Source organism: Pholcus phalangioides, unplaced genomic scaffold (assembly GCF_987345545.1).
Source record: "Pholcus phalangioides strain wild (caught in Gottingen) unplaced genomic scaffold, Ppha-v1.0 ptg000010l_1, whole genome shotgun sequence".
NCBI lineage: Eukaryota > Metazoa > Arthropoda > Arachnida > Araneae > Pholcidae > Pholcus > Pholcus phalangioides.
Genome location: NW_028301603.1, coordinates 18,742,169 through 18,862,778, shown reverse-complemented (window position 1 = coordinate 18,862,778; position 120,610 = coordinate 18,742,169). Strand labels below are relative to the sequence as shown.

Sequence of the window (120,610 nt, the reverse complement as noted above, 5' to 3'; positions counted from 1 at the left end):
TTACTGTCGCTCTCTAGGTCACTATTTTGGTCACTCATTGACGTGTGTGTGTGTGATCCTTCATTCTCTAGGTCAGGGGTGACCAACAGCTGGCCCGTGAAGGGATTTTGTGCGGCCCGCGACAAGGTAAAAGTACCGTGAAAAAATTAAATTTGTGATCATTATTTGAACTATCGGGTTCCAACAGCAGATTTCTTGATTGACAAACTACTTACAAACTTATTTCTAGTGACGAAATTAATTTAATAACTAATTAATTCAACTAATAATGGAGCGGCTTATACACCGAAGTTGCATCACTGATTAGGCCCGCGACGCTATAGCCGACTCTTATGTTGGCCCACGAACAGAAAGAAGTTGGCCACCCCAACATCGGCCATAGTTTCCCAAACGTTTTGCTTCTATCTCTCTCACACACACATCGCCCTCTTCTACAGAAATTTTTTTTTCTTTCATCGCCCCGCAACTCTAGCGAACCCATAGGATCTTATGTTATAACCCTTCTCTATCAAGCCTTCGGATCATTCCATCGCACCCACGGACGCCCGACCCGGTGCGAAAATAATTGTGGGACCAGAAGCGTCCTAATAATTTCGGCGCCCCTCAGCCCGATTTCACATATTCTGTGGGAGAGAGGAGTGGGTATCCCCAAAAATTAATACATCGAAAATAAGGAAAATAGTTGGCAGATAATTACGCACACACGAGAGAGAATTCAGAATTCATGAAATAAATAATTCTAGCACCCCCCCCCCCCATGGAAAACCCATTAGAATTCATGATAGAAATTCCAATACCCATGAATGTTCAGAATAAATGAAAGAAATTTCTTTTTGGATGAAAATTCAGAATTCCAGAATGGATGAAGATTCAGAATTCCAGAATGAAAGAAAATTCAGAATTCCAGAATGGATGAAGATTCAGAATTCCAGAATGGATGAAGATTCAGAATTCCAGAATGGATGAAAATTCAGAATTCTAGAACTGATGAAAATTCAGAATGAAAGAAAATTCAGAATTCTAGAACTGATGAAAATTCAGAATTCCAGAATGAAAGAAAATTCAGAATTCCAAAATGAAAGAAAATTCAGAATTCCAGAATTGATGAAAATTCAGAATTCCAGAATGAATGAAAATTCAGAATTCTAGAATGGATGAAAATTCAGAATTCTAGAATGGATGAAAATTCAGAATTCTAGAATGGATGAAAATTCAGAATTCCAGAATGAATGAAAATTCAGAATGGATGAAAATTCAGAATTCTAGAATGGATGAAAATTCAGAATTCTAGAATGGATGAAAATTCAGAATTCCAGAATTGATGAAAATTCACCCGTAGCCACCCCGCTGAAATATCCCACGTCCGCATGTCAAGAATCACTGCACTATCCTCGATTCCATCCTGCAGTGCAGTTTTCCCGAAAAAGAAACACTCACACAAAATATATATATATGAAAGACACGCACCCAAAAAAGAAATAGAAACTATAGCGTGTGTATAGAGAAAATGCGGGGCGAACGCCCGCATCGGCACTGCGCTGCTGACTCCGCCCCGCAGCGCGTGCGATTTTGTTTGATGGGGCAGGAGAATGGGTTAAAAAAAGGAAAATATTGGCGCAGTGCCGTGTTGTGTGTGAGGCTGCTGCTGCGTTTTTTGGTGGGACGTTCAATTCGCATATTCCCCTTTTTCCTCCCTCGCGCGCGCGTGTTGGTTGTTGTAGCTCGAAGTCTGTCCTGTCTACCTTTGTATATACACACACGCACACAGGACAAAACCATCTTCGATCCGTCTTTCCACTCGATGTTCGGGGAATGGAGGTGTGTGTGCACAGTACCTCCCCCTTCTTTCTCGGCGCAATGCAGTTACGTAACTTTTATCGAATTTCTCGAAGATGGATTCCACATTTTACGGAACGTTATCTGAACTTCGAACGCGGTCGAATCCCGTTATAACGAACTCTAAAGAACGGAAGAAATCACTTCGTTACAAAAAAAGGAATTTTCGGTGTATTACGAATAATTTTGAAATTCGCTAAAAAGATTTCGTTGCAGCGGAATTTGATTCTAAGGAAGAAAAAAAAATCATCTGATTTTAGATCACATGATTCTCTTAACGGGGGAGGTGCGGCCGCACTGGGCTGCAAAATGGAATAAAAATACTTTGCTTACATTTTGGCATAACGTTCTTAACGTCAACAAAGCAAATACCTTAAAATTCTGTTCTATAGACCCACACCCACCCCTTCACAAGGGCGGGACGATTCTGATCACTTTCTGTTTTTTCATGCTATAATTTCACTACGGTGTTGGCCCACCAAAGATCCTAGCTCAGGGGCTCTGCTGGAATCTGTGCACCCTGGCCTCACCGCCTACATTTTGCAGCAGGTTCCCTAGGATGGGGGGGGTTCCACAGGCCCTCTGCTAAATTTTTCACAGACCCCCTCCTCTATATTAAATTTATAGTGGGGAAAAACAAAAAATGATGAAAACCGTATGAGGCCCAAGATGCAGCTCTGTGAGTCCCACTCTTGTGAGGGGTTATGCCCGGGTGTCTCATGTCCATAAGTGACCCCACCTTATGATATTTTGTATAGTACAATAAATTTTGAAAATAAGTAGCAAATATGAAGGCTGTTTATTTCCAGCTAAGTATGGGACTAACCATAGCATTACTTTGCCTAGGGGGCCCATAAGACGGTCCTGAATAGAACTCGGATTAGCGTGGAGCCCAATAAATTCTAGGACAGTGGTCTGGAGGCCAATCTTATTTGCAAAATTTTTATTCAGTATAAATTTACGGAAAAAATCAATTTAATACGTATAAAGGATCTTGCTTCTAGATGAAGACTGTGGATAAGAGAGGGGAGCCACGAGAAAAAAATATACTTCAAAGAGGGCCACAGGCAAAAAAAAGGTTAAGAAACACTGTATTAGACCATTCTCAAATCCCTCCCACTTCAACATGCCAGTTGCCCACAAGTCTTTTCCACACTTCTTTCGAAATCCCTGACTGCGGTCTCCGGCCCTTATGTGCCGCACTGGGCGAAAAAAACGCGTTCAGGTTTCGACGTCACGCTGGAACGACAAAAAGTACAATAATAACTACAAAAAGATTTATTTGATTAATTATTACAAGAGATGTTGGGAAAAGTGGTCGCCGCTGACGTCACTGCACAGTCTACAACGACATAGAAACGATTCTCGGACGCGATTCCAGACCGCCGTGTGCTGAACATCGAATTCAGCTGTAACCGCTCGTCTACTTGTCAACGGGGAATCGGCAAACCGTTGCAGCATGGTTTCTTTCATTTGAGGAGTGCGCACGTTGCGCGGTCTCCATGCATCACGCGTGCTGCGTGGAAGGTATTTGTCTCCCATAGTAGTCGATCGAAGGTAGTATGGTGCGGACATATTGCTGTTGGTACATCCGCTGTGCTAAGTGCCCATTGCCATCTTCTCGAACATAAATCAGATGCATATCAGCGTATTCCTCGTTTATCTGGTCAGTCCTCTCTACTCATTGAAACCAGTGGCGTCGGAGCCGGGGGTGCTGTGTGTGCTTGAGCACCCACGGTAATTTGTGACATGGATCCGAGCACCCCCAGAATTGATCCAAAAATTAAAATTTCCGATATAAAACTAAAGACGAGCACCCACAGTTTCGAAGCACTTCCGACGCCCCTGATTGAAACAGACAACTAACTGCTACACTTGCTTACTACCGCAATTTCGCTAATTTACGTCGTCCGCAGCGCGTGATCCTACCCCAGCGCATGCGTTTCGCGTCACTGCTTGCGTCAGATATGGTGAGCGAACGCATTCAGCGATCAACTGACATCCACCTTTCGTCTCCTGTAGACTCAGAGCCTGCGTGCGGTTTTCATCATTTTCACCCTCTCAACGTGGTTCGCGACACCATGTTCCATTGCAATTTTTGTTCCTCTTGATGCCTACTAACAACCCTCTGAGTATGTCGGTCCATTAACAGAACACCCTGTATTTCATTTTATACGCTAGTGATTTCATGCTATTAGCCAAGGAAATATTTTTAAAACAAAAGAGGAATATACTGTTGCACAGTATATGGAAATTATTTGGCAGTTTGGGGGCGTTATCTTGCATATTTCCTTGACTTTCAACCTCTGCTACGGCATTCATTTTGACGGGTGATATCCTATCGAGTGGCCAATTTCTATGGCCATCGCGGCTTCCAATAATTTCAGAATTAGTCCAGGAAATAGTTACAGAATAATAAGGTTCCAGAATTATAGTCAAAAAGAAATAATTTCAGAATAATTCTGAAACTATTTCTTTGACCATAATTGATAGATTATAATTGATTAACTCTAGTTGATTAATTATTAATCAAAGACATAGTTCAAGAGCAATAAAGTATCAGAATTGGTCCAGGAAATAGTTCTACAATAAAAAGGTCTCAGAATTAGTCGAAGAAGTAATTTCAGAATAAAAGATTTCGGAATTAGTGAAAGAAATAGTTTCAGTACAATGAAATTTCAGAATTAGTCAAAACAATAGTTGCAGAATAATAAGGGGTTTCAGATAGTCCAAGAAATAGGGACCGAAAATAAGGTTTCAGAATCAGTCATATAGAAGTAATTTCAGAATTAATCAAAGTAATAGTTGCAGAATAATAAGGTTTCAGACAGTCCAAGGAATAGAAACCGAATAATAAAGTTTCGAATCGAATAAGGAAGCCTGGGTGACAAATTTTTGAGGAATGAATAGTCAAGAAAATTAAACTGGAATGGGAGAAGGACAGCGAAATTTGTGTAGCCCACGTGCGGAAAGAATATAAATCCACCTCTGGAGCAGAGCTATATAGTAATGGCTGTCTCATCCCTTTAAAGTTGCTCTTGCCGCCTGGGCTCAGTGGGCGTGGTCTCGGATCAGGTGCGTGACGTCACTGCTCTGATACTTTTCAACTGAAGCGCGACCTTGAAACATCGGCGTAGCCAATTACAATCAATCTGTCAGGGCGATGACGTCAGCAGGCACCGACTCCGGCGAGTCGCGAGACAGCCCTTATTACATGGCCCTGCTCTGGGGGCTCCGTTGGCCCATCGACCGTTAAGACAGCACTGGACAAACAACGGCGCACACATTAGCGTCACATCGGGAATATATTGTTTCTGTGTGGGAAGGAAATCGTGGTAACTATGAGTATTTATACGATTATACGTGACTACTATAAATAAAAATGTTACATTATTATAAAATTCCTTCTGAACTTGAATATTTACAACAACAACAAAAATGAATGGCTATTGCATTGGAGTGTGGAAAGAAAGTCCAGAACAGGAAATTTACTCCTACACTAAAAAGAAACCTGCTGCACGACGCCCCCTTTTGTTTATAATGTAATTTATCTTTTGCTGCGCGGTTGTGTTTATTTTATTTTATTCTATTCTGTGGGACAAATAAAAAAAATTAAACAAAAAATAAATAAATAAAAGCTTTTTTTTTTTTTGTGTGTGTAGAAGATTAACGTTGGTTTTGTTCGATGCGCGCGCGACCTTCGCCAACGATAAAGGAGCTTCCGCTTTGTGTTCTGTTTTCGATGATGACGTAAAGGTGCGCGTGCCCTTCACCGATAACGACCGACAGATGGCGGCTGCGTACAATGGAAATAGTTTTTTAACAATGGTTTTGGTTTTATGATGGGGGAATCAATTTCGTGTTGCGTATAACGAAATTGGAGAGAGAGAAACTGTGGACACTTTAATTCAAAAACAACATCCGGAGATTTCTTGAAGACGCTGATGGAATAAACAATCTGTTTCGTTCTTTTCATAATTATATAATTTTGGTGCCTCTCGATAAAAGTGTATTTTTGGGGGAGGAATCGACATTCGAAAGGGCGTGTGCATTTTAAAGAATACACTGGAATGCTGAAAAGTTCCTACGCAAAACAGTGTGCAGAATATTCAGGGAAAATTCCGAAATGGAAGAACTTAGTTTCGGAATCAATGGAAATTAAGGAAAGGATTTTGAAATTAATGAAAGAAATATAATTAATATCAAAATACCTGCAAGAAATAACTTCAGAATTAATTGAGGAAATAATTTCAGAATTAAGAAACAAGTGTTCCCGAATCAATGCAAAGAATCGTTTCAGAATCAGTAAAAAGATTTCACTCAAACCAATCATTTCAGCAGTAATGAAAGAACTTCATTATTAAGGAAATAAATAGTTTCAGAATGAAGAAAATCAATATAGTTTTCGTACCAATGCAGGATATCGTATCAGAATTACTGAAATGAATAATTTCAAAATTAATAAAGCAAATAGTTTCAGAATAATACGAGAATAACGGAAGAGGAGAACACACAAGCATATCTTCAGAATTAAAAGAAATAATTTCAGAATCAATGAAAATATAATTTCTGAATTTACTCGAGGATTACTTCAGAATTAACGAAAGACATAGTTTCAGAATTAATGAAATGAATAATTTCAGAATTAATGAAATTAATAGTTTCAGAATTAATGAAATTAATATTTTCAGAATTAATGAAATTAATATTTTCAGAATTAATGAAATTAATATTTTCAGAATTAATGAAATTAGTAGTTTCAGAATTAATGAAATGAATAGTTTCAGAATTAAAGAATAAAATACTTTCAGAATTAAAGAATAAAATACTTTCAGAATTAATGGAATAAAATACTTTCAGAATTAATGGAATGAATAATTTCAGAATTAATGGAATGAATAATTTTAGAATTAATTGAATGAACAATTTTAGAATTAATGCAAGAAATAGCTTCATCGCACACCGTCAGCCCACCTGTTAATTTGCACTGTTATGATGATACCCAAAGCCGGACTTAGACAAGGATGTGATCGCACCGGGCCGCAAAATGTTATTGGTCGCAAAATAAATTTTGGGTTTTCCCCGTGTCATATTAATTGTAATACTGTATATAACCGCTTTAAGGAGGCAGAACTTCGATCTTCTTTAGATCTATTGATGAAAAATATGTAGATTTATAAACAGACACACATTTGCTATCAACAGGAATCCGTCGCCCCCGACGTCATCCTTAAATGGGGGCCTCAGTTTTTGACAGGACTCCGGACTAAGATTTTTTGCTGAATAATTGTAATTAGTGATTTTCAATAAATTTTTATTTTTAAATATTGAAAGAAATATAAGACCAATACTCGAGGCCCCTGAGCAGTGTCGTCTTAACGCGCTGCAGGGGGGTCTCACGAAAATTCATTATGGTTAAAATTTTCAAGATTAAGAATGCAAATTGGTAGGCAGACATTTTTAATTAAGTTGGGGGCAAAAAAAAAAGACACCATGCAAGGGGGGCCCATAATGCTCTTGAGACGGCCCTGACAGCGTCTCTTAGTCTCTTATGGGGAGGGGGGCATGCTCTTGATAGCACCATGACCCTTGAGAAAAGAGATTCTCTGGGCGTGTCTCCCTATCAGACTTGAGATGCCAGCTACTCCAATTCATAATATATTTTCATGTATAAGACAGTATTTTGTTTTGCTTATTTCTCGTTTACATGTTTACTTGAGGCTCCTTACCCACCTGAACCCTTCACTGTGCCTATACTCATACTTTAAGATGATGAGATTAATTTGGAACCTTCTTGGAAAGGTTCTTTGACGGTCCCGAATTCCGAGTCTTTAAGAGGGCCTATAAATTTATTTGCGGTGAATGTGTAGAGAACAAGAATGAGTTAATCTCATATATCTTTCGTGTGCGGGGGAAAATCAGTATATATGTAAATACCAAAGAGGGCTGCTAAATGATTAAGTCCTTCCCTGATGATAACAAAAATAACCGACTCATTTTTTTCTTCTTCTAAAATGTCGATATCCAGAAAAAAGTTATCCCAAACATGTGGTTATACTGGTGCAGGGCCTCAACTGGACCGGGGCAAGTGTCCATTTTGTCATCACCCTTTCGTAATTTTGAACGAACAAACAGTAGACTCAGCGCTCTTCCTGATCCAGCATCCGGGGCACCAGACCTGCCCTCTCATAGTTGCGACCCTGCATTGGTAGATGCAAAAAATCATGCATCATTATTACAAGCTATGAAATGAAAGGAAACCAGTTTTTAAGCAACTTCTTAAAAAAGTTAAATAAAATATTAAAAAAACCCGTCTTGTAAAGCCATGAAAACAAAAAATGGTGGTGGCACAGTGTTTCGGATTTATATATTTTTGTATAATTTCCATTTAAAAAAACCAACTCATTATTTAAGTAACTGTGCAATATAAGACGAAGAATAAGCATATAAGCAGACGACAATAAACATTCAAAATTTTGTATTCCGTTATTGATTATTGATATACGAGTTTTAAAATGACCAGGGAAAAAACTGGATGACAAAAGCAGACGACAGTGTTATTCCACGTATACAGTAGTATAAATATTTTCGCATTATAGAAATTTTCAGAATATATTTTATTGAAATTCCAACACACTGTTCAATCCGTGATAAAAGCAGACGACAGGTAACGAAAAAGAAAATAAGAAAAAAGGAGAATTTTGTAATCTTCCGAACAGCAACCCCGACGTAGAACTCGTCAAAAACCCACCATCCAGGAAATATCTCAAGATTAGAAGCATGACGACATCAAAAATATACACCGGTGATAACGTCATGTTCTTTGTAATTTTTCTTTTCCTATAAAAAATATTTATTCCTTTTTTTATTTTTTATTTTCTTTTTCGTTCTTGGTTCCACGTAAACTCTTCGGGTGTATATGTTTCTTCTCTCCCATCCCCTCCCCCCCCCCATCCTTCCTTTTCTAGTATGTCGCGATTTAAAAAAAAAATCGTTTTTTTTGTATATATTTTTTTAATTCGTTATCATATTTGTTTTTATATATTTGTCATCTTTTGTTTCAGGCAGACGAAAGTCACGTGTGAGAGAGCATTTGCGTTGCCCGCTGGAAATACGTACGGAAAAGAAAGAAAGAAAAAAAAAAGTACAGAATGTATTTACTGGATTAATACATCTTTTGTGGTGATGCTTATCACTTCAAATTTACGACTGTGACGTCACATCCCGAAACTCGAGAATTTTCCACCAAGGATAACATATTGCGCGAAACCTACACGTGACTCTCTTTCTTATTTATTGACCTATATATTTATTTTCATTAAGAGAATGTCGTAAATTAGCGTGGCACTAAGATGTTGTTTTGAGTTGGCGGCTGGAAATTAGTATATAATTAAAACATTGGATATGTGTGTGTGTGTATACCTTTCTGGTGAATTCTAACGTGAAGGAGAGAGAAAAAAAAGGTGTATTTCTCTCTCTCTCTCTCAAGTTCACAGAAGCTGAAAGTTTTGCAACCGTGAGATTTTAAATGTCTCTTCATGAATGTGTGAGAATGACTTATTTTTTTTGTTAAGGTCAAATGCATCCTTTGGAGATTGAGAGAAATGGTGCATGTGTTGAAATGCTGGAAACAATAGTGATCGGGAAAAAAGAAATCATTTGATCATTTTTGTGGCACCACGGACATTTTCTGCACACGAGGGCTAATTAGACCGGGACCTACAATTTATTTCCGATTCCGAACGGCAGCCTTTTTCATACACATGGAGAGGTTGGTGTGTGCGTTAACCCCCCGATGTGGAACTCCCTGCCGTAGCAATCTTTTTCTGTGGTCACGTTGCCTTTCTTTTATACCCCTGTGTCAGGAAAGTTTTCTACCAAGGACGAATCGGGTATCGAACTCAGCTTGGTCACTCGGGGCAAGCGCGCATTTTGACGTCCCCTTGTAATGTTGAAGGAGAGGTTTAGGATGAAATTTGCGCCCCCTCGGGTCCAGCGCTCGGGGCACGAGACCCGCCTGCTCCCCCCAGTTTCGGCCCTGATCGAACTCGCGACACCTCTAAACATCCTTTGATACTTCAAGTGAGTATCTTATCGACCTGGGATACCTCGCCCGAAAAAATGAATAAAAACAACAGCGATGTTCTTTCGATATTTCTCCAATCAATCGATGGGGCATATGGTAAAGCTGTCACCATCACGGCCATGTTTCATTGTTTCGAGACCGTTTCCCACCCGATAAAAACATACGGAACACAAATAAGTGAATGCGATGCGGAGATGGTGTTAATGAACAGATAAAGTCATGCGTGTCCTAAAATTCGAACCAAGAACTGCAACGTTTCCAAGTAGCAAAATTAAATGTTGGGCCATAACTAGGAGCGAAGGTCATTTTTGTCAGGGAGAAAGTAATTTTATTGCTTATCGGTTTTAATTTTGCTGCTGCTCCTCTGAATTGCGAAGGTTGGATACTGACTCAATGGATACTTTTGGTGACGGCTCTCTGGTGAGATGAAGTTATGACATTAGTGTATGTTTTCTCATTGCCAATGTTCCAAAGTGTTGAACAATATCGTAGCAGGTGATTAAAAGCCTACGGATGATAGAGTCTAAAGCAATGTGATAGCAGACGGAAAAAAACCTTAAACCAAAGGTATCAACCTTTTTTGTTTTTTGGGACGCTTTGGAAGAAGGAAAAGCGTTTTGGGTCGCATTGGGAGGAAAAATAACGTATTTTGGAATGCACGTGAAATGCGAATGATAGCTGATGAGAGCACTTTGAAGCCATATTTATCGTTCTAAGTGTAAAAAAATTAACAGAAATCTTTCCTTTTCTTTTTACGGCGAAATATACTCTAAATCTCCCAGAAACATTAGAGCAATTTTTATTTATGTAATTAACATCTGATCTGGGCCGCATGCAGCCCAGATCGGTTGGGCAACCCTGCCTTAAACAACACGATAGATAATAGGTGATAGAGTGTTAAATGATAGCCGTAGCACACACAACACAAAGAAAATTTAGCTGATGAAACATTGGAAAATTTAATAGCAAAGCCTCCTAGATAGACTGCAGGGAAGCCTCATAGTAGTGTCCAGGAAGCTTTGATAGTAGCAGGCGATCGAAGAATCGGTGACAATGAAGCGTTAGGAAATGTGATAGAAGACGGCAGATCATTGAACAATAGCCGTAGCGGAAAAACTTATAAAATGTTAGACACACACACACAGGGCAGCATCCGGGGAAGGGGGCAAGTGGGTCTGGAGGCCCGCACGCTGGACTAAATGAGGCGCCGAATTCCCCCTTTCTGCACTATCTACATTGCACGGGGGCGCCAAAACGAGTGCTTGCCTCGCTGACAAAGTATCTAGTTGTGGCCCTGTACACATGTTACAGTAACAGAGTAACAGGCAATAGAAAAAACGATGAAGCGTTAAGCCGGGTTTTTCCAGGAGCAGGTTTATAACGCCCAGTGCGATACGTAATCCACTCACCATTAAGAAAAGTAGCATGACTAAAAGTAGCCTACAGAGTGCAATACGCCTCACGACAGCGCTTTACGTCGAGCGTGATTGACCGATTGCTTCTGGAGGAGTCAAATGCGTCGTGCGTGCCCCGCGTTTCACCGATCTCTTCTCTTCATATATATATTTTGTGTTTTCTTTCCCTTCAAACCACAGCATGCAGAACAGCTTATGTGCCACGCTAGGAAAACACAAACGCGTAGCGTGGTAAAGGTACGCGTTTCTGGCGTTCGAAATGGTGCTATTCGGTTCACGTGACGTAGAAAAACCTGCGCCTAAAGAAAACCCGGCATTATAGATGAAAAGTTAAGAAATGTGAAAGCAGAGGACAAAGCGTTAAGAAATGTGAAAGCAGAGGACAAAGCGTTAAGAAATGTGAAAGCAGAGGACAAAGCGTTAAGAAATGTGAAAGCAGAGGACAAAGCGTTAAGAATTGTGAAAGCAGAAGACGAAGCTTTAAGAGAAATATGAAAGTAGAGGACAAAGCGTTGAAAAAAAAATATATATATATGAAAGCACAGACGATAAAGCGTTAAGAAATGTGAAAGCAGAGGACAAAGCATTAGGAAATGTGAAAGCAGAGGGTAAAGCATTAGGAAATGTGAAAGCAGAGGGTAAAGCATTAAAAAAAGTGTGAAAGCAGAGGACAAAGCATTAAGAGAAGTGTGAAAGCAGAGGGTAAAGCATTAAGAGAAATGTGAAAGCAGAGGACAAAGCATTAGGAAATGTGAAAGCAGAGGGTAAAGCATTAAGAGAAGTATGAAAGCAGAGGGTAAAGCATTAAGAAAAGTGTGAAAGCGGGGGTAAAGCATTAAGAGAAGTGTGAAAGCAGAGGGTAAAGCGTTAAGAAATGTGAAAGCAGAGGACAAAGCATTAGGAAATGTGAAAGCAGAGGACAAAGCATTAGGAAATGTGAAAGCAGAGGACAAAGCATTAGGAAATGTGAAAGCAGAGGGTAAAGCATTAAGAAAAGTGTGAAAGCAGAGGACAAAGCATTAAGAGAAATGTGAAAGCAGAGGGTAAAGCATTAAGAGAAGTGTGAAAGCAGAGGGTAAAGCATTAAGAGAAGTGTGAAAGCAGAGGGTAAAGTGTTAAGAAATGTGAAAGCAGAGGACAAAGCATTAGGAAATGTGAAAGCAGAGGACAAAGCATTAGGAAATGTGAAAGCAGAGGACAAAGCATTAGGAAATGTGAAAGCAGAGGGTAAAGCATTAAAAGAAGTGTGAAAGCAGAGGGTAAAGCATTAAGAAAAGTGTGAAAGCAGAGGACAAAGCATTAAGAGAAATGTGAAAGCAGAGGGTAAAGCATTAAGAGAAGTGTGAAAGCAGAGGGTAAAGCATTAAGAGAAGTGTGAAAGCAGAGGGTAAAGTGTTAAGAAATGTGAAAGCAGAGGACAAAGCATTAGGAAATGTGAAAGCAGAGGACAAAGCATTAGGAAATGTGAAAGCAGAGGACAAAGCATTAGGAAATGTGAAAGCAGAGGGTAAAGCATTAAAAGAAGTGTGAAAGCAGACGGTAAAGCATTAAGAAATGTGAAAACAGAGGACAAAGCGTTAAGAAATGTGAAAGCAGAGGGTAAAGCATTAAGAGAAATGTGAAAGTAGAGGACAAAGCATTAAGAAATGTGAAAGCAGAAGACGAAGCATTAAGAGAAATGTGAAAGCAGAGGACAAAGCATTAAGAAATGTGAAAGCAGAGGACAAAGCGTTAAGAAATGTGAAAGCAGAAGACGAAGCTTTAAGAGAAATATGAAAGTGAAGGACAAAGCGTTGAGAAAAAAAAAAAAAAAAAATATATATATATATATATATATATATATATATATAAAGCACAGACGATAAAGCGTTAAGAAATGTGAAAGCAGAGGGTAAAGCGTTAAGAGAAATGTGAAAGCAGAGGACAAAGCATTAAGAAATGTGAAAGCAGAAGACGAAGCATTAAGAGAAATGTGAAAGCAGAGGACAAAGCATTAAGAAATGTGAAAGCAGAGGACAAAGCATTAAGAAATGTGAAAGCAGAAGACGAAGCTTTAAGAGAAATATGAAAGTGAAGGACAAAGCGTTGAGAAAAAAAAAAAATATATATATATATATATATATATATATATATATATAAAGCACAGACGATAAAGCGTTAAGAAATGTGAAAGCAGACGGCAAACCTTCAAAAAATGCCATAGCAGACGATGAAATAATCGAATAGCAGACGATGAAATAGCCGATGATGGAGCTTCGAGCAATGCGACAGCAGACGACATGGCGTATATAAAACAATATTCGTAGCAGACGAAAAAAAGTTCGGCGGATAAAATGTTGAACAACGTAGTCGCGATGTATAAAAGACGCAGAGGGTGAAGCGTGAAGCGATATTAAAGAGGAACGTCGAAGCAATAAGAAAAACTTTGACAACAAATTAAATTTTGAACAACGATCGACTTTTTTTTTAAAGTGCGAAGAAACAAAAAAACTAGAGACAGATCGTATTTTTTACAGATTCGTGAAAAGTTATTTCGCGAATTCTTTATTTTTTGGTGTCCTACACTGAATACATTAGCTGAATATTTATCGAAAAATCAGTATTTGTGAAAGATCAATATGATCATTTTTTTTTCCAAAAAAAATAAAATAACGCAACGTGTAGGTGTCACCATCAAAAAGATGTATCATACTATAATTCAAAGAAAAGGGAGGAAAAACCATAACATGTAATGAAATATGACATGGAGTGAATCTCCTCGAAACCATTTTCACTTTTACGTTTCGTTTAATCGGACTTCATCGAAGCTGACATTTGTGAACAAAATGACAGAAAACGGTTCTTTTTTTTTTCAAATGTGATATTTCGTTCATTAATCTTCTTCCATCACCATCTTCAAGTTTGCAATTCTCTCACGAAACACCTAAAAAACCAAAACCAATTCGATCTTGAGATGATGTGATATCATCAAAAATATAGAAATTACGTCAAATGAAGCGTCGGAACGGTTTTGACTCCAAAAAAAAAAAAAAAAAAAAAGCGAACTTCCCCCCCCCCTTCCTTTAAAGTCACGTGACTACGTGACTGCGGTAAAGTTTTATGGAGGAAGTGGTAAAATGTGTATATATGTAAAAATATTTAAAAAAGAAAGGATGGGAGGCGGAGGGGTGGGGGAATGCCTATCTTTTCCCTACATCCTTGGTCGTTTTTCGTAGAGGCGCGAATTTTCTGGAAGTGAAATTTCGCATTGCAGCAAATTTTTCTTTCCGTATTTTTCTCATGGCAAGTTCACACGTGGACGCTTTCACATGCGCTGGTGGTGCTGCTGCTGCTGCTGCTGTTGATGATGTAGAATACGCTTGTGGGGTTTTGCACTGCGGGATATTAACAGTCAGCAGCAGAACGAGTACATGTAGTCTCACTCTCTCTCTCTCTCTCTGGAGAAAACACGCTCTCACATATACTCTACTCTCTCTTTCCTCTCACCAAACCAAGCCTTATAAAATGCAAAAGGACGGATCAATATTGTAACTATGGCTGAGCGAGCAAAACTGCTCTTTGCAAAAAGAGGTGCGCCCAACACAACTCTCACTCTGTCTTTTTTTTTATTATTATTTTAGGGGGAGGGGGAGGGAAAGGACGGGGGCGGGGGGGGGGGGTCGAAACTGGGCGTTCTCCGGTTATTTCCTAAAAATGCATAATATAGAATATTAGATTGAAAAAAAAGAAAGAAAGGAAAAGAAAGGAAACATGGTGCCTGACAGGAAATTTTTCTTCTGGAGCGAAAATTTCGTGGAACGGTATAAGGCACAATGTAGGCCGACAACGTTACACCTATTGATTATTTTCTATATTCAGAATTTCGTGTTGTTTTTTTTTTCTTCTTAAGGGGGGGGAGGGTGTTCTGCAGTGTTCTATATGCATTAAGACTCCTTGCGTGACTGTGTGCGTCCTCTGGAAACTAACTACACCGATGTGGAAAGAATCGTTTAATCTCTGGTCGCCATCTTTTTTTTATTTTATTGTTACAGTGTACAAGTTTGATTGAAATGCTGTTTTCAAACAGTCATGTGAATGGAAAAGTAAATAAAAAAGTTCTTCCCCCATATACCGTGTTTTACCCTGTACAAGGAACCCTCGTGTATAACGAATCTCCTCCTCCCCCCCCCCCCGCCCCTGATTTTTTTGAGTTTAAAATTTGTTGGGAAAAGCTAGAAAGAGATACAAGGTGTCTCGCGGCATCAAGTTTACAAACTTCTAGAAGGGACAGGGTACACCTACACAACTCGGGATCACATAGCAATGCATGGTTGAAAATGCTTCCCCGATGCGGTAGGGTACACGGAAAACACCAGAAACGAAAGGACGCCTCGTTAAGTAAACACGCGTTTTAATGACAGATGCGCATCGAAAGAAAAAAAAGTAACAGAGGCCAAAGAGTGTACAAAGTGACATCCACGAGCTGTAATGCGGGTCTCCCATCTCAGGCGCGTTGAATTTCGAACATCCTGGAAGATTCCGGGCATGTTTAGGACTTCCTTGCAATGCCGGCAACATATGTTTTCTCAATGTAGATTTTATATATATATTGTATAAGATATATTGTATTTTTCTCCAAAACTCCCTCATAATATTCTCGATGTATTCACATTATTAACTGAAATCTGCTTCTCACTTTTCTTACTTTGTGTAGTTTTGAAACTTCACATGCACATATATATGCTTTGTATACTCCCGTGTAACTATATACCTATGCATCTTGCGACCACAAGTCACACTCTTTTTTCCTCTATAATTACTCACGGACTAGGAAGTGCGTAACGCTTCCGCTAGTCGTTTGCGCTTTACAAATAATTTGTAACTGGTTTTTTTTTTAAATATATTTTCATGTAAAAATTGTGTATTGTATGATACTTGGAATGCAACAGACTACCATGTGTCCTCTTCTCCAGTCACTACATTTGTAGCCATTCCGCATTTTTTTTTTTCGGTATTTCATGTATTTTCACACTATTCAGTAGTGTCAGGTGTAATTTCATGTATATAGCCAATTTTGCAAGCATACATTTCTTTTCTCCTGCCCTTGTTTTAAACTGTACGTGAATTTTTTCCCAGCAGCCCTTGCTTTTAACTGTACGCGTGTATTTTTCGATGCGATACTTTGATTTTTCACACCTTCTTGACACTCTTCCTGCCCCATATCATACTCTTTTTACCCCGGCGGTGACCTATCGGTTAGAAATTTTTTGGAATATGGACTGGGTCGCCGTTTCGGTTAGTAAGTAAGTAAGTAAGTGCTGGCAACAGGAGTGTCATACACCAATGCTTTGGGGATGACACCCCCTCCCCCATACATACACCAAAGTCTAGGGGGGAGGGTGACTCCGGAAGAATTAATCAAATCATCATAGATCCGTTGTTGCAATATTATCATATAGAAGTTCCGAAAATTTCGTGAACTATCGCATTTCGCTTGTGTGTGTGTGTGATCTATGACGGGAAGGGAGGGGGGGGGGGGGTCCCCGGTCATAGATCCGCCCTTGATAGATCCTGCCAACAATTCACCGCCGGAAAATTCACGGACATGACAGAGTTCACCGAAAGGAAAATTCAACGCATAGACGACAATTCACCGCTAAAAAAGTTTCACCGACAAACAATTAATCTACAGACATAGTGAGTGGCCTAATGAGCAAGTGAGTGGTTGATCAAGTGAGTCAGGGAATTAGTGAGTGAGCAAGTGAGAGTAGGAATCAGTGAGTGAGCAAGTGAGAGTAGGAATCAGTGAGTGAGAAAATGAGTGAAGGTAGTTGTGAGTGAGAAAATGAGTGAAGGTAGTTGTGAGTGAGAAAATGAGTGAAGGTAGTTGTGAGTGAGAAAATGAGTGAAGGTAGTTGTGAGTGAGAAAATGAGTGAAGGTAGTTGTGAGTGAGAAAATGAGTGAAGGTAGTTGTGAGTGAGAAAATGAGTGAAGGTAGTTGTGAGTGAGCAAAACGACATAGAGAAATATAGTGAGGGAATTAGTGAATATATGAGCAAGCGAGCGAACAGATGAGAAAGTGAGGGAGGAAATGATCGAGTGAACAGGGGGACGAGTCACCCATACGGTGATTCACTCGCTAACTCACTCACTCACTCGGACACTGGCTCACTCAATCACTCACTCACTCACTCACTCGGACACTGGCTCACTCAATCACTCACTCACTCACTCACTCACTCGGACACTGGCTCACTCAATCACTCACTCACTCGGACACTGGCTCACTCAATCACTCACTCACTCGGACACTGGCTCACTCAATCACTCACTCACTTAATAACTAACCCACTTACTCGGTCATTCAACCAATCGTTCGGTCATTTATATATGCGGTCATTCACACATTCATTCTGTCACTCACGCACACATTTGCACGCTTGCTCAATCACTCACTCACTGGGTGACGAGAACAGTCTTGTCGATGAATTTTCCCTGCGGTGAGTTGTTGTCGGTGGAAATTTTCCGCAAATCCGATCAGCATGACACTGGTTACATTTATCCTCTGAAGATTTCACTCATAGTGTGTCGAAACGCGTTAGGGGAATTTCATGATGTTTCTCTTTATTTGCTTTTTCCGGCCTGTTTCCTTTTGTGAATAGTTGTAAGTGCTTAGGTTTCCAAAATCTTATTCTTCGATGGAGTAGTTTTCACAAAAATGGTCAGCTTTTCGAACCTGCAAATAACTTCTCACTAGTGTCAAGTTTTAAAGATCGGTCTATTCCATACTTAGCAGCTGTTGTGAGTATTTCGATGGCTTCGGTCGCTACAGGTGGTGCATTGGTGCCCTCTGGATGGACTCTCCGACTTCAAGGAGGAAATACGAGAGAGAGAGAGAGACGGTCTTCACATCAAAAAGTCTCTCCCCAGGGAGAAAACGGGTCAATAACATTTAGAAATCATGCGTACGTGCGTCATACCAGCAATCATCGACCGATTTGTCGCCTCCGAACCCGGGAGATAACTGACAACACTATGAGCACGTAACCAGGGCCGTCTTAAGAGCATCGTGGGCCCCCGGGCCAATTGGTTTTTCTGAGGCCCTACCTTGCAAATTCTAGAAAATTTCAATCGGATCTCATTTTTGTGAGGCCCCTCTTCTCCTGAGGCCCCCGGGCCGTGCCCGGGTGGGCCCATGCGTTAAGACGGCACTGCACGTAACAAGCGCATATGAAAGCAGTCCTGTTTACGCGATAGGGATACAATGTACACACAGATTTCCCGGCATGCACTGATTCGTTAGTAACATTCATACTTATTATCATTGTTCCCCCTCGAACAAGTGGCATCGGAGCCAGGGGTACAGTGGAAGCTCGATCAGCCCCCCCCCCTCCCCGTATTGTGTAGTATCGGATGGAGCACCCACAGGTCTAATGTCTCCACTTCCGACGCCTCTGCCTAGCACGGTGTTTCTCAAAGTATGCTTCGCGGCTCCTTGGGGCGTCGCCAACCTTTGTCAGGGGTGTCGCGGGAATCTTTCGATATTGATTTGTGCCCCTTTTGGTCTATAAAGTGGCTCTGTGTTGTACTATTCTCGGGAGTCGCGGAAGGGAAAAAGTTTGAGAGCCACTGGCACCAAGAGTATTGCACGCTTCTATGGAATTGGAAATTGAAGCATTGTTTTCAGCTGTCCATCATCAGTCAGGACATCGTTCAGAAACTCATCAAGTGAAAACAGATGGTCAACTAAAACCTGAGCTTGCTTTCCATGTGCAAAGAGAGTAGGGTATTTATCCACTGATAAACTTCGGCAAAAGACACCGTTTTAAAGCTCATACTTTCGTTTTTCATTTTCCGTTCGTTGCCAACTCACGAATTCGAATGGGCTGAATAGGCAGGCGGTACCATTAGGTTAAAGTCAATTACAAGAATAACTCGCTTTACGCCATACATGCCCAACCCATAGCCCGTTGGCCAAATGTAGCCCTCGGAGTCCTCTGATGTGGCACGTGATCTCGAACCTAATTTCGCAAAAAGTAACAAAGCAGAACATTTTCAGAGCACTGAAACGGCCGCGGCTCATTTGAAATCACATAAGCGGCCTCGGCACGTTTTTAGATCACGTAAACTGCCCGCGGTACATTTTCAACATCACTGAAGTGAGCCGTGGCACATTTAAAGATCACTTAAGTAATCAGCGGTGCAGTTCCACATCGCTTAAGTGGCCCGCATCACATTCCCATATCACTTTTAACTAACCCTTTATATCTATAATTATGGTAATAAGTTATGAGAAGTCGCTGCTTATATTCACATTATAAATTCAAATCTGCTGAAAATCTGCTTACGTAATACTTGAATGGCCCCTAACTAATAGGTGTTTTATCCCTACTCCAACTAACGACAAAAGGGTCCCAATACGACGTCCCCAAAAATATTATGAAAACATTTACGGACATTTCATCTCACCGAAAAACGCAAAAACAAAAAAATTAGCGGTGGAATGCAATTATTAAAGCCGCAGAAAATTATTAAAAATTATAACAGATGGACTACTCTAACGTTTCTTATCGATACAGTCGAATCCCGTTTTAAAGAATACCATTATAGCGAAAATCTCGTTTCAACGAACACTTTTGTAATCCCTCAAATAAGTTTACATAGGAACAATGCAAACAACTTGAAATTCCTTTATAACGAAATTTCGTTATAACGAAGTGATTCTCCGGTCTCTTGTAGTTCGTTATAACGGATATAACTTATATATATTATAATATTATATTCGACTGTATCTCTATATATGAAAAGCTTATATATATTTTCACTTTCTTTTCCTTTCTTTCCTCCAGCTTCTCTGTTTCTAGAAATTATATATATATATATAGATATATATACATATATACAGTCAAACCTCGTTAGTGCGTCACCCGGTTAACACGTCACTCCGCTTACCGGATCACTTTTTGGAAGTCCCAATCATCCTCAATCAAGAATTGGCACAGCTATGGCTTACTCCGTTTAACGAGTCACTCCGCTCATCAAGTCATATTTTTGCTCTCCCAAGAGTGACTCATTAATGAGGTTTGACTGAATATAGTTACTTCTATTTTTTATCTCTATCGTTATCTGTGCTATACTTGATCATGTGTTGATTGAATGACGTCACTAACAATCTAGGGGAGGAGTTACCGGGTTTTTTAAATTCATTCTCGGTCTATACAGGCGTTCAAAATATTAGCATTTATAACTCTTTTTGAGTAACTCATAATAATTCCTCCGGAGCTTTTTATATTTTTTATGCATATTTAACTGTTTGTGAGCGGTTTTTAAAATTTTCCTGATCCGCATTGTAACTGCCACATTGAAAATAAAATCGTGTTAAGAACCCGGGATATTTTCGGTTTGACCGAAATAAAGCAGATCAGGTATGACGAGATATCTCGGGATTGTCACTGTAAGGGTTAAATGAATAAAATCAATAGTAATTTTTTCAAAATTTTTTTAAGACGTCACCTTGGGGGCATTTCCTTGCGAGATCTGAACCACTAATACAGCCAGACGTCAATGCACCAAGTTTACAAGCAGTCATCAGAATTTCATACACAGTAAAACCCTCTCTTTTGAGGTCACCGGCGGGACAAAGAAATTCGTCCGTAAAGGATGGGGGTGACCGTTCATCAGGGGTGGGAAATGCACACTTTTATTATACAAGGAGGGAAATTATTATTTGGTCGTAAAAAAGAGGTGACCGTCTCTTGGGGGGGGGGGTGTCCGTTAAGATGGGTTTTACTGTATTTCACCACGCTGACGACATGAAGAAGACTTAATGAATACGTAATACTTTATATTCATTCTTTCAAGTTTGATCATAAAGAATAAAAAAAAAAAAGATTGGAAATTTTTCAAATCATGTCGGTGACCGACCCATGACCCTCACCAACAATTGGAATCATTCCGCGCATGCGACATTGTAGAGACTAATCATTATATCCCGAAAGGAAATGTATTAATATATATTAAAAAAAAATAAAAAATACCAAATAAATAAAACATAACAGAGATGATATCCTGTAGTAAAACGGCGGCTACTTCCTGATGCCACGTATAAAAAACAAAATGATAACAATAATCCAAAAAAAGTCACAACTGTGTTTTTTTTTGGCTTAGCAAAAGACAAAGGGGCCCCATTCACGTAAAGAACATCATCAGACACACATAAAAAAAGAAATCACTAAATAAGCGAATATTAAACGATATTATGAGATCTGTAAAAATGGCATTTGGCAAAATTCGCCCTGACAGTTACAGCCACTGCGTGCAAAAAAACGAAAAAAAACAGACACAGTTTATGAATTTATTGGATTTTCGCCGTCCATAATCTTATTTTATGGGTCTATTCTGTGTCTGGGGGTCGTATTTTTCTCGCTTTGATTTGATTACTGATACGAATTCTATCGGTTTAATTGGTTTTTTTCCTGAGTCAGACAATACTTTAGGTTATTATTTATTTATTTTATTTTTACTCTTACTGAATGTTGATTCAAAGCGGCACACACAGTTTATATCTTTGAATAACAAATTCCGAGTCATGCTAAAAACAAGCAGCTATTGACTAGTAAATTTTTCGTTTCTCTTCTCGTATTCACCTTCCGCCTATTTAGTTATGTTAACGTGCGTACATTTTTGTTTCCGGGTGTGTGTGTGTGATTATTCACAGAAGAATAGATTTTTTTTTTTTGGTTTTGTTTTGCTACTACGTACAACATTCGTCTTGTTTATTTTCTCGTCAGTGACATAATCCTGCTGGTATTTGATATTTTGCGGCTGGTGTGTGTGTGCGTGTTGTTTTTTTTTTTTTATCCAGCATGTCTTATACGTAAATGCAGTAGTTGTCGGCCTTGAACAGCCCCAAAGATAAGAGAAAGCTTAAGTCACGTGACTGGCGCTAGTACTTGACATCAATTTCAATGAGTCGTTAATGAAGCTAGTGTGAAAGGGGGATTGGAAAATAACGATTCCTATTTTTGTTTTTAAAGTCTAGAAATATGGTTTCTGTTCATCATCATTTTTACTTTTACCGATTTCATAGTGGCTGATGATTGTTGGGAAATTTTGGCGAATCAGTTACAGTATTTGAAGAAAAAAATAATGGAATGAGTGATCTGTGTGTCAGTTTCGGTTTTGCAGTCTGCGTTTTAGCACTCAAGAAACGTAGAACGATATCAACAGCACTATCTTTGTTAAAGTTTCTTTACTCCGTGATGACGTCACTTCTCTAAAGTCTCGTTTACACGGATTCAGTAATTTAAAAACCAAAACTTAATTCTAAGTTGTCAAGCATCTTAGATTAGTCCTTATGTTAGAAACAAGTACAGTAAAACCTCGTTAATGAGTCACTCTTGGGAGAGCAAAAAGATGACTTAGTAAGCGGAGTGACTCGTTAAACGGAGTAAGCAATAGCTGTGTCAATTCCTGCCTGAGGATACTTGGGACTCCCAAAAAGTGACCCGGTAAGCGGAGTGACGTGTTCATCGGGTGACGCACTAACGAGGTTTGACTGTACTTACGCTTAGTATATTCCTAACATTGAAAGATTAAGTCGAGAGAAATAACAAACACCAAGAATATGACGTTGTATGCAAGACCAAGAGCATTAATCATGCGCATAGTGCCTATTTAACCCTTAAACTGCTCCCATCGTCTACAAACGATTTGAATCAGTTTTTTTTTTTAGATAAAATCCTTAAAATGACGTATAGATTGCGGATGAATACAGTAAAACCTCGTTAAGTCGTCACCCTAATAAGTCATCACTCCGGTTAAGTCGTCATTTTTCTTCAGGCCCTTCCACCTCTCATAGACAACAATGTTATTAAACCCTCGTTTACTCGACACTAATTTCGGTTAAGTCGTCACTATGAAAAAGTTTGAGAAAGAGGAACAGACTATTTTTATGGCTCGCATTAAAAAAAAAGATCTTGTTAACAGCATTGCCATATGCTTAAAAGTCACCATAAAATCCTGTATACCCAAACGGAACAGTTTAAGTAACGAAAGTTACGTTGGGGAAGTTCATTTGCTGCCGACTAAGGTTTTTGGAACGTTGGGGATTATTCAAGCTAGATCTCATTTCTGCATGGGCTCTACTGGAGAAACCGCGAGACACTCAGGCTCTGTCGCAAGAAACAACGTAAGCACTTCGCCCCCTCCCCCCCAGGGCATCTCCGGCAAATCCAAAATTTATTGATACGTCGAAGATTACACGTAGTGGAAGGAAATCAAAAATTATGTAAATCAAGAATCAAATTAATCAATTCAAAGAATCAAATTAATCAATTCAAAGAATCAAATTAATCAATTCAAAGAATCAAATTAATCAATTCAAAGAATCAAATTAATCAATTCAAAGAATCAAATTAATCAATTCAAAGAATCAAATTAATCAATTCAAAGAATCAAATTAATCAATTCAAAGAATCAAATTAATCAATTCAAAGAATCAAATTAATCAAGTCAAAGTGCAACGCGCGCGGGCACGGATATTAAATAATCATAGAAAGCATGGGCTCTCCTAATTTAGGGCATGAAATTTGAACAAACTATCTTTGTTGAAAAAAATTTGACATTCTTTCCCAAGTGTTGAGGTCTTCTGTTTACTTTTCCCTGCCCAGGGCCCCTCCACCAAGTCAAAAGTGTTCGAGATTACTTTGTAGTTGCATCATGAACTACTGATGAAGAATTCAAACACTAAAATTTTTAAATTTGATGTATATATGTAAAATTAATGTGCAGTGGAGAGTTCTATTATGTAGAAAAGCTACTTATAGCTTAAATTACTAGTATAAATCAATGTGTACAGTACATTTTACCACAATAATTTAAGTAATAGGAGATAAAAAAGGTAAAAAATTTCTATTATTTATTCTTTCGCGATCTATAAATTTTACTAATATTGTTGTTTTGATCCATACTTTAATAAATTTCATACTACTTTAAATTTATACGATTTTCACGACATTGCACATTGAGACTGACGGCACTCCGCTTGAGCCGTCATAATTTTTCGATAACTTGAGGTGACGGCTTATCGAGGTTTTACTGTATATATATTCCAGTTTATTTTTGTTTTTCCTTTCATTATTTCACTATTCTCTGACAGGTTTGATTGTAATATATCCCCCCCCCCTCTTAGATTTTGTTTGATCTGTGTATTGTCTGAGTGATTGTCATAATTATATTTTTCAAAAATATACATGAAAAAATGTTTTTTTTTGCTTAAGCAGAGACAGAAGCATATCTCCAACTTTTTGCGCAGCCGAAGGGTTAATAAAAAAAAAATAGACCGGGTTCTAGTCTACTTGTTAACTTAACCATTAAAGCGCTCCCATCATCAACAGATGATGAGTATATCATCCTGTGATGATTTGAAATGATTTTTTTCAGATGAAATTTTTTTTTGTGTTCGTATCAACCCTTTCTTTCGATTGCACTGAATTTACAATGTCTCTGACTTAGATTTTTTCCATATCTTTCACAAAATAAAACAACAAAAAAATTCGCTTCCCCAGAGGAAGAAGCTATATTCCGACTATTCCCGCATTCAAAGGGTTAACCACTAACTCTTCAATTTGAAATTTGTTTCTTAACGAATTTTTCAAACGTTTAAACTCACTCAAAATCAAGTTGAAATTTGTTTGACTATTAATTTTTCCAACCCCTTGTAAACGAGCCTTAACTTGATATACAGTCGATTTACTACGGGTTTCTTGTAGTCGACTTATTGCAGCTTCGTTTGCTGTAGAAACTCACTAAAACAGCGTTCTGTATACCCCCATTTGGTGTCCTTGACAAAAACATTCATTCAGTGCAGAAACCAGTTAGTGCAGTTTGAAGTTTTTCCCCCAAACATCTCGAAATTTGAAATTCTGCACTACAGGAGGTTTCTGAAATAAGAGATTCAGTTTCTAGTTTTAATGGCAATTCTGTTATAACGAAACAACTTCGGGGTTATAACTGAGGTCTGCATGTAATTTATAAATCTTCCACGGGATGCTGCTCGCTATAGCATATTTTCGCTTTGTTCCTGTAACTTCTCTGTAATCGAGGAACAAGATGTTTTCGTCTTTCTCATCGCAATTTGATACGACTTAATAAATTCTTAGTGTCCAAGTACCGCATATGAGAAAAAAAAAGTACGCATGATGGTGAGAGAATGGATGGACTCGTGTCTTTCTCTCTCACACACACACTTAGGCTAATCTGCAAATGCACTGCGGCGCAGTATGTTCGACACGCACGCACACACACACACAAAAAAAAGAACAAATATACACAGGCGTAATTAATGTTCTCCCTTACTTCCTCGGCGCCCCCCCCCCCCACATCTCAGCATAAAATAAATACTACTACTACAAACTGCCGACGACGACCAACCGTGTATCTGCAGTGCAGCAACATTAACCCGTAACCAGGGGCAACCGCACGCAGAAAGTGAGCAGGCAACTCGATGTGGACCAGCACTGGAGTAAGGCAACCCTTCGTCCGCTTCCACCTCCTCCTTCTTGGAGAGAGAGAGACTCTCTTGTCTATTTATTTATTGCAAGAGGGCTCCACTGCAAAAAGAAAAAAAAAACAACGTAAAATAAGAGCAGTATATATATATATATATATATATAGTTTTTATTTTATTTTATGCAGTATGTACACTCTTTGGCTGATACTGTGTTACAGATACGTATGCGATTTCGCCTTGGAGTCAGTGGCGTAGGAAGTGGTGACCCCAAGGGTGAAGTGGAGGAAATCCATCTTAATCTCTTATATCGTATTATATCTTATAATCAAGTTTTTTTTTCCGAAGTTACAGAACACACACCCCCAAGAAACAAAAAAAATCCACTAGAATTAAAATATATGAGAAAATTTTCTTATAGAACACCTTACTGAAAAATTAATATAAATATTCAGGTTCTTTCCGGGATTGTTTAAGTTTCAAATTTATTCAACTCACACTTTTCTGTTTATTTTAGATTTCCACTTTCCGCCTGGCGACTGTTTACTGCCAAACGATGGAAGAAACGTTTTCAGTTTAGCGAACTTAAAATGATTACACACACAAATTAACACAAAACTTTTATATTTTAATATTTAATGTATCTTTACATCTTTACGAAGATAATTTCTTAAACATTAGTCTTTGTAATTTTGCTTTGTATGATATTTCATGTAACAATTGCCGAGATGCATGCCCCGGCTTTTCGGAAGGAGGCTCTGTGATAATATGGGGCGTGTGCAGTTGGCGTGATATGGGACCTCTGATAAGTCTAGATACGACTCTGACAGGTGACAGGTACGTGAGCATCCTGTCTGATCACCTGCATCCATTCACGTCCATTGTGCATTCCGACGGACTTGGACAATTTCAGCAGGACAATGCGACAGCCCCACACGTCCAGAATTGCTACAAAGTGGCTCCAGGAACACTCTTCTGACTTTAGACACTTCCGCTGGCCACCTAAATTCCCAGACATGAACATTATTGAACATATCTGGGATGCCTTGCAACGTGCTGTTCAGAAGAGATCTCCATCCCCCTCTTACTTCTACGGATTTATGGACAGCCCTGCAGGATTCACGATGTCAATTACCTCCAGCACTACTTCAGACATTAGTCGAGTCCATGCCACGTCGTGTTGCGGCACTTCTGCTGGCTCGCGGGGGGCCCTACACGATATTAGGCAGGTTTACCAGTTTTTTTGACTCTTCAGTGTAGTTATCACCGCGCATCGAATTTCCACACCAAACAAAGTGGTGAGTCACCTCTCGAGTGCAAAGGGTTAGTTAGCAATATGCATTTATTCATAATTTAAATTTTGTTTATATTTATTTAAATTTCTACTTCAAGCTTCCCGCCAGATGACATAATGCAGACGACCGAAAAAACAAGATTCTTCGGTGAAAACAAGATTACTTTCGGTTTAGCAAAATATTTCCAGAAAGTGGTGGATTCTTCTATTTCTCGATCAGATCAAATGTAAATCCTCGCTTCTATCTTAATTCCAGGATAACTTAGCCGATGTGAAAACTGTAATTTGCAATATGTATTTATTCAAATTATTTCATAAAATTATATCCATTTGTTTTAAATTTCTACGTAGAGCTGTTCACTGCCGCATGAAGTGCAGACAATAGAAGAAACGAAAGATTTCAGTTTCGATTTTTGTAAAATAGTTTCGAAAAGTAGTGGATTTTTTTCACTATTCTCAATCAGATCAATATAAATTATCATTTCCCTATTAATTTCAGGACAATTTAACCAATGTAAAAACTCCCATTTTCAATATGTATTTATTAGGGTTGGTCGGATTAATAGATTAATCGGATCAGTCAATCGACTGTTGATCGCTGTTAAAAATTTTAGTTGAGTTAATCTATTCGATCAATCCGATTAAAATTCGATTAGCATTTTTATTTAAAGTTTGTAGATTGACTTGACTTGTCTGGCAAAACCAATAAGTTGTCCTACAAATTATGGTCCTACACATAACATTTTGGATAAGTGACCATATTTAAAAATATTTGAATCAATTTTACGGCATAGGGGGAATAAAATTCGATCTAACGGAAACTGGCGATTTTTTTTTTTTTTGGTTTCAAAATTAGTTTGATGGGAGTTTTAAGCCGGGTCCACACCGGCTACGCAGTGCTGCTCTATCCACGCAAAAATCTATTCTGAAGTGTGGCTACGCGAAGTCGACTTTAAAATCGCCCGCGCTGTGCAAGCCATCTGGAAATCGTTTTTTGCGCGGGTAGCAGCTGCGTAGCGCTGCAGCTGTGGACCCGGCTTTAGAAGACAAGATCAAAATTTATTGTCTCCACTGTGCATAGCAGTTTTCGTATTCGGGAAGTGTCAATTCCTCTTCCCCCAAGTACCATTTGGGAGGAGTTTCTGGAAAAACAAGCAACAGTATGATCGAAAGTAGTTTGAAATCAGTGACACCTAAACCAACAGATTTTATATATAAAAAAAGAAAAAAAAACACAACAACAAGGCAAGATCTAAGTAGAGGAATTCCAGGGTTTGATTAAAATATGTTCAGAATATTAAACTGCTTCAAGCAAGCAGCTTTAATGTCTTAATCTATCCCTATAGTCACATGAAGTGTAGACGACAGAAGAAAAAAAAAGATAAGCTTTCACTTTCGGTTCAGAAAAGGACCCAAAAATACAGGATGATCCAGAAAGAATCATCCGATTTCAAACTTATATACTTTTAGAATTTAAAACATAAAATGAAAGTAATACAGTATATGAATGTAAAGGGAAAAAAATTAAAGTTTTTGATTGCGAACAATCTCAGTGACGCTAATGCCGTTTATGAAGCTCTTTTGGTGGAGAAGTAAAATAGTCTAGTGTTAATGGAAAACCTTCTGTGCTCTTTAGTTTGCATGTTGTCAGCCGATAATCACTGTTCAAAGTGTTCCTGAACATACTGTTTGGCGTGTGTCGAGGAAACAAATATGTTACAAGTCATGCAAATTGCATAACTTACACGTTCACATGCAAGAGGCTATAGAGGCTGGCATGTTTTGCATCTGACTTCCAATAGAATGTGTTTTGCAAGATTTCTCAATTTTCCGTTGACGTTATACGTGTAACTGAAGGAAGTGATATTAAACATTTTTGTAAAAAAAATCATTCTTAAAATGTTTCCTTTATATTAGTGTATTACTCATTAATTTGTGTCGTTAAGAAATACCGATTTGAAATCGGGTGATTCTTTCTTAATCAGTAAGTGTACTGATTTTTCTACTTTTTTTTTTTTTTCATTTTGAAAGAAATCGACGTAATACGTATGGATACGCATAAAAACGTTCATATTTTTCGATCAAATAAAATTGAAATTGCGTGCTTTCATCTTTATTCTCATTCCACTCAACCAACGCAAATTTTCATCATGTTCAATATTATTTATTCGAATTAATTTTTTATTCCATTTATTTATTCCAAATTTCTACTATTAAGGTTCTTCGCCACGTGACTGCTTAATGCCAAATGAAGCGCAGACGACAGAAGAAACAGGATAAACTTTCTTTTTTTCGGTTAAGCAAAAATTGTTTCAAAAAAAAAAAAAAAAAATGCATACACTTTTTCCTTTTCACACACGTTTTTTTCCTTTCGTTGATTATAAATTGACGTATCACTCTATGTATAATAATGACGTATATATTTCTCGATCGAATTGAACATTTGATTACTCCTCATTTCAATTCTAGAATAACTCAACAGCCACAATTCTTATAGTTTATAATTACTTTAGTTTTATTTTACGTATTTATTTTTAAACTTTCTCGTGAGGCTTTCCGCCAGACGACTGTTTACAGCCAAATGAAGTGCAGACGACAGAAAAAGCAAGATGAACTTTCATTTTCGGTTATGTAATAATATTTCTAAAAATATATTGATTTCTCCACTTGTTTCGATTTTGTTGAGGTAAAAAAATATTAATTTCACACAGCGTTTATACAGCTACACGTATTCCTCGATCAAATCAAATATTTAGGCCTGCCTTTACCTTTATTTGGAGGGGGGGGGGGGATTGCGATCGACATGATCTGGTGTTTGCGTGTGACTGACGAGAATTGAAAACTTCAGACAATTCTACTTCTTGCGAAAACGGAAAGTTCCATCAATCCCTCGAGTTATGTGCTGTTCTGAGTTTTTCTGAACTTAATAACAAAACTTTTATTCCAAAAAAAACAAAACAAAAGTGGGATCAAACGCAAATAACAAATGAAAGTAAGGAAGAAGCATACTCTCTGTTTCGGTATAGAGGGAGAGAGCATCAGATACATGCGCGTGCCAGCTAGTGTATCCTTATCTCGAAACATACATACGCCCGAACACCTTTTTCTCTTATTATTTTGTGTCTTTTATTTCTTCTCTCAACTTCAGGTGGGAGCCACCGTGACTCATTGTGTTCCTCTGAAATCACAACCATAGAAATCCCGGACAACCTCTTCCACCACTAGGAAAGAAACACTTGCTTGAGTCTTGGAGAGAAGAAAATGGAGGGGAGAAACAGCGAAGAAACAGATGAGAAAAGAAATAATAATAATAAAAAACAATGATGCGCCATGTACGGTAAGCCAATTTGGCACAGTGTTTTTGTGCTGTTTTCTCTCTCTCTGTGTATGTACTCTTTCCGCTGGCGAAATACCAGGGTATCTCTCTTTCTCTAGTCATTATTTTCTTTTCTCAAACTCTTGACTGTTCTCTTTTTTTTCTTTCCGTGTTTTATAGGAGCATTGAGTGCATTGAAGGTGTCGAAATAGTTGCAGTGACTTTTATACTCTTCGCCTGCTTATACAAGAAAAGAAAACTCGCTGTGACATTAGATAATTATCGTTTTTTCCCCCCTTTGATTCAAGGGAATATTGTTTCCATACGAATCTATTGGAAAGACCAGAAAATGGCATCGACAAATTTGTATTGGACATCGATTGACCTTCGATCGAACACTTTGCTATAAGCGTATCCATAAAAAAGAAAGCAACACAAAGAAAATGACCAAATGTAAACACAAGGTGATTTTATTGGCTGTCTGGAGTTCAATTGAGAGAAAGAATAATGGTCACTTCATTGAGAATCCAATCCAGTTACAGAATCGAATATACAATATATAGTTTCTCTCTCATATCTGAGTACCTTCGTTGTCGTCTGCTAAAAGAAGTCATTGGCTGGTTGCTAATTAATTAATTATCATTTGGTGAAAAGTAATAACATCCAACTTTAATTTGAATGAACCAAAAACTCATTAGCGCGTATGACAAAATTTAAAAAAATTCCATTAAAGTAAAAATGTGACATCCTGGATAGCCATTGATCATAGCGGTTCTGATACCTGTACTTTCATTGTCGTCTGCTTGTAGAAGAAAAAAAAGTCATTTACTGGTTGCTAATTATCATTTCGTACAACAAAAAAATTATATATATGAGCCTTTTAATTCGAATTAATCAAAAATTCATTTGCACGTGTACAAGCATTTCAAGAAATTCCATTAAAATAAAAATGAGGCATCCCGTATGTCAGTGATTATAATAGCAGTTCTGATGCGAGTATCTTCATTGTCGTCTGGTAGTAGAAGAAGGAAAAAATCATTTATTAGTTGCTAATCATCGTTTAGAAAAAAAGATTAATAAAAATGAACTTTTATACAAAAATTAACCGAAAAATTCATTAGTACGCGCAACAAAACGAAAATAAAAATTCCATTAAAATAAAAATGGGACATCTTGTATGACGGTGATCATAACGGCTCTGATCCAAGAAATTCTTTCGTTATCGTCTGCATTTTGCTACTTTCTCTGCAGATAAAGATATAACTTTTCTCTGGAGAATATCTATTTAATGTGTGATTTTTTTCACCTAATCGTAAATTTTCTTCTTATGCATCAGTAAATACCAAAACATGCGAATGCACTACTTTAATTTCTCACAGGCTCATATTGAGTCAGCTGCTTAGGTGGAATTAAAGTGGATTTAAAATGGCAATAATGCATTAATCATTTACATGCATTCTCCATAATTTGTAAAAATAATTGCATTGAAATTCAATGCTTTTGAATTGAAACTTCATCCACGAAAATTTAATCCCCCGTTTTAAATTTAGTTCGAAATTTTTTTGCGAAATGAATGAGATGATGGAGGAAACGGAGGAAAATATGCGTAATAAATAAGGCAGAGATAGATTACAAAGGCTGAGGAGGGGGAGTACAATGATGATGCTGAGGGGGATGGATGATGTCAATTCATATATATGCATATGCATTAGATCAGTCGGCTTGTTTATGTTGTAATTATTTTCATTTTATTTCATCTCGGTGATTTTAAATGCGCAATGGTTTTTGGAAGACTTAGAAAGACTTAGACTTTTAAAGTTAATTCCAAACTATTACACTTAAAGGGTGATACCCAAATTAGGCTATATCACCGCTTGTGGAGGGGGCTGGAATGGTCCAAGGGTGTGGGAATGGTAGAAGCTGTTTGTCAGTTTAAGATAGGGAGCGCTGAGAAAAAAAAAATTAGGTATGGGGCAGTGGGACCATGCCCTCCACAAGGGTGGGGCTGACAGGGCTCCAGACCTGCACCCCGGGACAGCTACCATAACTTTTTTGTTTTTAGTTTTTTCATGCCTTAAACTCACCATAAGGGCTCGTGAAAAAGGTCTGGATTGGGGCATTATCTCCTAGAGATACTATAGGAGGTAATGCTTGAGGGCCCGCCAAAGATCCCAGCTTAGTGAGGACTGCTCCAGGATGTGCGGAGGGCCTGAGTAGGACCAATGAGTAAGTTTGGGCGACCACTAAAACACAAGTCGATGCTTTCAAATGTGTGACATCCGAAGTTACATGAATGTAATTAGTGGTGGCCCAAATAAAACACATTCGCACGATAATCACCTGTAAGTATAAGGGGATGTCTCGACAATATCGTGGGTTCCCCCCTGACAAAGATATGCTCTGGAGCCTCCCTCATGAGAAATGAAGCATCAGCCCCTCCGAGTTCGAATCTTGTACGTTGTGTCATTCGTTGACATTTATTTTAAATTTCGTTCTCATTGACGCAAAGCCCCCTTCCCCTCCCAGGATGATCCCGGATGGGCCCACCCGTTAAGACGGGCCCCAGTATACGACGTATGCATATAATTTAAGGGAACCGCGAAAAAAAGCAAAAAACAATTTCGTTTATCTTTTAGCATTTGGCTGAAAAAGCATAATAGTGAAAAGTTCCGTTACTTTCTTTGTAAGCCGGATGCGAATTTTTCATGTTGCTTCCGCATTTCCTGTTTGCTGCACTGAGAAAAAAGATATTTAAAACAAAAAGAACTCGAATACGAGAAATCGACAGCAGCAGAATATTAGTGATATGAAATGAACTCGTTTGGAAGAGAATTAGATGAAAACAACTAAAAGCTCTCTTTAGCTAGACATTTTTTTTCCACGTTTTCAACGACATTTCATCCGAACCCGCCACAGCTGTGGCGTATTATTATTATATTTCATTTATCATTTCTCTCTGAACCCCCCCCCCCTCCCCTCTCTGATAGCATCATTTACTTTATTTTTTTGTTTTACCAATAACCAATCAATTCTCGACTCTGACATCACCTGACAGGTGAATGAAATCTCTTCTCTTTTCTTTCGAATTCCATTTCATTATCAGCGAATTTTTCGATTTCGTATCCATCTGCTCTTGTTCTCTGTCGAACAAGGGGAAAAAAAGGGCCAAATAGTTCAATATCAATGATTACTGAATCAAATAATGAAAAAAGAGATGGATTATGATATCAAGCGGATATAATAAGGAAAAAAACCTTGATATCTCTGAAATATAAAATATTGGTTTAAACCAGGGGGGTGAAACTTTTCAGTCCGCGGGCCAGATATGCGGTATTTCTGCTGCTCGCTGGCCAGAAACTTGTATGCATAGTGTGACCCGCATTTTAAGGGATATTTTCGTAATTTTGGACGTCCAAACCCAAACTTTTCACTGAGCCCAACTTGAACTTTTGAAATCAAGATTTTTTTATGACTTAGTCATAATTAATTATAATTTAATTTATATCGTGTGACGATCAAGACCAATCGTATCCGTGAATATAGGTGGCACGCCCGAGATTCGCTCTCGTGGGCAGTAGTGTTCGAGAGTTGTTCTCGGACGAGGAAGTTGTGATGGCGTCCACGCCGTGTTGTTTGTATTGTAGGCGCTGTTAGCTCTCCGATGTAATTTGTGTTTTCCTTAAACAAATTACGTTCCAAACAGCGTGTGGCTACAGTTTGACACCTAACGTGAAAGATGACATTTTTTCAACTCAAGGGAAATCGTCAGCGTTCAGTCTGAACGTACCTACCAATTGGCAAGTGAAACTTCCTTCGCAGATGTTCGTCCTATGTCCGTTCTCAAAGGAAAATTCCTGAAAGGAATTCATCGCATCAGTTGTTTCGAAAACAAAATAGAATCACATAGGAATGTATGACCACTACTAAACCACACATGCACCTCGTCCATATTCCTCTGCAGAACTTCTAACGAATTGGTACATGTTGGAATGTGTGTGTATGTGTTCTGAACCTGACGTGAAGTTTGTTTCTGTGTAATGCTTGACTGAAGTGTAATGACTGAATAATTTTATTGTTGTAGGCCTGTTGCTCTCCGTAGCGAGACTTTTAGGAATGTATGACGGGAAACCCCAACCTGATCGAATACAAGGATAAACGAAGATGCAGAAATGACAAGCCAATAATGGGTGGAAAAACTCATTATTTAGCGATACTTTACACGAGGACAGTAAGTGTAAACGTTAAGTTTCACAACAAGTGCTCAAAGTTCTTACAATCCACGTCGCAGCTGCAAACGTCTGTGAAATGCCGGGGTATTTTTTTGAAAGGGTTCGACAATCAATGCTTCGCCGTTGTGAAGCGTGTATAACTGTAGATGGTAAGAACTTTGAGCACTTGTGAAACTTAACGTGTACACGTACTGTCCTCGAGTAAAGTGTGTAAAGTATCGCTAAATAAAGACTTCCCTCCTCCCCCATTATTGGCTTGTCATTTCTACATCTTCGTTTATCCTCCAGCTGATCAAGTTTGGGTTTCCGGTCATACATTCCTGTGCGATTCTGTTTTGTGTTTTTATATTTTCTACCTCCCCTAAAAATTTCTACGTTGAGTTTTGAATCACCTTGTATATTTTGTGATAAAGGGATCGACATATAGATTCCAGCCAAAGCTCGAAATTCAGACATTGGCCGGGTGCGCTGTGGCCGATTTCGGGCTTTGGCAGTAACATTTGACAACATATATATATATATATATATATTTTGATCATTTTTGTCGCACCACGGTCATTTTCCGCACACGAGGATTGCCGATTTCGAACGACAGCCTTTTTTTTTTATACTCACCGATGGGTTGGTGCGCTAACCAGTGCTGTCTTAAGGCATGGGCCCACCCGGGCACGGCCCGGGACTCCTCAAGAGAAAAGGGGGCCTCACAAAAATGGGATCTGGTTGAGATTTGCGAAAATTTGCCTGGTAGGGCCTCAGAAAAATCATTTGGCCTGGGGGCCCATGATGCTCTTAAGACGGCTGTGCCGCTAACCCCTCGATGTGGGACTCCCTGCGGCAACAATCTTTCTCTTTGGTCATGTCACCGTTTCTGTTGCATCCCTGTGTCAGGAAAGTTTCTGACACGAATCGGGTATCGAACTCGCGACACCTCTAAACATCCTTTGATACTTCAGGCGAGTATCTTATCGACCTGGGGTACCGCAAACGACAACATTCATTCAACACGACAAATGCAGGGCTAACCATATTTCTTTAATAAACATACAGGAAATCGAGACTCATAGGGAATATTGTCAATTATCACTAAAAAAATTTGTAAAATGCAAAGTAGGAGTGAAGTTTCCAATTATAGCTAAAAAACATTGTTAAATGCAACTAAAGCGTTATCAATTATACAAATACAAAGGCCAAATTCAGGCAAAATGCCCAACGCGATGGCTGAAAAATTATAATACAATGGAAATAGCCAAAAAAAATTGTCGAATGCAAGTAAAGTTATTAATTATCCCCTTATCCCCTGAAAGTTGTCAAATGTAAGTAAAGTTTCCAACTATAGCCAAAAAATTGTCAAAGGCAAGTAATTCGCCAAAAAAGCATATATATTTGATAAATATAAAAAACGAGTGAAGTATATTTATATTACTATAATTAATTATGATGGAGTTATAATTATCATGAAAATAATCTAAATTCTGGGTTTAAAAAATTCAAGTAAAGTCTCGTTGGAAAATAAGGAAAACAACTGGACATTTTTTTATGAAAAAGTTAGGACGCAAAATTTAGGGGGGAATATCCCATAAAATACAGCTCATATGGTCACAGGTCATATATATCTGGCCCGTGGACTGAGAAGGTTGTGCATCCCTGCTTTAGACAGCATGGATTGGCTCAAGCCGAGAGACGATGACAAAAAAAAAATTCCGGAGAACAGGGAGCCGTGTAGAACAAGTTTGGGAAACTATAATATGGATGCCCTGCCCCATATATATTTAATAATCTACATAATATAGAGATATATTACGAACACGTGTAAGTCCGTGACACAGGTAATTTGCGTCAATACGTTTTCACCGATATCATCAAAGTTTATCCAAGATTTACAATTCATCGGTGCATGCGCAGTGAGCAAAAGCTTCCCCAAAGTTCATGTTCACCATATTTCTAACTCAAAACTTACACAAAATCCCTTAACTCCCTGGGGTCAAAAGAAAAAAAATTCTGGAGTGAGAAAAATCAACACACACATTTGTGGCACCAGGGTCAGAAGGAGATTGTTGAAATGTTACTAGCTCTTCCATGCATTAATAAATGCCTTCAATGAACATTTATATCATTTTTTTTCAAGAACTTCAAACAAAATTTATTTCATAACAGGTATTTGAAATGAGATGTGTTAATTCCCGACCGTGGTACACAAACTTCGCAGCTATTAGATGAGTATTATTAACATTTTTGAGATGTATAAAAATCACGCGACGGTATATCAGGTATTTCTTCTCTCTAATACAGTAGTTCTTAACCCTTTTCCATCTTGCACTCCTAGTGCAATATTATTTACTTTCTCGCACCACCGTGGATAATGCGTTTTCAATATGTTATAAAATTGAGTTTTGTAATTAATTATATTAATCACCCATTAATTATCTTTTATAAATTCTTTGACAAAAAATTCAATACCCTTTTTGGAATGGTTGATAGTTAATTTTAGTTTCTTCCTGTTTTTGTATTTTTAAAAATTAATTAATTCAAAAACTAAACTGAAAAAATAATATTTTTTAACATTTTTCGAAACTTGAAGACAAAAAAAATTATTGAATTGCTCTAAACTTATATTGATTCCTGCAAGAACAACAATAAATATATGCTTGTTTGACGCTTGATTTAATTTTTTATCAAGCACGAGGCACAGATGTAAGTAAACCGCAAAATACTTCGGTATTTATATTTTCCTCATTTAAAATAGAAAGCAAGTATACTATCGCTCTAACCCAGTGATTCCCAACGTGGGCGTTAACGCCCCCTGGGGGGAGCGATGGAATGTTCCAGGGGCGGTAGAAGCTACGGGTATAACGTAGGATTCTATGGGTTAGATTGCGTTGGGGGGGGGGCCGATGGGAGAAAGAAAAAATTCTGAAGAAGGGAGTAATGGGACAACAAAGGTTGAGAAACTATGCTTTAGGCCGGTATTACACTATAAGGCCCCTTTCACACGGAGCGGATGCGGACGCGGGTCCGCATACCCTTTCAAACGAGCGCTGAAGATGCGGGCGATCTTTAGTTCGAAATTCGTGCATAAAAACTGTTTTTCCGCAATTTTTGTAATTATTTTTCTCCTTCACCCCTGATTCAGTGCACATAGGCAGCCTAGAGGCATTCTTTGGTGGTTTTTATCATTGAGCCTAAAGATGCCTCCATTCCGATCCTCACAAGCAGTCGATGGGAGAAAATATCTTAAAATATTTTCAAAAAATTTTCAAAAAAAATCTGTCTTTTCGGAAAAATATGAAAGAAAATTCCAAAAACACATCCAATGTTCGAAAAATCCAATCCAAAAACATCCAAAACATTCGATGTTCCAAAAAAAAAAAAAAAAATTCAGCAAATATCAAAGAATTTGCAAGTATAAAAAAAAGGGAGGGGTTGGGACTTTCAAAATGTCTGTGCTTAGAAATATTCACATCACAATGCTGTCTTAGGCCGGGATTACACCATAAAAGTTTTGTAAAATCTCTTTGATAAAACGTGAAAAATTCAACCATTAAGATCACCGGTTGCATTTGCTTGAATGCAACCGATGCGCCTATTGGTTGAATTTTTTAACTTTTATAAAAGATCTTTTACAAAACCTTATAGTATAATCCCGGCCTCAAGTATGGATTACACTATAAAAATTTTATAATAATTCTTTTAAAAAAGCAACTAATAAATTTATCGGTTGCACTTGCAATTTATTAGCTGCTTTTTTCAAGTTTTATAAAATAACTTTCATAAACCTTTTAGAGTGAAATCCCATCCTTAGATTAGTCTCACTTCTGAAATATAAAATTTCATTTTTTGAAGTTTATAGACTAAATATCGAGTAAAATATACTTGTAGGTATCGGGGAAACCACCAAAAATATTCAAGTGCTAGGGTCTTCAAACGTCTTAATCCGGCCCTGAGTGAACGTCGTACGTGGATAACGTTGTTTAATAAAAGTATTTTTTTTTTAAGTTTAAAAAAATTAACAGATTAAATATTTAAAAAAATAACAAACATTTAAAATAATATTTCAAATATTTATAATTTTTAAATAATTTTAAAAATTTAAAAAGAAAAAAATTAAAATTTTTAAATTAAATTTAAAAGTTATTAAAGTATGTAGTCAATTAAATATTCGTAATGAACAGAACGGCTTATAGTTTTGGTCCCGTCAGTGGCCGTTGTTGACAGGTTTTATTGTATAAAATTGTGAAATATGGCAGTTAAAGTTTCTATATCTCAATCTCAGAAGGAAACGGAGGGATAGACGTATGTGGGAACATCATATTAATGAGCAGGGACCATCATATGGTGTTTTTAAGGGTATTTATGGCCAATAATTAAAAAAATTCCGTGAAAAATCACCTTCAAAAAGTAGCCAAAGATGCGGACGAATTCGCTCCGCATCCGCATCGTGTGAATAGCTCCGAATAAACCTATTGTCAAAACTTCTATGTGCGGATGCGGAGCCCGCACTTAGGTTTTGACACATGCGGACGACATCCGGACCCGCATGAACATTTCCTAGGTGCGGAGATTTTTCGGCTCGTCTGAAAGGCGCAGTATATTCCAATTGTTAAAACTTCTTCCGGACCCGCATCCGCTCCGTGTGAAAGGGCCCTAAAAGTTTTATAAAAGTGCTTGTATAAAACTTGAAAAATACAACGAATAAACTGATGGGTTACATTCAAGCCAATCCAACCGATCAGTTCATTGGTTGTATTTTTCAAGTTTTATCAAAGCACTTTTACAAAACTTTTACAGTGTAATACCACCCTTAACCGAAACTTTTAAACGCGAATTTTGTACGAAAATTTTCTGAGTCAGAAAATGAGGTTACAAAATGTCGGTATGATCCATATTTTTTCTAAAAAATTCAAAAATTCAATTTTTCTCATCTCAATTTACCTGAATAATCAATGAACACGTTATAATTTTTTTCCATCTCGCAACCCCCCCCCCCCCTCAAAAATGCTTCGCCGCACTCCCAGTTAAGAACCACTGCTCTAATATAATATCCTGCCATACTGTTTAGTACTGTACACCTAATTCATATCCAAATGAGGTCTCTCACAGATGATATTCGGATGAGAAAAGGGATTAAGGTCCTTTTTTTTACAATTTCAACCTTCTAGAAGTGCTTTAACCTGATTTTACTGTCACTTTTTATTTTTGGAGCTCCGCCTCCCGCCATTGACCTAAAAAGTAGTATTTTCAGAAGGACGAAGCCAAGTTTCTGATTCAAAGACCCAGAAAAGAAAGAAAATGAAAAGGCAAATCTAATTTGAATCCGTTTCAATTGATGTTCAAGGCGCAATATGAATACAACTCGTTCTGATTTTGTATTGTGTCTTTTATTGTGAGATTAAGACCATCTTGTGTCTCTTCACGCTTATATTAAATTTAGTAACGGGCAGTTTTCCGAACAGATATAATAAAGATTTTATTTGAATGTGAATCTCTTAACCGGAATTTCTTATTTTCTTTTCCGTACCCTCTGATTGGGTGTTTGCAAGATGAAAAACGAAACGAAAACACACAGAAGAAACAAAAGGTTATCACCCACTTTATTGTGTTAAAAAAGGCCTACCATACTGAATAAAAGTTTGCTCTAGATTCAGTTCTAATTTGTCCATTTGCATCCGTAAGCGGAATAATCCGCGAGTTTGAAATGGCTCTTATCACTTCGCACGGAAATGCAAATGGGTTAAGTTCGATAAAGAATTTAGGACCAATTCTGTTACCAATTTTTATACAAAATAGGTTGATATTTCCGTGAATACCAAATACAGTTTTTATTAATTTTCTACGTAAATGAATGTCGATTTATTTCGCGAGATTTTGGAACGGCACGGCACAGGCGTGATGAAATGTGCGGGGACTATTGATTTTAGCGCAGAGATAACGATATATAGAAAAAGTACCCCACGAACAATACCACATTTTCAAATTAATTTTATCTTTTTTTTTAATATTGCTGAGTTTGAGGCTCATTTTATTAACATTTGTCGAATAAACATTTCCACAAAATTTCAGCATTTTTTTGTTTTTTTGTATCTTACGGATTAGTTGCAAAAACTTCAGAAATGCAAAATTCTGTTTCGGAAAATCTCACAAAAGTACGTTCAATTTCTATTCTTGGATAAATTTTGCACTGTCATTTTTTTTATTTTTGGAAGAACCAGTTAACTGATGATTTGACACTTTTTTGCATTTGATTCGCAATTATGCAGGCCTACGGGAAATATTTTTTTGGTCATTTTTGAAAAATCAATTTTTCTTTTAAACCTGAGATTGTGAGACCCCTTAAATTAGAGTGATTAGATGTTATGATGCAAAATCATATTTATTCCCCCCCCCCCTAATCGCTTGCTTGAAATACAGTGGATCCCGCTTATAACGTTTCTCAAACAACTGTCATGAAAAAACGTTGTAAACGGGAAATCTTAATGGGAACTAGTTAGAGTTGCGACCACGACTTACTTTCGTGGTCGCAGGAGGGAACGTTATAAGTGGGAACGTTATAAGCGTTATTGACCGTAATCTACAACATAGGAGGGGCAAACCTTTCCTTTTTCCTGAACATAACCCCTTCGGGGGGAGGGGACCAGCTCCCACAAAAAATTTCATTTTCTTTTATATTAGAAATTTTCTGGCAGTTTCCTCTTGAAAGTGGGGTGCCCCCTCTTTTTCTGAGCATAACCCTTTCGGGTCCCCCCCCCCCCCAATAAGTAGTATGCTTCGAGAAGACACGCTACTGCCTGACAGGGTCCCTTTATGGTGAATTCAGTCAGCAGGCGCAAGCACACTTTTGGTGCCCCCTTGTAACATTGAGGAAGAGGTTAATGCATAATATGCCTTAACTATAGGTTGAACATGTGGTATATGCTCAATCTATGGCCCTCGGAGGAATATGATGTGGCCCGCTACCTCAAACCCACATCTGTAAAAGTAAACTAAGCGGCGCTTTCTCGGATCCACTGTCACTTCAATCCGCAGAAAATTTAATGACACTCAAGACGTCTGGATACATTTACAGATCACTTTAGTGACCCCATAGCAAATTTACGGATCACTCAAGTGACCTGCGGTGCAGTTCCACATCACTAAATTGGCCTGAGGTATTCTCAAATCACGGCAGATTAACAGATCAATTAAATGGCCTGCAGAACATTACAGAGCACTCAAGTGATCTTGCACTTAAGTGACTTAGAGCGTTGTTCCTGATTAAGTCAGGGTCGGAAATAGAGAGTAACGCGGGGGGGGGGAGACAACTGCCCCGGGCGGAAAAATTTAAGGGGGGGAAGGGGGAGCAGTTTTAGGTGGTAATAAAGAACACACCTGCGCGACACACTACAATCTCTTGAGACCCACGTCCCATTTACAGATGACTTAAGCAACCCACGACACCTTTTCGAACCAATGAAGTGGCCCGCACTATCCAAAAGGGACATTGAAGGACCGGACACACCCCGCTTCCCATCTCAGAGATATCGAAGCTTTCCCGGGGGAAGGGACCGCTGTCCAAAAGGGACAGCACCTTTGGATTAAAATTTACTCCCCCCCCCCCCCCCCAGTTGCGGCCCAGAGTGAATTTTTGTGCAAAAAAAAAAAATCAAGAATTGTTCCGGGCTTTAGCCCTATGAGCCCCACCCTTGTTGGGGGGGGGGGGTGCGTGCGCGGGGCCGTCACCGGCCACGCGAAACACAATTCGAGAAACACCGCAGTAGGAATGAATGTATGTACTCGGTCGCAAAAAGTCTCTCTCAATCCCATCGGAATGTTTTTCCCGCAATAAACATTCTTTTCTTCTCACTTTGGAAAGAGACGTGGCGCGAAAAACTAAAACAGAGTGGCAAATACACAAATAAAAGAATAAAACGAAAAAAAGAATAAACGCGCGCCACACACACACACACAAAAGAAAGAAAGAAAGAAAGAAGCGGAGCGAATGGGCTCCTCAACAGGAACCGGCAAAGACTCAAAGGGAAATACTCCGGCGGCAAAAGTGAAATCCGTTCATACGCATTGCAGTCTCGAATCGACCAATGGCATTGCGCAGAAAATGCGCCCCACGGAAAACGTCATCGTTTGGTAGCCGCCGCGTCCATTGCGCGCACAACTAACGCAACCCAGGAAATGCAAGCCTAGCGAACGCGGCGGCGTACAATATATCTATCGGGAAGGGATAGGGGGGAAAGAGAGAAATACCATTACGCCGAGAGAAAATAGTCCGCATCTACGATACCGGTTATATAAATGAAATTTCGCCCGGCCGTCCGTATTTACGTCGGAATTGCGATCTAGACGACATTCCTTCGGATAATTCCGACCGCTGAATTCAATTCGACCCGCGATTTCCGCCGTGTACAATTTAATTCTTACACGTAATAGAGGTGTGATAAGGCTGTGTGCTCGTGGTGCCGTGTGCGGTTACAGTTGAGATTTCTTTTTTGCTTCGTGTTTTTTGTTTTTTTTTATTTGGTGGTATTTATTTTTTGCCCGCCAGTCGGTGCTGTTGAACATTTCATTTGAAAATCGAAGAGCTCTCCCGCCGGTTGTTTGTTGTTTCCCAATAGGACGTTTGTGTTATTTTTTTAGCTGTTCAGTTTTTTTATTCGCTGAATATGGTAAGTTTTTTGTGTTTTATTAATTTAACAATTGTTGTTTCAAATGCGTTAATAATTGTTGTTGTTGTTGTGGAGTTTAATTATTGTTCCGGAATTGTCGCGAGGTGTTGCATTGCGGTAGAGCGAGAGAGAGAAAGGGAAGTAGGTTAGAGAGACCGGCAGCGATGGCTATTTTTCTTTTCCTTTCTCTTTTCACTTAATTGACGGTCGTTTAATGACTGATACTTAATGCATGAGTAATGCGATGCCGATGTCGAGCTTGTTTAATGCCATGTTGCTCATGTTGAGTTTGTGCGCGCTTGTGTGTGTGTAAAGGAAATTGGGGAGTTGGCAATTGCCCCGTTAGATTGGAATGTAATGTCAATGCTTCTACGCAGTCGGATTGGGGCATGGGGTCCTGTGCGTGTTACATCAATGCAGTCTTTACGTGTGGGCACCTCTAGGGAAGAGGTGATGGGGGGGGGGGAAGCCTCGCACACAAAAATGAGATATAGTTGAAATTTTCGAGGAGTATGCATGCGAATTTGCTTGGTAGGGCCTCAGAAAAATCACTTGGTTCATGGGCTCTTAAAAACCCCTGTGTTGGAGGGACTGACCCCTTAGGATCTCCAGCACTAAGGGGGCCTCCCCAAGATAATGTTTTTTTTTTGGTTTTTCATGCTATGAATTCCCTGTAGGAAAAACCATGAAAGATCCCAGTATGTAGCCTATGGGCCATGATTTGTGTAATAGCGGAGTGAAAAAAAAAGATTAGACCAGCAGCAATGACAATTAAATGGCTCATTTAATGCATGTGTAATGTAATGGTGGGGGCTCAAAAAAAAAGTACTGATTTTGCATAATAACCTTTTCAAGGCCTTAAGAAAAAGTCGGCCCAAAGAAGGCATGTTACTGCCCTTCTATTTGCATGTATGAAATGTTTAGGAGGTTACAGTGGTGGAGAGGAAGTAAAGTAGGTTAGATCGGCAGCAGTGGCTATTTTGAATTTGATTTGTCAGCGATTAGATGGCATTTAATGTATGTGTAATGTAATGCCAATGTTGAGCTTGTTGCAATGTGTGTAAAGAAATGGGGAGTTGGTGATTTCGACCCATTAGTGTGAAATATTTGAATTCTACGCAGTTGGATATGTCCCTGGGTGAGAGGCTGTTAGAGTCCACCTGGGGGAATTTTAATTTTTGTACTATGAAGGAAAGGAGTGTTCTCACAGGGTAGATTCCTACTGAAAGCTACTTGGCTGTCTGCTGAGCATGTTGATAAATGTTTTATATTTGCACGTATAAAATGTTGGTATAGTGGGTGTAGAGGGAAAGAAGTAAGTTAGACCCGTAGCACAATGGCTATTTCTTTTTTTGAGTAATCAGCAATTCAACGAGTCGTGATCAAAATTTAATATAATACTGATATTGAACTTTTTTCATGTAATGTATATCGTGTTGAGTTATGTGTGAAGAAATGGGGAGTTGGCAGTTTCAGTGTAAGTATGGAATGTAATGTTATTAAATGCTTCTATATTGTCAGAGTACGGTATTTTTTTTTTTTTTTTTGCATTGTGGAGGCTCCAGCATTGAATTTCGTGTGAAAGCTATTTGGCTGTCATGAATATGAGGTTCACATGGGTATTTCGTGTTGTGAAAAATGCTATTTATATTTGCATGTGTAAAATGTTAAGGATATTGGTGTAGTGGTAAAAAGAATAGGAAGTTGGTAAGTTATAAAGAATAATGGTAAGTTTTAATTTAACAATTATAAGAATGTTTTAATGTGTTGATAATTGCCCTACAGTTATCGAGAGGTATTGCAGTAAAAAGAAGGAAAGGGAAATAGGTTAGATCAGCAGCGATTGCTATTTTATTTGATTGACCTATAATTAATGACCAGTATTCAATGGTCATACTTGTATAGTTTATACTGCAATGTTTATTTGAATGACAAGCTTGTTTCACATGCGATATTGTTTATGTCGAGTTATGTGTGTGAGGGTGAGGAAATAGGGAGGTGGTAATTTTCTCATTAGAGAATATAACATGAAGCACTAGCACGAAAACATTCAGGGGACTGAAAGTTCCTAGTCTTTCTAAAACTAGATTTAAACCTGTACATAGAAGGGGATATGCATAGTATATTCATTAATTATTAGGGGGGGAGGGTGCTCAGCCCTCGGGTTCCAACACTTATGCATGTTTCTACAGTAGTCAGTTTTTCGACGATCTTTGTTAGGTCGTGGGTATCTGGATATGCTGGAGGGGCTGATAGAGGGGTCCCGGGATGAATTTTAATTTATGCTATGTAGAGTGAGAGTGTCTAGCACGAAGCAAACAGGATCCATGGACTAGATTACTTGTGAAAAATATTTAGCTGTCATGAATATAAAGAACCATCTGCATAAAAATAGCCGTGTGCGTGACTATTTTTATGTTGTAATAGTTGTGCATGGTTTGTATGCATGAAATGTTAAAGATGTTAGTTGGATGAAAATCGCCACTGATGTTTATTTTCTAGATCTAAGATTATCAGGTAGGGGGTCTTTGAAAAATTTTCAAGGGTTTTGTGACTGGTAAAAAAATTTTAACATTATGTACTTAATTGCTTTAAAATGCACCACTGTGTCAAAATAAAATATAGGGGGGGAGGTAAACTTTTTAAAGCCCCCCCCCCCCTCGCATGGCAAATTTTAATAATTAGTGGTCAAGAATAATAAATCTGTTCCTTGGACCACAAAAAGTTAACCCCCTATATTGAAGTGTTTTGATACAGGCGAATCCAGTTATAACGAACTCCAAGAGACTGGAGAAATCACTTGGTTACAACGAAATTTTGTTATGAGGGAATTCCAGATTTTTACATTGTTCCAGTGTAAACTTATCTGGGGGGGGGGGGAGATTAGAACATATTTAGTTAGAATGAGGTTTTTGTTATAATGGTATTCATTAAAACAGGAATCGACTATACTTAAGTTTTGATTCATTTGATTTATATTTATGTTTAATCTTTTACGTTTTGTACTATTCTGGCTTTTGTTTTTATGGCTGTCAAGTGAATCATTGTTTTGGAAGTAGTTAATGCAGTGTTAAACTACCACGAGTCCCCCTGCAAGAATTTTTTGCTGGTCCCTATATTACATTTAGTGTACAAAAAAAATAAGATTTTCATCATCGACATCCAAGATGGATCCCTATCAACATCTACCGTGATGGTTTAAGGTCATGGTTATCTCACGGAATATATCAATATACAGTGAAGTCTCAGAGTAAAAAATTTTTCAAGGGACTAGTAAAATTTGTGATTTCATTCATTGTTATAGATAAGTGGTTCCCAATCTTTTTTTATGCCTTGTCCCACCATAGCATCTCTGCTTAAATCCTGATGCCTCCTTTACTTTTGTTGGGGAACCCCTTCCTACGTGAAACTTTGTAATTCCATAAGTTTTTTTTTCCAGTGTGGGAACCATTATTTTTTTGCTTTTCCTCCTTGAATATTAAAACCAGGGATCTTTGAGGCCCCATTTCTGTTTACTTTTACTTAGTTAAAATCGGGGCTCCTCCGAGAGGATGTCCACGAGCTTGAATGAGAAAACTCATTGTTTTTACATTTCTATACACAGAACATGGGGGTTTTTAAAGCAGTTTGTGGCCTTCACTTTTCATTTTAGTGGTACAGGGGATCTGTGGACTTGATATTACTGGCACAAATTTTCTGTGGAACACAAAACATTAAGAACCCTTAGTTAACCCTTTTAACTGGCGTTGTGAAAATTCTGTATGTAACTGTGTGGTATTAATGTATTTTGACAAAAGAAATTTTTCTAAAAGCAATAGGTTTCAATTTTTTTTTATTTATTTTCCAAAAAATGTCTTTTATTAAGGCATACATTCGGAAAAAAATGGAGGGACTTTAAAAAAAATTTTAATTATATATTTAATTTTTCAATGTAATTTCCATGATTAAAAAATGAACAGATATGCGTAAAATATACTCAGAAAATAAAATTTACAATTTTGTAAATTTTATTTTCTATTTACTATATTTTCACAAGCACCAAAATTAGTCTTATTCTAAGTCGGAGACACGGTACTTGCTAACAATACCATGACATGTTGATGATCTAACAGATCCTGTGTACAATTCACTAACACTATCCTCGGATATCCATGTTTCACCGTTAATTTGAAACTGTTATCGAAAAAATTTACTATCTTCCAATATGGCATTTCTATCCGAACACTCTTGCCGTCAGACACAGACTTGGGCATGGTGGGGTCATTTTGAGTCCACGGAAACTTTGATCAATGACATAGAGGGAAGAAAAAGTAGATAAACATTATAAATTTGTCAAATAACGTGTAAACAACTAAGCTTGAAAGGTACTAAAAATAAGATGGTCCAGATGCGTTTCTCACAGGGTGGCAAGAAATTATTTAAGAATTAAAAATTTGAACTGATTTAAAAAATGGAGTTTGTAAGTTTCCAAGCTTTCATAGAAAAACTCGTCCCTGTGTGAACCCCACGTTGGGAATCAAAACCGTTATAAATGAAATCCCATCAAATGTGCATTGTTGCTGTGGCTAATCTTCTAGGATCAAAGAGTAATATCATTATGTATGAGACTATCATTACATGCAAGTTTCACTGTGATAATACAGAAGAAAATGATGCGAGGGTTGGCTATATATAGTCTGGTGTTAATTTAATTTGGATGTCGCTAAACACAGTAAAGACATTTGCTTTCTTTGTTAGATCTATGGTGAAAGCTCTATATATGATTCACTGTCGTAAATATATAAGATGTTTGTGACGATTCAGTGTTGGGAAATAAGTGGACTTTTTTTTAGCAGTTGTGGAATGTTGGATGTTAGTAAAGCGGCAGTTGGCATTGATGAAATTTCAAATTATAAATAGTAAAAATCCAATGTGGTGATTTTTCAAGAAGGTTCATGGACTCTGTGGGTTTGTAACACGTTGATAAAAGGCCTGCTGGACGTGTTTCAGAAAAGAAAAAAATATAAGTGGTTACATTACGCAGGGGTTAAATTTAACCAGGGGATTTCTGGATAAATGCTAATTGAGAGACGCAGATCTGACCAAAGAATCTCTCATGAAATTTCAGTGCCGAACTGCTGTCATGGTGCTATTTTTAATAACCTGCAAGTATTAATGCATTTAAAATATCAACAAAATTTTTCATAAAGGCAATGGGTTTTTTTTGCATCGCTTCATCTATCGGTAACTTAACTGATAGCTATTCTATTTGGCCAAATCTAACTAGATAGAATAGCCAAATTTTTCAATTTTCTTTATAATTTTCTCAAAATGATCTTCTACCAAGACATGCATGTACATATTAAATTTTTTGAGTGTATTTTTCACTTTAAAAAAATTAACAACTATGTTTAAAGTATGTTCAGAAAATGATATTTATAAATTAAAATAATATTTAGCATATTTTCACAAGCACCAAAATTAGTCTTATTCGAAGTCTGGAACACAGTCCTAGCAAACAACACCATAACATGTCGATCACATATCTTACGTACGATTCTCTAATAGCACTGTCCTCATTCTCAACCACGGATATTTGATATTGCACAATTAATTTTAAAAATCGTTACAGAAATAATGGAACTCCTGAGATGCCATTTTGATCTAAACACTCTAGTCGTTATAAAAAGCCCCATGTAAGTAGTGGGGTCAACAAAGTAGAACATCATAAATTTGTCAAGGGCGTGTAAACAACCAGCATGAATAATACTGATAAGAGGATTAACCAAATACATTTCTTTTCCAAGGGGTGGCAAGATGACTCAAGAAGATGTGATCGAAATGACCCCTTACCATGCCAGTTTATCAGCCTTACAATTGGATCTACTGTTGATTTCTTACAATTTGAGTTTTCAGTGGGCTTATCTCAGTATCTCTAACTTTGACGCACGAATACAGCCAAACTCCCCGTTGAAAATTCTCTCCACAGAGAGCGACAGGCTTAAAACGATACGATTATTCAATTGTTACACTTCACTCAGTTAGAAAAACTGATGGCAAATGAGGGCACCACACATCGGTGCCTTAATTTTCTAATAAAAAATAAATTTTCTAATTTTGTGTATGTGTGTGTGTGCGCGCGCGCGCCACAAGATTTTGGCATCTATATTGGTAGTGTACAGGCAATGTTTCGAAAACTGAAAAGTTCGTTGGCTCGTGTACATTTCTTGCTTGCTGAAGCACTAGATTGGGCGTATCGGCCAAAATCGACCCCGCCCCACTCTCATTGCAGTTCTTCATACTGTTATAATCGCCCACTGCTGTCCTCTGCCACGTTTCCAAATTGGTTTTTGGCATGGCCGCAGGTCTGGATTTCTGCTTTGAGCTAGGTTAAGGCTGTGATTGTCATAGATTATGGTGATCTATGGCAGCTCTACGTAGTCAATATTGTGTGCTGACCCAGCACCTCCTAGAGATAGGCCTCTGCACTGTTTGTCATAAATGTCATTCAGACTACCTAGCAAGTTTGCCCTATCTTGAAACACAACATCCTATTTCATTTCTTCTTATTTTGGCGTAGAATCTTCCTGATTGGCTCACAAATACTGCATAGCGATTGGATGTGAGGCATAGAAATCGCCAATTCTGAGCCTGATCATTTCTTTTCCTCACAATGATGAGACTTTGCACGAGCAGGGAATTTTTTTCCCCTGAATATTTCGGAGGGAAAGTGTACTACTTACTGACGTCACAAGCAGAGTGTGGAGGCCTTATATCTCTAGGAGGTGCTGGCTGACCATGTTATGTAAGCTGCCGCGATATAATTGTGTTGAAAATAAAACACGGTAAGATCAGGTGGGGATCTAGGAAGGGGCTACATATTGTGTAGGTTTGAATCCTGTATTTTACGGAACAGGCAGGTGTTTCCTTGTTATTCACGGCAGTTGGGAGGGGTTATTTCCCTAATCCTCTCTGGATCCGCATCTGTTCCAGACAGCATAAAAATTAGAAATAAAATACTATTGCCTTTTATCGGAAAGTTGATGAATTCAATGGTCTGTTCATATGATTTCATATAAAAAGTTGTTGCTAAAACAAGAGATGCAAATGTCTTGCATTATTATATTCTGCTCAGGTTATGCAGGACCTGCCTTTTTTTTTTTTTTAAGTGTTTTTTTTGATTGGGTCTATGGGCAGGGGATCTGTGGAGAATTTCTGAATTCCGAAAGTGTGTTGGCATGTCTGTATACAAGTTTGGGAATTCATATTTTGGTGGATCTAATATTGAAGCTTCCTTTCCTATAAGTTGAATAGATCTGAAGAGGTTTTTTTTAGTATAATTTTCAATTGCAACGTCCAATACTTCATGGCAGCGTATAGATGAATTGAAGTTGGAAATAAAATCTTATTTTCTCAAGTTAACTTCCTCTGTCCTCTAGGTCATTTTTTTTTTTTTTTTAACATGTTTGTTTTTAACTGTGAAACTGCCCAAAATTAGTTTCTGCTTAGCGATGAGTATGAATATGTGCTACCAAATGTTTACAGCAATTACAATTAATTTTGAGGTCGTGGAGTATTTCATTTAGTTGGGGGACTTTAAAAAAGTATTGTTTTGTGTCTACCACAGGCGATGCAGGGACTGAAGAGGTAAATGAGGGAGATATTCACAATAATTTGCATAGATCAAGAAATGTTTATTGTCTGGATTGATTTTTTTTTTTTTTATTCATTATTAGCGTGAATAACACTGTGAAACGTGCACATCTTCAAGAAAAAACCGGCAAAACATTACTGGTAGCACTCAGAGAAATTAATTGGACAATTGACTGGTTAAGCTGTATTTTGTATTATTCAGTTTAACATTAGGTTTAAGTGCAGTTTGTTATAAGGTGGATCGATCAGCTGTGATTTCATTTGTACAGGATTGAATGCTCACAAGCATGATATAAAGTTTGATTTATTTGTATATGTACAATATTTAAATGTGTTGACGTATTTTCTTTTTCTCATTATATTTTAGGCTGATCAACTTACAGAAGAACAAATAGCCGGTGAGTTTTTATTTTAATAAATTTCCTAAATTCATTTTCAAGACATCTTTGTCTTTTAACATAAGCTTCCTGAAATGAAGTTTTTGGGTATACATGTTTATGCTGAGGCTTGACAAATCAAGAAGTGGGGGGGGGGGGGGAATTAAGGTGCTGGCTAAATTTCTTTTTAGGGAATTGAGACTGTTTATAAAAAAAAAAATAAATAAATAAAAATACTTATTTTAGACTTTGTAAGAATCTTGATTCTTGCTTTTTTTTTTTCCATGTTGATAACGTGGACAATGCTGCAATGGAATCAAAAAATTTTGTCTCGTCCTCTGATAGTAATTTAGCAATAGCAGGAAGAAAATTTTAGCATGAATGTAGATTTTCTAGTTGCTGTTGTAGCGTGGTACTTGAGAAATTCTCATCAAGCTTTGTTTTATATTTACAAGCTCAGAACAATGGTTTTTTACTGCAGCTCCCATAAATCAAGGATTGGCAGTTTTTATTTTTATCCTAATCATGTCTAACTTGATACTTTAGAGGGGTTTGAGTTTTTAAATTTCTAGTTGAAAACAGCAAAATAAATTTGCGCGCAGGTCATCTAGAAAATAAAGAACCTTTTTAAAGTGATGTCTCAGCAAGTCCCCCACTATCTGTGCTGCCACCATGTCAACGACCTTCATGTTATCCCACTTAAGTCTGGTGTTAACGTCAAGCTGGTATGGATGCTAACTGTTTAGTTGTGCAAAATTTCAATTAAATTAACAATTATTTATAATGTCTGATATATACATGCTGCAATCTGCTTTTTAAATGTGAAAACTTTGTACAGTCGAAATTTACAGACAAATCACTGGGGTTTGTGGCAATATGATAAACAAAGCCTTAGTTTGAAAATGGTGCATTATGCTTAATGGCAGAAGAACTAATATTCATGAACGCTCAAGTTGACCTTCATTTGTGACTGAAATCAAGGTTTGGGGGGTTCAAGGGAATAGCCGTTTTACCCTTGATGGTTTGTATTCATTCTTTCCTGAAATTTCAAGATCTGTTTTTCATTAAATCCTTAATAGTGACTTGGGCTGCAAAAAAAAAAAAAAAAAAAGTGCTAGATCGGTTCCTTAAATTTTGACAGATGAAGAAAAACAACATGAATGAGAGCTGTGCTCAGTTGCTACCAACAAGATGGCGAGGAGTTTCTGAACCGCATTGTTACGGATGATGGGACATGGATATTACATAAAACTTCAGCAAAAAAGTGCCGCTCAATGGAATAGCATCATTCCCAAACCAAAAAAATTCTCAACTCTGAGCACTGAAAAGGCTATGGCGGCAGTTTATTTTTCTAACGGTTTTAGAATCGAGTGGCCTTCTCATCAACTATGTGGCTAGAGGAATGACCATAAATGCAACAGCTTACCGTCAAGTTCTTTTCACAAACTATGCTGCTCCATTCAAAACAAACGATATGGGTTACTGTGCAGCTGTTTTGTTTCTTCAAGGATAGCATATGTCCGCATGCTACTGCAATGATGTAGGATTAGCTTCCGCAATTTGAATGAAAAGTTTTTGGACATCACCTTATAGGCCAGACTTGACCCCCCAGCGATTACCACCTTTTCCCCAAAACTTTGAAATTTTGTGGGCAGTATTCACTATAGAAATGAAGTGGAAGATGCCTTTATTGCAGACCGGTTCAACAAATTGGTGGCAATTGAGTACGCAGAAGGCACAAAAACTTCTGCAACACTATGACAGATGTTTAAATTTGAATGACAATTATGTAGAAATTAGGTAAGGTATACCGTCAGTTGTGTAAAATAAGTTTTGTTTCATTTCCCAAATTAAGTCTGGACAAAAAACATTCTATACTTTCTATATGAGCCTCGTAAATACAAAATACAGTGAAACCTCTCTTAGCAGTCCTTTTTTAATTTTTTTTTCCTTTTTAAAATCCTTTCCAAATTTTTTCGTCCATTCAGGAAAAATGTAAAACATTGGTCAAAAGTCAGAGGAACGTGAAAATATTATGTTGGGGGAGAATTTATAAATTCTATGAAGGGCAGTAATTGAAACTCTAAAAATATATTCAGTAATTTCAAATTATAGACAATTTGCAATTAATCAACTTCTTAGCTCCAGAACCTTTTAACATTGTTTCAGAGTGTTAGTTTTTCTTTTACTCTAAGTTTTCTTTCTTTGAGCTGAAATCTTTGGATACGAGATGAATTTGAAAAAGTAGGTTAAAACCTTCCCAGTGAGGGTACGTCATACATAATTCAAAGAAATTCTTCTTTCCCCCCCCCCCTCCCCAGTTTTTTATATAAACATCAATTGCAATCAATTTATTTGCCTGTGCTTGTCAAATGTTTTGTGGTATGCCAGTGGACGTCAAAATAGCCATTTGGCTCAGTTGCAGGAGAATTAGTGTTCAAATGTCTGTAAAAATCTTTTGATTGTGAGATTTATTTTTTATATCTGCAAAAAATAAAAGTTTCGGATTTGAAAGGAAGTGGGAGCAAATTTATCCAGATGAAATATAAATTTATCAAAATCTCAAAATAATTAAATTTGTTTCGAAAAACAAGGACATTCATGGGAAACCTTTTTCAAATAGAATGAAACGAGGGAAAATATAAAATTACTGCATTTTTTTTTTTTATGTAGAAAATAATTCCTCACTTTATTCACATACGCTTCATTTACACAAGTATTGTTGATACATTTGTACTCGTAATACAGTATGTATGCCTGCCTCTGTGGTTGAGTGGTCATAGTTATAGACGCTCATTGCGAGGACCCGGGTTTGAATCCCACTATTACTACAGTGCTGGTTGGCTAAAATTGGTTTTCTGTGGTTATACCAACTTCGAGGCGTAAATATGAGCCACTTTCCCCCATTAAAAACACTCGCCACAGAGAGCAACAGGCTTACAACAATACAATTATTTCAATCATTACACTTCACTCATAGTTAGAGAAATAGGTGGCAGTGTTGTAACAAGCATTATATGTGGAAACAAAAAAACTTCACATCGAATTCACTACACATACGCCCACATTCCAACATGTGCTAATTCGTTAAAAGTTGCGTAGAGGAATATGGACGAGGTGCATGTGTGGTTCAGTATGTAGTATGTATGCCCATGTTTTTTTTAACAATGTTCTTGAATATGTACCATAATTATATATGATTGTAATAGAATAATAATTCTGCCATGCCGGTGTCTTTATCTTCCATTCCAGTGGTTGAACATTTTTTGTTATAGGTGAATAGCTCTGTTAACAAATCCTGTTTGAATTGGAATTTCCAAGTAGTCAATTGTTATATGCATATTTCTTCAGGAGTTTTGGTCATGGAAATGATCAAGGGACCATTCAAGTATTACGTCAGCAGATTTTTAGCCATTTTTGACACCCCCCCCCCCCCACCCCGGTCAGCAAAACACTGATTTCACCCTCGTCATCAAAATTTCGTCAGCAGCTTAGAATATTTCATATCTTCAAAAAGGGTGGTTGATGATGCAAGCAACCTTCAAACCACCACCACCCCCCCCCCCTGTCTCTCTCCTCAATGCTGACATAATACTTGAATGACCCTCAAGCAGATTTTGCTGAGAGTCCTGCCTAGTGTTTTAATGTCTGAAATCTGGTTAGCTTAATTTGCAATTTGAGTGGTGTTGGCAGTAGCCTATCTGCTTCTTGGAAAATTGTTGGGGGAAAGGGGTGAAATATATATGTAATTGTTTAGTCCTGAATATCTCTGCTTATTTGGAAACTAATGCCTATGAACATGTACTTATTTTTGTATTGTGCTTTTTTCTCTTATTGAAGTTTTTTTTTTTTTTTTCTTTTTCTTATTTTGATTGCTTAAAAATTTTTATTTCCTTTTGCAATTTCAGAATTCAAAGAAGCCTTCTCTTTGTTTGACAAAGATGGTGATGGTACAATCACAACCAAGGAATTAGGAACTGTAATGAGGTCGCTGGGGCAAAATCCTACAGAGGCGGAGTTACAGGACATGATCAATGAAGTTGATGCTGATGGTATGTGCGCGTGTGTATGCTAAATCTTTTGTTTATTTAGACGCTTTTTTTTTAATCTTTTCCTAACATATCTAGGAAACATATTTTCTGGATATTATACCAAGGTGAACTCGGAAGGAAATCATCTAGTTTTGAAATGAGAAAGTCTCTTCTCCTTGGAAAGAGTTTCTGGTTTGCTGAAGTTAAGAGAGACTACTAATGCCTATACTTCAACATCTTGTGGCGCTGTGTGTGTGAAATAAGGAAGGCATGGTTATGGCTGCAGTGGTGTAGATGGGGCACAGTAGCCCGGTCGATAAGTTACTCGCCTAAAGTACCAAAGGATGTTTAGAAGTGTCGGGAGTTCGATACCCGATTCATCCTTGTCAGAAAACTGTCTTGACAATGGTGCAACAGAAACAGTGACATGACCACAGAAAAAATTGCTACCGCAGGGAGTCTCCCATTGAGCAGTTAGCGCGCCAACCTCTTGATGAGTATAAAAAATAAGCTGCTGTTTAGAATCAGCAATAAATTGTAGGTGCCGGTCTAATTTGCTCTTGTGTGCAGAAAATGACCGTGGTGCGACGAAAATGATCAAGTGGTATAGATGGGAAAAGTGTCAGAGTGGCGCAATGATAAGATGCTTATCTTCCACTATGAAGATTATCGTCAACGTCCACAGATTCTAGCCTAAGAACATCAGGAACATGTTCTTCACCGAATCTGGTGTTGAAAATTACTATATGATGCTGTATGACTAGAGTTAGTGTGTGGTAAAGTAGTGGTGTTCGCTTGCACGTTTACCTGATTTGCAATTAACGCGTGGGTTTGAGCCCCAGTGTAGACGAAATGACTTTTCTTTTGGAGTTCACCTCGGCATAATATCCAGAAAATGTTTCCTTTTGTTTGTTTTGCATTTAACAAAGCCCATGCCTATATTGCTATCAAATATATGTAGGTAAACTGTATGTCACAGGTTCTCAAACTTTTCACCTGAATGCCACTTTCTTACTGAACACTTGTCTGCGGCCCCCAAAGCAATGTAATAATGAATTGTTTCAAAGACCCTTTGTCAGCGACGCCACTCGTTTGTGCTGCTGACAAAGGTTGGCAGTGCACAGTTTGAGATGACTGCTGTCTGCAATATAACTGTCATTCTTATTTTTTCCCCCACTTTGCTTCCAGTCCTTTTGTTCGCCAAGACAATTTGCCACACTGGTGGTATATTTAGTGTTTTTGCATGGATGTGGAAACATTTTCACTACGCCCACACATACACATCTTAAAGGGGAAATATGTAATAATGATATTCTTGCTTTCATGTTTGATGTTACTAGTAATACTTAATCGTACACATTCCTCTACGGAATTTCTAATATTGGTACGTGTTGTGAACCTAACACAAAGTTTATTTCTGTGTAATGCTTGTTGTGTGTAGTGCTGCCATAAATTTTTCTTAGTATGAGTGAAGTATAACGATTGAATAATTGTGCCGTTGTTGGTCTGTAGCTCTGTGTGACTTTTTAACAGAGATCAGTTCACATTTGCACCTCAAAGTTGGAAACCACAGAAAATCAACTTTAGCCAACCACCACTGTGATGATTGCCACATGTGTGATGTTACTGACTATCGTATGCTCTGCATACCAAACTGTGCAGGGCAGGTCCTGGTTTCAATTCTAGTTAAAGTGTGGGTGCAGTTGTCCAGCCATTCAAAATTTACTTTAAATTGTAGATCATGGTGAAACTAGCCTGTAGTATGAGAAACTATGGTACATAGGGTCATTTTAGGAATGTGCGAATATAGAGTGAAAAAGCTGGTATCTTTCACACTGCAGCAGGGAAAAATCGCAAATGATTGTGGGAAGAGGTATGAAACTGAAAAGGTCACTAAAGAAAAGGGTGTAAATCTTCCTCCTGCCCCCCCCCCCCCACAAGAGGAAAAAGTTGCCAAGCAGGATTCACTAAACCTTCCCCATTCAAACCTTCATCTTGAACATGTAAATGGAGCTTATGCATAGGTGCACTGGGCAGCAAATGTTTGGTGACAGTAGATATATACAGTGAAACCTTGTTACAATGATACTTGATAAATCCCTCTACAACTGTATTTTTTTTTTAAATCTTGTTTGGAATTGCCTAGTCTAATGTTAAACACCGTTCGATACAATGGTATTCCCTCTGCTACTATAAATCCCTGTATAACAATTTTTTTGAAACCACCTGCAATTATATTCTTTCATATTTTTTCAAAATTGTCTTGAATTAAATTTTAACTTGGTAACTTTTTTCATTCTTGCAAGAGCATCCAATAACATTGGTGTTTAGCACCACGTGATCACCGAAAATGTTGATAAAGCTGTTTGTATTGTCACTTTCTCTGTAAGACACAAAAGTGCAATACCCTAAACTTCTTTACAGGGACAATGCGTCTGAATGAGTTCCATTAATCAAACTAATTGGTTTTTTTCGGCGAGTGAATGCTTTTAAAGCTTGCTTTCTGACAGTACTAAAATGCAGATTTAGAAAAGATGCCAACAACAGCATAAATTTGGAGTGATGACAATGTTGTTCAATATAGTGATAAATCTCTCTACAACAGTTTTTTTCTTTGGCGACAGAATATCGTGATATTGAGGTTTCACTGTATATTGTTATCAATACATTTGCATTGGATAATTTTTGCTAACACTTTCCTAGAAAAGAAAACTGTGTATTTTAACGATATAAAAATATTTCGACTCGTGTATAATTGAAACTGACTGTTTTGTCCTTGTCCAGAAAACAAGGACATTCCTGATGTAAATGTGTCAAAGTTGGGTTGGAGGGTGTGCAAGAAATAACTCAACAAATTTTTTTTTTTTTTTTTTTTTTTTTTTTAATGGATTTTCTGTTTTCATAGCCCATAGGTTTTTTTCTTGCTTTCTTTCAGGCTTGGTTTAAACCAAGTGGTTTTTTTCAAAAAATCAAATAAAAGTTGCCTAAATATAGTTTTTTTTTTTCCTTGAAAAATATCATATTGGTTCATTATTAGCCAAAATGTTTCATTTTTATCACATTTTATATCCTTGGGGTACATTCTGATGGTATATTTTTAAATGACATAAGATTTTATAAGCGGTTTTTTTCAAAAAGTCTCATAAAAGTGGCCAGAATATATATATATTTTTTTTCATATGAAGTATCTTAGTTATTTAAAGTTATATACAAAAGCCAAAATTTCTCATTCTTATAACATTTTCTACCCTTTGGCTACGTTCTGATGCTCTATCTTTAGCAAATTCATGAATAAGGATTGCATCACACATCTAAATGTAGTGGTGTATTATCTCACAGGGTTTCTTTTTCCTTTCACAAAGAAGCAGCAACAGTAGTGACACCATCATGCTAGGGGCAGGTGGTCCTATAATCCAATAAAGACATCAGCTGTCCTTAAAGGACAAAGACCAGTGTACTAGTAGTTACATTACCTCACATACATTTTCATTTTTTTTCCCATAAGAAGTAGCACATCTCCTACTGTATATCTCCCAGTCTTAATGTTCAATAGTAGTTTTTTTTATACTTTCACACTGTTAAGCCCAGTTAATCAGGGTTCTACTGAATAATAACAGATTTATGAAAAATAATCAGCTATATACAGGGTGATTATAATTTAAGTTTTGATTCCAAAACTATACAATAAGTACTGATCGGAATGACTTGAAAATTTGCATGGATACTCCTGAAGCAATGGAAGTTTCTTTCGCAAAAGAAAAACATGCAAAATGTGCAGGTAGATGATGCTGTACTTGGCCAGCAGTATAATCTATTTTGTGCAACCACATCATTTTGGCACTTCCACAGCATCAGTGTGTGGATAGAACTTCTATCAAGATGCACATTGCAATACCAGCAAAGCAGCTGCTGAAAACCCATTTTGACAGGATGCACCTTAACCCTTTTAACTTCTGGCTGTGGGGGTACCTCAAAATGTCATAAACAGTGGTCAGATTGCAAAATTTGGTGAATTGCGATCTCCAGCACATCCCCTATATGTTAGAAGTTCCTTAGGAATATTAACATGGGGGCGTGTTTGGTTTAATAAAGCTGAATTGCAAGCACATCATGACCATGGCATACTCCGATTCTGTTGTTGAACAACAATTTTTGTGCTTTCAACCTAACACAACACGTTGGACAACATATTTAACATTTCTTAAGTAAGTTGTAGTTATTTACAAGATATACAGAAGACTGGATGCCGTGAAGATATTTATTATTTGAGATGTTAATTTATTTAAGTTATTTGTTCAATTACTTCGTTTTTTGTGATGTTTCCATGAATTATGAAATCGTGCAATGCTATAATTAAGGTATCATTTTGCCATGACTGGCTATCGTTTCCATTCTGCGAGCAAATTTCCCACATGTTGGATGATGTCATTAATTTTTATTTTTAAGTATTTTTTCCCCTTTACCAAATAAAATTTCATTTTTTTAGGAATATTCATGTCAATTTTCAAGTCATTTTGACAATCTATCTTTTTTTAGTGTTTTGAAATCAGAACCTTAGTTATAATCACCCTGTATATCGTAAATCATTGCTAATTAATCTGCATTATTTATGCTTCATTAAATACATTATATTCACCTAATTTTTATTACTTTTTGCAAAATAGCTTCCTAATTAAGCATACTGAAAGTAACTGGAGAAAAACCTTTATATACTATATGATTAATAATAACATTGAAAGAATTTTCAAACCCGAAGTAATCCATTGAGTTAAGCAAAAAATAATTAAATTGCGAAAGTTGGTTTTTGTTAAAATGTAAAAAATATTTATTAATTAGCATGGGAATAGTGTTAATTACATTAATAACCATTTTATTTTAGTTAATTATTAGAGGTTTGAATTATTTTTCAGAAATTTCATTGTTTTTAATGTTAATACTATTTAAAACAAAAAACCTGGTTTAAACCAAAAAAAACCCCGGTTTTTTTACCAACCCTGCTTTCTTTAGGTCACTAGGGTTCTGTGAACTTTTCCAGGGCTTTCTATAGTGTCTTGAACTGTAAAATTTGTAATTTGTGTTGTAACAGAAACGTCTACTGCATGTTGGAAAAATATTCATGTTTGAGTTCTGCAAGAACTAAAAAATGCCAAACCTCTGTTACAACCAAATGGTCCTTGCTTTTTGAAATGCGAGCTGATTTCAAGCTGAATCGTGGGGCTGACGCTCAAAAATTTTATCTTCTAATACTAATATGCTGATTATGGTCTATTGTATATATCTAGGCTTGAAAAATTAAAAAGGGTTTAGGTGCCAGCCAGATTTAGATGCCAAAAATTTTTTCACTTAAAAAAAATATGGTCCAAAATAATTTCCTCTTAATTTTTGGTGACTTTTTTCCTTGTTAGTATACATTAATGATGTGAATAAATTATTTGTGTTGTCCTCCGTTTTGAATTCAACCACACATACCTAAAATATTTTAGACACCAATTCTATTTTATTTGTCACAATGGCAACCTGGTGCCTTGGCATTGGTACAGTAAGCATTCACATGTTATAATCTGAATTTTTTTATTTTTTGGTCTGTCTTTGTGAGTGTGGGGGGTAGCACCATGCATTTCCCCTCTTCCTTGATTTATTTTAAGTGTCAAATCAACGCCAACCTATATTGCTGTGGCACACTGGTCGGATTGTGAAAATTAGCAAAAATACAATTTTTTTATCCGAAATATATCTTGCAGATTTCCTGGCCTGTCATTTGGGAATGGCTGCTCCATTTTCTTTTATTTAAATCCTATATTTGAGGAACTAAGCTAAATTTGCAAGCAAGATGATGATCTTTGTGGGTTTTGACAGCACTTAATTACAAGTAGTTGTGATTTGGCTTGCATTTCTTCCATTTGTTGGCAATTGTTTTAGTCTGTTATTTCTTTTGATGCAGTTTTTAGATCACCATCAGAATTATTTGATTTCACTTGATCATAGGTAAAAATCCCTTTTTTTAGGGACTTTTGAGTGTCATGCAAATCTTAATTTTTGACTTGATAATTGGATAATTGGATTTCGATAGTTTAGTTCAAGGGTTCTCAACCGGTGCTCCATGTGCACCTCCCAGGGGCTCTGCGGCAACTCGAGAAAAATAATATAAATCAGTAAATTTGATAGATAAATAAATAAGAGGCCTACAGGTTCTGCCATAAAAATTATAAAAGCTCCTCGAGTCAAATAGGGCTCTGCCATGAAAATTATATACTGGATAGGGCTCCGCGAGTCGTAAAGGTTGAGAACCGCTGGTTTAGTCTATCAAATTTATTTGTCTATTTGGTCTTTTTTTATTTAGTCATTCGTTAATTATGCTGGAATTTTGCTCACAAACACCTTGTTCTTGTTTTCCAGGCAACGGTACAATAGACTTTCCAGAGTTCCTTACGATGATGGCGAGGAAGATGAAGGATACGGACAGTGAAGAGGAAATCAGGGAAGCTTTCCGTGTCTTTGACAAGGACGGCAACGGCTTCATTAGTGCAGCTGAGCTGCGTCACGTCATGACAAACCTCGGTGAGAAATTGACAGACGAGGAAGTCGACGAGATGATCAGGGAGGCAGATATTGATGGTGATGGTCAAGTGAATTACGAAGGTTCGTTGTTTATTAAATTTGCTATTATTACTTTTTTGAAATTGTGGCATATATTGAGGAAAAAAATCTAATACAGTCGAACCCTAGTTATAGCACTTCCCAGCTTCCCACCAAACCCGCTTAGCACCAGAAATTTTCAATAAACAAATTTTCTATTTCTAGGCTTTAGACAAGTTAGACCGTGATTTGATATAATGTCAAACTTCTGCGCCACAATTCCATGGAATCGAATGGTGGCATTGAGTTAGGGTTCGCCTGTATATGTACAAGAATAAAAAAATCGAGAGAATTTCTTCGAACCATGTTATACTGTAGCTAAATATTAAAAATATCTGACGTACCTAAGAAAGTGACAATTACTGTGGGCAGTAAGTTTTAAGGAAAATGAAACGCTTATAAAATCGTAGAATTTTATGAAGAAACCAGCAAAGTTACATTTGTACCTACTGGGGAAAAAAAACTATGGCCCTGTTAAAGTTCAGGGTATTTCTTAAGAGATCTTGGTGACAAGATAAGTATGATGGCAGAGTCTGGCATTCATTCATGATTATAGTGACATTATTTAGCCGCTTTCACTTCTGTGAGGTTCCAAATTGCTCCTCATTGTTTTCACCTGTTATGGGGGGCATTGATGTATTTTCTCATTGAAGTATGTACCCTTCCATACTTCTCTTTTTAAAAGCATCCTATTTGCCCTGATTTTCTCAATGAGGTTTACTTTTGCTCTTAATCGTTACTAGAATTGAGGGTTAAATTTAATTCACAGGACTTGTGATTGTGCTGTGATGACTATATGAATATTCGAGTTGTATCTTTGCCATATATTAAAGGTTTTTTTTTTAAATCTTTGTAAGTAAAATGCATTTTAAATCACCGCAGATGTTCTGTATTTCTCACCAGAAGTTATTCACAAGCAATATTTTGGCACTAATAAAATCTATACTTTTCGAGCTATTGTGCTGCATTAGGGAAACGTCTGCTTTTTGTTTCCTCTGCTACTGCGGTGGACATCATCAATGCAGGTGGTTGGCAAGCAAGAAGATGAAACAACTCCTTGGAAGACCATTATCTACTGCTGCTTTGGCTGAAGACTTTGGTTATTTAATGTCCGTATTTTTTATAGGCATAATTGTTTTAGCCACCGAGATGGGGCAATTTGCCTTTTGTGTATTTGTGTTTGTAAGGATCAACCTTGTTGTTCTGTTGTGGAGCAAGGGACGTGTCAGTGTTGGTGTGACGTGGTGGCTTCTAATCGAGAGGGTTAGGATCTGAGTCTTCTCTCGAATTTGAATAGGGAGGTTGGAATTCAAACATTGGTTTTTTAACCATCCTGATCTTGGTTGTTCATACTACCGGGTGCCATGTTTTGCCCAAATGCAGCCTTTCTTCCTATTGAAATTTTCTTTATACAAATACAACACCACAACAGACAAAATGCCCAGCGAGGTGGCTGAGAAAAAGATGCCCATAACAAATATGGATGTCATATATACAATACATTTGTTTCACGACAATCTATATTTCTTCGCTGTTCGGCCAAGAGTAGAAATGCATTTCAGAAAAAAGAATATCAGTGTCTTGGAAGTGGATGTCATGGCCCTTGATAAAGGAATGCTCAGTAGCAGATTTTTTCCATTTACCCCAGGCGACAGAAGCGTTGATGTTTAGTGTTGCAAGTTTTCATTTTGTGCAAAGTGTTGCATTCACATGAACAGGGAATCCTATAAACTCCCGCTGATGGGAAAGGGTCTCAAGGGGTCTTCCGCCAGTATATAGCAGTTTTTCAAGGAAGTTTCGTGTCCTTGCTTGCCTCTTCTACCTGCACTGGTGATGTCCGCCACAGTAGTGGACAAAACGCCTGCTTGTAAGAAACCTCTTAATACAGCATAAAAGCCCAAAAAAGTATGGATTATATTAAAAACGCTAGCCATGAAAGCCTGCCTTTCCAATATTTGGCAATTTTACTCACAAGTGGCAAAATTTTTGGCAAGGATGGGCAACGTCTCATATTTATAATGATCCTGATTTCCCTGATCAAGTATGGTATGATCAGGAAAATCCGTGTTTTCTTAATCAAGTATGGTCATCATAATCATAATGAAATAGAAACTTGAAGCACACAATATTTAATTTTGCATCTGATAACCTTTTTTTTTTTTAAAAAATAAAAGTTGTGGAAAATGTCAACCTCAGTTACTAGGACAAAACTTTGTGGAATCTTTGTCGTTTTAGCCCAGTTTGACTGCAAATGATTGACTTATAACATACAAAGTCTTGGTTTAAATGATTAACAGTTTTGCCCCTGGATTAATCTACATTACGAGATTATTAATGTTTGTGTTTTAATTTATTTAACCTTGTAAAATTTTTCGCTTATTTTTTCCTTCTCTTTCCAATCTTTGCAGAGTTCGTGACGATGATGACGTCAAAGTAATTTACATAACTTATGTAGTGATCAGCAATGGAAAAGAAGAAGCAACTTTCAAAGTCTAAAAAAAATGAAATCATTTCTTTATTTTGTCCAATATATTTATCATGTACAAACGGGAATTTAGCATTGGCACCTGGTGTCATCTGGGTGTTTTGTCTGTAAAAAAAATGAGTCGATAAATTTTTGTACCATATTTCACATAACTTGGAAACAAAAAAAAAAAAACTTTTCTCGAGGTAACGAAATTGTGGATTCTTTATTTTCCATTGCCTTAGGTTTTAATATAAAAAAGGAAATAAAATATATATATAACTTTTGTTTGAAACAAACAGTTAACAAAGTATGTAAGCTTTCGAGGCTTGAGTTCATTGCCGCTATGTTATGATTCTTGTGGGTTTGTATAGCAGTGGTCGTAAGGTCAGGGTGCAGAAACGACTGTTTGTCTGCAATTGCAGTGCATATCATCAGTGGATTTTATTTTGTCGCATTTGATCGATAATCAGTATCATTCACTGATAGTGTGTGCTGTGGTAGCCAACAAAATGTCTCGTGTTGCAGTTTTTTTGTTTTTTTTTCGGACCCAGCTTTTACCCGAATGAATCGTTGTTGTGGCAAAGTAACAAGTTTTTTTTTTTCTTTTTTTCATTTATGTTCTTCAAACTACTGTACATTCCACTTTAAGTTTTATCATTTTTTTTTTCATTTTACTTGTCCTCCCCTTCCCCATATGTTTAATTGAGAAGAAAAAAGTTTAAATGAAATTTTGTCTTGCGTTTTATTATCGTTAAAGTAAAGAAATAATTGCAGTTGTGAAATTTGCTCTGTGTACATCTTGTGTAAGAGTGTTCCTCACAAGCACGTTGATCATTTTCAATAAAATTCTTTAACTCAAAACTGGTGTCGCTTCATTTTTTATTTAAGCTTCAATATTTGGTTTAAAAAATGATGAGAAAAAGGACAGGATGAGCCAGAAATAGTGGGCAATTCGCAGCTTGTACTGACTTAAGATCCGATAAAAGGATGTTTCACTTGCTTGACCTTTAGCTTATGAAAATCAAACATGAATTTATTTGTCTGAAGTTCTTTGGTTCAAGGTAGGGCAATTTTGCAGTTCACTGTCAGCTTATTAATATTTTGGTGTGCCATATTAACATGAAAGAAAATTCAATAGAACCAGCAATTTATTGATATATATATATATCTTGGGTAGTAAATTGTGCAGTACGAGGAATGACTCTTAGTTTGACATTTGTAGCAAGCTTCCTCTGGTTGCCTGGGGAAAATGTTACAAAATTTTCTTTGCTGTAAAGATCGTTTTAATATGACAATCTTGGCGAAGTTCTTGTATTCTAGACCAGTCTTTAATATATAGTTAATATATATCACCTGAAAAAATATACTAGTTGGTTAGATGTGTTGTATTTATAGTTTGACACATACTAAATTGCGGTATCATCCACTTTGGGAAGCTGTAGAAATTGGGTATGTGAAAGGATTTTTTTTGGCCTTTCAAGTGGCACCGCAGAGAGAAATCTAACCCCCTATAAAGTCGTCTTTTTAAAATTAAACAGGCTTTCGATTTTCAGCAAGGTGCATAGTAAGGGGTTTTGAAAAAAGTTTCTTTGAGAAATCAACTTAAAAAAAATTGAATAAGAGACGAGATATATATTGCATCATATTGCCGCTTAACTGCTAACATCGCAAGTAGGAATTGAGATCTCATCTGACTCTGGAAATTAAAATTTTCTTCAGTGGCAAAAACATGCAGTGTCGAATCCTTTGCCACGTATTTAAAATGAAAATAAATGGTGTTTGAAAATGTGTGAGATCTTTTCCTTCTCTCTTCCTTTTTTTATCTGAAAGTGATCTGTTGAAAAAAGCAAAACACACACGAGAGGTGATCATATGGGTATTTTTGAATAATAATCTCTCACTCGACAGAGTTGCAATATTGTCACGAGGATTCCGAAAGTTATTATTTCACGGGCAAGAGTAAATTTTAATTGCAGAGTAATAGAAAGGGGGGAAAGAGTTGAGTGGCATTAGATTTCTCTTTAGTGATCGATCACATCCTCTCCCCATTGGCTGATACAGAGGGAAAGTGAAGGAGGCGATTGCCCCTCCCCGTTAACTTAAAAAATTGTATTGGCGTAGGGTGGTGGACTCCCGCCGCGTTCTAAGAGCCTGTATCTGCTTATGCCTACCCCAATGCGTGTTCCCTTGCTCTCTCATATATAGTTGGGGGACAATAAACAAGTATAGAAAGAATAGGGAGAAAAATCCGTACACGATCGGGTTATAACCGAGACGTGTGCTAGTGTGGTGGGGGCATAGGAGCTCCCGAAGACGACCAAAAATTAGAAAAATTAATAATTTTTAGTGTGAAAAAAATCGAAAACAAATACCTATTTTTAGTGTTTTTAATCAATTTTTATTAATTGTGGTGCGCGTGCGCAAAAAATGGATCAAAACTACTGTTTCTCTGACTAAAGTTTTGTAATCTTCAATCGTTGCAATCTTTATACATATTTATTATTATTTGCACTTATTTAGCTATATTTTGATTGTACTTACGCTAAATACCGTAATTATTATTATTTGCGATTCACTGTCATTAAATTTTTGATTTCAAATAATCTGATAATATGCCTTAATGACACGTTTTACATGATAGTACATTAAATGCACTGAAAAAAATTTGAAAATTAAAATTAAATTTCATTATAAAATATAATAAATTTTATCAGATTTTTTCTGGTTACAACATGGTGCAGAGGGAAGCCATATCACACACTGGCAACTCTATAAAATTCATGCTGCAATCATATCTGTAGTGCGCGTGCGCAAAAAATGGATCAAAACTACTGTTTCTCTGACTAGTTTTGTTCGCAAATGCACCACTATTCCGCGATTTTTTTCGTTATTTTTTCCACACAGTCAATCACGTTGTCCCCAATACTCATCCACCCTATCATGGAACACTCAAACTAAAATCAGACATTTTCAATAACTAATAGAAAAAAAACATTTTCTATATCCAAACCTCTGCTGATTTCTGCCCCTTTATATCTGCCATTTTTTTTTTTCCTGCTGGATCATATCCAGATTAGCTACACGCGACATCTACACGAGCTTTGCTCGACTCGAATATGATATTGATGAATGAAGTAAACAACGTAACGTAGCAGAATTCAATTTTTTTACTTTCTGAAGATGAGCGGGATTTTAGTTGAAATAAACAAAATAGTTTATAATCAACAAATAACATATTGTGAGTAGACGATAATCGGTTGAACTATTTTTAATTACTTTATTCATTAATTTTCTAAAAAAAAACCATATTTGTCTTGATTAGGTTGTAAATAATGGGTATGTGTTTTGTTGATATTTGTGATCATTACCAAATCTATTACCGATAATGATAAATAGGGGGCCCAGCTGTGACATAGTGGAATCCCCCTACACCCCAAATGTTCACTGGGCCTCCTTTCCAGGGAAAAATACATTGTAAGAAGTGTATAAATGTAATGTAGTTTCGGGCTATAGCCCAGTCAGCCCCACTCAGGTGGGAGGGGTCGTGTTGACAAATGACGTTTTTTTACATATAAGAGGACCCTTTATATTTCATACATGGTCGGTAATACGGGGGGGGGGGAACATTAACCCCCCCAGCGTCAAAGGTGGAGTCGACTGATCTAATGTATATATGAATTGACATCATCGTTCCCCCCTCCCAGACTTCCAAGTCTATTATCTCCGCCTATGGTTTCATAATCAAAAATATTATATGAGAAAAATATTTGGAACAGGTGCTGTATAATCCAGAGATTGGCGATTTCTGGCGCCAAACATGTCCGACGACCCGACCAAAAGTCGCCAAGGCCGTTAGACACTGCGGACGCCGAAAAAAAAAATCGCCAGCATGGAAAACAATAATAAAAACCCATTCAAATATGAAAAATATCATGAAACACAAATGAAATATAATAGTATATTTAAATAAACAACGGTCATGCATGGTGTAAAAATAAGCATATTCTATGTAAAAAAAATTAAAACCCGGACTATTTCCGGGTATCCAGATTCTTTTAAATAAAATAACAAATATTAATAAGAAAAATAAATAAAAAGGATACAGCCCTACCGTTCGACGAAAATGTAATCCTAACGCTCGGAACGAAAAACACTAAATGACTATTCAAACATTTGAAAAGACACGCTAAAAACAACTAACGAAAGGTAATCGCATCGGGAATAATCCAAGACAACGACGCTACTGCACAAAGGGAAAAACCGCTGTTATCCGTTTGAATCGCCCGCGCTTTAAGCGCCATCTATAATGGATGGGTAATGGAAGCTACGGAGGAACAATCTAGAACAATGACAACCCGGCAAAGCAAGTGAGAGCCCGATCGGCATAACTGAGAGCGCTGGCGTTGGCGACTTATAGCGCTCTTGGCGATCTGGAGTATATTGGATTTGGCTGTCTGGATTATACAGCACCTGTTCCAAATATTTTTGTAACTTTTCAAAATCAAGTTTCACATTGTGGATCAATAAGCAGGGTATGCCCCCCCCCCCACAAGTACAAGGTTGACAGGTCTCTAGCCCTAAAGCCTGGTTTTCCTAGGAGCAGGTTTCCTGTGCCGCGTGCAACGTGATTCGTCAAGCGCGACATGCCGTCCACTCACCAATAAGTGCAATACGCCTCGTGACAGCGCTTTATGTTGGGCGTTATTGGCTGACTCCTTCTGGAGGAGTCAAATGCGTCGTGCGCCGCGGTTTTGCCGATATTCTCTTCACTCTTGTGTGTTTTATTTCCCTTCCGTTCAAACCGGAGCATGCAGATGACAGAGTAGCTGATGCCAAAGCCATATACTTTATATAGCCGCCCTGATCTGATGCGCCTCGCTAGGAAAACACAGGCGTGTAGCATGATTATGTAACACGTTTCTGCCGGCACGAAATGGTCTAATTCGGTCCACGCGGCGCAAGAAACTTATTCCTAGGAAAACCCGGCTTTAGGCTTGTGACAATTCTCATAATTTTTTGCTTTTTCACTCTATAAATTAACTGTAGAAGCCCCTGTAAAAGTCTGATTGGGGGGGAGGGAGGGCCCAGCCTAGGGGACCTGCTCCAAGATAAAGAGAGCATGAAGCAGGGTTATTTCTTGTAATTACAGTAAGCCCTTGGTTTACAAACTTAATTCATTCACGAACCAAAATAATTTTCCTCCATAGGAATCTATGTAAAATGCATTGTGTCTGGGACCATGGCGCCCACATTCTGAAGCAAGACCCTTGACGGGACCCCCTCCCCCCCACCCCTATAGTAAATTTAAAGCGTTAAAAAACAAATTTATGAGAATCTTTCTGGGCCCCAGGGCTTAAACCAATGTAGTAATTGTTTTAACTTTTTTCTTTCATATTGAATTTTAAATTAAGATCTGTTTTGTCTTTTAACAAGAATCAGGATATGTTAAAAAGAAACCGATTGCATTCACTTTCACTAGGCCCGTCCTCTCAATTTCTGGGGGGGGGGGGACAAAGGAAATATGGACAGCTTTTAAATAAAAGGAACCAAGCGGCATTAAATCACAACTGAGGAAAAAGCCATTTAAAGTTTCTTCGGTTAAGTTATCTCTTCAGGTTGGTAGTTGGTTCAAGTGCACACAGACCACATCACAGTCTATGTGCCATTTAGTTTTACTTAAATAAAAATTCCCACCTCTTTCGATAGTTCAGAAGTCCGTATATCTCAAAAATGTTAAAAATGATGCTTGCTCCTTGTATATGAAAGCCATTCATATAGCTATTTAATATACATATATACAAGATGCATTGGTTATAGGGCATATGGTATTTTAGGGGCAAATCGTTGATTTTAGCAGGCGCGGATCTATGGGGAGGGTGATCTCGAAACAGGAAAAAACTGACTGTACTGGAAAATAAGGGACATATAGTCACCATATTCACCGTGTAAAAAAATCACCCCTCCCAACAGTGAGCTCTAGATCCGCCCCCTGGATCTTATAGTTATACTTCCAAATATAAAAATTATCCAAATAACGTGTAGTGCTCATAATATGTCATGTTGCAGTGGGAGTTGTTATTAAAATAAAAAAAAAAAAACCTTTTATACAGTCCTCGTGTGCTTCAAAACTCACTTAGAAAGTTGTTGCCTTGTCTCTCCTGATGACAAAAAAAAATTTCCACGTGCAATATTCACTTAAATATTCAAATTCAAAAAAAAGGAGCAAAGGTGGGGGAAAAAATAGAAATGCGGGGAGGGCAATGGTTTACCCATCTTATCAATGATATTTTTCCTTTGCTAGCATGTATGTGTGAATTTCTTCACTTCTGTTTCTTGCGCCACATACTTTTCCTACATCCTTCCACATTTCATCAATCCAAAGAACTGGATCAAGTACAATCACGCTCACTGCAAACATGATTTTGTCGTCCTCTCCACTGTAAAAAGTGAATAATTTTATTGCTGAGTTTTTGTTCCTCCCTGCTTGAGGATACGACATGGGGAAACAAACCTCATTTCCCCCTTCCCCATGCTAGTTTCAACTGAGCTACACTTTTCCGCATGTGCCGTCAGTGATTACTGAGAGAAGTTTTTAGGAGTTGAATGTGCTTAGTAGTACTGTTAGACCACTTGAGGCTTTTGTGCCGAAATGGTTATTTTATTTCAATGTTTATGCTTTTTTTTTTTGGTAATTTTGATTTTTATTATAGGTGTGAAAGTAGTTTAGAATGCCATCGAGCATTTTTTGGATGTGAAAATGGAGGACCAAACCTCAAACAAACCGTTGTCATCTGAACTTCTTGATGATATCGATGAAAAGTAAGTGTTGTTTTCTAAGTACAGATCATACATAAATCAAAGCAAAAGTAAGGTGACCAGATTACATGATATGACGAAACCTTGTATCCATAACCAGTTCTTGTCGAATGTCGTCTTTTTTTTAACCACATATTATCTACTTACAACCAAATAATGTTATCCTTGGAAAACCTTAAAAATTTTTCATGATATGTTTGGTCACCATACCTTGAAATGATTTATGGAACATGTTTTAGTTATAGCAATTTCAGAAAAAAGATTTGTTCATGAAAATATCACATTTTAAAAATGTTACGAGGCTGTTTTTAATAGAATCAAAGACTTGATTCCTGTTAAAGAGTTCCCATTGACCTGGAAAGTCATGTAAAATATCCGAAGACGATGTCACTCTCTGCTATTCAAACAAAGATTTCAACAATTGCACTGACTCGAGAGATGAATTCATAAAAGAAAACTCAGCTGCCTCTGCAAAGGAATTAAACCTATGTTCTCTCACTTGCCGGGTGAGCATGCTAGACCACTACATTACAAAGGCATCAAACCTCTTTCCTTAGAGCTTGTGTGCACTGAAAAGGACCGTGCATGGACAGTCACTCTAAGTAAATAGGTTTGGTGCCTTTGTAGTATAGTGGTCTATCCTGCTCACCCTGTTCGTGAGAGGATGAGTTTTCTTTCCTGAGTTCATCTTTCACATCAGCCCAGTTGTTGAAACCTTAATTTAAAATATTAAATATTTGGCAAAAGTCAGAGAAATATGCAAATATTAAGATATGATGTTTTATCGGTCCAAAATACATTGAGAAATTGAATTTCTGGATGTTGTACCAAAATAAATATTTGTAATGAAAAGTGATTTGTCTCCCGGGAATCAAACCCTGGGTCTCTTTGCATACTAACCAATACGCCAGAGATACACTTTCCAATTCCTCATAACGCCCATTATTAGCATGAAGCAGTGAGTGGAGACATTGCAGCCTCCCTTAACTACAGCAATTTTCACCCCAGGTGGCATTTTGCATTAAGAGATTATCTTTTTTCTGCCTGAAATTGTAAATATTGTATAAAAGTGAGGGAAGTTCTCTGAAGAGAAAAACTCTAAAAACAAAAATTTGACATTTGGAAGGTCAAGATTTTGAGTTATGTAAAGGTCTGAAGTATTTCTTTCGGAGCTTTGTTTAGGAAAAGACAGGCAAATGGCCAAGCAGATTTTGCTGGAAACGCTGCTTTAGGATAGCTTATATAAAAGTTAAAAACATTAAAAAAAGTTCAAAAAAATAATAAAATACATTCAGAGAAAAAGGTATTCTTTCATTATAACCATACCACACATTTTCAACACAGACTTGGTGTATTTTGGCTTCTTTCTTTCCGCACACCTTGTTTAAAAAAATGAACAAATTTATGGACATCATGAATATTGTAAAGAAAATATTCAACACTAAGAACAGAAGGCATAAATTAAAAGAAAATTCGCCAAGACAACAACAAAGGCACCAAGTGATGGTTATAACGGAAGAATACTGAAAAAAGTCATAGAATATTTAAGTTTTTAAACTTCATCGGATATTTCATCCAAGATCTTTATGAACAGGACAGATGTCTTCGTATTATACGGCATAAAACAAGTGTATTTTTATTAACAATGGTCATTCAATTTTTTTTTTTTTCATTTAATCATGTTTCTTCTTGTGAATTTCGCAGTTTCCCGCCCGTTGGCTGCTCTAGGTCTACAAGAAAGCGTTCTTCTGTAAGTAATTATGTTTGTATATTTTTTGATAATTTCTGTATATGCATCTCACACGAGTTAATTTTGTCTTCTGATGTTTCAACATTTGTAAAGACAGAATTTTCTAATGATTTAATTGTAGATAGCAGTGGTAGCTATGTAAAGGGAACGTTGGTTTATGACTAAGTTTCATGACGTCAGGACTTGATAAATCTCAGATGACAGGTCACCATGGTGACTAAAAAAATTAGTGTTGGCAGCAAAGATTCTGTATGTGATTATTGAATGGGAGTTTAGCGGGAATAGGGGTTGCTTAGTCCTGGAATAATTGAAAACATTACTTTAGAAAAAATATGCTTTGTTCGTAAAGAAATTTTGGGTGGATGGCTAATTTTTTTTTTTTGATTTGTCAAGCCCGACTTTAGTTACATTATGGATTTCCTAAATTTTCATTGAGAATTACTGCCCGTCTATAGTTTCAAGCTCTAAGATTGATTTCCTTGTTAATCATACTACTGTATGAAAGGTTTTGGTGGGGAGGGAGGGGGTGCATTCGGCACGATTTTTACACTCATGCTTACTACTGTGCATGCACCAGGGCTATTTATGTCCTTCTCCAGGATAGAACCTGTGGACCTGACTGCAACCTTTATGGGGGTAGATGAATATCTTGTACAAATCTTACCCAACATGCCCCCCACAACATCCCTTTCTCTCAAAACCAGCAGTGTTGAGATGGCCCTGCTAGAGGGACGCTCATTGTCAAGAGATTGACCTTATTCATAAAATATTTTTTCATTATAAATTTACTCAAAAATCAATTTAATAAGTAGAAAGGGCTCTTGGGTGGGGGAGGGGTGGATAAGTCACAAGCATATAATATGTTCCGGCGGAGAGCATTAAAAAAAAGGTGATTTCTGCTCATCTCTTAATTACCACTTCTACTTAGATCAGAATTTCAGACCGTTTTATTTTATTGGGGCTCATCAGTCGTTTAAAAGACCTGCCTTCATCAAAAAGCTTGGGTACTTTTGGATATGTAAACTCATCTTGGCTGAAAATTAAAAAAAAAATGTTTTTGCAGAAAATATAAATTTGAGTTACCAAGATTATGAATTTTTATTGTTATTTTTCCTCATCTGTAGCGACCTTTTGTTTATATGTATGTGTGCATTGTACATGAAAAATCAATTTACTAAGGGTAGGTTGAATAATGTGATGTTATCAAATTTCTTTTCTGCAGATTCTCAAGCAGAGGGCTTCATTTCAGCCAGATAATACTTCCATCGAGGTAATATGTAATTCATATTTTTCTGATTCAGACACAAGTGTGGAAAATTGAAAGCACGAAGAACTTTTTTTCCCCGTCATTATATGGGGAATTCTATTTAACACATCACATATTAACTCATTTGCTTCCATATTGTCATGCACTGATAAGGAAATCGATTTTACTTACCTTTAAAGCATATTATTCCAATGCTCAGTGATAAGAGAACCTCCAAAATTCACTGATTATTATTCCGAATTCCAATAGGTTAAAGAACGAAACTTCTTGAATGGGAAATGTTTTGATATGAAAAAATAGTTGACTATTTGGAAATAAGACTGTTTAAATGGAAATAAATGGCCCGAAGAAGGCACTTTGTGAGCAGAATTCACTGCATAAAGAATTTTCTCATTGATATCATTGTTAGTGATTTACAGAACTAAAGCTAGTGGGAGAGGGTGTGGGTTAGTCAAAGGTCTGGTGTACCGGACTGAGGGGGGAAAGCCAGTTTATCTCTTTTAATATCTCATTTAACATTACAGGAGGGGGTGCGTTAAAATGCAAGCTCAAAGCTCATTAGTCATATTAATTTATGTTCTCACAAATAGGACTAACTTATCTGGTGTCTTTTCCTTAAGGCCTCCATACATGGTCTGGAAGCCCTCAGAGGAGAAGTTGATCAGACCATCCTGTTCAGATTTCCAGGTTTTCCTGATTGCCCCCCTTTCTCTCTCTCTTCCCCCCCCCCCCCCCCCGGCCACACATTCTCCATAATGTCTTTCTTAGTGTACTTTCAGTATGCTGGTGGGTGATCACTGTGGACGATAGTTTGGCTGTTGTCGGTTTTAGTTAGACAGAGTGCATTCTTAATGGAAATTGCAAGAAAAATCGTGAGAGAAAAATATGGTCCAATGAGGGGACATTTTCCCACATAAACAAACTTAAGGATTGAAATTCCCGGCTTGTGTTGACTAAATATTGGCTTCAGCCAAACTGAACTGGCACAACACCACACACTCCTGTACAGTTTAGGGCTACAGTTATTCAGAATCAGTTTTTTCATGAGACATTTTCTCACCAGGCTGTCTGGGGACAGCCCAACAAGTCTGCAGAGTTTTCTACCACGCATGCTTCGGAAATACCAAAGACCATGACCACAGTTTTTCATATAGGATTTCTGGACCATTATGTGTTTCTGTTCCCTGTAGCCTTTAACATTTGATAATATCGATGACCATCTTTGAATTTGCATGTGATTTATTATTGACTGGCACAGTTTTCTTATTCTTTAAATTTTCTGCGTAGGAGAATGAGGAGAAGCGGAAGAGTCTCAAATCCTCTAGAAGAGTCAGCTGGGCCAAAACCTACCAAGTTGTGTAAGTAGTTGCATCCAGCAGTTTTAAAATATATTTATTTTTATTACAAATATTTGTATTGTTAAAGTGTCTTTCTACTTATGTGAAGTTTGACACCACGCAGTCATGTGGCTATTATGATGGCCATGCAACCATGTTAGCTGCTGGGGAAAATGCATCGAGAGAGATATGGAGTGGGGGGGGAAGAGAAACCACAGCTATAAATTTCTGCTGACTGGAATTTTTCGGACACAACCCTGCCTCGTTTCAGATAGCAGAAGTAAGTTACTAATTACATCAGTCCAGGGTTGTGAGCAGTTACTGGAGTTTCAATTCCAGGAACTGCACAGTTTTTTTTTTGTTTTTTTTTTTGCTGCGTAAATTTTCTGTGGCTTTTCAATCTTGAAGTGTGAATCAGATTTATTTATAGGGGTTTTTTTTTTGTATCTTGTATCAATTCATTTTTCTAGGTATGTTAAATCTATTGTTAATTTTTTTACAGAGAATTTCAACCATTCGAGCGTGGCGGTGGTGATGATGATGGCGAAAATAATCCAAATAATTTGGGTGAAGTTTTTAGTAGTTTCAGTTCTTTACAGTCAATAGTTGATCAGTTTTTGCTTCTCATTTTCTTGTCTTTTTTGTTGATGGCAATGTTGAATCGAACCATTAGTTATTTTTTTTATGTGTTTCAGATCCATGTCCTGTTGTTAAAGATCCCAGCCTTACAAGTCAAGCATTGTAAGTAGTAAAAAAACATTTCTCATCTTCATTTTTTCCTATGTGCTAAATCCATGCTCAAGTAAATTAAAATGCTGCTTCTAATTTGTTTCAACTAAGTTTTTATGGAATTGTGGTAGACCTTCTCGCATAAGAAATAAAGAGGGCCTCACCTACTTTGAATGACACTTTCCAGACATAAGGCGGGTGTTCAAGTATTATGTTAGCAAATTTTTTGCCATTTGGAACCCGTCAGAAAAATTTTGTCAGCTCTATCCCCCTACTTCCTAATGCATATTGGTGGAATCAGCGACGTGGGGGGATGATCAAAAAGGTTTTTTTTGTAAAAATATTTTTAAAAAATTAAAATTTTGAAAGAAACTACTTTTATATATATGTGTGTTGTTATAATCAATTTCTCTTAATATCAATGGTATTTGAGAGAGAGGGCTCAACTCAAAATTTCTTTATAAGTAATTCATTGCGACCCACCCTCCAAGCCATATATGGTAAACCCTTGGTTCTTGAACCAAATGTGGCCCTGGGAGTTATCTGATGTGCCTGCACCCTCAAATGTAATTTTGTAAAAATGAACTAAGCGGCACATTTATCGATCACTTATAGTCACCATTATGGTCGTATCACTGGCGTAGAAAGTTGTGTACTGGCACTTAAATTGAAGCAATGACTTATCCATTGATAACTCAAATTTTGACTTCACAATAATTACTTAAATTCCAGAGAACGGGTGAATATAAAGTTTATTAATTTGACGAAGCACATGGTACATAACACATATAAAGAGAAACAAGTATACATGGAGACATAGAAAATAACATCTTGAATCTGCAAGAAACGAAAGCATTCTCTCTTGAACAGCTAAAGAGGTAAAGAAAAAGTGGGTTCACGAAAGCGATGTGTTGGCAGCAACATCTGCATACTCTTGCCAACAACGCCGCCAGAGCTTAAGTGACCCGTGGCACATTTTCATATCACTCAAGTAGGCCCGTGGCACATTCACAGATCACTTAAATGATCTGCAACACCGTTCTCGAACACTTAAGCGATCTGCTGCACATTTAGAGATCCCTCGAGTGACAGGTGGCACAGTTTTACAGCACTTTAAGCAGCCCCCAGTGCTGTTCTACATCACTCAAGTTATCCGCTGCACTTTCCTATATTACTTAAGTGATCCGCTGCATAATTATGGATCACTTGAGTGATGCGTTGCACAGTTCTAGAGCTTTTAAGTGGCCTGGACATATTTCCAGATCACTTGATCCGCAAAACATTTAGGGATCACTAAAGCGGCTCTATAAGGGACTTATAAATAGGGGGAATGTTAGTTCAGGTGCCCACAAACTAGGGAAAGGTTTTTCTTGTTTTTGTAAGATGCCATTAAGAATATTTCATATTTTTATTAAGGGGGGTGATGATAAGAATTTGATGACGTAAGCATCATCCAAACCTCCCGTCCCCCTTGTTATTAAAAATAAGCAAATTGGAAGTCCCCACCCCCATTGATGCTAACTTAGTACTTGAATGACGCTTAAGTAAATAATAACTTTGCATGAAGCTGTTGCCTAGCTTACAAACAGGATCAAAAACAAATTTAAAGGGGTATAAAAACAAAATTAAAGTTTGAGATACATTATTCGAATAAGGGTTTTCCCCGGGAAACTATTATTTGGTCATCAAAGAGGGGTGACTGCATCTGTGCGGTTACTGTTACGAGAGGTTTTACTGTAATTCTCCATTCCATGTGAATTGTTTTTGCACCGTAACTTATATAAATTATGTATTTGTGTTGTTCTAGTTTTTTTTTTAATTGTATTGTTTTGAAATCCAATATACTGCAGTTTAGTAATACAGGGTGCTTCAAAGGTTTACTAAAACTTTAAAAAATTAATGGTGGAAAGGAACAAATGATGGCAAAAAATTAAAGTTTGCACAAATGGAATCAGGGGTAAATAAATTTTTCTGTATAAAAAAAAAAATGTTCCCAAGAGTCAACAATGGACAGTGCTGGGATACAATATTTGAGGTAGATTTATGAAAATTCGTCCATATAAATCCGATGACTGTATGTGCATTATTCATTCAGTGCTGGCAGCCCGATTTGCATAATTTGCTTCACATATTGCATCTCAGCAATATATGAAGTAGACTTCTGGGACTTTTTCTTATTTAAAAACAAATCTGATCTTCTGATTCCATTCACGTGACCTGGAATTTTTTCATCATGATTTAATCCTTTTCAATTAATTTTTGAAGTTTTAACAAACTTTTAATGCATACAGGAATGTCCAGGAAAAACCGGTCATATGGTCACCCCAAAAAATGTCAAACTTTTCATTTTATTTGTACAAGGTGTTTTCTTTGGCAGCGAATTGTTTTTTCAAGTCACAAACTACAAATTTTTCGAGTCTGGGAATGTGCACCAAAAGACAGGCAATGACATTTTTTAAAAATTGTTGCTTGTGAATTTTCTGTATCTTGAAAAATAATTCATAAAATTTCAACTCCTGTTCATTTAACGAACGGGGGGGGGGGGGGGGGGGGAAATCGTGAAAGCTCTAGTCTTCTGTACTTTGATTTTTTTCACATATTGTTCTTCTGTTTCTAAATTTTTCAAGTGACGATTGATAAAGTGTATATTTCATTGTACACCATATTAATGTCGTGTTTACTTGTGGTTTTCAGGACATCATCATCATCATCGACTAGTTTGCCTTCAGAAAACTCTCATCTAGAAAGTTCTTTAGATGCCTTACTGAAATCCAGAACAACAACACAGGAAAAAGAAAATATGAAAATGAACGATATCACTAACCTACCAGATGCAACTATATCAACTGCAGATAAAATCGAGAACATTTCCAACACTTCCATTTCTAACAAAACTTCCGATTTTGATTCGAACAGTTCTGATCCTCTATTGAAAAACATTTTCAATAGCTCTAAAGGAAGTTTGGAAACCGTTGATAACAGAAACATCTGCGATAGACTTCCCAGTGTCACCACGAACGTATCGTCAAATATGGACCTGACAACTATCTTGCAAAGTGCTTCAGATTCGACTCGACCTAAAATGGTGAATGAAATTACTAAGCATGCAGACTCTGAAATTGTTTTCAGCTGCGACACTGCTTCTGGTGCTGCTGTTATTGACGCCTCCAGTGTCTTTGAGGAAAGCAGACGCTACTTGATGCCGATGAACATTACTTCAAGCACGGAAGAAAATTCACTCGAAAATAACGAACATTGTAAGATGGACATGACGTGCACTGATGTCTCCAACAAAAGCATGATTCGTTATGCCGATGAAATGATACCCGAATTGAATGAGAGTTGTGAGGCTGATGATGTCAATGAAATGCACCCTTGCCACGATGATTTTGACATCTTATCAGTCCCAGAAAGGCAATGGACTGAAAATGATTTGTGCGTTGATAAAAGATCATTAGTGTTAGAGAATTCAATCATTCAAAACAGATGCTACTTAAGGTCAATGATAACTACTACTTCGAGTGTGAAAGAAAATTCACTTGGGAATAATGAACATCATAAGATAGACATGACAGGTGCCGATGTCTCAAATAAAAGCATGATGATATGTGATCCTGATGGATACATACCCGACCTTGATGAGAGTTGTGAAACTCATGTTGTCAATGAAAGGGATTCGTGTCATGATGATTTTGACATCTTATCTGTCCCTGAAAGGCAGTGGACTGACAACAATCCGTGTGACATTAGTAGATCATCGATGTTGGACAAGTCTGTGCTTCGAAATTGCAGTGGTGAAATGAATGAATCAGTTGGAAAAAACCTCAATCATAGCCAATATCAGTATAAGGATGTTTCAGATGAGGTTTTTGTCCCTGAAAGTTGTGAAGAAAACAAAGAAAATAATTTTAGTTCCAATAGAAATAATATGCTGTTTGCCGCTAAAAGATTGGGAAAACAAGGAATGTTGTCATCTCAATCGGATGTGATATGCAAAGATGCCATCAAGACTAAATCATTAGGTGTCGCTGCAGATTACATCGAAGATTGTAAAAATCCTTCTCTTCAGAATGACAGCTTTTCTCCTGCTTTGTCTCTAGACTCGAGGTCCTCTATAGAGTTAGAACGTCATAGTAATGGTTCTGATTCTGTTGAAATGTGTCCAGAACTGCTGGGTCAGTATTCATCGACTCATTTCAATTCCACTAATTACCATCACCAGCAGATGGACCTTACATCGTTTCCATCTGACAATGCCGTGAAGAATACAGAAAACATCACTATTAGTGGCTGTGATAATAAAACGAATCACTTCTCTCATGTTATGAATTTCACCTGCCAAGAAAACTCTAAACTGGTGATCTATTATAACAAAAATAAGCCAGCAAATGACACAGACATGAATTTCACATGCTGCGGCGATGCTAAATCTCAAGGGACTCTGGAAAAGAAGTCGGAAAGCCCTCTATCTGGCTCAGATAAGCTGGAGACCCTCATATATCCATGTGCAGAAATAATAAGTGGAGATGCTATGAATGCAGAAAATAACAATGATGATGATAGCAAAACAAATCGTATCACTCGCTGCATGAATTTTACATGTGTGGAACCTGCTGATCGAACTGAAATTATGCGTGCTGCGAGGGACAAGGGTATGAACCGTATTTGTCACAATGTCATTGAATCACAAGTGATCCAGGATGAGACACCGGAAAATAAAAGTGTGTCTCATCAAACGAAACCTGAATCATTTACCTCATCATCGAGTACGGAATTGAAGCCCAGTGATTTAGAAAATACAAAAGGCTCTGTTCTTGACGACTTTGGTGATAAAACAAAACGCTTTGCCCAGTTAATGAATTTCACATGCCAGGGAAATTTCAAACCGACATCATTTCGTATCCAAGAGGATAAAAACGACTCAATGGACATCACTAATTTAGATTTAGCTTATCATAATAACGCTGAACCCCAAATTATTCAGTACAAGAGGTCAGAAAATGAGAATTTCTTGTATGCTTCAGACAAAATTGAAGCTTCTGTATTAAATGCAAAGAAGAATTCTGAAGGTGGCAGCAGTAATGGTTTTGGTGGCATGACCATTCGTTCCACTCATCCCATGAATTTCACGTGTGGCGATAACTTTTGTGACAAAAATGAAGATGATGAACCCATGACTTTTGATTTTGAAAAAGAGGAAAGCTCGCTTTCAATGGATATTACAAGTTCCGATTTAGTTCATAGTGATAGTGTGAAATCAAAAGAGATTCTATATGATGTGTTAGAACCTAGAAATATTTCCATCATGTCATATGAAGTAATGCCAATATCATCCTCAGAGTCAGACATGCAAAACAAGCCTGGGAATATTGATAATGTGGTAGCTGCTGGGTCAGATAACTGTTACAATAAAACAAGTGGTTACACCCATTTTATGAGTTTTACATGTGCAGGAAATTTACAGCCTGTGGAATATCATGACAATGACAACAAAAATGATTCACTTCCTACAAATGACATAGGCCTGAATGTTACTTGTCATGATGATGTAACTCAGGGTAAGAGACCTAGCAACAACAATCTCGGTGGTGTGTCTGATCGGATTGAAAAGTCCATGTTAACTACAGTGTCGAACGTGCCAAGAAAATCCAGTGATTTAGATAATTTCACAAGCAGTGATGCTGTTAATGAAAAAACAAACTGTTTAACACATGTTATGAATTTGACATGCATGGAAAAAGTACAACCTGTTAGCTACTGCAGCAATGATGATAGGAATGATTCAGTCTCTATGGAAATGACAGATGTGAACTTCACTTGTCATGATGTCATTGAATTGGAAGTGATTCCAAAGAAGAGGCTGAAAGATGACAGCCCATCAAATGTTCAAGATAGAATCGAAACGTCCGTGTTACCTCCAATATCACATATGCAAACGATACTAGTGAACTCTGATAATTTACCTGAGAAACTTGGTGACAATTACATCAAGAAAGTCAGTGGCAAGAGTTCTGTAATTGATATCGTCAAAGATTCATTGCATGATAGAAGCCTTGCCATTTCGAACCATCCAAAGCTGGTGTGTGATGCACCAATCAGCAAGAACTTTGTGGAGAATAACACTCCAATGGCATCAATGGAAATCAATAACATCAACGTGGATATGAATTTAACATCCAGCTGCAATGTTCGTCCGAAGAAAATTTCTGGGGAAGAGGAAATCGGAGCAGTTGCTCCTTTCCTGAACAATTCAAATGTACATAATGACCGTCCAATCTCTGTTAATCATCCTTCAAGTGAGGCTCTAGTATACCCGAATGCCTTGTGTGTACCTGTCATTGTGAAATCGAGTAACAAAGACTCGTCTGCACCAGTCAATAACAAAAATTCTGGTCACCTGCCAGACAACTCAAGTAATTTTAATGTTAAAGGATTTGGCACAGGTTCGAAATCTTCCAGCATCACCAACATTGTTAATGACCAGTTGAAACTGCATTCTGAAAAAAGTTCGAATATTGTCAATCAGGGCTGCACACAACAATCAAATAAGTGTAAGAAGCCAGTTTTTCATTCAAATATCATTGAAGACGTTGACGTGCAGAAAGTTTCTGCTCGTGTTGCCAAAAGCAAAACTGATATTAAACTTTCTGGCACTAATGCCACACGTCCAACAAAGGCAACATCAGCGAATGGCGCACAGTCTGTACCGGTATTGATCCCACCTCTTCACATTCCTTGCAGTGAAGATTCACAGAAACCATCCAGTAGTAGCAGAAAGTTCAAATTTACAGTCGCCATGGGATCTTCTTCCGTGAAAAGTACAGCTAGCAGTTCTAAGAAACCGAAGTTGATGCCTTATATTGATGTGATTTACAAATTTAAACAAGAGAAGAAAAAATTATGCAACAAGAAGTCGCTAAAGACTCAAGTTGAACCGGACCATTCATCGAACAGTGATGAGGCCATTGCTAATGGTGATGCGGTTCATGAAAGAAATGACATGCTGAGCAAACAGATGCATCAGAATGTTTCAAACAGCAATCTAGGTTCATCGCTTGATATTGGACATAACCTTCAAGACTTTACCGTGTCTGACACCAATGCTGAGATAAAACCTACTGGTGCCGATATCATTGAGAATGGTAAATTAGATTATGGTTTAGAAAAACAGTTGCATTCAGTCTTTCCGATTAGTGATTTAGATTCCCATCCTGGTATTGATGATCGTCATCTGCAAGAATCTCCTGTGTCTTGTAACAAGAGTGAAATGGAACTAGACTGCAATGGTGGTGATGGGATTGCCGCTGATGTCATGGTTCATGATAAACAAGAATTGCAAGACCTGGAAGTACCCAAAAGAAGCATAATTAGAGATCTCAATTCATGTCTTGGTGATAATGAGTATGATCTGCAAAAATGTTCCTCATCTGAGATTGAGTCTCAAGTGAAATCTGATGTTAATACCGATGGAATCAAAGTTTCTGAAACAGATCAAAAACTGCCCGATCAAACTGCTGTAATTGGCAATCTAGATTCTACACATCATGATAATTTGCACAAAATGTGCACAGGTACTCAGGTGGAAATGGAACAGATTGAAGATGGAGATGTCTCTAGTACTTCAGTTATTGAAGGAAATGAAATGGTGGAAAATCATGCACTTGAAAGTCCGAGCAATCAAGATTCAAGCTTGAGTATTAAAAATAACAGGCAACCAGAACCAGATGATGAAAATAAAATCAATCACTCTGATGGTGTGATTCGCGAAAAAGACTATTCGCTAAACCAATTTACTCATCAGACTGAAGCCGCAATTTGTTATCGGGATTTGGATGCGAGTATTGAACAAAATCTGCGAGAATGTTCTGTACCCAGTGGAAAGACTTGCACGGAAACAGACCTGGATAGGGAAGACTCATGTGTTTCTGATGCTGAAGTCCTCCCTGAAGTGAACGATTCACTCAGTAAACAGTCATTTCAGAATGTGGCTTGTATTAGTAGTCTTGATGCACGGACTAATGAAGACCATCATTTGCCAATGTGTTCTGTGCCTGAAAAGACTGTGTTAGAACCAAATCTGGATATCGATGATCCAGTTATTGCTGATGATGGAGATCGCCATAAAGAGGATTATCTGGACGATCAAGTATCTCAGGGAGTTGTATGTATCAATGATGTTTCATGCCCATCTGTAGAGGATCATTCTTCTGAAGTGGCTTGTGCTCCTGGAACTGTAACTCTGGTACCAGATGATGATGCATCTAACGGCAGCCCTACTGCTCTTGAGGGAAATGATTTTGTGAAACAGCACACATCACAAAATAGAACTGGTATGTACGAGTCAGATTCCTCCCCTTGTATTGAACGTGAAGATAATGATCCAGAACATCCCATGTCTGGCATTAAACCTAAGATTGAACTATTAGACTCTCGTGCTGATGAAGTTAGTATGAATGATGATTTGCCGAACAATCGGACATTTCAGAATGTTGTTGCTGTCAGCGATGATGATTCGCATATGGACACAGAATGCATCCATATTCAAAATCTTCCGGTGTCTGAACCAGTCATTGAGGTTTTATCCAGTAGCCATCAGGTGTCAGGAATCCTGCTGGAACATTCAGCTGAGACACATCATCCAGATAACGAACTTGAAATTTTACACTTTGTCTCTCCACCTAATGATGTTCATGTAGGTACAGACGAGACAATGACAAGCAGATCTATGAGAGAGCATGATCAGGCTTTTGCAGACAATGAACAGCCAGCAGCAACTGATCTCAAGGGTGCCATTCATGACATTATTGACATTATCTGTGCTAACAGTTGTTCTGGAACCGAGAATGAAAAGACGATAGACGAATATAAGGTGAGTGATGCAATTGTAAACATATATTTTAACTGGGGGGGGGGGGAAGTGAAAATATTCGTTTACTCGAGGACAATGCCCAATCAGTTGTGTTGTAAAATCCACAAAGAAAACTTAAAAGCTAAATGTACAAAAGAAAAGTTTTATTCAAAATGTTAAAACAATTTCTTAAGTTCTTTAATGAAAATAACACGCAGCTTATATTGTACCTGAAGATCTTGGTGCTCACAGTCTTTTAAGAGTCGACTCTTCTGCAGAAAAACCTTTCTTCAGCATTGTCCCTGTCAAATTTGCAGTGTGTTCTCTTAAGGACTGTGACCTCGAAACCTGTTGGGTTTGGTTTTTGAGGTTACTGTGTAACACTGTGAGCCGCAGACGGTGTTACAGTTTCTGACGCCTCGATGGACTTTGGAAATAATAGAGCTGCCAGCATGAAGGGAACCAGTGAGTTCCAAGAAGCAATTCTTCTGAGGAACCGCTAATATACCATTGGGCCCATATAAGTTGGGGTGGTGTGATAAACAGGGTTTTTCCCCCTGTAGTCGAGATGCGAGAAGGAGGTTCGAGGTTGAGGTTGGAGAGAGAACGAGGAAAGATCTGGTGATGAAGTGAAAAGATCAGGGCCAAGATGTATCCGAAAGATGGATAATTGGTGGTGAGTGCCATATCAATTTAGTTGGAATTATTCCAGGTTCGAACTCCGTTGAGGGCACAGTGGTGGTCGGCTGAAGTTGGTTTTCTGCGGTTTTCCAGCTTCAAGGCATGAATGTGAGCCGATCTCCCATTTGAAAAAGTCTCTCCGCAGAGAGCAGGCAGGCCTACAACATGATACTCACAAAACATGAAAATTCAAGCATTTCCATCCGTACTTCAGAAAATGGAAGCCAGATGGCAGCATGAACACGAAACAAGTGCAACTCGACAACATAAATTCGTTAGGGCCAAGCATACACTCAGAACACACATTCCGGCATGTGCCAATTCGTTAGAAATTCTGAAAAGGAATGTGTACAAGGTACATATTTGTTTAAGTTAGTTGGAATTATCTCAATTCAAGAATTTCTAATCATTTATTGCTTATCGAGATGCTTAATCATTTAATATTCTGCAATGTCAAGATGATATATTCTCAGTAGTAATATAACATGTTGGATGTAAATCTCCTCTTTGGATAATCCTTATTTTTATTTGATAATTCAATAAATTAATTTGTTATTATTAACCCCTCTGTGTGAATTATATTAGTTTTTGTTGTCGCTTTCTTTGTTGACAGGTGCTAATACACAACGCATAAAGATTCCATAATCGTAAATTTAATTGTTTTCCTTTTTATGCCTATTCACCAATCGACTCTGTCACATTACAGTTCATTGAGAGGCGATTCTGCTGCTAAAAACCTTCAGTATCGCCATGGTCAAATTTGCCATGTGGCAGATCACACTTTGTTGCTGTATCCAGCAATCACATTCATGCTTCATGCATTCATGCATTCATGCATTCATGCATTCATGCTTCTTCAAATAATGTTATAAACTGTCTGAATAGGTACTTATAGATGTCATTGAAGTATTGGATTATGTCAGAGGATTGAACATTTTTTACCCCCCATCCCATCAAGCGAAACTAATTTTATTACCATTTTTTGCCCAAATTTTACCATAATTTATTACTCAATGATTACCAATTTTTTCCTATTGCGAGGTTGGCCCACACCATTCATGGCCAAGTTTCTCAGGAGAATAGTAAATAAATACACCAGACTTTTGCTACCTCTTTTTTTTTTTATATCCCACTTCCTACAAATTAGCTGCAACCCAAGCCTTCCACCATACAACAAAATTATTTTCACGAGAAATAGATTCCTTTCTTGTCTCATAAATCACCACAGCCAGTTCTCTCATCCACATCATACAGGAGCATAGGCAGTACAGAGGAATGGAGGGGTGGCGATCACCTCATTCACAGAAAAATTGTATTCTTGGCATGAGTAGAAGGGTGAAGGTAAATAATTCCTCTCATCAGTGAACTGTTCCCCCTCCCATCCTTGTTTGCCTCAAAGCAGAATATGCCGAAATCTGTGACATACATCACAGAACAATCTGGAAGAATTGTTATGTGAATTGAAAAATCTCAGTTTCCTTAGTTTTTTTGAGATACACCTTTTAGGCAAATGATGGCAGTTTAGTCGATAACCCCCCCCCCCCCGCCCCCATAAATAAGACAGGATGTGGGGATGATCTATAGATGACTTATAGGAATGTTACTTTAGGTACCCACAAACTAGGAAAGGTTTTTCTCATTGACTCATTTTGGCATATTTAGCAAAGACGGGAATTAAAGATGTCATTAAGAATATTTCATACTTTCATAAACGGATGGTTGATGACGTAATTAATCATTCTCCCCCCCTCCCCCCACATCTCTCAATATTGAAGCAATATTTTAATTTCCCCTTTACATCTAAAAAGTCATCATGTCAAAAAATAGGATCACAGTAGACTCCCGATTAGTTTCAGACAAAAATTTCAGGTTTGATTGAAAAAATAATCTTCACATTTTTTGTTGAGTACTTCAGATGTGACAAATTTTGTCAATTGCCCTTCAATTTTGCTCACCAGTGGGGGGGGGGGGGGGGAGGTCGGATAATCGAGAGTCTGCTGTATGCTGTATTATTATTCGTTGCCTTATCATGGCACACCAGGGTTCCATTTCTGTAGGATGGAGAGGCAGCTTGACAAAGAGATGTGGGTTTTCAGAGCTTCTTGTTTGGTGATTTTGGCTTTCGACATATCCACTGAGATGAAACCATGTTTTATCTGTAGAAAATGTATTCTGATTAAAAAATCAAGTTTTCCATTATGAACAAAAAAAAAATATTAAGGTATACATCAATGTGCAGAGTGCTGTATAATTATAAATTGAATGCCTTGTAGTTAGTTATGCATGTGTATATTTTGGTGATAAAACATAGAAATTTCATCAAAGTAAATAATTTTATTTTTATCATTCAGGTCATAGGTGATATTGACGATTTGAACCGTAATAAGTCATCAATGGCAACGCCTGAAAAAAACAAGATGTAAGTATTAAATTCCTGTTCACACAGTTTATCCCCTTTGATTTCTAGTTTCATGCAGTGCACAATTGGATGCCAATTTTTTTTTTCCAGTATAACTAATTTGTGAATTTTATAAATAAAGTGTTACGATACCGAATCCTCCTTTACCATTTTTGGTAAAAGAGATATATACCTAGCATTGTTTGGAAACTGAAAAGGAGATACGGGTAATACACCCAGTATTCTTAATATGCTGTTTCTCTTCTAACACAGTTGATACTGGCATTGAATGAAGGATCCCCAGTGCACGCATCTAGTTTACCAATGGCCTGATATGCATTAATCTGCTTCAAATGAACATCAGTGTTATTTGTCCAACAAATTGCTGAACTTGTTTCTTATTAAAAATAAATCTTATCACCCTCTTATCCCATTCATGCAAACTGCAATTTTCTATCATTTGTTTTATTTTTAATGAATTTTTATAAGTTAACTAACTTTTGACTCATGTTGGCTGAAACCAAGCTTAATCGATCAAAAATAACACATTCTTTGCAAAAAGTAGGGTTTGGAATTGAAGATATAACTGAAGAAAGTTCAGAAGAGAATGCCCCGTTTAAGAACGCTGACAAAATAATTGAAAATGATATAAGTAAATATTGGATGTAAAAATTCCTTTTTACTTTGCTTAATCTGAAAAAATGAATAGAGCATGGCATTCAGCATTGACAAGTGCATGGTCATTTTGGTTCAAACAACCCATGTTTCACTTATGAATTGAATGGTGTTATTATTTCGCATTCGGTTTAGGAGTTTTGAACACTGTTCAGCAGTGGTCAAAAAATCGAACAGAATACTTGGTTTCATTCTTAAGGAGGTGACTTTGTGTTCTCCTAAAGAGATTCTTCCACTTATCTGGGGAATTAGTTCGTCCTGGATTGGAATATGCTGTAAGGTTTTGGAGACCATACCGACAGGGAGATGTAGATTTGGTTGAAGGGATGCAGAGAAGATCTACGCATTTCCTTGTTGGCACATAGGGCTTGTGTTATGAAGGGAGTCTTCATTTTTTATTATGTTTACATTGGAAGAACGCAGGTGTCTGGGGGGATATGATAGAAGTGTTCAAAATTTTCAACAGGATAGGTAAGATGGACCATGATTTATTAATATGCTGTCAATCGACTGCTTTGAGAAGGGGACAACTCCAGGTTGTGGTGTCACTGGGAATTTTTCTCTAATAGGGTTGTGAATAAATGGAATAGTTTACCCCCAGGGGTAGTGAATTCTAACATAATTGGCACGTTTAAAATAAAGTAAAATAAACACATTTGAGTAAATTGAATAAGCTATCCATACATAGATAAGACAACCATAAATATTTTTTATGGGCAGTGTATTATATTTTATCAAGTGCATATATTGTTTATAGTTTACGTAATTGCATTGGGTTGCTGTTTTCCACAATATGACATCCATATTTGTTATGGGAATATTTTTCTCAGCCACCTCGTTGGACATTTTGCCTGTTGTGGTCTTGTATTTGTATCAGTGATAATTTATGTAATTATTTGTCTTTGAAGTATTCTGGAAACACCCCCAGAAGAAATTGAAGCTGATGGTCATAGAAGTGTCATAGAAGAAATTTCGCCATTTGCTGCTACCTTGGGAGAAGTCACAGAACTTTCAAAGAAGTAGGTTATGCATGCATTGTGCATTTGCGAATTGCTTAAAAAAATGCTGTGTTTGGCTGTAGTTGGTCAGACCAGTGATTACCCATCCCTCCAGGTATTATGTTAGAGTTACATGGTCAACCTTTGTAATGTCTATCGCGTTAGAGCCAAAACTGGAGAAACATATTGAAATAATGTGTGAAGCATTGCCTAAACTTTTCTTTAAGAGTATGTGTTTTGTTTTTCCTCAGAGAAAATGTTACATGGGAATTAGACAAGGCAAGCGAGCGTGAAATATTAGTTTCTTTCCTGTGGAAAACACTCCTCATCACCATTTATTTCGATGATGTTGTGAAGAAACTAAAAAATGATATCAGACCCATCAGTCTGGTGACTATAGTGTCTAAATTAAACAGTAAGCTTTTCGCACATTTATACTTTTTTAGCATTTCATTTGGCTTGTTTTTGAACACTCAATGAACAGTGTCACTCGATGTGTACTTTGGTATTGCTTGAAGGAAATTTGTTTCACTTTATCAAGTGATAAATATATATACTGTAATTTATTCAAAGGAAAGCATCCTGGCAGATTGGCTCATGAATTGTTTTTTGAGTTTCTCGGATCTCGGGATCTTCAACTTGACTTCCCGGACAGTTCTTATTTATTAAAGGTATATATTTTAATCATTTTTAAATTCAAATGATAGAAATTAGGGATTGGGGCCATTCAAGTATCCCATCAGCAGATTTTTAGCTAATTTTGACTCCCCCACCATTTCTTGTTAGCAAAATTTCGTCATCTCTGCCACCTACCTCCTAATGCATATTGGTATCAGAGACATGGGGGACCCTTTGCCCCTCCCCAGACAATCAAAAATGTAAATTTGGTGCAAAAAAAAAAAAAAAATTAAAACGGTGTACACTGTTTTTATTTGTATGTTGTTGTAATCAATTTCTGTTAAATTCAATGCTGTCTGAAGGCTAAGAACTCTAAAATTTCTCACTAAGAAATTCATTGTGACCCTCCCCCAAATGTTGATCCTGCATACGACTCTGATTGGACTGCTCTTCGAGAATACACAAAGGGGGGTCTGCTGACCCTCCTATGTGTATTCCAGGGGGGTATTCCGAGGGTCATTGGAGGGGGACCTTCTGACTGCTGTATTGAACTTTGCTATGTAATGCACAGGAATTATTTTTCTTATGATTATATAGACTGAACACACTATATTTTTAGCTTGTGCTTTAAGTTTATTAATTTCTGGTTTAAGGTAAACATTAATTAAAAGAGTGGAATAGATTGTTGTTGCTAGTTGGGGCAAAGTACCGAGCATTGAGCTCTCGATGTCTTCATCATGGTTTCCCTAAATTCCAGAGGTGTTTATCAGTTGATGGTAAGATGGTTACTTTAAAACAGCCATTTGAGTAACTTGAAGTAGTTCCTTTCTATTTAGCGACTAATACGATTAACGGAATCATTTCGGATGCGTCATAAGCCAGATAAGCCATGCTTAGAAATGTTTTTTCAAGTGCAAGGCAGGCCCGCAACACGTGTGAACAAGTATTTCAGGGGGGAGTGGTAAATAAATACACCAAACATTTGCTTCTTTTTTAAATACCCACCTACGCACAAACCAGTTGCGGTCACAGCTTCCATCATCCAAAAAAAATGTTCTCACTAGTAGTAGTTTCTTTGCTTTTCCCATGAATCATCTCAGCTTGTTTTCTCATCCACATCATACAGGAGCATAAACGGTACAGAAGGGAGTGACTGCGATCCACCATTCACAAAAGGTCTGCTAAATAATAAGGTCTAATCAATAGGGGGGAGGGGAGGTTAGTTAAGGTGTCCACAAACTAGGGAAAGGTTTTTCTTGTTTTTTGGCATTCCCAGTAAAGATGCAATTAAGAATATTTCGTATTCGTATTTTTTGAAGGGGTGGTTGATGGCGTGAGCATCATTCAAACCCCTCTCTTCCCGCTTATCTGTCATCAAAAGACAGCAAATCCTGAACCTGCTTCCCCCATCAATGCTGATGTAGTATTTGAATGGCCCCATTGTTCTTTTGAAACACTCCCCCCCCCCCCCCGTCATTTCTGATGGAATTGGCTGTATTTTTAATTATAGACTAGCTATAATACCTGGCCCTGCCTGGGTTTTCTTCAATTACTGGGACCATTAAAGAAGTGACAAACCGTTGTAAAGGCATATTCATGACTGAAACCCATTGCTATGGAACCACTGTAACCGAAATAAACATTCTGAAAGTGATTGTTGGGGCTCAGAAATCATTGTTGCCCAACAGTTTTTTGCCCATTTCGGACATTTGCCCAGCTCTGACAAACTTTTCGAGTAGCCTTTCGTTCAAGTCGGGTCCTGCTTGATGTACAATATTTTGTGACGATCTGTCTAAAATTATGGATTTGTATAGAGAACATACACACAGAAAATCAATTTTTTATATACAGATATCTTATAAGAGTTCCGTTTCAAAATAGAAGCTAATTGTATCCCCTGATGATTTTCGTCATTGCTTATGCTTTGATGAATGGATTTTTTTAAAATCCTTTTGATTAATGTGTTTCGTTCATTGCTTTCTTTAGTTGCTCGAAAAGCTGTCGGCTGCTGCAGAAATTGCAGAAAGATTTATGATAGATGTTGAATGCCTTTCGATAATTCATGATGTATCTGTCGGTCCAGATAAAAGGTGAGGAACTGAAACTTTATAAGTTATAAAAATTTCACATACAGGGTGCAATGTCACATCCTTACACAAGGACACCTTTATCTTCTAAACTGTTAGTGATAGAACCATAATTACAATTCGAAAAGTATCCAAATAACTTGTGCATTTTAGATATAAATTTAATATTTTATACTTTCCCACCTCTAATTTTTAATCAGAAAGTTGTTATCCTGTCTCTCCTGAACCCAACAAAAAGTTCCCATGTTCCAAAGTGCAATATTTTTGCCGAAATATATATTTGAGTTCAAAAGTCACTAAAAATGAGGACAATGTAACAGCATATATTGAGAGATGAATTCGAGAAAAACATTATTTTGCAGTTTATTAAAACTTTTCTAAGTTCCGATATGTCTCCTTTAACTTTCAATCGGCTAATATTTCACTTAGAAACATGGTTTGTTTGGTTTTTTTTTGGGAGTGGATCGAGAGAGACAGAGCAAAAATTTTCCGATTGGAGAAATGAAGGACAAGCAAGGACTGTACAAAAAATTAAATTTTGTATTTCAGTACATATACTGCCCTTATTAAAATGGGAATGATCTGTCTAAAATGGGTACATTATTTAGATAATTTTTCTAATTGCAATTACGTTCCTATCATCAATGGAATTAAAAGATGAAGAATGGGTGAATGTATCAGGGTGACTTTACACCATGCATATTGCAAATACTTCTGTTTGTTTTAGTAATTGATGTCGAGATTGTTGTATTGTTTTTGAATTACATGCTGGAACAGTTCCATATACACTACTACTACTCAACCTCCGTACATGCACCTTGTACACATTCCTTTACGGAATTTCTAACGAATTCGTACACGCTGGAATGTGCGTGTACGTGTTGTGAACCTAACATGAAGATTATTTCTGTGTAATGCTTGTTGTGTGGGTGCTGCCATCTGCCATCAGTTTTTCTAACTGCGAGTGGAGTGTAATGATTTAATAGTTGTGCCGTTGTAGGCCGGTTGCTTTCTGCGGTGAGACTTTTTGACGACTCTAACAGGGAGGGCTTGCAATAACCATAACATGCATATTTCATAGTTCGTCCATGCATGTTTTTATAAACACTGCACATCCTCCCAATGCATGGAGATTGGTTATGTCTTGTATACCCTCCCTCCAAAGCAACTCAGATGTGTTCAAAAGATTGAGATCAGTGGAATATCAGTCTACTTATCCAACCCTAGTTCAAAAGTAATGGGTTGGTGCATTGTTTTGCTGTAGGTACCGGTCTCCTTAGTGCACCATGCTAATCACTGTGCCTCATGATGCAGGAGCAGCAGAGAAACCCGAGTTTAGCTGTGCTTCCTATAGCTAGTGGTGAGAAGATGGTTTTGAATGATGTAATGATGTGGCAGTTCAGGTACATCATAGTTTTGTCCCAAGCATTACATTGGCAAGTGATCCTCTGCATTGTAACTTGTTCATCCACCGTTATGATTTAAGGCAGGCGACAGCATTCTCTATCATTTACATGTGCACCACAATAGTTTTCCCTAGTAACAGTGATTTTACCCAACTCTTTGTGCTCACTGTACACTCCCAACATGTAACTCATTATTAAAAACCTTGTTGTGTGCATGAATTTGGAGATGAAGTACCCCATACATCTGGATTTGATTATCTGATGACAATTTGATTCACAAAGCATCTCTTCTCCACTATTCACTTGACTATTACTCAGTGATTGGTACAAAGTCTGTGCCACTTGGAAGTTAGGTAGGTATTGCATCTACCTTTGGTTTAACACGTCTGAATTTGAACCCCAGTGAGAGGCACAGAGACATTGCCATTCAGAGTTAGCATTGAAATACAGGTTTAAGTCAGAGTAGACCTCATTGAAATGATTGCGGTAAAAATAAAATTTAAATCACTGAAGTGTTATAATTCGTGATACAAATAAACATCCTTATAAAGCTGCTTTGATGTACAAAAAAAATAAATTTTCCTGAGATGTCTCAAAGGGCATTGAATGTTGTAAAATTGCTTGGTTTGTACTAAATCGTCGACATTGACAAGCGTAAATTGTACTTAGTGAGAGCTATTTAACTTAATGAGAATCATACTTAGCTTAAATCATATACTTGAATACTAATATATTTTATCCATTATAAGAGTCGGTATGTATCAATATTTTCAAAGTGAAGCATTGTCTTTTGCAAGGTTATATTTGAATGTGTTATGATCATTTGAATAATTTTTTACACTATTATTGCTGTTATTAATGTAGATTGGTGGTACCCGTCATCGTGAAAAGCTTGAAGTCAAAGGCTTACCTTAGCTTTCCAATTGATATGCTGTGCTATACGAAGGAGATGAAGTTACCATTAATTGAAGTTGTACTTGGTAATCCACTAACGTATGTGTCTACGAAATTTTTCTAATGTGTTGTTTTGTAGTGTTATAAATTATTACAGTTTATAGTATACTTGTATGACGTTTTATGAGTTTTAAAACGACCCACAGTTCTTTTGCAGGGTCTTTCCAGGGTGATTTTTTCCCTCACTAGAGGCTCAAAGCTATTGTCTTTGAAAAATTATTGAGATAATGGAGCAGAAATGCATATGGATATACACTGCTTCACTTGCAAATCTGGAAAGCGTTTTGCTATATTTCAATTACCCCAGTATTACTAAGTGGTTTTTATTTGTGAGCATAATTTTTTCAATGGATGTGTGAAACACACATATTCCAAATCAAACTTCCCTATAAGAAATAATGGAAACTCAAATGATTTATTCAAAACAGCCACAATTCTTTTCAAAAGAAAAATGCCAATTGATTTATCGTAAATCATTGTATTTTTACTAATTTTATATAGAAGGCTCAAGTATTTCTGGAATAATACAGAACAGCAGGGAGTTGTCAATTTTAAATCCCTGCTTGCATTAACACAACAAGAGGCTGAGAGTCTTTCATGGGTTTGTGCTTTGGATGCCGCTCCTGTAGTCAGTGACATCTGAACAAATGGGTGGATATCAAACAAAGCGCCTTTAAACTGTTGAAAGGTCTCATTAATATAAATACCCATAAAATATTTAGCTCATCTTCCAAGACATCACTCATTAACCGAATCAAAATCTCTTTAATGTTCTCTTTAATAGTTACTCATAATCCCAAGTTTTACTGTACAGGTATCCCTCACTTTACGCCATTAATTGGTTCTACAAAATAGTCGCGTAGGACATCATATAAAGTGAGTTGAATTTAACATAGGAACGATAAGGATAGGGAGTTGGTTTTCTTCATGGGAATTAAAAAATTTAACCCAACAGCAAAGGAACTTTTCTTTAATGAATTAATTATTCAAACTTATATGTGATTAAATCTGTGAATTTAGGCAACGTGAATGAATGAAATTAATACTTTTTCTGTCTTCACTAATTTTGATTGATTCTAGTGAGTGTGGATGTTTTCTTTCCTGAGGCCCCCTGGTGTGATAGGCTGATAACTCTTTTTACTGAAACAGTCGATATTTGGCTGACAAGCAGCATTTTTTTGTCTCATAAAAACTTCTGTAGCAAAGCCAAAGAATTCCACATATTTCTCGCAAATATAAAAATTCTAGTTTCACTGGAACTACTTTTTTCGATTAAATTTCTCACGCCATTATCAATGTGTTGCCAAACGTTCATCAGTGAGGTCTGATGAATTGTAACTGAGAATTTCTCTCACATTTGTCTCAGCTACATCATCAAATCCAATGCATTTCGTCATCAAAAGATGTAACTAACAAGATAGGGGGGGGGGGGGTTCGAAGGTACCATCCTCAAAAAGTTGCGAAAAAATTACCACTAATTCTACTCATTGAAATATGTATGAAAATATATAAGTATCCGGCAGTATTATTATGGGTCACTAAAAAAAATTTCAATATTTTTTTTTATTTTAATTTTTTTATTTTGAATGTCAATAGAGGCCAAGAATGACAATCCCACAACCCTAGAGTGTTAGTGACAGTGACGTCATTCAAACAACATGTGATCGTGTACAGCATACACAAAGAAAAAGGGGGGGAGAGAGAAATAACTGGTTTCTAGAAGAGAGAAGTTGGAAAGGGAAGAAGGAAAAGTGCACATGAAAGTGCTAAATTTTAGAAAAGGACTTTTTTGCTTATGAATTATGCTATTTTGTCTCCCATTGCTTTCTTTTGTTGTTATTTTCTCTCCCCCCCCCCTTCCGTTTTTTCTTCTCACTTAGTATTCAACGGGAAATAAAAAAAGGGAAGCTAGAGTGAAAAGAAAATTTTTTATAGATATCGCCAAGAAGCACCTGAGGTGATAAGTAGCCAACTGTTCTAATTTTTAATAATTTTTTGTCACTTTAATAATTGAACTCTGCCGCTAATTTTTTTGTTTTTATGTGCTTCTGGGTGAGATGAATGTACTTTAATTTTTTCATAACTTTTTGAGGATGATGCCTTATGGTAAAAGCCAGAAGACTGGCAAAAACTAGGTTTTACCAAGACGAGTTGGTAAAAGCCCAAAATATGCTTCTAAACATTTTCATTTCTGACATTTAACTAGTCAAAGTATGTTTTTAATAAACCAATCATCATCATGAACTTATTAGTTCCCTATTAATTAATAATTATAACTAAATAATAAACAAAATTAATTAACTGTCATAAACGTATTTGTTTGTTAACTAATTAACAATTGAACGATTTGAACTAATTAAACAATTGTTAAAATTTACTTCTGATGCTGATTAAGCACAATTATTAGTTATTATTAATTAATTAATCTTCTCTAACCATCAATAATCAATTGATTCATTGAAAATGGGTTTTAACTGATCAAATTAATAAATTTTCTCTAAACAGTATGAAGTTTGAATTAAATAAATTATATAATTAATGGTAATTGGTCATTATTTCATTGGCATCAGGAAGTATTGAGTTCTACATGGTTGATTAATTCAATAATTAAAAATTAAGTTATAATTATTAATTAATTGTTACAATCATTTATTGAGAGATAGGAACTAATAAGTTCATAATGGTTAATTTATCCATTAAAAACGTACTTTGACTTGGTAAAAGTTAGAAGTGAAAACGTTTTTATAACGTTTTTATTTTCTGGATTTTGCCACCTCACCTTGGTAAAACGTAGGTTTTACTAGTCTTCTGGCTTTTACCATAACATATATATCTTCGATTTGCGAGCCCATTTCCAGGATTAAAGTTAAACTCCAAGGCAAATTTTTCAGGTTTCAATTCCTAAACTCACTTTTAAGAATCATATTATAGCGAAATCATGCATAAAGCAAGTGAGGGGGTATTCCATCTTTTATGTTAAGTGGCTATTTTTTAAAAGTGGTTGGCAAGCCACTGCAAAGAGTACTAGGTGCCACACTAGGACTTGTATTGAAGACTGGTGTAAGTGAAAGTGGAGCCTAGTATCACAAACCAAACTAAGTTTTCATATAAACAGCGATAAATTAATCAATTTGACCCTGTATTTTGGAGATCCAATGCCACAATTGAGTGAGTCTTGAAAACTCGTGTAATTTTACTTTTTGTTCTTAAAATCCAATTTGAAACTGAAAAATAGCTAAGAGAATATTATAAACTCGTTTTTTAGGGAAAAACTGGTTCAGAAAGTGATGGACAAAACGCAGCCAGGAAGACGATACCTGTCAAGAATTGTGACTGGCATTGAAAGAGCAAAAACCTAAAGAACTCTACTGTATTTCATGTATCAAATCATAATATGAATGAACTACGGGATCACTGTCATGAATTTACTTATACTGTATAATATATATATGCACTGGGTGTCCCATATGTCCATGGAAATTAAAGGAAAATCAGAGTACTGTAGAATCTCTATTATCTGAAACACTTTTCATGTATTGATTTTGAAAATATCGGTTCAGTAAAACGATGTAGAAAATGGTTCGACTATAACCTAAGCGTGGCGCAAAGAAGCTTTATGTGTTATGCTCAAAGGTTCTATTCTCAAATTACATAAAATAATATTCAGAATGTTGTAAAATTGCAAATGCAAAATAATACTTTATTGAATATAATTTTATATTAATGTAATTGTATGTGTTTGGTATATTCACTGCATTCTATAGCAATTTACAATATTCTTTGTGCAAACGTCTAATTTCCATCGATAATGTCTTTGGAGATGGACGTGTTTTTTCTCAGCCCCCAACACATCGACAAATCTCTCTGTATATTCATGCCAAGACAAATTTCGGAAGGGAAAATAGGTAGTTTCCACTGGGAATCGAAAACTGATCCCCAATACCCTAATTTCTGAACCTACGGGACACCCTGTATGTGCTTAAATTTTGTTACATTTTATATTTTGTTCTGTACATATATATAAGTATATTTTTGTATATAAATATGTAATTATATCTGAAATGTATATTTGTAAATATTTTTTGTAAATGGAGGCACAGACTCTTCACGTTTCAAAGTAGAGTTTCAAAACGCATGTAATTAAACAAAGACAGCAGCTTAATATACTTTCTGACGTTTATATTTGTATATTGTTAACATTCTGTAAGCAAGGTTGCCACCAAATTGGCGATTTGAGATTGCGACAAGGTTTTGCCCTCTTGTCGACCCAGAATTTTTTTGTTTGCTAAACATCTTCAACATTATAAAAATTAAAGATGGCGACAAAAAATGCTACTACAACCAAACACTCTCTAAATAAACACAATAGCCCAAAATACAAAAAAGTGATACCAAAAATCAATCGACACCAACCAAATTCTTTGTGTCCAATGCTTCTTTTTGAAACCATTTTAGCAACTCATTTTGAGCAAGAAACAAGGCTTTCTTTTGCTGGTATGAAATCAACCTATGTAGAAACAGTGATGTGTTTTCTTATCAGATTGAGAATATCAGGGCTCTCACTTGTCCTACTTTTTGGTAAAATGTCCTACTTCCTAGATTTTGGTCTATTTTCTAGGTTTTGTCCTACTTTTTCTACTTTTTACCAGATCTTGTCAACAAAACTCCTGTAACTTTTTCAATGAAAAGGGAATCATCGAAATATTGTAAAAAAAAAGTAGAGCATCAATTATCCAAAACAATTGGGAACTGAGGTTGTTCGGATAACCAATCATTCATGGAAAAAAATTGTACCATTGTCATAGGAGCAATATGAAACAAAGAGACAGTGATATTAAACACGAAACTATACATTTTGTGTCACACAGCTTACGAATGACACAGAGAATGACTAGCCTAGTTTGATAAGTTAAAAATGGCTATTAGAAGTAGGCCTACAGTTTAGGAAAAGAAGTCCAAAATTTTCTTTTGCTTCACTTAAAGCACTAGCTGCACTTCTACATGACTCGCAAATTGGAATCTGCAGACTGGAACACTATCGGTTAACCGATGTTTCAGTTGATCGTATTCGGATAATCGATGCTTCACTGTAATACAAATGTAGATTGCGATTAATGATTCTTCCAAAGCAGAAGTTGTATTGTTTTTTAGGTTATTTGGAGGGGGTGTATGTGGGCCATAGGGCTTTTATTAATATTTCTTTTGCTTTGTTGGGGAGGGTTCAACAAGTAGAGTAGTCATTAAAAACTTCTGCCTGGTTAAAAAAAAATATTTCTGCATTTACTACTTCATGGTCCTGGATAGTAACTACTTCACCAAACACCAACTCTGGCCAAATCATATATTGCAATTTACTGCCGTTAATGTGATCGGTTGGAAATGAAGGCGCTGTCTATTGGTGGTTGCCTCAAGCTCATTAGGGGAAATATCTATTCCTCCCTTGGGTTTGAACCTGGGACCGTGGCAGCAACCTTCATGGTAGTAGATGAGCATCTTGCTACCACGCTACTCGAGTGCCAGCATTACAGTGGACAGTAACTAGCATTCATCATTCAAAACTATGGTGCATATTTTATTGTATAGGTGAAATAACACTTTGCATAACAAAGCAGTTGGATACATTAGCCTATTCTAGGTTTCGTGATTCTGATACAAATACCAGGCCACAACAGGCAAAATGTCGAACGAGGTGGCTGAGGAAAAGATGCCCATAATGCCATCCAATAGCATTCAATTGTCTTTTGTATTTTTAAGGCATGCAGAGGCATAAGCAACATGTACAATGCTCAGCAAAGAGCTGCTACTACCAAACCAGACATGCATCTTGTCCATATTCCTCTGCGGAACTTCTAGCGAATTGGTGCATGTTGGAATGTCTGTGCATATAGTGAACCTTCGATGAAGTTTGTTTCTGTGTAATGCTTATGTGTAGTGCTGCCATCTGCAATGAATTTAACTATGAGTTTTTTCTCAACTCGTAGTGAGTGAAGTGTAATGAATGAATAATTGTACTTTTGTAGGGCTGTTGCTCTCTGTGGTGAGACTTTTTAACAGGGAGATTGGCTCTTGCATCCGCGCCTCAGCAAAGAGCTAGAAATGAAAGTGATTCATTTGTCAAAAATGATTACACTGACATTGAACACTAAAATCTAAACAACTTTTAAAAAAGGTATGGACAACACGGTGAAACCATCTGGCCCACCTTAACTGATTTACATCGGATCTTGTGATTTAAACGCATGAGAGCATGAGATAACACAAGATAACCAAGACACTGTAGACAATAAGAAGTAAAAATGGTGCCAACAGATAAGGATAGCATGTTGGCTTGATAAATCATCCCAGTTACCAATGGTAAATTTTGGAAGAGCCAATGCGCCAAGGTAAACTATCGGTGGCAGCAGAAGAAAAACCTGCCAGTTTCGCTGGCCTTGCTCATGGAATCATATTCATTGTTTATCAATATCCACAAACAGGCAGTTTACAACCATTTTAATCGTCAGAGAGAAAAAAATTTGTATCTGAAAATATATCATTTAGAAAAAACGCACTAGTTTGTATGTTGTGGTTTTTTTTTAGCATGTGCTGCCATCTTATTTTTAACTTGTCAATGAGAAAAAAGTGAATAAATTGTTTTAAAATTTGTTATATCCTGTACATGGCAATACTGTATAAGCAACTCTACTTGGAAAAGAAAAATGTTTTAGTACACACACACACATTGAAACCTCCCAACAACTGCCACTAACGGGACTGAAAATGTGACCGCTATTGAGAATGGTCGTTTCATTTCTGTAAAATGATAATCCATTCTGTAATTGGATTATGTTAGAATATATGATTATAGGAATTGATTAACTGATCTAAGTGCTATTTTGGCATCCTAAAATTTTTAGGCTTGCAGTACTAAGGTCGAATGCAACAAAAACAACTTGGCGAGAGAAACTGATATGGACCAAGACAGTGCACCAGAAACCCTAAATAAATTCTTTGTTCCCACCCACGAGATGAACTAAACCAAGGGTTCTCAAACTGTGCTTTGTCAGGGTGAATAGTCTCTTCAAAAAAAGCTTTGTCAGAGTCCCCTGACAAAGATTTTTTCGAAGAGACTCTTTTAGACGCGGATAATAGTGTTGATTAGGGAAAGGAGCGCAGGGGAGGGGGATAGTTCAAATTTTTTCGATTGAGGGTGCTGCACGAAAAAGTGCCAAACTAACATTCAAAAAGCTAGCATCCCCGAGTTTTACGTCATTCCGGCTAATGCCTGGAATACGGTTTTATATCGCAGCCACAGTTTTTGCATACAGAACTTAATAAAATTTCTGTTATTTAATTGAAAAAAAAAAATTCTCATTTAAAATCGATCGTGGCGTTCTAAAAGAAAGACATGTCTCATATATTTCTGAACTCTTCAACACACAGGCCGTTGGCCAAATGTAGTAGTCGGAGTGTTCTGGTGGCCCACCGATCATTTCGAGAAAATATCTATTTACACAAACAAAGGCCACAACACAAACAAAATGCCCATATATCACAAATACAGCAACCCAATACGAGCAATAAAAAACCAATAATTATGATATATAAATATATACTGGCCATAAAGAATACTTATGGTTGTCTTATTCTAAGTATGGATAGCCTTTCGATTTACCCCAACATGTTATTGTACTTCTTTTTTAAGCGTGTCAATTGTGTTACAATTTACTCTACCCGGGGGTAAGCTATTCCATGTATTAACAACCCTATTAGAGAAAAACCCTGCAACACCAAAATCTAGAGAATTTCCCTTACCAATCGATACATATCTTGTGTCCCCCTTGTCGAAGCAGTTGATTGACGACGTATCAATAACTCATGGTCCATTTTATAAATCGCATTGAAAATTTTATACACTTCGATCATGCCCCCCCCCCCCCGACACCTGCGCTCTTCCAATGTAAACATTTTCAAAAAAATCACGTCTCTCTCCATAAGTCAAGCCCCCCGTGTGCCATCAAGAGCACATGTGGCTTTTTTCTGCACTCGACCAATGTCCCTCTGTAATTATGGTCTCCAGAACCTGACAGCATACTCTTGTCAAGCACGAACTAAGCTCTGGGAAAGTGGAAGGATCGCTTTAGAAGAACGCGAAGAGACCTTTTTTGAGAATGGAACCGAGCACATTCTGTACTCTTTTCTAACCCACTGCTGAAAAATGTTCAGAATACCTAAGCCGCTCGTCAATGAGAGTTCCCAAATCGGCGATCCTAGTTGCATCCGGAATGATACCACCATTCAACTCGTAAGTGAAACGTGGGTTGTTCGAACCAAAATGAGTGACCATGCACTTGTCAACGCTAAAGGTCATGCAGCACGATTCGCGCTCCAATCGTCAGCTCATGCCGCAATCATATTCAATTTCGCCTGGAATCTCTTCCCTTTCGCTTTGATTCCCGACTACCCTCCGTAAGCTTCACGTCAACTGCGAATTCGCTCACAATCCTATCGATACCCTGATCGAGCATATCGAAAAAAAAGTGAAAAAAGAATGGGACCAAGGGCACTTCCTTAGGGACTCCAATTTTAACACCTGTCCAATCAGAAAAGTCTCCGTTCCGCTGCGACCTTTGCCGCAACCACGATTCTATCCAATTCAACAGGTTGCCCAAATCTTATGTAAACGATTTAAGAGTTTACCTTGATGGACCTGAACAAAACTTTATGGAAATCTAGGGAGGCACGGCAATGCCCCCGCCAAGAATGGGCGGAGGTACGGTGGGACGTGGGGGGCATTGCCCCCCCCCCAGCGTCAAAGGTGGAGTCGACTGATCTAATGTATATATATATATGAATTGACATCATCATCGTGCCCCCCCCCCCCCAGACTTCCAGGTCTATGCCGCCAAGTCGAGCAAAACAAGTACGGCCGTAACATCCTTTTCTGGAAGCAACTTCAACACTTTTGAGACCTTCATATCTTCTCATTGAAGTTGCTCAGAGACTTGAAACTTGGCATATCTAGAGCATTTTACAAATTCAATTAAATCTTTTAATTTCATTTTTCTATCATTTATAGTTCTTGAGAAATTTGAACTCAAAGTTCCGTTATTTTGACACTGACTCACCGATCATCAAAACTCCCAGGCACTTCTAGCAGCCCTAGAAACATGAAATTTGGTATGAAGATACGGGACAGTAATGACTAGCAAAAAACATGCCTCCTCTGACACATCACTCTGGATTCGCAACCTGGAAGGGGGGGGGGCACTGACTACTGGTTTTTGCACCAGGTCTAAGACCGGCCCTGCAAGGGGGGGGGGGATTTGAAGGTTGCTTACGTCATCAACCACCCCTTTTTGAAGATATGAAATATTTTAAGCTGTTGACGAAATTTTGCTGACAGGGGGGGAGGGGGGTCAAAAATGGCTGAAAATCTGCTTACGTAATACTTGAATGGCCCCTAATATAATAATAAGTTATGCATATTATCTTAGTCCACGCGACTTTAGTAAATATTACCAATTCAACTGAGCTACGATGCAAAACGTCAGTGGCGTATTTACAGGCGGGCTATAGCCTAGGGCCGCAAATTTGAGGAATGAGTGTCCAAGAAAATTAGTAGAATAGGAGAAGGCAGGACCGTCATTTCAACTTTTTCCAGGGTGGGGGTGAGGGCAAAGCACATGTACTCAATGTATGTATGTATATATATATATATATTTTAGTGTATTTTCAAAAGCCGGGGGGAAACGCCCCCTTCCCAAATGACGGTCCTGGGAGAAGTTCGGCAAAATTTGTATAACTCTCAATAAATCCGCATCTGCCCAGATTTCTAAGGACTAGATCAGTGAGCGACCAAAAAAAGTGACCTAGAAAGTTTGCAAGCACGTGAGTGAGCAAGAGTGACTTGGAGCTTGAGCAAGCATATGAATGACCAAAAAAATGACCAAGTCAGTGAATGATCTAGAGCAGTGATTCCCAACGTGGGCGTTAACGCCCCCTTGGGGGCGATGGAATGCGCCATGAAAAAATTCTCCAGGAAAAAAAAATAATTCCGGAAATCTGAAAAGGAGGACAAATTTTCTAAAACGTAGGAGGAGGACGCTTGAAGTGACGTCAAAAAAGAGGAAATGTTCTTCTAAAGAGCGATTCCCAACGTGGGTGATGGAAAGTGCCGGATGGAAAGGGGGGCGGTAGAAGCTACGGGTATAACCACAGAGTAATAATACTATAGAGTGCGCGCGAGGGGTTACAATGTGAAGCAAAGATCCGGAGTCGCGTGACTCCAGTCGAAAGGCTGGTCAGGGAATCTCGCTGGCAATGCTTTCCTTATGGCTACTCGTATGACGATCTACACGCGCTGTCTTATTTTTGATTAGAATGGCCAACACTTGCGCAGCTTTCGGATGTTCTGAGCGGTTTAGGAAAGGGGGACCAGTATCCTTTCACAAGGGAATACTTTTTTGCTTATTCCCCTTCTTATAAATTAAAAATTGGAATATTAAATTGACGATGCAATGGATTTCTGACGTAATCTCAGTTTTTAACGACTCCATTTTGGATTTAATTCAATTAAAGTTCCAAGTTTTGGTAAAATTCAAATGTCATGAATCATTATTAAATGTTTTAATAGAATTTTTGGCAATAAATGATTGAAATTGTGAGTTTTATGAAGTTTTAACTGAAATATACGTCTCCGCAAGATTTGGCGAGCTAGTGAGTTCATTCGACTTTTGCTCAACTTGGAAGAAAATATGCTTTTCAGGAGGAGAAATTTATGAAAAATATTCTATTTAAATAGAATGTGAGGAAAACTCCCCCCCCCCCCTCTAGACAATTGCAGTTTTGCATAAAAGTGCATAACAACCTCTAAAAATATTAGTATTTTTACCCCTCTTCACACCTGAGATAAAACTATTACAGAAAAGAAATTTTTTTATTCATTAATTTATGTTTGTTGTATGTGAAATTGCCGCTTCAAACAAGAAAATTAATTATTCAATTGATTTTTTGAGTCAATATCTGTACTAAGACCTGAAGTCATATATTGTGTACCTCAGATGTTATCTTGAAAAAGAATCATTCTAAAAACGATTTAATACCTTAAATTAAGATTAACATATGCATACTTTTGAAGCGAAGAGATTACATATGTCACATATATATATATATGCGTGACATGTGTAAATATTATATTATATATATGAAATATTATATCCTAAAATATTATATATATATATATATATACACACTTTAAATTATTACATATATACTCTACATGGAATTTTAATTCTTATAATTTAGAGAAATTGATGATGAGATTCTGTAATTTTCTTGAGTAAAATCTATTTTAATCCTGAAATATTATGTAAGTGTTTACAGTTTTGTGTGATGAGGTTATAAAAGGTTTTTCAGGAATGTTAGAAATGAAACTTTTTCTTATTGTTTGAATATTATTTCATGACTGAATATGGTATGAGTGTGAATGTGTTACATTACATAACATAATATGATGCATTATAATTAATTATACATTAATTATGAGTATATAGAGTAATTGTAATGTTCTGGAAAGATATATTTTTGTTTTAATAACCCCTCGTATAAATAAATTTTCGAAATTAAAAGCGACAAAGTGAATGAAGAGAATATTTAAAAATATAAATGAATTAGGCTTTACAACATATACGTTGTTCCGTTTTCCAATATTTGTTTATTTTATAGAATTTATTTTTTCAAATCTGATACTCCCTAAATATTTCACATAAAAATGAGTGAAATTCATTGAAAAAATGAAGGAAAGTTTTCATCAACTTGATCGAATTGAGTCAAATTTCGTTACAGCAACATCCTAGCTTCTGCGAAAACGCGCCAAATGTAATAGCGCAGAACCTGTTCTTTCCCCGACAATACTGCTCATCTTTTCTTCACGTTCGACAAGTTTTATGAATAGCGTGCGCGGTCTACTTATATCTTAAGTCTATGGGTATAACATAGGATCCTAGATTGCGATGGGAAAAAAAATTTCTGAAGAGGGGGGGGGGGGTGATGGGACAAAAAAGGTTTGGGAAACTATGATCTAGAGCAGCGGTTCTCAACCGGTGCTCCGCGTGCACTTCTTAGGGGCTCCGCGGTGACTTAAGGAAAATAAATAAGTAAATTTGATAGATATATATAAAATGAAGAAAAGAGGCCTACAGGGTTCCACCATAAAAATTATATACAAAAAGGGCTCCTCAAGTCAAACAGGGCTCCGATATAATAGTTATGTACTGAAAAGGGCTCCGCGAGTCAAAAAAGGTTGAGAACCGCTGATCTATACTATCTAAGTTGTTCCTGAAACGCGGATGTGTATCCCTTTTGAAGCACACGGTACAAAACATCTCAGGAAAATAGCTTCCATAGAGTAACATGGCTAGAGAATCCATTCAAATGTCATTTCCCACGTTCTTTTTGTTTTTTTTTTTGCGAGGACGTTGCACATTCGTGATTCTGGCATGACGTAGCCGATATATTGGTTATTGTACAAGCAGAATTTGACAAAATTACGTTACAAAACAAATTACAGTATGATACATGGTAATTAGCTCAGCTGAATAAAGGCATTCTTTAGTTTTGACATATTTTTTAATAAAAATTTCTTATTTGTAAGTTTTTATTTTGGAGAATCTCTCATGACCCCCAACCTCACACCTCAGTTCATTGACACGGTTTGCGCACCACTGTGATTCGCTCTTACCATAGTTGAATAACAATGTGTTTCAACAAATGAATTACTTTCTCGCTCATTATTGAGCAACGGAATCTCCTAAAAATACATTTTGGAGGTGTTGAAACGTCTGTTGAAAATCATTCGTGTTGGAGATTCCATTCCGGTAAGACGTGTTTGCGTCTAACCTCGAAGGAAGGCCTCTGTATGAGGCTTAATGTAGATTCAGGTAAGAATCACAGTTTTTAGGGCTTCGGTCGTGGGCATTGACACGGTTAGGTAGCTGTGGGAAGGGTTCCCAATGTCTTCGCTTGATGTTTTTGTGGTTCGTTGTTCTTTCTCCCCTGTTAGTTTGGCTTAGCTCTGTGGACCAGAGAGTTACCGAGCATCGTGACCCCCGGCAGTTTGAGTGAGCGAACCCTTTGCGTTCGTCCTCTCTGCATTTGGAGGTCAGTTGCTCAGCCACTTACACTCGACATCGTCGTGGCAAGGTATCACTGGCTCGTTGTTTCGAGTCACTGTGCCAATGGTGCCGGGTTTTGAGGTGGTGGGCTAAGGGTTCGCAGAGCTGAGCAGAAACCGTTTCATACAAGACTACTGCAGTCAAACGTAGGTATGTACACTAAACCACTGTGGTGTGGTGGTCGAATGCGAGAACCCGGGTTCGAACTCTACCGTCACCACAGTGGTGGTGAAGTTGGTTTTCTGTGGTTCCCGTAAAATTTTCATCGGGATGGATACGATTGACCACATGAGTTATCAATACACCGTCAATTGACTGCTTCGACAAGAGGACACTAGTGCCGTTTGAATTGTCTGAGCGGAATGGGGTGCTCCACCCCTTTGTCATGTGACTTACGTTGATTTTTGTGTCAGTCTGGGTGTCTCGCGGTTTCTCCAGTTATAACCGAAGTGACTCCACGCTGATGCAAGGAAAGCCGCCCATTAAGTAAAGACACCCATTTGCTTAGCTTAAGAGATTTAGAAAGTATTAATTTGTTTACTAGTGTAATTAATGAGATGATTAAGTACAGTGAAACCTCTCTTTTGCGGTCACTGGTGGGACGAAAATAAAATTCGTCCGTAAAAAATGGGTGACCGTTTATCAAGGATTTCAATGGTATACTTCTATTACACCAAGGGAAAATATTATTTGGCCGTAAAAGAGGGGTGACTCCATCAGTGGAGTGTCCCCGTTAAGAGGGGTTTTACCGTACTACTTAATCGCACATGCATCTCGTAAACATTTCTCTGGGAAATTTCTAAGGAGTTTGTGCATGCAGAACGTGTTGTGTGCATATGGGAGTCACTCCCAACGTACAGTCAAACTCGGTTATAACGACTTCGGTTGTTTGTAACGACACCTCGGCTGTAATTATTGACTGTTCGTACTCATTCCCATAAAGAATAATGTTAATGAACATTGCTTATAGCGTCGATAAAATGCAACCACCTCGGATACAACGACGAATTAAATTAAATTTGTGATCCTCACGTATTCCCAAGGGATCAGCATGATCCGTCCAGGGACTTTGTTAGTAAACATTCATGTCCGAACCGGAATTCGAACCCAGACCCGCACAGTGAGACGCTAGCTTCCTAACGGCTCGACTGAAAGGCGGCAAGCGTCACTTTCGTTTCCATGCTGATGACGTTTTCTCAAGAAATTGTCGAGATTAGAGCTGATTACATCCAGGGGGAATGTTCGTCAGTTTTTTATACCTAACGTTGGGGAAAAAGATTCATTGCATGTAAATCGTAACAATCGTAAAATTTGTCAAACAGGCGTTTGTTATATCGAGGTCAGGTTTCAGAATTCGTCCAATATGAGCTAATTAATTATAGGTGTTATTTCGAAGATGTTCGGAAAAATTCGCTAAATCAGAGTTCATTATATCTGATTCCGATAGTCATCTGGATAATAAAATGTTATCACACGGAAATGGGACCGATTTATCCCACTTACCAATACGAAATGTCGATTATGCATAATAACCGGCAAATGTGATGAATTTAGTACGATTCATAATGTCATGGACGACGCTTGGGTATTATGGGTATTATGATAATCGACGGTAAAAGTGATAAATTTAGGGAAGTTTATCAAACTTACAAAAATGGTAGGTGATTAATTTATCACATTTACCGTCACCCTAATTATTATAAAGAACACTGATTAGCAGGGAAAAAAAACGAGTCGCTATAACCGCGGAGTCGTTGCATTTTCATTGACAATAATGTGGGATGAATATAATTTCTGTGATTATAATTAATTATAGTCATACTGAGTCATAATTATCATGATATAATTTATAAGTCATGTAAATAATCTTAATTATTGATTTCAAAACTTCAACTAAGTTGAAAATAGAGAAAAATAAAAGGGGCAAGGTTCATTAACATTATTCTCTATGAGAATTAGTTACAAGCGCCACTTATTGACGTTATAACCGAGTTGTCGTAACAACCGTGGTCGTTCTAAGAAGGTCGTTGAGCGAAAATATTGAAGTAATATTGAAAAATTGTGCAAATCAGTCATTATTGAAGAATATCTTGTATCCTCGATTCATGGGAAAATTCGCCGACAGCAATTCGTCTCGCTACGCAATTCACCAATATGAAAATTTAACGGACAAAGAGTTCGTCACGAGTGATTGAGCGAGCGTGTGAATGTGTGATTGAGCGATTGAGCAAGTAAGTGAATGTGTGATTGAGCGATTGAGCAAGTAAGTGAATATGTGAGCCAGTGAATGAATGTGTGAGCGAGTGATCGAGCAAGTAAGTGAATGTGCGAGCGAGTGATTGAGCAAGTGAGTGAATATGTGAGCGAGTGAGGGACCGAATGAGTTGGTGAATCAGCCAGTGAACACTAAAGTGTTCATGTACTCAGCAGCTCACTCACTTGCTCATCTGCCCACTCACTTGGTCAGCTGCTCTTTCACACGTTCATCTATTTATTTAATTGCTCACCCACCCACTAACTCTCACTCACTCACCTACTTATTTTTCCACTCACTTGCTCAACACTCCTTCACTTATTCTTATTTCTCATTAACTGTCACTCGCCCAACCGTCAGTTTCTGTTATCCGTCATCGTTTTAAAAAAAATGCGTGAGTATCAACACAAACAAACAGACATCTTTAAAATTGTCCACGGATTACTTTTACACCCTACTGCAGCGGTTCTCAACCGGTGCTCCGCGGAGCCGCTGGGGCTCCTTGTGCGCTCCTCAAGGGCTTCGCGGCCACTCCAGGAAAATATAAAAAAAACAGATATTTGAAAAAAAAAATTATAATTACTTTAGAATAATAAAAATAAATCAGTAATTTTGCTAAATAAGTAAAAAATAGGTCCACGGGGCTCCGCCATAGAAATTATATGCCAAAAAGGGCTCCGCGAGTCAGAAAAAGGTTGAGAACCGCTGATCTAGAGTGTAAGCAAGCATGTGAATGACCAAAAGCGTGACCCAGAGCAGTGGTTTTCAACCTTTGGAAGTCCGCGGCCCGGTAAATCTCTTTTGTGTAAATGAAAGGTTCGGTCATACACACAACTAACGAGAAATTAATGATAAAAATGAAACTGTGAATCACTTACGGCTCAATATGACTAGTGTTAAGGGCCCGGTACTGGTCCGCGACCCAGCGATTGAGAAACACTGACCGAGTGATTGTGAAAGCATGTGAATGCCCAAAAAAAATGATATAGAGCATGTGTAAATGATCAAAAGAGTGACCCATAATGCAAAGAACCATGTTAGTGAGCAACCAAAAGAGTGACCTAGAGCATGTGTAAGTATCTGAGTGACCAAAACAGTGTGTAAGCATGTGAGTAATCAAAACAGTGCAAAAGCATATGAGTGGCCAAAACAATTTTTCGGGCATTTGCCCAGCTCTGACGAACTTTTAAAGTAGCCTGCGGTTCAATCCCGGTCCTGTTTGGTATATATGCAAAATCTGGCGACGATTGGTCTAAAACTGTAGATTTGTATAAAGAACATACAGACATACTTTCACATTTATATATAAGATATGTATAAGAGGGGTTGTGGTTAAATACAAGCATAGGATTGTTTTCAAATTTTGAGGTCCGGATTATCAGTTTTCAAGACATACTTTTATTTAAAAAAAAATTGAATGTGGGTTGAAAAAATGAAACCCAGAAAAATTAATTAGCTTGGGTGGTGCCCATGATGCTCTTAAGACGACCCTGTCTCTTGATCATTCTTTTGGTCACACATTCTGTAGGTCATTCTTTTTGCAATTTGCATGCTCTAACACGCTCCGCTTAACTCTCTCGGCCATTCACTTTCTAGGTCACTCTTTTGATCATTCCCATGCTCTAGATCAGCGGTTCTCAACCGGTGCTCCGGGGAGCCCCAAGGGCTCCGTGTGATCCTCCCAGAGGCTCCGCGGCAACTCAAGGAAAATAAAATGAATCAGTAAATTTTACAGATAAGTAAATAAGAGAGACCTACAAAGGTTCTGACATAAATTATGTACAAAAAAGGGTTCCTCGAGTAAAACAGGGCTCCGTCATAGAAATTATATACTAAATATACCGTTCAGGTACGACAGCGAAAATTGCTGCTGTGGTCGTTCAAACTAGAACGGAAGTGGTTGCCCGGATACAAGAGTGAAATTGGCCGGCCCGTCAAACTGTTGAAGCAAAATTTTGATAGCCGTGGTGGTTTCGCGTTTTTTTTTTAATTAATTACAATTTTTAAAATTACTTTTTTCAATTCTTCAGTACAATTTTTTGTTTTAAGCAATCGATAATACACATCTCCACATTGTTCGCTTGACTATGCTGGCAGGTCAGATGAAATTTCGTAAAGTGAGAAGGGTACCTGTAAGACAGAAACCAGATTTGGGAACAAAATGGCACGCAAGTGGAAAGCCGGAATCCATATTAAAATGAAGCTCGATCTGAAGGCGACTTCGCAGCAACTAAGGAGAGGGGATGGTGGAGGAGAGACAGAGAATCGAAATGGATGATGATTTCGATTCTCTGTCGGAACTTTGGAACTAGTTACGGGTAAGACGCCTTTATACGCCTTCATGTATAAAGGGGTTCTAGTTACGGGTACACGATGTTAACAAAGGTAAGAGCGCATGAAGTTGCGCTTAACGATTTCAAATTGTCGATGTTACGGCAGCAAACCAATAGCCGCTGTTAGACTTGTGCTCACAATGTGGCCATTGAAGTGAAAACTTAACGTACGAGAACGAAAGGCCTCGTCTAGGTTCAACAAACCAGTATGAAAGTGGCTGTCCAGACCCCTTCAAACTGTGGCACCAACATTTTGGTTACCGTGGTGTTTTGTTTCTTGGAAAATTTCACTAAAATGTTTTTAATTGAATTTCAAATTCTTCAATACAATTTCGTTTCGAGAAGCCCCACGAAAGTCAAAAATGTTTTAGCAGCAATCGATAATGCACACCTCCACGTTGTAAGCTTGACTATACCGACAGGTCAGATGAAATCGCGTAAATCAAAGGCTAACGCAAACGGGACATGGGAACAAAATGTTACGCTGGTGAACGACCGGAATCCATATTAAAATGAAGCTTTAGCTGAAGTTGACTTCTCGTCAACTATAAAAGGAGAGGGAAATGGTGGAGGAGAGAACGAGGATTGGAATGGATGATGAAACGAACTTCGAAACTAGTTACGGGGGCACAATTAAGTAAAGTTACACCAGTTAAGTGAAGCGAAAGTGCGCAAAACGATCTCAAACTGCCAATGTTACGGCAGCAAACATTGCCGCTGTTAGACTTGCGCTAACAATGTGGGCATTGAAATGCAAGCTCAACACTTTGAACTATGTGGACCAAATGGTCTCGGGGGCAAACGGGTGGGCCCTCGAAGTCCGAATCGGAGAGGGATTCAGTCCCGGGTGCCTGAGGACGCGCTGGCCTTCCCGGCACCGGGGACGCAATACTCTCACCAGCAGGACGCCGCAGCCTCTCGGAGGATAGTAAATCGCTCATAGATGGTGATAGACCTGAGTTACGCTCGGTTTGAAAGAAAGTAAGATAAGTCCCACTTGCTTTCATTATAACGACTGTCCTACATGTTTTCCTCTCTCGATACAACTATCACCCGATACAACGTCCGTTATCAAAAGAACGATAAGAGTCGTTACAACGAGCGTTGACTGTATAAATTTTAACCGAGTTCTTGACGTCGAAGACATCACAAAAAGGGCCGTAGGAGACATTGTTAAAAAGAAATACTGTAAATACTGTACATAATCGCGTTTAGGTGGAATCACGTGCCCAGCTACTCCAATACAGTCGAATCCCATTTTAACGAATACCGTTATAGCGAAAATCTCGTTATAACGAACACTTTTCTAATCCTCCAGATATGTTTACATAGGAAAAATGCAAAGACCTGGAATTCCTTTATAACGAAATTTCGTTATAACGAAGTGATTTATCCGGTCTCTTGAAGTTCGTTATAACGGGATTCGACTGTACTGCGAAGAAGGAAAAATGTCAGAGCCATGGCCCCCACATCCTGAAGCAGGGCCTCCAGGCTGGGATCTTTTACGGGGCCCCCCCGACCAGACTTTCGCGGAGCCCCCTTTATGATGAATTTATAGCGTGAAAAAACTGATTAAAATCCTCACGGGCTCCAGGGCTGGAGTCTTGTCAGCCTACCCCTTGTGGGGGCCACGGTCAGAGCCACGATAGTGAGACATATCAAAACACCCTTCATAGATGCCCTTCACACGAATAAAAATTTCATTGCATTCTTCAGCAAATTTCGGTCTACTATTATATATTTCCCCACGCTTCCATGCATTCAACGCGTCGTAAAATGAGTTCACGCACACAAAACAAGACAGAGTGTGTAAAGGTGCTTCACGTACACCCCGTTATCTCTCTACTCATGTACGACGTAAACTGATTTTTACATAGGAAAAAAAAAATTAAAATTTGTTTTAATATGGAATTCATTTAAACGGCATTGAAATGTAATCTGTTTTCGTTACTTCTTTATGAACAACGTTTATCTTTTTACGCCGCCATCTTTCCAAAAATATTAATATATTTTTAAAATATTTAACGATGTATTCTTTCATTTTGAAATTGTTTTCTCTCGTTGGTCGTTAAAATTAATGGCGTTTCGTTGAAAGACTTTTTTTCTTTCTTCTGCCCTGAAATGGGTTTTGAAATTTTTTTTCTTCTTCTTTTCCTACTTAATAACTGTTAGCGGAAACAAAATATCCGCTGAATAAGTGCCTAGTTTATTTCTTCACACAAGACACCCTTTCTCCTCTTTCATTAGATGAAAAAATGATGTTTGGAGATAGGGTCCGAAACCGTATTTCTATGAGAGAGAGAGAGAGAGAGAGAAAAACAAATCTAATGGCCGACGGTGATTCTCTCTTTTTGAGCTTTGACGACTTTTTCTATTCACTCCCGTCTATACAGAATGTTTTCGGAAATGGAAAAATAAATCGTAATGTGTTTCCATTTCAAATATACAGAAGTTCGTCGTAGTTGCGTTTTCGTTTCTTTCTTTCCATTTCAAATATAAATAGTTCTTTTCTTTGTCGGTGGAGAAGGAGTTTTGACTTCAATTCCCATCAAAACGGAAAGAAGAAATACTGAGAATGTCTTTCAAAAAAAGAGTTAACGGATAAATGATTATATGACTTCGACGCTTTGGAAATATATAACACAATGTACAGAAAAGACGAATATTATGTGTTGTCGATACGTAACGTATGTTTTCGTAGATGAATTTTTTCCAGAGAAAGTGTTTCCAGACATATCTTCTTTTTTCCCCCCCTGCAATTATATTGTTTCGAAATGTTTGTTACTGTAATTATCTCTGGAATTAATGCTTTATTGGAAATACGTAGTCTCTTCTCGGAATGAGCACCGCGGTGCGAAATGAAACGTTCGGGCTCCGCACTGCGAATGAATGAATGAATGAACGCCAGGGTCTCTGCCACCGGACTTATCCCGTTGCCGAGATTTCTTCCCGGCCCAGCTTCGTGGCAGAGTCTGGAACAAAGTGAGTGCACTTAACAGTCTGAGTGTGTAGCTAGTGTTGTGTATGATATTTCAGTGCTGCCATCTATACTTCAAATTGTGAGTGAAGTGTAATGATTGAATATTTGTAACGTTGTAGGCCTGTTGCTCTCTGTGGCGAGACTTTTTAACGGGGAGATCGGCTCGCATTCGCGCCTTGAAGTTGGGAACCACAGAAAACCAACTTCAGCCGACCACCACTGTGGCGCCGGTGGGGTTCGAACCCGGATCCTCGCGATGCGAGTCCGTCACTATGACCACTCGACCACCACAGCAGTGCTCCGCACTGCGAAAAATTTGGGTAAAGCCGGGTTTTCCTAGGAGCAGGTTATCTGCTCCGTGTGCAGCGTGTAAACACTGATTGGTTAAAAAACCTGAATTTCAAGTTTTTTCAATCAGCGATTTCACGCTGCACGCACCGTAGAAAACCTTTTCCTAGGAAAACCCGGCTTAAGGGATCGTTCGAGTATTACGTCAGCAAATTTTTTGCCATTTTTTTTACCCCCCCCCTCCTTGTCCGCAAAATTACATCAGCTCTGCCCCCCCCCCCCTTAACGCATATTGGTGGGCAGGGCCGCAACTAGATGCTTGGTCAGCAGGGGCCAGCACGCATTTTAGCGCAAGCCATAATTTTCAAGGAGAGGTTAAAGAGTGAAATTTGCTCCCCCTCCAGTCCGGCGTCCGGGGGTACCAGAACCACCTGCATCCCCCTAGTTGCGGCCCTGTTGGTGGGATCAAAGACGTACGCGGTGGGGGGGGAGCATGGGGGTTCGTGTTCGTGCCCCCCCCCCCCAGACGATCAAAAGTTTATTTCTTTAATGCAAAATATATATTTTTAAAAAAATTAACATTTCGAAAGAAAATACCTTTATATGTTATTTATAATCAATTTCTGTTAATTTCTCTGCTATTCCAAGGCTAAGAACTCAAAAAATTTCTTTTTAAGAAATACATTTCGACCCACCCTCTCTCTGCAAATTACTCAAGGACAACGCTCGTGGCTGTGCTCTAAACAATCAAGGGGGCGGGCTATAATATATAAATATTGCTTAAAAGAATTATCACGAAGTATATACAAACCTTAACAGACGCGGGGCCCGGTGTGAAAATGATGACGGGGAAAGAGGAATTTTAATAATTTCTGGGCCCCCCCCCACTTAGCCCCGATTTCGCGTGTTCTGTGAAAGAGGGAAATCGGCATCTAAAAATTCGTACATTATTGTAAAAATACACAGAGAAAGCTGGAAACATATATCCATACCAAAAAAATACAGAAACTATTAAATGTTAATTAACAATATTTAATGGAAATTTTAAATTGATGAAAGAAATAATTCTAATTAAAATTAGGACCAAATGAAAGAAATTCTCTGAGAACTGATGAAACTTCAGAATCGACAAATCGAAATAAAAAAATAATAATTCCGAATAAAATTGAAGAAATATCAGCTATAGCAATAATTTCAGAATTGATGAAAATCAGAATTCCAAAAAAACAATAAAAGTCCGGAATTCCAGAATTGGTAGAAATTCAGAATTTCTGAAAGAAAAAATTCCAGAATTGGTAGAAATTCAGAATTTCTGAAAGAAACAATTCCAGAATCGGTAGAAATTCAGGGTTTATATTAAAGAAACAATTCCAGAACTGGTAGAAATTCAGAATTTCTGAAAGAAACAATTCCAGAATCGGTAGAAATTCAGGGTTTATATTAAAGAAACAATTCCAGAATCGGTAGAAATTCAGGGTTTATATTAAAGAAACAATTAAAGAACTGGTAGAAATTCAGAATTTCTGAAAGAAACAATTCCAGAATCGGTAGAAATTCAGGGTTTATATTAAAGAAACAATTCCAGAATTGGTAGAAATTCAGGGTTTATATTAAAGAAACAATTCCAGAATTGGTAGAAATTCAGGGTTTATATTAAAGAAACAATTCCAGAATTGGTAGAAATTCAAGGTTTATATTAAAGAAACAATTCCAGAATTGGGAGAAATTCAGAATTTCTGAAAAAAAAACAATTTCAGAACTGGTAGAAATTCAGAATTTCTGAAAGAAACAATTCCAGAACTGGTAGAGATTCAGAATTTCTGAAAGAAACAATTCCAGAGCTGGTAGAAATTCAGAATTTCTGAAAGAAACAATTCCAGAACTGGTAGAAATTCAGAATTTCTGAAAGAAACAATTCCAGAATTGGTAGAAATTCAGGGTTTATATTAAAGAAACAATTCCAGAATTGGTAGAAATTCAGAATTTCTAAAAGAAACAATTCCAGAATTGGTAGAAATTCAGAATTTTTGAAAGAAAGAATTCCAGAATTGGTAGAAATTCAGAATTTCTGAAAGAAAGAATTCCAGAATTGGTAGAAATTCAGAATTTCTGAAAGAAACAATTCCGGAATTGGTAGAAATTCAGAATTTCTGAAAGAAACAATTCCAGAATTGGTAGAAATTCAGAATTTCTGAAAGAAACAATTTCAGAATTGGTAGAAATTCAGAATTTCTGAAAGAAACAATTCCAGAATTTGTAGAAATTCAGGGTTTATATTAAAGAAACAATTCCAGAATTGGTAGAAATTCAGGGTTTATATTAAAGAAACAATTCCAGAATTTGTAGAAATTCAAGGTTTATATTAAAGAAACAATTCCAGAATTGGGAGAAATTCAGAATTTCTGAAAAAAAACAATTTCAGAACTGGTAGAAATTCAGAATTTCTGAAAGAAACAATTCCAGAACTGGTAGAGATTCAGAATTTCTGAAAGAAACAATTCCAGAGCTGGTAGAAATTCGGAATTTCTGAAAGAAACAATTTCAGAACTGGTAGAGATTCAGAATTTCTGAAAGAAACAATTCCAGAACTGGTAGAGATTCAGAATTTCTGAAAGAAACAATTCCAGAACTGGTAGAGATTCAGAATTTCTGAAAGAAACAATTCCAGAACTGGTAGAAATTCAGAATTTCTGAAAGAAACAATTCCAGAACTGGTAGAAATTCAGAATTTCTGAAAGAAACAATTCCAGAACTGGTAGAAATTCAGAATTTCTGAAAGAAACAATTCCAGAATTGGTAGAAATTCAAGGTTTATATTAAAGAAACAATTCCAGAATTGGTAGAAATTCAAGGTTTATATTAAAGAAACAATTCCAGAATTGGGAGAAATTTGGAGAAATTCAGAATTTCTGAAAAAAACAATTTCAGAACTGGTAGAAATTCAGAATTTCTGAAAGAAGCAATTTCAGAACTGGTAGAAATTCGGAATTTCTGAAAGAAACAATTCCAGAACTGGTAGAAATTCGGAATTTCTGAAAGAAACAATTCCAGAACTGGTAGAAATTCAGAATTTCTGAAAGAAACAATTTCAGAACTGGTAGAGATTCAGAATTTCTGAAAGAAACAATTCCAGAACTGGTAGAGATTCAGAATTTCGGAAAGAAACAATTCCAGAACTGGTAGAAATTCAGAATTTCTGAAAGAAACAATTTCAGAACTGGTAGAAATTCAGAATTTCTGAAAGAAACAATTCCAGAACTGGTAGAAATTCAGAATTTCTGAAAGAAACAATTCCAGAATTGGTAGAAATTCAAGGTTTATATTAAAGAAACAATTCCAGAATTATTAGAAATTCAAGGTTTATATTAAAGAAACAATTCCAGAATTGGGAGAAATTTGGAGAAATTCAGAATTTCTGAAAAAAACAATTTCAGAACTGGTAGAAATTCAGAATTTCTGAAAGAAACAATTCCAGAACTGGTAGAAATTCAGAATTTCTGAAAGAAACAATTCCAGAACTGGTAGAAATTCGGAATTTCTGAAAGAAACAATTCCAGAACTGGTAGAAATTCGGAATTTCTGAAAGAAACAATTTCAGAACTGGTAGAGATTCAGAATTTCTGAAAGAAACAATTCCAGAACTGGTAGAGATTCAGAATTTCTGAAAGAAACAATTCCAGAACTGGTAGAGATTCAGAATTTCTGAAAGAAACAATTCCAGAACTGGTAGAAATTCAGAATTTCTGAAAGAAACAATTTCAGAACTGGTAGAAATTCAGAATTTCTGAAAGAAACAATTCCAGAACTGGTAGAAATTCAGAATTTCTGAAAGAAACAATTCCAGAATTGGTAGAAATTCAGAATTTCTGAAAGAAACAATTCCAGAATTGGTAGAAATTCAGAATTTCTGAAAGAAACAATTCCAGAATTGGTAGAAATTCAGAATTTCTGAAAGGAATAATCCCAGAATTATTTCTTTCTAGATGTAAAATGAGGTATTCAAGAATGATTTGTTTCTAGACGAAAATGCTAAATTCCAAAATTGATATTAAAAAAAAAATCAGAATTTATCAAAATTATTATTACTGCTTCCCCACCTCCTTCCCCTCAAATAGGGGGGTCTATAGTAGTACACTATAGGGGGTCATTCAAGTATTACATCAGCATCGAAGGGTGGAGGGGGTTTCGGATTTGCTGACTTTTGATGACAAGGTAGGGAGGGGGGTTTGATGGTTGCTTACGTCATCAACCACCCCTTTTTGAAGATATGAAATATTCTAAGCTTCTGACGAAATTTTGCTGACAGCGGAGGGGGGGGGGGGGGGTCAGTGTATTGCTGACTTTTGCTGACAAGGGGGGGGGAGGGGGGGGGGTAAAAAATGACTGAAAATCTGCTTACGTAATACTTGAATGGCCCTAGCTGGTGTAGCTCTGATGGGAACCAAAATGAAGGTCATTATAATTTTGTCATCATATTTTCTGTTTGCTTCAAGGGATTAATCCATCTCTGTTTGTCTATTTACTTTATGTCATCAACGTTCTTTTTTCATTTATATAGTGTCATCTCAAAGGCTATAA

General features: G+C 37.4%; 2 protein-coding genes across 2 annotated transcripts; both read left to right on the top strand.

The window, feature by feature from the left end:
- Positions 1-42,593: 42,593 nt before the first annotated feature.
- On the top strand, positions 42,594-65,320 carry LOC149081048 (calmodulin). The gene is made up of 5 exons (XM_089237806.1): positions 42,594-43,316; positions 51,316-51,346; positions 55,234-55,377; positions 61,753-61,995; positions 64,401-65,320. Exons 1-5 carry the CDS (start codon positions 43,314-43,316, stop codon positions 64,427-64,429), a joined length of 450 nt encoding a protein of 149 aa, XP_089093932.1. The 5' UTR covers positions 42,594-43,313; the 3' UTR covers positions 64,430-65,320.
- Positions 65,321-67,612: 2,292 nt separating this feature from the next.
- On the top strand, positions 67,613-101,641 carry LOC149081047 (uncharacterized). Its single transcript, XM_089237805.1, has 15 exons — positions 67,613-67,697; positions 71,170-71,278; positions 72,980-73,025; positions 74,248-74,295; positions 75,580-75,650; positions 76,132-76,196; positions 76,325-76,370; positions 79,053-85,227; positions 88,239-88,306; positions 89,869-89,979; positions 90,210-90,373; positions 90,532-90,629; positions 92,563-92,666; positions 94,934-95,062; positions 98,289-101,641. Exons 2-15 carry the CDS (start codon positions 71,217-71,219, stop codon positions 98,380-98,382), a joined length of 7,281 nt encoding a protein of 2,426 aa, XP_089093931.1. The 5' UTR covers positions 67,613-67,697; positions 71,170-71,216; the 3' UTR covers positions 98,383-101,641.
- Positions 101,642-120,610: the final 18,969 nt, after the last annotated feature.

Coding starts and splice junctions, on each gene's coding strand:
- LOC149081048 (XM_089237806.1), top strand. Junction 51,347..55,233: donor TACAGAAGAACAAATAGCCG/GTGAGTTTTTAT, acceptor TTGCAATTTCAG/AATTCAAAGAAGCCTTCTCT. Junction 61,996..64,400: donor TGGTCAAGTGAATTACGAAG/GTTCGTTGTTTA, acceptor CAATCTTTGCAG/AGTTCGTGACGATGATGACG.
- LOC149081047 (XM_089237805.1), top strand. CDS start 71,217: ATGGAGGACCAAACCTCAAACAAACCGTTGTCATCTGAACTTCTTGAT. Junction 76,371..79,052: donor AGCCTTACAAGTCAAGCATT/GTAAGTAGTAAA, acceptor TGTGGTTTTCAG/GACATCATCATCATCATCGA. Junction 92,667..94,933: donor TCTGTCGGTCCAGATAAAAG/GTGAGGAACTGA, acceptor TTATTAATGTAG/ATTGGTGGTACCCGTCATCG.